This window comes from Cheilinus undulatus, linkage group 15 (assembly GCF_018320785.1).
Source record: "Cheilinus undulatus linkage group 15, ASM1832078v1, whole genome shotgun sequence".
In the NCBI taxonomy this organism is placed as follows: Eukaryota; Metazoa; Chordata; class Actinopteri; order Labriformes; family Labridae; genus Cheilinus; species Cheilinus undulatus.
In genome coordinates, this window is record NC_054879.1 from 46,521,697 (window position 1) to 46,627,559 (window position 105,863).

General features: G+C 39.1%; 1 protein-coding gene across 2 annotated transcripts; it reads left to right on the forward strand.

Annotated features, from left to right (window-relative positions):
• Positions 1–367: 367 nt before the first annotated feature.
• On the forward strand, positions 368–98,604 carry igf2bp2a (insulin-like growth factor 2 mRNA binding protein 2a). Of its 2 annotated transcripts, none has more exons than XM_041807210.1 (16): positions 368–591; positions 1,729–1,789; positions 57,883–57,931; positions 62,421–62,472; positions 65,795–65,858; positions 69,093–69,380; positions 70,533–70,667; positions 76,275–76,397; positions 81,489–81,624; positions 84,993–85,130; positions 85,597–85,665; positions 87,652–87,768; positions 88,156–88,230; positions 92,477–92,608; positions 92,719–92,832; positions 97,339–98,604. In XM_041807210.1, the coding sequence occupies exons 1-16, from the start codon at positions 417–419 to the stop codon at positions 97,435–97,437; spliced, it is 1,827 nt and encodes a 608-aa protein (XP_041663144.1). In that variant the 5' UTR covers positions 368–416; the 3' UTR covers positions 97,438–98,604. The 2 variants fall into 2 exon arrangements, with proteins under 2 accessions (XP_041663144.1, XP_041663145.1); XM_041807211.1 differs by lacking the exon at positions 368–591 and adding an exon at positions 955–993.
• The last annotated feature ends 7,259 nt before the right edge of the window (positions 98,605–105,863 follow it).

Sequence of the window (105,863 nt, forward strand, 5' to 3'; positions counted from 1 at the left end):
TTTGCTGAAAGCACCCAGTGATCATCATGCCACTTCCAGAGCCTAATGCACTTTCTACGCCGGAGAACCGGGAGTGAGCCCACATGCACCTCCAAAACAGTTTTTCTTGTGATTTTTGAGGGAGATTTTATTTAGAGGCGGCGCTTGTTGGCTCCAGAGGAGCGTCGTAACGACACTTTTCCCCCCAGTCCCTGCTAAAAGAGTTAGACCAGGGCCAGAGTTGGTGCTGGGGGGGTCGCGTATAGCTTAGTTTCCTGGGGGGTAATCGCTGCGTTTATTATTATTTTTTCAATCCCAGCACGTTTTTTTTTTATTTTTTCTTTTCTTTCTTTTTTTTTTTATTTTTCTACTTCTGTGAATAACGCCACTCTCCCTCTCCGATCTGAAGTCCCCTTCGAGATTTTTCCTTTCAGATCATGAACAAACTATATATTGGGAATTTAAGTCCTTCGGTCACTGTCGAGGACTTGCAGCGGCTCTTTAGGGAGAAGAAGCTGCCAGCGCCCGAGCAGATCCTGCTCAAATCCGGCTATGCTTTTGTGGACTTCCCCGACCAGAACTCGGCCATAAAGGCTATAGAGATTCTTTCTGGTAAGTGTTGGATTTGATAAGTGATGCTGCTGGTGACAGGGGGGGAAATAATTCTCAGCGGGTCAGGTTAAAAACACAATAACGTAGAAGTGTCCAGAATGTGAATTATTAATTATTAGCTTGTGCAATTTTTGTTTTAAATGGTCGGGACAGTGTTTGAGATCACATCCGTGAGCCATCGGAGTTTAGATGAACGCTCAGCAATGCACGCTCCAACAGAAATTGGATAAATTATCGATCACAGGACACACTCAGGGCTTTAGTGCCCGTTTGCCTAAAGAAAACACGAGCCGTCGTAACGCTCTTTACGCACACGATAACCTATATTTTGGAGATTCCGATAGTGTGGGGCGCTACTTTGCAATCACCCGCTGGAATGTATGGGATGGTCTGATGGTTCGGGTAGGCATAATTATTTTTCACTTATTTTTTATCTTGATTTTATTGAAGAGAGCAGAGCGACGCGAGCGCGGAAAACTTGTCAGATCCATGTTCCTCTGATGTCTGGGTATGTTTTTACGAGGTGTCTTGGAGGTGGGTCATGGGGGTCCGGAGGAAAGAGCTAATAAACAGGTAGCTGAGGGGGGACGAGGTGAGCCGCTAATTCCGTGCTGCGCCAGGCAGGCCACTCATAATAGTAACGAAAACCCCCGTGTTCAAGCTTCGCCGAAGAAAGCGCTTCAAAACCGAGCCACACCGGCTGGAGCAACACGGACAATTAAGAAACACCTAGCTAAGACAGAAAGAGGACAAGCCTTTGTGCTTTCTAAGCAGCTCTTCTTTGATGTTGCAGAAAAAAAATACCCCTCATTGCACTGTGAGGGTTGTGGGAGTGGAAAGCATGGCTGCCCATTTCCCCCATACTATATAAGCTTATCATGCTTCATTTTTGGCGCCGATTTCCCCCCTTAAAATGCTCCAACTTTAGCTTGTTTTAATGTAAACACGGGCAGTTTAGCCGCCGCCGTGCGCACAGCGTGCCCGCGTACAGCACTTTTTTCGTGGGTTGTGTGTTTGAATGGGGACGCACCTACTTGGAGAAGTGATTCAAAGTGTTGCTGTGAAGGCCTACCAGCTTGCATTGTTAACTTTCATGGCACACAGCTAACGTTACACTATCAACTTTCGTCCCTACAGGTAAAGTTGAATTACACGGAAAGGTGATACAGGTAGACTACTCTGTACCCAAAAAACTAAGGTAGGCCTACAATCTGACACACACACTCATTTCCACGCACACACAGCACACGTCTTGTGGTCCTACGCCTATACTGTGCCCCATGGCAGCCAGTGTGACCTGTAGGCTTCCGCTGTGTTATATAGCACGCAGATTTCCTCTTCTTTCTTCCTTCTGTGTTTGATTTCTACGCTGGCTCTTGTTGTTTTATATTCTGGCGATGAAAGTGTGATGGCATGGCGGTTGAACAGAAGAAAAAAAGCGACAGAGACACAGTTTAAGTCCATAGAACACACGATGGCTGCTGCCATATCGCGTGATCTGCAGAGAGGCCTATCCCACCATGCAACATGGAGACTGTACACACGCTATAATTGTGCCCCTAATTGAATCTCACATGAACACTTTAATTGAACTTTAAATTGTGCTGCTTTACGTGTCTGTGTTCCCGCCATGGTTGTTTTATCCTACATGTGGGAGATAAAGTTAGGATTGACTGTAACACTGCAATGCACGGTGCGTTGCATACCAATCAGATGAGCCTCCCCTCTCTGCTTTCTATAGGCATATGTGTGTGTATGTATGGGAAACACGTTTGTGTGGATGCGCGCGAGGACGGGAGTGGAAAGTGTGTGTGAGCTAATGTATAGGTTGACCCTAAACTCCGCCACCACGTCAACACTGCTATTTTTCTCTTTTAGAGCCATTTTGTCTACGCAGTTTTAAAAAAACGAGCTTTGGGATAAACATTTTTTTCCCGCCTGTGCGTAATGCGTAACACACACCCACATTTGTGTCAGATTAGGCAGCCTATAGACTCCCTACACGTATGGATCCACCCTGCTTCACTACAATGCGTTTGGCTTTAGGGAAAGACTACATTGCGTGACAAAAAGGTAAATATTCAAGCCCCTTGTGGAGGAGCACGTGACATGTACTTCATGCTCCAGCATAGCCCCCCCCTTCCTTCACTGCTGCTTCACTTTACTGCTTTTAAGGCTCCTGTTTTCTTGCTGCGCTGAACTGAAGAGTAAATATGTTCGTTAGGGTTGTGATTGGATCGCTGTGGTGTTATTTCCACGCTTTGTGGGTCGATTTGAAGGCGCAACACGGTGTTTGAGCCTGCGCCACTCCCCACAGTTAGTGTGCACGTAGGCCATGGTGTTGGAGAGGCTTCATAATGGCTGCCATGATGGCCCTGCACACTGCTCCCGCTATAGGCGGAATCACAAGGAGCAGGCGTGCATACATGTGCCTGCCCTGCATGTGTGTGGAGCTGCTGGGCCTCTGTGTTTGTCCTGGACGGGGCCTGGAAAGCCAAAATGTTCGCCATGTCAGCGAGGGCGGCGTGTTAAAAATGTACAGGTGTTCATTTTGAAGCGCGTAGACGAGCAGTGAGGAGTGGGCGAGCTCACGTGCACGTGGAAGTCCATTTTAATTGTTCAACTCCTTTTAAAACGGCCACTAATTTCCACGACGATAAAATAGACTTATCTGAGAATTTCCTGAAGAGTTTCTGTTCATTGTTACGGAAACATTTACGTTAATTAATCAGATTTAGAGCTTTAATTGCGTAGTTTTGTCCTGCAGTAAATTTAAGCTGTACGCATTTGACGTAATGAAAACAGACGATATAGCGAATTAAATACGTGAATTAAATATATTTGACCTTTTAAGCTTCGTCAGAAATATCTTTAATTTATTAATACACGTGAAAACACTGCTATATGTTGTTACCACGCCGTATTTTAATACGTATCTATTAATAGGCATTGTTTTGGATTTAATTTAAATACTAATAAGCTAACTACAAAATAATTTTGAAGGCCCTTTATTACTGAACACTTTATGAATTATTCCAGCCATTTAAATCTCCTCAGGCCTGGTGGTTTCTTACTTCCTGGTTTTGTTTTAGCCTCTGCTGTGTATATTTTATATTTTAATTGTGTATTTTTAGTCCGTGCAGACATAATGCCACCAGGGGAAGATAAATAAACAAATAAACTGTTTCTATTTCAAATGACTGAAATTATTATAATCTTTAACTGCTTTTTCAATTGTTAACTTAAAAAGATGAATCTTTAAAAGACAAGGCCTTTCAAAGGCAAATTTAAATAACAGAGAAAAGTCAAAGTGTGGAATTATTGAAGTTTAAATGTAATGTTTATCATTTTAATATCATATTTATGCTAATATTGTTTTTTAAGATTTAAAATCGACCCATAATTATTTGCTTTCATGGACAAATGTAATTTTATCAAAAGGAAAAGTAGTTTTTGACAAACAAAATTATCTGTATTATTTTTACAACCTACCAGTCATATTCTAGATAAAGTTATCAACATGGATGAATTATTCAAATCAATCTTAAGTTAAATTTAGTTTATAAAGTTTCAGCTATTTAGTATTGTTGCACCTGGCTTTATGTTCAGAGATATGCTGATCATTTTATTAATAATAAAGGCTTTTTTAATTGTTGTATAATTTCTGTTTTAGTGCAGCTTGCTGTCTTAAAATAATGCACTGATAATTAATGCATTAATTAAGCTACCTTAAATCAATAAGGATATAATTATTAATATTAACAGCTCCTATATGTTTTCTAAATATGAGAAATTATCTCCAAAGAGGATTTCCTTTTGTTTCCTCTAATTTAAAATATATTTCTGCTTTGATCATTTTCATATTTGCCTCATTTCGACCCAAATCTTCAGAAAACAACATTTCATAAAAGTAAAGTTTCCCTGTGAGGCATAAAGCTCCCGGCTGAGTCTCTGCACACGTGCACAGCGAGTGTGACTGGGTGTTAATTCATATTTCTTACACATGAATAATATGCAGTGTGGTCTGCCTTTTTAAACAGGCACTGAACGTGTGAACAGAGTGACTAACATGATCTCTTGCTGTGAACCCAATCAATGAGTGATACTGAGTCTGTGAAGGGAGCGTTGTTATCCCGGGGTAAACACAGTTTTCATGTGTCTTTCTGGGTTGTTTAGCTTTTTGTTTAGCTGCTGATGAATGAGAAAATAGTTGTTTTCTTCTGTAAATTATCCCTCCTCCTTACGACTTCAGTGAGGATGTGCTGAAATAAACAGGTGATTAATTTCTTGTTAGACACTAACTTTCATTTGTGTGCTCTTAATTTGAAATTTGCTGCCTCATTTTGTAGAAAGAGCTTAATTCATAAAAAGCCCTTGTCTGATTTAAGGAGCAAAACATGGGTGTAAACATCTGCATTGCAGCATGGAGGTGTGCGTACAGATGTGTGTGTTGGGTTGTTAGTGCACATTGGATCAAAACAGCGAAATAGGATAGCCATCAGTTGATCCACGCTGAATCCATTAATACTCCCCAGTTGATCCTGGGTGTAGGGGAAGCTCTCCAAATCAGGCTCTGGTTATGTCCGGAGTGATAGCAGGAGGTGCTGCGCCGCTCCCCCCCCCGCTGACTCCTTGCGCCTCCCTTCACCTGTCTGGGAGGATGGATCGCACCTAAGGATCTGTGTGGTGGACAGAGGGGAGCAGAGGAGTGAGGCTCATTTTCTGCCCTGAAGGGAATCTTTTAGAAATCACACTTGGCTTTGTAATTTTAAAAAGATGAAGAACAGAGTCAGCGTGTTTTATAGATCTCACATGATGTGGGAAATGCTCATGAGTCTAAATGAAAGCATCCTCTTTTATTTTGAAGTGGTGAAAGGTGCCACAGCCTTGAAAACACACCTTATAATCCAGGTGCATGGATGGGGAGTCCATCAGAAACTGAAGGCAAACTCCTACACAGTGAAAACTGCACTAATAGATCAGCAATGTGTTGAATCAGAATGTTGCCAATGTTTTTGTCCAATTGTGTACAAGTTTGCCTGCATTTTTGATGGTTAAAAAAATTCTGCATGACCCAAATTGTGATTGTTTGATCCCGGTATTGTTGGAGCAGTTCTTAACTTTATCATGAGTGTAGATTTCTCCTTAAAGGGTAGCAGACCTGCTCAGCGTATAGCTTAAAGATTGGTGAGATAAGAAGCAGGAGTATTCTAAATTCACCCTGCGTCTGTCAGCCCTGTGGGATCGCTCTTTAAACTCCCCGAGTGTCTAACTCTCCTGATTTTTTAACAACACTCCTGCATGTGCATCACAGCAGCGTTTTCCTTCCCGTTAAGCTCACATTCCTCTCCAACCTGTTGAATGACTAATGAGTTACTGCAGCATTACGAGCATTAAGCAGGAGGACAGTGAGATCATAGACGACTCTCAGGAGCAGCAGGGAGGAGTTTTGGAAGGTGTGGTCCGGATGAGGAGGATTTCTGTGAATGAGCGTACAAAGTTTCGCATTTCTATGTGAATCACTAAAGTTTGCTAGAAATATGAAGGGAGAGATGTTTTTACGCAAGGATTAAGGCAGCGATGGCTTCTGTTTGGTCAATGATGGATCAGAGAAATATCATTCATCTCAGCAGGGATGAATGGGCTCTTCTTCCTCTTCTGGGTTTTTATTTGTGACCTCACTATTACACATTTCCTGTCATTAGTTCCCCTTATTGAATGATGACAGTACTAGAGAGACGGCCCATGATAAAAGTAAAATAAAACCTAAAAAGCCTCTTTGGCTTAAACTGAGCCATTCAGGCATTTTTCTTTAGAGCAGAACTCAATCACAGAAGGGACCGGACTCTGAATTAAGGTCTGACCTGAGGGTCAATTTTTAACTGTCAACCTCATTTTTTTTCACCAGTAATAAATTATGGGGGGAAAAAAACTAGCACTGATGATAAATGATTTTGAGATTTAAAAAGTCAAAATGATGCTAAAAGGCTCAAAATCTGAGACAAAAAGTCAAAATTATTAATTGAAAAGGTCAAAACACAAAGTTAGATGTTAAAATAATGCTTTAAAAAGGTAAATATATATAAAGAAAGTCGCAGTCATGTTTTTAAGGCAAAAATATGACTCAAAATTTAAAACTATGAACCTAAAAGGTAAAAATAGGAGATAAATGTCCAAATAATAAATTGAAAAGGCCAAAATCTGAGATAAAAAGTCAAACGCATTAGTTGAAAAGGTTAAAACACAAAATTAGATGTTAGATAATGCTTTTAACAGGTCAATATATAAAAAAGAAAGCCACAATCATGTTTTTAAGGCAAAAATATGACTAACAATTCAAAATGGTACACATAAAAGGTCAAAATATGAGATTAAAAGTGAAAATAATCAATTGACACTTGAAAATATGAGATAAAAAGTCAAAATCATAAATTGAAAAGGTCATAATATTAGATAAAGTCAAAATTATAAGTAAAAAGGCTCAAATCTGAAATAAAAAGTCAAACTAATTAGTTGAAAAGGTCAAAACACAAAAGTTAGACGTTAAAATAATGATTTTAAATGTATATATATGAAAAAGAAAGTCACAATCATGTTTTTAAGGCAAAAATATGACTCTTAATTTAAATCTGTAAACCTGAAAGGTAAAAATGTGAGATAAAAGTCTAAATAATAAATTGAAAAGGTCAAAATCTAAGATAAAAAGTCACAATCATGTTTTTAAGGCAAAAATATGACTTATGATGTAAAATGGTGCACCTAAAAGGTCAAAATATGAGATTAAAAGTGAAAACAATCAATTGACAGTTTAAAAATGTGAGATAAAAAGTAAAAATCAAAAAGTTAAAGGTCAAATATTAGATAAAGTCAAATTTATAAGTTGAAAAGGTCAAAATAATTCAATAATAATAAAAGTCCAAGCAATAGACTGAAGTCATAATTGTAAAATGCAAAATTGAAAATATGAAATGAAAACACAAATTAATTTGTTTTCCCATATTTCTTTTGATCTCATTATTTTTACTCTTTATATTTCTTCACATTTTTATGACTTAAGGATATTTGATATGAAGGTTAAGTTTACATTTTTAAACTGGAGGAAATCTGCTGACCTTATATTTTAGGGCCAGTTATGATCAGAATATGATGTGATCTTGCGGCCGGGTGTAACTGTACCACGGGCCAGGTTTGGCCCCCGGGCCTTGAGTTTGACACCCCTGGTTTAGAGCGTATGTCTCTGATTTTGCTTTCTCGTGATTGCCTTGTCGGCGTTTGAGTCAGATTTAAGGGGGAAAATATTAGAACTCATGCTTACAGTTATTATTTTGTTAAGGCTGTTAACATTAATGCATTAAAAAAACAATAACGCAGATGACTAAGTTTGACCACAGCTGGCTCCCGTAGTCCTCCAGCGCGGATGTTTAGGTGCCCGGGGGTGAAGAGGTGAGAGGGTCAGACACAGTGAGGAGACAGACCCAGGTCTGCCTAACGGTGATTTTCTTTTTTAAAAGCTGGAGAGTGTCAGTGAAGATGAAACCAGAGCTGAGGGTACATGCTGCAGAGATGAACGGTCTTTACACCGAACAACAACCAGCACATCTATGCTAATGTTAGCACAGATGCTAACAACAACACGGGATCAAGCCACGGTCATACCGCTCTGTCCAGCTGCTTCAGGACAGTTTTCTTCTTCAGCTGCTCAGATAAATGCAGAAAAGCGCTCCAAAACTCTGAGACAGTCCTGTTTGTTAACAATATCAATCCAGAAGAGAAATCCGCGCTGGAATCGCAAAATTGAAGCTAATTAGCGAATAGAGCTGAAGAGGGAAATATGATGCGTTTAGGAAACCTCAGTAAATTAGACGACTGTATTCTATATGTTATGATGCGTTCACATGCCACGTTAAAATTGGAAAATGACGTTTTTGACGAGAAACTTCAATAAACAGAGTGTAAATGTGTATTTGTATTTGAGGGATGACAGACTGAGTCAGGGCTTTTTAACTCCAGCTCTACTCAGCTAAGACCACTTGGAGTTTAAATATTTGACCTTAATAATAATATTAATAATAACTTTATTTGGATAGCACCTTTAAAAACAGAGGTGTGTAAAGTGCTTTGACAATAAGCAGAATCACAATTAAAACGAAGCATCATAACACAAACAAAGAACAAAACAAGACAAACAGGGGAGCCCATGAAAGATAAAGCCAGCCATGTAACTCCAACGTCATGATCATCCTCGTAGAGCCATTATAGAGGCTGAAAACATGTCAAGTGAGAAATACATCAAGAAACCTAGATTTATAAAATTCCAGAATAAAAAAAAAACTAAAAACCCAGAATAACAGACCGATCCCAGCAACACAGGAACCCAACTACATAAAAAAGAGACCAGAAATGTGAGAGGAAAAATAATAGGAAGAGACAGGAAGGAATATGAATCCAAACAGTAAGAAGTAGAATAAAAACAATTAAAACATGCAGAGAGAAATGAGTCATGATACAAAACTTAGAAAGCTAGTAGTGGTAAAATATTAATCATAATCAAAATCATAATAATAATAATAATAATCAGGTGGACACAGCAGCATATTTAGTCTTTCCACCAAACTGTAGAAAGCATGGATAAGGACTCCCATCAGCACTTTTATGTTCTGGACATAGAATTTAAAAAAATATAACACTTGACAATAACAAGCTTTAAAAATCTAAAAACATAAAAATACACTGAAACTATTAAAAAAGCTGGGATTAATCATGATTAATCACAGAATAATGATGTGATTAACTTTTTTAATTGAGTAGCAGCTCTCATTTTTATTAAAGCTCCTATCTGGAGTTTTTGACTTGTTGCTAAACTGACTGAAATTAATGGACAACCCTTAAAAACTACAAAAACAAGCAACACTATCAACAGCAACATTTGTAATTTCTTTACAGTTATCTTTAAAGCTGCAGACTTCTGACAGGGGGGTAGGTGTCAGGTCAGACACAATTCATAATAGGCAAACTTCAAAATAAGCCTTTTAACAATTTTCTGCTGCTACGAGAAACAATTCACTGTAAGAAGAAAGCAGGAAATTTACATAAAATTCTCAAGGGGCAAGTTTGGCCACAGGAGGCCAGAATCTTAAACTTCAGCGTTGTGTTAGTTTAGGACAGGGGTTTTCAAAGTGTGTGAGAGTGTGTGAGAGTGTAAGAGAAAATTATTCAGTCAGAGGACCCCCACCCACATGAAAAAAAAACTTAACCATATTTTCAAACATTTATGTCTAATTTTAAAGACTTTAAACATTTTTATATCTTTGATATTTTGCTCTGCAAATGTTCTTAAACATCCGTCTTTACCAGGTTATCAGTTATTTGGTTTCAGTAATGAATTTATTGCAGATACTACCTGATTATTCTGCTCTGATAATCCTTAAAGCAGCGTTACTCAACCAAAGAGCCAAACTGTTGGAAAATACCTCTGCAAGAGCCACAATATAAGTGGTGAAAGTGGCAAAAACAGCTTAAAGTAGCAATAAAAATAAGTTAACCCTTTACCTGCTGAAGCTAAAAATGGCGATTTGGACATATTTTGTTATTATGGCTGTAAAATAGTCAGGAAATGCCCTAAGTCTGAGAGCTTTGCTCCCTTTTCCCAGGAGTACTTGAACTTGACTTTTCAACATCTGGTTAATGATTATTGCACATTATATGGAATTATCAGCAGTTTAAAAGAAGAAAGACACAAAAACAGATTTGTATTTCATGGCTTTTATGAGAAGAAATGTTGTTATTGCTCATGAAGTTTTGATTTGACATTTGAAATGTGAACCTATACATGTTTAGAACAATCAGCAGTCATTTTTGGAGTCTAGGACTCTGGGTGTGCAAAACACAGAGCAAAAGATAACTATATACATAGGTGACAATTAGTGCAAATAAAGGTGGAAAAATGCATTCTCAACATTCTCAGTAACATGTTGTTATTGCACATGACAGACACGCACAAATGCCACTATCTAACGCTATTTTTGAAAACTAAACTCCACTCTCGCTCGCTCTCCTTTTACTCTCTTCCTTCACTCTCCTTTCTCACTCGTCTTCTGCCAAAGCTGCCGTTTTCGCGATGCTGTTCAACATTACCGTAAAATATATACCACACATCATACATTGCCAGAAAGCACAGATTCTCAGCTCTCTGTCAGCGTTGGAATTTTTTGATTGATCAAACTTTCGAGGAGATACAGTGTTGAGAATCTGTGTAGCGGTCTCACGATACTTCTGGTGTTTTGATATGAATGCCCACATCTTATGGTTGCGAGTACTGTAATGAACCATATATGTGCACATGCCCACAATTCTCAGCTTTCCAACGCCGTCGGAATTTTTCTGATCGGACAAACTTTGACAGAGTTACAGTAATAATACTCCGGACATATAAAACACAGCACCGGCGCCTGCTCAGTAGGTAAAGGGTTAAAAATGGCAAAAATGGTCAAAAAGCGGCAAAAAGGGGTGAAAATGGGCAAAAATGGGGATAAAAAGTGAAAAAAGATGGGTGAGAAGTGACAAAAAATGAGTAACAGGTGGCAAGGACAAGGCAAAAAATTGAGGAAAAAAATGGGTAAAAAGCAGTCAAGAGTGGCAAAAATGAGCAAAAAGTAGGAAAAAAAGGTATTTAATGACAAAAGGATGCTTTAATGAGCTAAATGTGGCAAAGAAATGGTGAAAAAGGGCAAACATTGGAAAAAGTGGTATTTAATGACCAAATGAAGCTTAAATGGATGAAAAGTATCAAAAAATGATATAAAGGGGCAAAAAAGTTTCCCTTTTTTAAGGTTTATGGGGGAATAATATTTAAAATGAAGACATCCAAGACCCACTAATAATCACACGTTGAGTATCACTGCCTTAAAGTTACTGTGAGTTTATTCATTTAGCTCCATGCTCAGCAGAAGTTAGCAAAGCAAATCACTTTTTATCTGGTTTATGGTTCTGCGCCTCCCCTGACGCTCTGTGACGCCCCCCAGCGGAGGCCCGCCTCGCACTTTGAAAACCGCTGGTTTAGGAGATTTCAAAACTGGAGTTAGGGAACATTCGACCAGTGTGGGTCACATGTTTTTCTGCTGAAAGCTGCTGATTTGTTGACTGATGTAACCTCTGTTCTATGTCCTGTTTAATGTCGTATTTGAAACTTATCGTGCTGCTATCTTGGCCAGGACTCCCTTATAAAAGAGATTTTTGTATCTCAGTGGGAATAAATCCTGGTTAAATAAAGGTTGAATAAATAAAATTACCACAAAAAGTTCCTATCAGGAGCTTTAATGCAGTCTTCTTTATTTTTCCGCCCCTCTTAAAGATTATTTTTGGGCGGGTTGGCTTTATTGTGAAAGGACGGGAAATATGGGGAAAGAGCATAGGGCCACCAAATATGCAACGAGACTGGGAATCTGTCCCACAGCCAGTGATTTAGACCAGGGGTTCTCAACCTTGGGGTCGGGACCCCATTGGGGGTTGCGAGACACTGAGAGGGGGTCTCCAGATGCCTTAAAAAACTAGGAATATTTTTTAAATTACACTGTTGCCACTTTACATCAATTTTACCAAATTTGAACCCTTTTTCATCACTTTTTAACACTAATTTTGCCAATTTTAGCACATTTTTGCCACTTAAAATCCATTTGTGTCAGTTTTATACCCTTTCCACCACTTTTTTCTGCCTGTTTCTGTCATTTCTAAACCAATTCTTGCCACTTTCTGCCTGTTGTTGCCTCATTATTGCCACTGTTAACCACTTTTTGCATCAGTTTTTGCCCATTTTAACCACATATATCACATTTTTGCTAGTGTATATCAATTTTTTATCCCAGTCCACTTAATTTCCCTCAATTTTTTGCACTTAAAAGCCAATTCAGCCAGTTTTAATCCCCTTTTACTGCTTTTTGTGTCTGAATTTTTTTGGTTATTTTCTGCCACTTTTATCTAATTTTTGCCACTTCTATTCCATTTTTGTTCTTTAAAAATCCAATTTCAACACCCTTTCCACTATTTTGTGCCATTATTCACTAATTTAAGCAATTTTTCACCCATTTTAAACATGTTTTGAACAAAAGTCATTTTCTTTTGAAAAGGTTGTTCACTACACAAATGAATAGAAAGAGATACTTGCTGCTTTGATAAGAGTGGTTATTATTCAGGTCAAATATCAAATATGGTTTTCACTGCTTTACTTCACTATGGACCATGGTTTTGCTGACCTCCATGGGCCCTCAGCTTGGCCGGGTACAGGTACAGTGGGGGTCCCCGGTCTCTGGCACCTTTATTTTGGGGGTTGTGGGCTGAAACGGTTGAAACCCCTGTTTTAGATCATTTAATGGTACCCAAACCATTTACTGGGTCTCCCAGTGGCCCGCTCATTCCTGCAGGTGAGTCTGCTCAGTTGTGACAGATATTTGCATCTGTGTGGCTTTTCTATCAGCCTGAGCCGTCTTCTCTGACCTGACATCAACAAGACGTTTTGGCCCAGAGAACTGCCGGGATGTTTTCTTTTTGTCTTACCACTCTCTGTAAACCTTACAGACGATTGTCTGTAAGAAGACCCAGTAGATCACCTGCTCACTGGGTAAAACAGGCACCCATAACTACAGGCTGTAGTCCTCAGTGCACTGGTTCAGTCCTGGTCCCGGTGCATGTTTGGACCAACAACCCTAACACGTCTAAAGTCACTAAAACCAGCTCTGAAGCTCTGTTTAAGCTCCAGCACTTCATCATTGACCGTGTCCTCACACCTGATTGCACAGCTTCCTAACATCTGATTGGCTGATTAGATATTTGCATTATTGAGCATTTGTACCTGATAGAGAGGCAGGTGTGTGCATGTAGCTCCAGTAACTTTTTCAGACTCTAGATCGAAGCAGAAGCTCCTCACGGTTTGTTAGCTCTGACTGCTCTGTGTCTCCACAGCTCCACTCACCTGCCACCGTTTTTAGAACATTTTAGAGATTTCAGCTCAGTCTGGAGGATCTTAGACCTTTGAATTTAATAAATCTAAAGGAATAAATCTAAGCGAAGGACAGCTTTTAGATTGCTGGGTATCTGGTTTGACATGTATCTGGAGTCATTTATGCAGCTTGTTTTTTTATTATGTCTCTGGAGAGTCTTCTCCATAGCTCTCTGTCGTCATTTGTTCCCCTATTTTTGTTGTTTTTGAATCTTTTTCATAGTTTTGCATCTCCTGGAAGCTAATTTTACCTTTTTTGAAGTGAGTCGTTTTTAGCTGCGTTTTTGTTCTGTGTGGTTATTTTGTATGTTTGAGGTCATTTTGTGAGTCTGGGGTGATTCAGAGACTCTCTGTGGTCTTTTTTAGGTGATTGCCATAAACATCATCTTTCTCTTTTTTGATTTTATAGTCTTTTTTTAGAGTATGATTGTAGTCATGCTGTCTCTTTGCTGATGGTTTTTTATCAAAATTAAAGTCTTTTGTATGTTTTTGTCTCCCGCTGTAGTTTCCCCTGTCTTTCTGTGTCGAACCACAGCAGTTTTGTTTCTTTTTGTAGTCGTTTTTCAATCTTTTGTTAGTAATTTGCTTTTCTTTGCTGTTGTTTTGAGCCTATTTTCAGGCGTTTGCATCACTTTGTATTTTTCCTGTCCCTCTTTTTAGTCATTTTTCCACTCTTGGTAGTCATTTTCTAAAAATGGGTACAATTAGAATGAAAAGGAAAACCTTGCAGACATTCCTGTCGAGAAAATAAAAATAATGCCACAGGGTAAGGAGAATAGATTTGATAAAGCTTTAAAAATTTAAAAGATTAAGAGGACAATTAGACTAGATCAGGGGTGTCAAACTCAATCAGATTCTGAATTAAGGTCTGACCTGAGGGCCTAACAGGGTCCACATTTAACTGTTAACCTCGTTTTCACCAGTAATAAATTATGGGGAAAAAAGTTAGCAATGATTAGAAATGATTTTGAGATTTAAAAAGTCAAAATGATGAGTTATAAGGCTCAAAATATGACATGAAATGTCAAATTTATTTTTCCAAAAGGTCAAAACATGAAATTAGATGTTAAAATAATGCTTTTAAAAGGAAATATTAAAAAAAGAAAGTCACAATCATGTTTTTAAGGCAAAAATATGACTGATGTAAAATGGTGCACCTAAAACGTCAAAATATGAGATCAAAAGTGAAAATAATAGACTGAAGTCATAATTGTAAATCGCAAAATTGAAAATATGAAATGAAAACACAAATTAATTTGTTTTCTCATATTTTTTTGATCTCCTTTATTTTACTCTTTATTTTTTCACATTTTTTTGACTTAAGGATATTTCATATCATCAAGGTTAACTGTTCATTTTCATACTGGAGGAAATCTGCAGACCTCATAGCGGCAGGCCAGTTCTAATAAAGATATGATACGATCTTAGGCCGGGTAAAACTGCACCATGGGCCAGATTTGGCCCCGGGCCTTGAGTTTGACACCCGTGACCTAGATGAATCTTCTGCCAAACAAAAAGCTCAGTCCCCATCGGTAAATCCTAATCTATCAATCTTTACTGAACAGCACAAATTCATAACAAATGATTCTTAAAAACACTTCACTAAAAACGGAAAGATCAGGTCTGAACTGTACTCTTGTTTTTTTATAAAGACCCAAAAATAATCCACCATGAATAACATTTATCATCGCCCTGGCCGTGAGTGCATCCTAATCTGGGTGCTTCTATAAGCCCGTAATAATGGTAGAAGTACATGCAGCATCATCACTGACACTCATGTATGATGATAGACGGTTCTGTTTTCTAAGGTTTATTTTTGAGGCTCTTATGACTTTTTTTTTTAGACAGGATGGAGCAGTGATTTTCACACAAGACACACCTGAGATGGAGCCAAAACTCAAAGCCCACCATCCTCACATCTGTGTAAAATCGCCTCTTTAAATTTTCTTCTTTAGCTAACATATAGTTGCAGGCATGCATACGCTACACCATTTAGGAACAAGTGAATTGCACAAATACATGCTCAAAATTATATTTCTGCAGCAGACTTTTAAATCATATCACTTTACTGTAGCAAATCCAAAACTTTTGGTGCCTGTTGTAAGTCATTTATATACCTAATTAGAAAAAAGTGCTAAAAAAACAAAGAAACAGTAAGAAAAAAGCAAAAACACTGCAGAAAATGTTGATTTTAAAGAGGTTTTTCTAATTTCTTATACTGTTATAGTGATAGCCCAGAACCACCGGGATACAGGATGAAGATAAAAACTGGGGAGAAGAAGAGCGGAGAGTGGCAGCTATAGGCTGGAAATGAACAAGGAGATCTGGCTGCAGACCTTGACCACGGGGCAGGAAGTGATATACAGTACTTAACAAATATATTAGACCACCTGTCATATTTGTCTCACGGACCATCCAGCATCATGAAGTGCTTTAATGCGGACTCTTTCATTTTCAGTCAGCTCTCCAAGTTTTACCATTTTGAACAGGAATGAGGAATTTCAAACTGAATTCACCCAAATTTGAGCCGGCTCACTGGGCTTCTCTGAGAAGTCAGAAATGAATCAAGCATAACATTCAACCACTAAAACTCATTTTTCTCTTCAGGAATGCAAGTAAATAACTATAATTTGACAGATTAATCAAGAAATACTAATGTGCTTTACTGTTTTTTCAGTTTTTTTTGTAAATCAGTAAACTTTGAAATTCATGGATAACAATAATAATTCTATTTTAGCATTAAAAATATCATTTGGGTTAAAGAGCTTCTACATATTGGTGTATTAACCATTGCAGAAACATCAAAATAATTTTGGTAATTACCAATGCTGTTAATTTAGGGCAGCTGTGGCATAAACCTTACTTTGGTTAGGGTTAGGGTGGTCTAATACATTTGTTAAGCACTGTACATGTGTGTTGTTTAAAACACTATATTAGATTTAACTGAGTGTGAAATCTCGGTTTAGAAGTAGGGGTGTAACGGTACAGAAAAATTTAGGTTTGGCAATTTAGAGTCATCAATTATCCTAACGAGCATGTTTTTGGTGGTGGGAGGAAGTACCTGGAGAGAACCCATGCATGCATGAGGAGAACATGCAAACTCCACACAGAAAGGCCCTGACCTTGAAGAAAACCAGGAGCCTTCTTCCTGTGAGGCAGCAGCGTTAACCCCTACACTGCCGTGCAGCCCAAGCCCAAGAGTGACGTATATTTTCCACTCTCTCTGTCAGAGGTTAGGTAGCTGTTTTTCCACAACCACAGAATTTTATGAATAAAAATCCAAAATTTACTAAGAGGGATTAACTTAATTTTAACACACCATCAAGAGGGTTAGGCCCCCAAACCCTAAAGGTTAGGGCAGGGGTGTCCAAACTGTGGCAGCAAATTCTAGAAATTAAATGAAATATGGCCCACATTTGAACATGGTAAAAATGTTGGCAACCAAAATAATAATGTCTTGTTTTCTTACTCCTAACAGCACCCTCCAAAATCTCACTGGCATCCCCAAACACCTGGAGTTGATTGTCTGTTTGCCTAATTAGCAATTTAACCGAGCTTTTAGCATTAGTTCAGGCAGGCTTCAGAGTCAAGCTGAGGCCAATCGCTCTCATGCTGCCTTATATAAACTGCTCTTGCCTGTCCATGCTCTGCCACTCTCTCTGCAGGCCGCTCCTACAACCGTCCTCCACCCCAGCTCCTCCTCGTTTCTGCATCGGACTTAATTAATTTCATTCACCTCACCTTGTGGATATTAAAGTGGCCCCAACATCCTTTTATATTTCTGTTGGCGGCCCTCAGTGGAAAAAGTTTTGACACCCCTAGGTTAGGGGTTAAAATTTAAAACAACTCACCATAAACTGAGGGAAATCCAGGGATGGTTAGTACTGCGTTTCCTGCCCAACAGTCGAGGGCGCCCCATTATAGAGGTCTGCAACAGATGATCTCAAAAATGTCCCACCATGGAGGTCTGCAGCCAGATGCCTCCTGAAACGAACCTGCATGGAGGACTACACCCTCTGCAGGCAAAATCAGACCACCTGCATTCCAGTAAAAACTATAATGATCTTTAAGAGGAGAGGGAATCACTGCAGTTGAAGCTGAACATGATAATCATGACATGTAAGCCTGAACAGGAACCTCTTGACTCGCCTGAACTTAGGTTTTATAACTCTGCCACTCTGATTGGCCCCGTATGCATTTCACCTGTTGGAGATCCATCAGGGCTAGCAAAGTTATACGGTGTTGATATGGGACAAGGACGGGTCTGCCTGCGTGAGAAATGCCACCTGCTGTGCCGTTCAGCTGCCCAACCTTTAATGGTGACCACACCCTTGGGTGCCCACTGGGAAACCCTGGCACACAGAGGGGTGAGAAACCCTAAACTTTACATCCGGCATGCAGCTTTCAGCCCAGGCTTTTCTGGTTCTGCAGCTTTGCCCTGACACAGCGTGTGAACATATCAGTACGTGCGTTAAATACTATACCATTCATGCAGCACCCACGGTAGAGACAGACTGAGCAACAGAGGGACGCAGGAAAAGGAGAGGCAGAGCAGCTGTTACATCTTCAATTACTTCCCTCTGAAAAGAACTCGGGTACAAACGGCGCTACTCATAATAAAGATTTATAAATCATTAAATATTCATATGCCGCACATTTAATTCATCAAACCCTGCTTAGCATCCTCAAGCATCTGTTCAAAACAGCGTCAACCTATCCTGTGCTGGAATGAGATTATGGTTGCTGCTATTTCATACAAAAGGCTTTCTAATTGCTGATATTTACACCTGCGGAAGGTGGAGCTCAGTTGGAGCAGGCGCCCCAACCTGGGGTCCAGGACCCCAAATAGATTTCCCCATATTAAAAAAAAAAAAACATGCTATTACACTTGATCAGCAGCTAAACAAAAAATGTGTTTAGGACTACTTTGTTTGGATTTACCCAAAAAATAATTTAAATTTCTGTTAATTTTGGCCACAAAGTATCACTATTTGTTTTTCCTGTGGCTCCTGGGGGGCTCAAGTTTTCTTAGATACAAGTATCTAAGAATATCTTTGATATTTTGCTCTGTAAATGTTCTTAAACATCCGTCTTTACCAGGTAATCAGTTATTTGGTCTTAGTAATGAATTTATTGCCAATACTACCTGATTATTCTGCTCTGATAATCCTTAAAGCAGCGTTACTCAACCAAAGAGCCTAACTGTTGGAAAATACCTTTGCAAGAGCCACAATCTAAGTGGTGAAAAGTGGCAAAAACAGCTTGAAGTAGCAATAAAAATAAGTTAAAGATGGCAAAATTGGTCAAAAAGCAGCAAAAATGGGTGAAAATGGGCAAAAATGGGGATAAAATGTGAAAAAAAGATGGGTGAGAAGTGACCAAAAAAGAGTAACAGGTGGCAAAATAAATGGTCCAAAGGTAGAAAAACAAGGCAAAAAAATTGAGTAAAAAAATGGGTAAAAAGCAGTCAAGAGTGGCAAAAATGGGCAAAAATTAGTGAAATAAATGGTATTTAATGACAAAAGGATGCTTTATTGGGCTAAAAGTGGCAAAAAAAAAAGGTGATAAAGGACAAACATTGGAAAAAAGTGGTATCTAATGACCAAAGGTAGCTTGAATGGATGAAAAGTAACAAAAAATGGTATAAAGGGGCAAAAAAGTAACTATAAGGTTTGTGGTTCTGCACCTCCCCTGAAGTTCTTTGGCGCCCCCCAGGGGAGGCCCGCCTCACACTTTGAAAAGCGCTGGTCTAAAATAAAGGCCTGTACCATTCGTTGGGGGTAGCAGGGGGGCTGGAGCCTATCCCAGCTGTCACCGGGCGATAAGCAGGGAACACCCTGGACTGGTCGCCAGTCAATCTCAGGGCTGACATATAGAGACGAACAGCTACGCACGCTTACACCTATGGCAAAATAAGTCGCCAATTAACCTAACGAGCATGTTTTTGGTGGAGGGAGGAAGCCGGTAACCTGACACGCCAGATGGATGTGTGAAACACATCCATCTGGGAAAGCTTCAATAGGAAACATTTGAGAAAAAACTCAGAGTGTGATTGGATGAACGTTCTGTCATATCTCTGCGAGCCAATCAGAGCAACAAAATACGTGACGTAGCAGCTATCGAGCTGCACGTGTGCAGCTACTGATGAATAACTCGAAACATGACGACTACAGACATACCAGTACTCGACTTTTCTGAAAAGAAAACAACTCACTGCTGTTCTTTGTTCTTCTTTTAGCAAAGAAATGTCGTCAAGTTCTGATAAAACTGGGGTTTAGCAGCATTCATGCTAAGGGCTTCCGCCATAATTGCATCGGCCTCTTGCTGCTGTTGTTTATGTCACGACTCTGCTGTGCCTGAAAGTACCGCCCCTCATTGTTGATTGGTCCTGTCACTTTCTAACCGGGCCCAAACGGTTTAGATGGGAGCTTTGCAAGATGGATTCATCAGTGAAAAACAAGGAAACAGGCGTATCCATCTGCTTTGCAAGGTTAGGAAGCCGGGGTACCCGGAGAGAACCCACGCATGCACGGGGAGAACATGCAATCTCTGCACAGGAAGTCCCTGAAAGTGAACCAGGAACCTTCTTGCTGTGAGGCAACAGCGCAAACCCCTGCGCCGCCGTGCAGCCTCTAGAAAAATATGGCTTACACAAATACAGATGCATAAAACAGTTATGTCAAATTAAAGGAAAACACTGATAACATAAAAAAAAGTACTTCAAGTCAACTTTAGATTTTAAGTTGTGCCAACTCAAGCTAAAACATGGGTGCTTTATGAGTACATTTGATTGATTGATTTCAGCTAGTTTTTATAACTTTTACACACAGTTTAGCACAAATATCACTGTAGCTGCGTTTTGATTTTAATCTGAACTCATTTTAACAAAAGTTTTTAAAATAGTAGATATAATTTATGATTTTAAATCATGTAATTTCTCTTTGTTTTCTGGAAAGCATCCCACGCCCCCCCGAGGGTCCCGACCCCCAGTTTTTTGAACCACTGGGCTGTACCACCATCAAATGTATGCAAAGGCAGAGTGCTTGGTCTTGTTGAGCCTCATGTAGGTTCGATCATCTCCTGATATCTGATTTTTTTAATGCCAGCTAGCTGCAGACAGATACGGTCTTGTGACATTTACAGCGTCTTGATGTGTAGCTAAACCATCCCCACTGTGCTCGTGGATGTGTGCATCTGTGTGTGTTTACAGGTCGGACTGTGTTCACTTCCAACTGTTCCAGGTTAGGTTCTTCAAGTTGCCATGGGAACCAGTTTTGAGTATTTTTTGCTTGGTTATAGGAGGAGAAGGCTTTTCAAAAAAATGAACCCAATGTCCTCCAACGTGCAGAACACCACACGCCATGCAAACTAAAAAAAAAAAAAAAAAAAAAAAAAAGAAAATCATAAGAGGGGTTTTGTGTATGTGACAGCTGGAGATTCACCCACCATGTGATGGTTATGATATCTTTTGATATCAGAATCCTTAGATTACAGCTTAAAATTGTTATACAGTCAGTTTGGGGACCCTGTAATTTCCACCCATTTCCCAGGAGAGTGGAGACACCCTTACAGCTGCAGGCCTCGCTCTGTGGCTTGCGCTATGGGTGGTGCTTATTTTATATCACAATGAATGCACAGGCTGGTAAGAGAAAGATCCGGCTCGACTTCTTTTTGTCTTTCCTCAAAGAGGTCTGCTGAGTGTGCCGTCCATGCATGTCACATCCGCAGCCCTTTAGTGACCTTTCTTATTCACAGACCCACTCAGCCAACATTTCCATCCTTTTCCATATGTATGCAACAGAAGCAGGGAAACCCCCGTCCCCTTTAACAGAACAAGTCCTCTACAGTAAAGTCCACGAACCTGCAGCACAGTCTGACCATTGTGTTTCCTCTGTTTCATGACGGAAGAGGAAGCCATGGAGGACTTAAAGAGGCAGAGATACGTGCATGCGTAAGCTGCTTTCCTCTCTCTCTCTCTCTCTCTGTGTCCATGTGTGTGGGCAGAAATAAGCACAGCTGATAGAGGGCAGCATTTCCTCTCCCTTTTTGAATAAGGATGGCCGTGAGTGAGGCTGCTGTTGGCTGTACCCACATCCCTGAGACTGACGGGACTGCTCCAGTTTCATTCGTTTAAAAGCTTCTATTGGCAAGAAGATGCTTTAGATCAATAACGCCAAAGCCTAATATCACTAATTTGTACTGAAATTAAAAATAAAGGCAACAATATTAGATTAAAACGACAAGATATCAAACAAAAGTTTGAATATTCTCAGGATTTCTGGATGTTGTAGGGGTAAACAGTGAAACAGAGTCTGCATATCTCCTCTGTCTTTCCTTCAGATTCCTTTTTTTAGTTATTTCTTAATTTGAAAAACAACAACTGTTAGTTTTGGTGTAACATCGTTTTCTTTCACGCGATTGAGGACCTCCTATATCTTTGCTTTTTAAAGAGGACATATTATGCAAAAATCACTTTTTCAGGCTTTTCTTACAAATATATGTCAACAATCCTCCCAAGAATATATTTAAAAAATCCCTCCACCCTCTCTTTCTCCACCTTTCAGAAAATGTGTGCTTAAACAAGACGCTCTCAGATTTTCCCCTCATGATGTCATGTGGGGAGTTAGACCCGCCCCCAGGTTTGGTTGGCACTCCCTGCTTGGAGGAAAGTTCTTCCTCTCCTGATCCTCCTCAGGATCAGGAGGGTCACATCCATTTCCTGAGAGGGGCGGAGTCAGACAGCTCATTAACATTTAAAGCCACAGACACAGAAACAGCTCATTCTGAGCAGGGCTGAAACAGAGGGGGTTTTAGACATGCAGAAATCCAATACTGGAATGTTTTTTTAGCAACAGACTTCTCAGGAGTGTTCTGGGGACCTCTAAGACCAATATAAACTTGTCTTAAAGGGGTAAAATATTAACCTTGCAAAATAGATGGATACGCCCGTTTCCTTGTTTTTCACTGATGTATCCATCTTGCAAAGCTCCCATCTGAACCGTTTGGGCCCGGTTAGAAACTGACAGGACCAATCAGCGACGAGGGGCGGTACTTTCAGGTGCAGCAGAGTCGTGACGTTAACAAGCAGCAGCAAGAGCTGGTGCAGTTATGGAGGAAGAGATTAGCGTGGATGCTGCTAAAGCGCCAGTTTTATCAGAACTTGACGACATTTCTTTATTAAAAGAAGAACAAAGAACAGCAGTGAGTTGTTTTCTTTTCAGAAAAGTCGAGTACTGACATGTCTGTAGTTGCCATGTTTCAAGTTATTCATCAGTAGCTGCACACGTGCAGCTTGATAGCGACTACGTCACGTGTTTTGTTGCTCTGATTGGCCCATAGAGATGTGACAGACAGAGCACCCTCCGAGTTTTTTCAAATCCTCTGCCTTTTCTCAAACGTTTCCTATTGAAGCTTTCCCAGATGGATGTGTGAAAGGAATCCATCTGGTGTGTCAGGTTATTAAAATATGTGACCTTTAAATAATATGTCTGCCCAAAGTAACTTTTACTATGAAATGTCTTGACCTCAGTGTAATTCCGGGGACTTTAGTGAAATCTGTGGTTATATTGTACATAAAAAGTCTCTTTTATTTGTTTTTATTTTAATAGATGTGAAATTTGGTGTTTTTGAAGTCCTGGCCTCATCAAAGACAGCGTTCACTTTAGTTTGGGGATTCCTGGTCAGGCGTTTTTGACTCATTTACCCAGAATTATAATTAATCATTAACACTAGAAGCGCCGCGGATCTCTACATACCTGAAATGGCAAACAGGTCAAATTTACCTGTCATTAAAGTGCAATGATTTTCATAAACAGCACTGATCAAGGACTGTTAGTTAACCACTGATAGCAAACTAGATCCCTGTTGGAAGACGATCCATCACGTAGAAAATTGTCTTTGGACTGTTTGCTAATCCCGAAACTTCCTCATCACCGTATTCTTCTTCATTAACAGCACTGAGATTACCTTTTGACATTTAACAGTGGTAAATGTCTTTTTTCCCCTGTTGTATCCATGTTGAAGGTTAATCTATGATTATTGATTAGGCGTTGCTGCAGTAGAGAGAAGATATTTCCATTGCACCATCTATTTATTGCCCATGTGAAATGAAATGGTGGGAAAATCAAGCTTTCTTATGGGGTACAGGGTTTCCTCCAGGATTTTTTTGAAACTGTGGGTGAAGGCTTTGCCCCCCTGAACCCTGGAAATTTTAACATAACATACAGTAATATTACCAAAACTTTTACAAATAAAAACATTGGGGTCCCTTAATTAAAAATTGAACATTTATATTCTAAAGCTGTTGAAATAATGTTAGAGTTAAATGTCTGTATTCTTAAAACTAACTTGAACATGCTACAGCATAAACACACAAAATATTCTAAAAAAGAATATTTTTTACGCTTTTACTTTGCCTCCCTCCTTACAAACATACATAAACAATTTAAGATCATGACAACAGCCTGGGGATATGACTTGAATGAAAGACTCCTATAGTGGGATTCTGCTTTTATTACGTCCTCTTGCAATTATTTCATCCCAGAGGAGCCTCAGGTCAGCCTCAGCCTCTTACAGTTATTGATATTATGATAACTTATAAACATTTATCACTCATGTATTCAACATTAACGTTAGTTCGCTCATGCTTGTTGTCAGACCGACCTGCACTCACGGACGGACACACAAACTCTCTCTCCTCTGTCACACACACACAGACACACACCCACTGCTCCTCTCTCCTGTTTTAGCAGACATTTAGAGCATTTTTAGATCACTAGTGTCTCCGTCATGAGACACGGCTGATGATGAATATATCTACTCAAGTTTACTGCTTATCATCAGATTATAATCAGGGAAGTACTAAGCAGCGAAAGTAAAGTATAAGCCGTCCGTGTGTGATGACAGACAGGAAGTTGACACTCCAGTGTTCATTTTCCAAAATTAAGTAACTTGCAAAGCAGTGTAACATTTCATGATTACAATTTCAACCTCTTATTATGGTTCGTAAATGTGCGCAAATATAGACTATATGTTTATATGGATCCATTCATACAGTATAATTTACATTTTTAACATCTGAAAAAAAAAAGATCATAATTCTAAAGGCATGGCGGCTTTTTATTTTGGCGTGGCGGTGCGCCATGATCAATAACATGTAAAGGATACCCTGGGGTAAATTTGACCTGCATGGCAGTTCTAGATATAAATGTCCATGACAAAAATTGGGTTTAGGCAAAGATTTATTTTATGACACCAGGTGCTATGTAACAAGCTTTTGGGGAAAATTCAAATACTGACAGTCTTTAAAACTGTAAACACATCAAGTAACATACAATTAAAGAACAGCCTTGGGTAGATTTGACCCATTGGCAGTTTTGGTGTTAATGGAGTAAATGGATTAACTGCTAGCAAAGTTAACAGCCTAATATTTACTCTTTTTTTGATAACTGAGGCCACTTTGGACACAGCATCATGAGCTTTTATTAAGATCTTGTCAAGGTCAGATTAGGGCTGGGCAATCAATCGAAAATTTGATTAAATCACAATATGCCCTGCTGCAATTTTCAAATCGCAGAAGGGGCAGTATTTTCTTAACCTGAGCAGAGACATCATGCATTACATACCATGCAATTATTTAAGTACCATTTTTTAGAATAGTCTACAAAAAAGCATACTTTATTTATGTAATTTTTTCTTATGAATGACATAAAAAATCACTCCCTTTAAGACAAAAATTCATATCCAATTTGCAATAAAAGTCATAATCATCACAATTCTATCTTTTTTTTTTCAAAATAGGTCAGCCCTTGTTTAATCTGATATTGTGTTGGTTATATATAATTATTTTTTGCTTTTGTATAATAAAAAACACATAAAATGAGGAACTTGAGACATAATTGCATATCAAATCGCAAATGCAATATTGGGGGAAAAAATCGTGATTAGATTATTTTCCCAAATCGTTCAGCCCTAGATCAGATAACTCCAAAAGATTTAGGGATGCACGATATTGGATTTTTGCCAATATCCGATATGCAGATATTTACAGATCCATTTTAGCCAATACCGGAATTTAAATATGCTTTTCAGACAAATAATTTCAGACCTTTTGGACACTTTAATGTTTAAGGATGACCAAGGAAACAAACTTTAGTCCTTAAAAAAACACTTTAAAGTTTAAAGAATGAGGATAAATAAAGAAAAAGACTAAGACTCTACTAATTTTTTAGGATATATGGACAAAATTTGCAGTCGATATGTGCTGAAATACACAGGCAAAATATCGGATGTAAATATCGGCAGAAATTTTGATATCTGCCGATACCGATATCAGACCGATAATATCGTGCATCCCTAAAAGATTGGAATCCTCTAAACAGAGATTTCACACTCTGTTAATTCTAATACAGTGTTTTAAACATCACACATGAGTTGTATATAAACTGAAAGAATCATCAAATCAAAAACGTATTCCTGGAATTAAAAATCATTCAAAATAAAGAGGAGATTTTGATGCTTTACATCATGGATTGCTGCTCTCACCTTCTTTTTCAGATGTTATGTTTTATGCACCTTTGTTTGAAGATGTTATTACATTTAAATGTAAGTCTGGGAGAAATAAAATATTTATTTGCTTGCAGAATGTGACTATAAATCAGACAACACGCTGGAGGCAGTTTAAAAATGTCTTTTGGGTCTGATGTGTCTGCTGAGCCGCTTGTTTGTTTGTCCATTAAATACGAGGCTTACGTGTTATTACAGTCTGATCTAACTCTTGGCAATAAGAGAGAGTAACTGTCGAAGTATTCTTGTAGGGATTTACTCCCTCTCATCACCAGGAAATGTATTTATGGAGTTTTCTAGTTCTATTTGATTAAATGGTCATCTAGTGATCCAGCGTTCACTGCTGGCAGCCTGAGTCTGCTGCAGCTTGCATGCTGTTAGTACTAGAATGCTATGAAACCTGTTGTTTCTGTGTTCCTGAGGATGATTTGCCGAGATGGGTGCTGTGATGGGGATCCAGGCAGATGCTGGAGAGTGGTACGGCTCCATCTGCTTCCCTGCCAAGTGACCCAGCACATGCCAACACCCTGCCTGCACGGTGTGGGGGGGGAAATCAGAGCATGCATGTGAGAGAGAGGGCGATAATGAGAGAGCAATCGAAGGACAGAACGGGAGAGAGTATTGCACAGTAAAGGGGAGAGCCCTATGGGAGCCCTTTTGATTTTATCGCACCAAACGTCAGAGCAGCGGAGCACTTCCACTCTGCAGAGAGCTGCGCACAAGAAGCTGTGAGCAGAATGAAAAAAAAAAAAAACAGTTTGTAAATAGTTGTTGTCTTCCTGACCCTTGTCTAAAATTTCCCTGGAGGAGCAGAATATTTTATGGGAAGTGTTCGACCTGCGAGTGTAGCGCTAACCAGCCGGGGTTTCCCATGAGTGCAGTAGCTCCTGCGGCAGCAGTGCTCTACTGTACATCGGGAGCACTATTGACTCCTGAGGTTTTAAAGCTTTATGGTTAGAATCCGCCTTTTTATGAGCAGAACACTGTGAATGAAACAGGCTAATGTACATGCAAGTTGCCAGGATACCAGCTCACTGATTGAACATGGAGTTCTTATTATCCCAATCTGTCTTTGCGGTTGCCAACATGCAGGTCACCTCTGTCTCATGCATGCAAACACCATCATGACACAGATTGATGAGTCCTCTGTCCCCTGTCAGGTTAAATGAAGCACACCCTGACACACGTCCAATTAAAATTGAAGCATGCCCCTAGCAGAGCCTGATCCTGTCAAATAAAAAAAAGCTAACGGTAAAACACAGGCATCTTCTGCTCTCGAGGATGATAAATATTTGATGCCGGAGCGGCCATGCATGAGCTCTTCTTAGAGGACTGCAAAAGTTGAAGTGGATTTTTACATGTTGGACATGTTCTGATCAAAACTGCCTCATAGAAATCAGTGCACTCATTCTGTGCATGTTCAGGGAATTTCTATTGTCATTAATGGGGAATTCCTCGACATGCAGCTGCTCCTGTGAGGGTCACACTCACCCTCCACTGCAGCATTTGTCTCCCCCTCCTCTTTTTTTCCTCCTGCTCCTGCCATGTGCATGTTTTTGTGTCAGTGTACCATGTCATGTGTACCACCTTAGATTGCGTCTCTCTCCAGCAGTGTGTCACTGCTCTCCTGGCACAGTGAGGCAGGCTACGTGTTAGCATGAGCGGGTGTAAATAGCTGTACAACTCTACGTAATGTACAGTAAGCTGAATGTGAGCCGCCCTATCAGATAGTGTAACAGAGACAGGAGGTTTATTCTTAGTAGTGGTTAGTAGAATTCTTCGACAACAGTGGATGTCTGTGTGTCATTGAAACGTGTGTGTGTTTGTACAGTGCCTCTGTGTTTCTGCCGTTCCCTGAGCGGGAGTCAGCAGTTCATTTCAGAGATGGTTTTGTTTTAAGTGGTGTGAGGAGTGACTCCAGGCAGCACGGTTTCCGGTCGCTCGACGTTGTGGGAGAATAAATTACAGAGATATAGAATGACTCTCTTCAAAGGCCGGTTTGATGTCGTAGAGACAGCGGTGGAGATGTGGAGCCACCGAGGATGATACGTGAAATAATGCGACACTCCATGAAGACTCTCGTTCAGCTGGACTTCTGTTTGTTCCCTCTTTTGTTAAGTGAATAGCTGTTGCTTTCTTTAACAAATGCACAGCCACCTCAGGGGGTTTTCAGATCATTTAAAGGACCACTGCTTCCTCCCCATCATCATTATAGCTGGAGGATTGGTGTGCTGATTCCCACAAAGGCAAACATACACACAGATGGGATCTGATTTGATCAAACGTCACTGCAAATAAGAGTTACCACTGAACAAAACACAGCCCTGTTTGCTTTTCATGCTATTGTGTTTAGCCTTATTCTGCAGACTGTTAGTGTCCTCCCCCCACTGCGGATATGAGACTTTCTTACCATAGACCATTTTCAACATGGTGGTCATTGTGGGTCTACTGGTAAGGGTGGGATGCTGGGATGGTTGATAAATATGATCAATCTAATCATTATCATGTCTTTCTGGCATACAGGCTGAAAATATACAAACATTGATTGTTTATCAATTTAACCCTTCTAAGTTTTTGGCCTTTTTATTAAATCAAACAAAATTATCAAAAGGGTATGTGAGTGTCCAGCTAATTTACTGCTTACGTTGGTGTTGGCTCTGTGTTTTCTATCAGAACTTACACCCTTATGGAACGGTAACGACAGCAAACAACTCTTTGCATACACAACAGTCAGCTAGGAATAGAAATGAAGTTGCTCAACATAATTAATCGGTAATCACATAGGTTAAAGAAGCCAGCCACTTCCATGCTAACATACAAAGATAAGAATTAGTCATTTCTTAGCAAGTGATCATAAAAATGCTAAATTGAAGGTAGCGATTGGGTTAACAAACTCCTAAGCAATTCTTTATGCTAAAATTGTAAATATCAAGTTTTAAATTAATGATGAGTTATTGAAAGAATTAAATCCCAAAAGTTCCACCCACATTCGCTACAGTAGACCCCCAGGAATAATGTGGCATCCTCCTTATTTACTTTCTTACAGCTTACAATACAAACAATGTAAACATGCGATTACAAAAATACATCAGTATTTACAAATTCACGGTGAATTCCTATCAAACAACTGTCGTTCGTAGTTAGCATCTATCGTTAGCTGCTGTATTAAAATACATGTATTCATGTACTTTAGCCTTAGTGCCGGAAGTTTCCCCCATATTCAGATTTACAGTAGTGGCCCCAGGAATAAGGTGGATAGAAAATGGTCATAAAAATGCCAAACTGAAGGTAGCGATTGGGTTATCAAACTCCTAAGCAGTTCTTTATGCTAAGATTAGCCTGCTGACATACAAAACTAACAATGGCAGTTAGCATTCTTCATGCTAACATGTGGCTACTGTAATTACTACAGTGTCAAACAACTTAGGGAAATGGTAAGCTAACTGTAATGCTAGCATCATTCTTTGCTAAGCCTTTTTTGTCACATCTTGTGACCGAGATCAATGTAAGAATTAAGTCATTTCTTAGCAAACTGTCATAAAAATGCTAAATTGAAGGTAGCTAATAGGTGATCAAACTCCCAAGCATAAAGCTGTGTTCTCTGCTAAAATAACAATTAGCTCTACTGTTTTCTATTTATTTAAAAAACGTACACTTAGCCTAATGTAGCCTCTGTAAAATTATCCTGCTGTTAGCTCTACTTATTTGCTCTACAAAGCTAACATTAGTAGTCATTATTCTTCATGCTAACATCGCTGTAACTTTTACAGTGTCAAACAAAATGATAGAAAATGTTTAGCTAGCTGTCACGTTAGCCACAGTTAGGTAAACATTTTCTGTCATTTAAAACAGTCAAACAAGGGTTTAGCATTTAGCCACTTTGAAGCTAAATGTAGCCTGCTGTAAACTATGAATGTATGCATTTTAATATCATAAAATAGTCATGTTAACATTCAGATATTTTGCTAACATTACAGAAGTTTGTAAAACACTGAACCTTAAAGTTTCTCTACACAATAATTGGTAATCACATCGGCTAAAGCTGGATAATGAAAGCGGTTATTCTCTTCATAGAAAATGATAATATAAATGGAAATTTAAACAGGGTTTTAGCATTTAGCTAAATGTAGCCTAATGTTAGCTAGAAACTGGTTGATTTATTAGCGGTTCAGGATTAGGATTAGCCACTTCCTTGCAACAATATCTGACATTTTCTATCATACAAAACTGTTCTATCAAATGTATTGTAAGCATTTAGCTGCTTCATAGCAGTTGGTAATGCAAGCTAGTAATGTTAGCTGTTTTGTAATTGTGGCTAATGTATTCTCAAACCTTCTCTAAGGCCTGAAATATGGGGTCATTTCCTGATTTAGAAAGTAGATAAATACAGTAATTGTCAAACTCCTTAAATGTATACAACCTACTATCTACAAATGCAGCACTACCACCGTATCACTGCCTGAGCATGCTGTCAAAAGAAAATGGCTGCTGCGTGCGTAACATCTGATTATGATGAAGGATCTGATAACCATTTTCTGACATGCCCAGATCTGCGAGGCCCTTTCACACACTTCTTTTCAGAGGCATCATTGTTGTGGTTGTCTTAAAGAATGAGTGGCCAGGTTTACAGGTCAGCCCTCGCTCCTAATAGCCCCTTTAACTTAGTCAGAGTGTTTGCTAAAGAGGGGAACCAGCCTCGGCTGTTTTCCGCCAGGAACCATGAAAGCAGCCGGCCTGTAAATGCTTGCAGATTTGTTTTGGTGTTTCTGTGCGGAGGAAGGACTTAATCCCATGTAGGACTGGAAACAGTTGTTAAATTAGCCGACTGAACCCTTGAGAGAAGAGAAAATGTTGCTCATTGTTATTAATCATTTGATATTGAGCCCCAGGTGGCAAAAGCATCGTGTTAGCTCATTCTGTTTGTCCTTCATGAATTACAGAATAGCACTGGCACAAGTGTGCCGCCTTGATTTGAGATTTTGACTTTTGCATGCTTTTCTTTTAAGTCAATTACTGTCTTTGTGGCTACGCACTGTGAGATTTTGTCAGGAAATCAAGACAAACAATAAACAGACAAACCAAATCACAGGATGCACTTTTTTTGCAGTTTGATGAATTGTCCCTGTTTGGCAGACGTTTGGGCTTTACTGAGCGCCTTATAGTCACATACATAACAACAGCAGAGTCCTAAGCTTTCTCTCAATCAACAATAGCGCTCCCTCACATTCTCTTTCTCACTTTAAATGCTGCCCACACAACAGGCTCCCCTCTGCTGCAGCGCTGCCGCTTCCTAACTGGAGATATTGACGTCAAAGCGGGATATTTACTCAAGTATTTATCACTTATTGATCAGGGCTGACACACGAATGAGTGTCTCCAATAGTTGAATCAGTTTACATATTACAACATGCAGGAATCCTCCTAGCCTAAGCTGCAACTATCATTTATCCAGGTCACTGAAACACACACATAACTCTGAACCCAGACCATCTTCAGCCCACTTCCTCCCAAGCCCCTCGCCTCATTTTGCAGAGTAGGTCAGGATTTGGAGCCATTTTAGCCGCGGGATTAAAGTCTGAAAGGGATAATGCCACTTCAGCCACTTGTACGTCACGTGACATGAGATGATCTGAGGTTTTGGGAGGAGCACTATGTAATTAATGTAGTAGAGGCCTGTTATGCGTGTGGCTCCACACGAGGAGCTAGAGACCCCAAACAGTAGGATTTTCTTTTTTTCAGTGGGGGAATCCCTCACTTTTGCTTCTGTCCTCTCTCACACTGCAGAGAGTAAAAATAATCTGGTCCCTCATGAAGTGCCTTTTGATGCCATATTAACTTAAACCAGTCTGAGCATCCATTCCTGCAGCTGCATCTGCTAGGTAATCCTGTCTGCTTGTTTATCTCTTGACAGTTTATGGATGTTGCCATTTTGGGTCTATTTTACTACATTTTGCTCCCTTGTGTAACTTTGTTTTCCTGCAGCTCATTTGATCTCTTTCATTGCTGATTCTTATTCATGTAACTTCATATTTTCTGCATTTATTTTTCTCTATTAGCCAACAAAGGCTTTCAAAATAGTATAATATATTTAGAATAGTGGGAATAGTGTGTGAATGACTGATATATATATTAACATAAATTATTCTGCACCATCAACTCAATCTAACCAATGTTATGTTTATTTTCTTTTATAATTTGACACTGATTTTTTCTCATTGTCTAACATTTAATACTCTTAATCACAATTAATCTAACAATTTCTATAATGACTGCAATATATTCTCCATTTTTGGTGCATTTAGCAGTTTCACTTTCATTTTAAACTGTTTTGCATTTCCTGGATTCTAAAATAGGGTGATTTTTTTTTTTAAATTTAGACCTGCTTTTATTTTGAAAGATGTCAAAAAACTTCAGGTAGATTGAAGATTATGGCATGGACTTTACCACAGAAAAGCACTGATGGCCAAGTGCTTAGATCGCCAGAGTTCAAGTCCAGCCTGTTGCTCCTTTCACAGTCTCCCTCGTCCCTGTTTCTGACTCTATCCACTGGCCTTAAAAATAAAAGCCCCAAAGTATACTGTATTGTAAATTTACCTTTATTTTCAATAAAATGAGAGGTGTAACAATATTAACATATCACATTATGTGATGTATTTAACATGAGACAAAAAGAGGAAAACAAAAAATATGCAAGAAAAGAAAAACAGAACAGAAATAAACAGCCTAATATCTCCTGATGTAAAAGAATAAAAATACGTGCATTTAAGAGGAATGTATGATGTTTTCCTTTATGAGCTGTGCTGTACCACACGTGGTAAAAAGACGGTGCAGTGGTTACTGGTGTAAAATGCTGACTCTTGTGTGTGAGTGTAAGGGAGGCTGTTTCTCATAATAAAAAATGGCGCAATATCAGAGGGAAACCGGGTCCTCAAGCACTTAATACACTTTGAAACGTCCTGTTTCTACTGTAAATATGTTATCATCTTTATTGTGTGGCATCAAAGTAAAGTTGGACGTGTAAAAGTAGCGCCATAGAATGTGATTATATTATATAATTATATTATATAATATTATGATAGATATTATGATAACATGATGATATGATAGAATACTGGACAGCGCTGGGTAAAATTATTAAAGTTGTAAGCACCCCTGTTATTTTGATATGGCGCTGCCGCGTTTAGATGCGACCCTTCCTATGACGTAATCACGCACACTCGCTATCCTGGCCTGTTTCAGTCGGTTCGAGTCACCGCGGAGGACTTTAAGCGCTTAAATGGACGCTCGTAGCCGCTGTTCTCTTCTTCAACAGGTTTATTGGCATCGGTAAAATCTTCGACTCCCTCTGCTTTCACTTCTTTTAAAAACAGCGCGGAGGTTAGGGGATGGAGAAGGAGCTTACGCGTCTCGCTTCTCTTGTAACCGGAAGTGTCTGTTCTTCTTCGTTGGTTGTATAATCGCGGCTGGCAAACGCGTAGGAACAACACCCTCAACTTTATGAAATAAAAGCCTATCTTACTTGGACTTAGTTTATTAGATATGGTCGTAAAAAACACAATAAATAAATAAAAACTGCCATAAAAAATGAAAATACAATTGAGTTGTCATTTCAAGAGTTAGAAATTGAGAAAATGTTGTAAACACACACAAAAGTGGTAAAATTACATACATAAATCTAAAAATGAATATTTTGCACAGAATATGTATGTTTTTAAAGGTGTTTTCTTCTCCACTAAACAATTCCCAGGTTGAAAATAATTTATGTACATAAGTGTAAAGAGAATAATATTGCATTCTTTCCATTTACTATGTAAATTAAACATACAAACATGATAAGAGGGCCAAAATCAAGCTATATGTAGAGGTTTTTTCTTCACTCTAACTTTCCCACTCTGTACAAAATGTATGAACAAAATTAAAAGGAGAATTAAATGACATAGGCTGCATTTGTACAGAATGAATGATTGGCAGATAGAAAAAATCTAAGGATTTTTTTTTATTCATTTGGAAAAATGAGATAAAATGCTAAAGTTAAGAAGAAATTACCAGGGCCAGTGCTGTACAGTATGGAACAGCGTACCCTGTGAGTAAAATTTATTCTTAAGTCATATTAAAATGAGCATATCTGCTGTTCTCACTTAACTTTATACATTGAATAAAAAGTGAAAGAGATTTTTAGAAAACACTTTCCACAGGAAGTGACTGCAGTGATAGATGTGGCTTTGTTTTCATGTGGTCACATGACAAGGATGATGTCACACCAGTGTGATCGTGGACTTCTAAGGTTTTAAAAATTATGATTAATTCATTAATGCTCATTATTTCTTTTTAAACTACTCAGAAATCACATTCTCTCTTTCTTTGTATGTCAAACAACAGTTTTTTAGGGACAGATTTTTAGAGGCATCTGGCTGCAGACCTCTATAATGTGGCAGGAAGTGATTTTAATAACCCTTGTCCCTTAATTTGTGACATGTTATTTTTAATTTCCTCCCCCTTACCCTAAACATTAGGGTCCAGGTTCCTAATCCTAACCCTCTTTTGGCTTTCCCTCAGTTTTTGGTGTGTTAAATTAAAGATTATCCCCTCAGTAAATTTTCAGTTTTCATTTAGAAAATTCTACTGTTGTCAAAAATAGCCACTTACCATGATCTTTGACAGTGACTGGAAAATATATGTCATTCATTACATCACTCTGGATCCAGCTTGGGTAATATATGCCACCTCCCTCCCCACGGTCAAGGTCACCATGCCGTAAAGGTCTGCAGCCTGATACTCTTGAATTTTTACATTCAGTTGCATCCAGAATTCTTTGCTTGCACGATTATTCAAGCCACATCTAATCAGATGCTCAATATTGATGTCAGTTAATGTTGTGCTAATAAATAAACTGAATTATTAACAATTACTGGGCCCAACATTCTTAAAATAAACAAATACTTGGGATTTCCACTAGAGCTTGGCAATTAATCAAAAATTAGATTAAATTGCAGTATGGCCTGCTGCAATTTTGAAAATGCAGAGGGTTTAATATTTACTATTTTTCCTGAAATTTTTGTCAAAATACCGCTTTACAACTTCTATTTGCAGCACAGATGTGATGCATTGCATTTCATGCAACCATCCAAGGCATTTTTTTTAGAATAGTCTACAAATATCCTACTTTTTTGTACCTTTTTCTTATTAAATGTGAAGACATAAGAAACTATAACGCCCTTTAATACTTCAGCTCCTATCCAATTTGCAAAATGAGTCAAAATCATCACAATTTCATCTGTTTCAAAATTGCTTGGCTTTAGTTTTATCTAATACTGCGTTGGTTATAATATAGAATGATTTATTGCTTGTGTTTGTTAGTAAAAAAAAAAATGATTGCATATCAAATCACAATTGCAATACTGGGGGAAAAAATGGTAAGTACATTAGTCAGCCCTAACTTCCACAAAGTGATACATGAAATCCTTACTCTTCCTTATAATTGTAATGAAATGTGGGCATTTTTGCGGTCTTATTTAAGCATCACAAGATGAAAAAAGCTTAAAACTTTATAAAAAAATACACAGATAAACAAGCAATTGCTCTAAAAATGTATGCAAGGGTGTAAACAGCCTGATAGAGCTCTAATAAAGTTGGAACCATTATTTTTAACATTACTAATTTATAGATATTCTAAATGAGTTTTAATCAGACATGCCAGGACCCCAAAGTCTGCATCCACACTGTTTGATTCAGTGTTTTCTGAAGCATTGTGAGGCCGGGACTCCTCAGTGACAGCAGCTGTGACTGCTGTGGCTCTGTGTTAAAATATGCTGCTTATTGACCGGCCTGATCAGTGTGCGTTTTTCTGTTTCTCAAAGGATGAATCTTCACTCCCTTCCTGCCAGTTTTCACTCTCTGTCAGGAGCTTCCCTGCAGACGGGGGGAGGAGAGGAGAGGAGGCGGTGCGCTCATGTGTGCGTGAACAAGTTAAGCTGGCTCTCTCTGGAGGGAGCTACGGTGAGACGGGCAGAGAAAGAGAGACAGAGAGTGTGGACGATGAGAGACAGGCTGTAGACAAGGAGAAAAGCAGGCGTGTGAACAGTATGAAGGCTTGCGTAATGTTGAGTTGTGTGCGTGTTGTATTGATCCAGGTTAACCCGGCTGGGACCTGTACACCTATGGCAGGCGAGCTCAGCCTTCCCCGCAGCACTGTAATACCTTATGGCCCGCAGATTAAAGGATGAGACGTAAGGAACAAGCTGCACAAGTCAACATAAAGCGATAGCAGCAGCAGCAGCCATGAGGAGCAGCTAGGAGACAGCGGAGCCACGCCGCAGTATGAGCTGGTACCCACCTGTCACAGAGTCTTAGCGCTGAGGTGTGTGAGGGCGAGAGAAACACAGGAAATACATCAGCGTGTGCATGTAAAGGAGAGGAGGCACACCAGAGAGTGGGCTATACATTAGTGTGGGTTAGTGTTAGTGAGTGTGTGTGTGATTGGTGGTGTCCCTGTAGGGTGGCTGTGTCAGTGACAGCGCTGCTGACTGCGTGTTTTGTGACGGGGTCTCTGAAGGGACCTCGGCTAGCGGAGGAGCACATGACTCGGCACGGACGTGTGAATCATCTTTATTTATTTATTTATTTAGTTTGTGGCTCAGTAGCAAAGGAAGTGGTTTGAGAAGCCATGAATCAAAATGTAAATGTTGAAGCTGATTGTTTGCGGAGGAGTGGAGAATATTTGCAGCAGGATAACTTCTCTTCTCCATCATGATAATTGCTCTAAGCATTGCTATTTATCCAGTTTATGGTGTTGACCAAACACAAATTCATTTTAGGGAGTGCTTGGAGCTATGAGTGGTGTATTTGTGCATAGCCCTGGTCTAGTTAAATTGTTTTTGCTGACTGTAATTTTGGTTGGATTTGCAGCCTCACTATTTTTTATCATAGAAGCCCTGAGAGAGCATGCATCCTTACATTTTATTTGGCATTACCCAGAGATAACAGGTCAATTCTAGTTGTTTTCCTCAGATCTCGACTTATTTATCTTATGTTAGGAGTAGGGCTGGGCAACTAGTCAAAAATTAGATTAAATCGCAGGATGGCCTGTTGCAATTTTCAAATTGCAGATGGTGCAATATTTCTTTAACCTGAAAATTGTGTCAAAATACCAGTTTACAACTTTTCCTGCAGCAGAGTTGTTATGAATTACTTATCATGCAATCATTCTCGAGCCATATTTACAGAATAGTGTACGATAAAATCCAATTTCCTTCATTATTGTATGTTTTTATTAAATATGAGAATTATATAAAAATTACCATCCTTTTTCACACAACAGTTCACATCAAATTTGAAAAATGTGTAAAAAAAATCATCACAATTAGATATTTGTTAGAATTTGTTCTGCCCTACTTTAATCTGATATTTTATTGGTTGTGGTATAGCATGAATTATTGCTTGTTTTTTATGTAAAATGCATGAGATGAGGAACTTTAGAAACAATCGTGTATTAAATCGCAATCACAATGTTGGGTAGAAAAATCGCAATTAGATTAATTTCTCAAATTGTTCAGCCCTAGTTGGAAGACTAATGCTCCGTTTACACGGCAACAGCATTTTGGTGCCTGAAAATGGAACTTTTCGGAAACTGGCTCCAGAGCAGAAGTTTTTCAAAACACCCTTGTCTCCGTCTCCGTGTAAACAAAGAAACCAGCACTTTCTGAAAACGGACATGCGCAGTGCAGCCACAGTAAATATCCATGCGCGTAGGGATGCACGATAATTATCGGCTGATATGGCATATGTTTTACATATTTTTATTATACTGATAATAAAATATTAACTGATAAAATCCACAGATAGAAAGGCATTCGTTTTCTTTCTCACAAAACTACACGTTCTGAAACAGTAGGTGGTGCTGCAGTACGAGATCCGCTGTTAACCAGCACAGAAGAAGAGGAAGCAGCATTAGCGCTAAGAGGCTAAAAACATGGTGGAGTTATTCAGTATTTATGGGGAGGATAACACAACAGTGTTTGTAAAACTTGCCCCACAAAGATCCCAAAGAGAGGAAAAAAGTCCTGACACAAGAATTTAACACAACGGATCTTTTAAGTCGCTTAAAAGTCTTCATCCTAAAAAGAAGCAGCATTACGGCCAAGCCACAGCTAGGCAGAGTTTTGATTCAGCAGGCATTGGAAACCGCCGAAAGTTTGCTAGAGCCAAAAGGTGCAACGCTAATAAATGACAAAATCAGTCTGACAGTCTCGTGATCCACTGCTGCTTGCATAGACGTTTCCCTGCCTGCTCTGTGTGATGTGGTTTCATTCAGTCTGATCGACATTAGGAACAGAAGTTTTGCCACAGACCACAGTGGACTTTACATTTTAACCTATCTGTGATGTGACTTCTGTCAGTGCATATTTTTAATCTTTATGTAAAACATCAGCTCTCTTTATTTCTGACTTATGCAGCAAAAAGAAAAAACCCAGACCCCAACATCTCCATGTGTTAAACATGACAGCCTGTTATCATTTGGTTTTATGTGTGATTTGACATGAGTCAGCTGAATTCTTGTTTAGTTGATTGAAATGTCAGATTTGACCACTTGACAAGATACTTAAATTTATTTCAAGGGAAAACGTCTGTCACAAATGTTTAACTAAAAAAATGACCGTTGTAAAGTCAGAATAGTTCTTTGTTTTTTGATGTAAACAGGAGTGATGTCAGTTAGAATTTGTTATAAATATCTTTGCTCACTACATATTAACCCCCTTTTACCCCCACACGTGCATAAATACATCAAACAAACTTATTTTTTTAAATCAACAATTGAGGAAAAAACGATCGGTTATTATCGGTTGTCGGCCATCAGGTGTAGGAAATTATCGGTTAGTGGTATCGGTTCAAAAAAATACTTATCGTGCATCACTACATGCGCGAGTAGGCTTATAACGCATGCGCGGATGGGAAGCCCAGAATGAAGATGGCTGACACCAGTGAACTGTTCGTGCTCCTCACTCTTTTGAATTTAACTGTACTTCTCCAACAAAGTGTTGATTTACCTCACCATCACTTGGATCAGCAGAGACGTGTTTCGTGCCTGCACCCGATTCTGACTCGACCCATACGCCGTCGAAGGGCGTATGGATCTGTACTGTTTATCAGTACAGCCCAGGTGGTGCATCACACCTTTTCCTTTAAAATGCCCTTTCATGCAGCGTTACAGGCTTTCTTTCTGCTGATGTAGTCACCTCAAAGATCCTGAAGAACACATGATAAAGATCAGGGTCCTGAATAACATTCACTTCTAATGTAGATGTGCAGATGTGGTTTAGTGTGCATGTTCAGAGCCTCAGAGAATTAGAGAGTGTAAGAGCAAACATTTTTATTTAAACAGAAAAGCTTTACAGCAGAGAGGTAACAGCAGAACATTTTCAAACTCTCATTTCATTGGCTTAATAGGCATGACAGGAGAAAATGTGTTCTGTGTGAGCTGGGCGCCCCGTGGCGTTTTAGCACTGAGTGAAAATTAATTTGTGGTGAATACACCTGAGAGCTGGAAATCATTTCATATCTGCGACAGTATGCAAATAGCTCCAGGCCCTCCATTATCCCTCCTATATTAAAGTAGAGTTATAGAGGATTGTTCTAATCCGTGCATCTTTGAGCGTGCTCGCCCTGTGTGAATGCGTCCATAGATACGTCTGATAATGAGTGAGGATTAGATTTAACATTACGCTGCTCTGTGCTGTCTCACGCTACGTCCATGTCAGACATGAATGAGCTTTTGTAATTCTTCTTTTCATGGGACGCTGAATCATTCCCTGATAGAAGACATGAGCCCGCCTACAGCAGATGGACGTGTCTGTGAACTTTGTTCCACATGTAACGGCTGAAAGGACAACAATGATTCTGTATTTACATCTTTTTCCTAACGTGCAGAGGAGCAGACGAGTGTAAACAGGAAGGCTGCGGCTTCCATTGGAGAGTGTGCGCCTACCTGCATCCAGGGTGGAAACGAATGCGTGAAGAGAAACAGGCAGGCAGGTGAGCCTCCTGAATTCTGATGAGTCCTCTCCTGCCGAGAGCTGGGAGGGAAGCCGGCACCTGAGCTGTGCACGCTGAGATGAGATGGTTAGCAGCGCTGTGCAGCTGCAGCTTTGTTGGCTCAGCAGCGTCAGGAGGAGAAATCTGTGGTTAGGGAGAGAAGAAGAGTCAGGTACGGTGTTTGATTTGGTACGGGGGAGGGATTTTTGATGGATGCAAATGAAGGCCTGGAGAAATAAAAGGATTTAATCAAACTGAATTTAAAGGAGACTGTCACTAGTATCATTCATTTTTACTTTGGGGAATTTTAGCTCAATTAATGCTATAAAATGTTTCAATGAACCGAGGACTGCCTGTCTCAGAGGTGTCTCCACAAATCAACCTGAGTGAAGTTTTTCTCCCTCCGCCCTCATGAACAACAAACCCGCTGTTACACACAGGTAGATATTTTATTCAAGGTACAAAATGTAGAATTTTGCACTGAAATGTCTCGATTAGTTAAAAAAATACTGTTCCTATGTTATATTTGACCTGAGGACTGAGATTACCTCACATTTTTCCAACAGTTCAAAACCAGAGATTTTCTTTTTTTTTTTTTTTTTTAATTTTGATTATTTTTGTTTTTTTCCCGTTATTTGGATCGGGCAGCTGAAGAGAAACCAGAAATATAGGGAGAATGGGGGACAGATAAGACTAAACAGCAGCAAGACTGGGAATCAGTCCTGAGACCAGTACATAGAGGACTATAGCCAAGGCAGCTCATAAGGGGGGAGCTTTCTGGGGCCCAACAAACCTGAGGGCCCCTAGAGGTCAAAGATGGTCTATGGCAGTGTTACTCAACTCTGCTCAAATAAGGAGCCAAAGTGTTGAAAAACACCTTGACAGGAGCCACAATCTGAGTAGTGGAAAGTGGCAAAAATGCGTTAAAGTAGCAATAAGAATAGGTTAAAGGTGGCAAAAATAGTCAAATGTGGCAGAAATGGGCGACGGGGCAAAGTAGGCATAAAAAAGTGGAAAAAACCTGGCAAAAAATGTGTGTAAAGTTACTGAAATGGGCAAAAAGCAACAAGAAGGTGGAAACAAATGGGAGAAAGTGGCCTTTAATGGCAAAAAGTAGTTAAAAGTGGCAAAAATGGGCAAAAAGCGGTGGTAAAAGTGGACTCAAAGCAGAAAAAAATGATTTAAAGTGGCAAAAATGGGTCAAAGGGGGCAAAAATGTTGGAAAAAGTGGGGAAAAGGGCAGAAAGTGGCAGAAATTAGTGAGAAGTGACAAAAACAAGTTAAAGGTGGCAAAATAGTCCAAAGTGGCAGAAATGGGTGACAGGGGCAAAGTATGCATAGAAAGTGGAAAAAGCATGGCAAAAAATGTGTGAAAAGTGACTAAAATGGGCAAAAAGCAACAAGAAGGTGAAAGAAATAGGGGAAAGTAGCTTTTAATGGCAAAAAGCAGGATAAAATAGGCAAAACTGGTGAAAATGACAAAAAGTAGGTAAAAGTGGCAAAAATGGGCAAAAAATGACAAAGAAATGGTAAAAGTTGGCTCAAAGTAGAAAAAAGTTCCAAAATGGGTGAAAGAAGGCAAAAATGTCGAAAAAAAAGTAGGAAAAGGGCAGAAAGTGGCAGAAATTAGTGAGAAGGGACAAAAAATGAGTTACAGGTGGCTAAAATGGTCAAAAAGCAGCTAAAATATTGTAGAAAATGAGTGAAAGGGACTAGAACAGGCAAAAAGCAGCAAAAAGGTGAAAAAAATGGACAAAAAGCAGCAAAAGGTGGGACAAATTTGGGAAAAAGTGGCCTTTAATGGCAGGATATTATAAATCATCATGGTCAAGTTTACATTTTTATACTGGAGGAAATCTGCAGACTTCGTAGTGGTGGGCCAGTTCTAATAAAAATGTGATCTGGTGGGCCGGGTATAACTGCACCACGGGCCGGATTTGGCCCCCGGGCCTTAAGTTTGACACCCCTGTCTTAAATGGTCCTTAAAGGTCTGTGACCTTTAAGCATATGCATCAAGTCAAAGACGTCATTATCAGTGTGTGGAATATTATTTCTCTTTTGTTTATTTTTTCTCCTGCAACGATTCCTGATGATCGACAACTTTCACTCTAACAAAGTCCAGTGAGACTTTTGTTTTAGAAAACATTACACACGTGCGATAAAACATCAGGAGAGAGGTGAGATGTCAAACATTCTGCAGCGGACAAATGTGTGACAAACCTTGAGAGAATCAAACACACCTGTGGATATGTCATGTAAAGCATTATGGGTAATGGCTGCTGATTTACCACACAGGGATGCCAGTACGTTTCTGGAAATATCTTGCTCACACATGGTGTTGATGCCTTTTCTTCTGCATACAGATGTGTGGTGACAGTGAAGTATTCATTTAAATGCTTCTCTAATAGGACATTATAGGCTCCTGTATACTCCTTATATGTTAGACGTCTTCACAAACAGCTCCAAGGTTTGTTTGCCCTTCAGGCAGACTAATAGCAACACTTCCTTTTGCCGTTGAAGGACAACAACAATGCGTAGCCTCTTCTCTCATATAAATCCTGTTATCTCTGCTCCACAACAATGGGACGGGCCTTAGAGAAGTGCTTAGGAGCACTACACAGAAATGGCCCAAGCCTTCATCTTAATCCAGTGACAGAGAGCGGGGGACACAGCGGGAACGCCGGCGAACTTAGCAAAGAGGAGCGGAGGGAAATCTAACGCGCAGTAGGGTCTCTAAATATTGTTGACTTGTTGCTTCCTTTCTGAGATTTTCAGGCCATCCAGGCGCTTAAGAGCTTAAAGGTCGGAGCTAGAAATTGGGTTAATTCAGATTAGAAGAGTGTGTGGTCGGCGTGTAAGGACCACCGGACTGTGCAGCCCACCCAGACTGACCCATATAATAAAGTTAGAGCCCACATCTAGACGGGGCTTGGATTATCAGATGTAAAGAAGTAAGAACAGCAATGACGTCCTCACGTATGTGCACATGTGACTGCAAATGGTCAGATGATCATATTATTGAGCACTCAGCGCTGAGACGTCCCGACTACTACACATTAAAGAAGCGGAGACGTTAGCGCCGCTCAGACAGCAAATATCACTGTACTTGTAATCCGACCGTCTAATAGGTGCATAATCACACGCCTCAGTCTGATTTATGACCACAGAGGTTTTCATTTCCTATTTTATCTGCATGCTATGGCTGTGGATCATCTTTCATTTTAAAAACCATCAATTATCCTACAGGAAATATGACGTCTAACCGGACCGCTGTGGACTTCCTGTGTGCCATTGAGTAAGGATTTGAGTGGGAACAATAAGGCAATAAGGAGAGAGAAAGCTAAATAAATCAACGTTCTATGATTGTGTCATAATAGAAAAGCCTTTATCCCATTAAATGAGTAATTTGTTTAAGCATTAAGCAGCAAATATGCAGCCATACCGGTGTGAAAGAATGGCGAAGGCAGAGTGCTGACAGCTTAATGGACACAGGAGAAAGGGAAATGACTGGAAAACAAAACTGTACAAGTCAGGTGATTTTCCATGTAAAAACAATTAGGTGGGAGGTTATTTGTAGAGGTGAGTGTATGCACAGAGATTTTTTTTTTAACGTCTCAGACTGGCTCCGTGGACTGAAAGCCTATTCAGGATGTCTTTTATTCCCCCAAATAGAGCCTCCCCACTGGGCACAGAGTGGCATCCCTGACAGGGCGGGCATCAGCGCAGGGCAGGGAGGAGAAGGTAAACAAGGCTTTTAGACGCTTCATTAGACAGAATCAATCAGCAGAGAGGGAATGTTTCAGCACTCACTCCTTATAAAAAAGGTTAAAGATAAAGAAATGTATTTTATCTGTCTTTATTCACCCCCTTGGATCTTTTACCCTTCTTATAAATCAGGGGTTTTTAAAGTGTGTGAGAGTGAGCCTCCCCTAAGAAGAAATTTTTCATTGGGTGGACCCCCACCCACAAAAATGATTCAAATTGAAAAAAAAATTACAACATTTCGAACATTTATGTCTAATCTTTAAACATTTTTAACATTAATATTTTGGATGTTTTGGTTTGCAAATGTCCTTAAACATCTGCCTTTCCTTCTTATTCAGTTATAATGCCATTAAATACCCCTTTTTCATATTTTTTTTGGCTATTTTACATCTTCTTTTTGCCTGTTTTTCCCCATTTTTTCCACTTTTATCCCATTTTTGCCCTTTTTCACCTTTTCGCCTGTTTAAGCTACCTGTCATCTTTAAATATCCCTTTTTTCCCATTTTTTCCCCTCATTTTTGCTGTCTTTTTTCCACTTTTTCCCCATTTTTTGCCCTTTTTTTCAGTTTTTTGCCACTTTTTGTCCACTTAAGCTGGCCATTGTCATTTAATACCACTTGTTTACTTTTTTCCCCAATTTTTGCCCTTTTTCCCAATTTTTTTGCCACTTTTATCCAAATTTTTGTCACTTTTATCCAAATTCTTCCCCTTTTTACCCATTTTTTTGCCACTTATGTCCATTTAAACTATCCTTTGCCATTACATACCACTTGTTTCCTCTATTTTTATTTATTTATTTATTTTTTTAAGATTTGCTTTTGGGCATTTTTGTGCCTTCATTAGATAGAGGAGGACAGTGGACAGAATCGGAAACAGGGTCAAGAGTGGGGGAGAGACATGCAGTAAAGGGCCCCAGGCCAGATTCGAACCCGCGTACACGGGGAGCGCCCCCAACCACTAGGCCAACTTCTCCCCTTGTTTCCTCTTTTTTTTTTTTTGACCATTTTTGCCACTCTTGACTGCTTTCAAATCAAATTCCACCCACTCATTCAAATCACTTTCCACCCACTTTTTTGTCATTACTCACCCATTTCTGCTACTTTCTAACCATTTTTTCACTTTTTCTCCCCATTTTCACCCATTTTTTGCTGCTTTTTGACCATTTTGCCACCTTTAACGTATTTTTATTGCTACTTCAAACTGGTTTTGCCACTTTTCACCTCTTAGATTGTGGCTCTTGCAAAGGTATTTTTCAAAAATTTGGCTCTTTGGTTGAGTAACACTGCTCTATAGCATAGTCCCTATAGTAACTATAAGTTTATCCATTTTGCTCCATACACAGCAGAGGTTCACAAAGCAAATCACTTTTTTTTTCAGGTTTATGGTTCTGCGCCTCCCCTGAAGCTCTGTGGCGCTCCCCAGGGGAGGCCCGCCTCACACTTTGAAATCCACTGTTATAAATCAATCATGGTTGATATTATTTGGCAACAACATATATATATATATTTTGCCCCATTTCCCCCTCTACCTTTACAAGCCTTCCAGGGCCGGCTGCTGAGAAGCTTCCCCACAACATGATGATGCCACCACCGTGCTCCGCAGTGGGGTTGGTGTGTCTGTGGTGATGTCAGTGTTTGGTGTCTTGTCTGATGGTCTAAAAGCTCCATCCTGGTCTCATTAGACCAAAGAACTTTCTTCTCTTGACCATGGAGTCTCCCACAGTCCTTCTGGTGAACTCTAGTCCAGATTGAATCTGAGTTTTCTTCAACAGTGTCTTTCTCTTTGCCACTCTCCCATAAAGCTCTGACTGGTGAAGAACCCGGCCAACAGTTGTTGTCTGCAGAGTCTCTCCATCTCAGCTGCTGAAGCTTGGAACTCCTTCAGAGTAGTCATAGGTGTCTTGGTGTCCTCTCTCACTAGTCTCCTTCTTGCACGCCCACTCAGGACGGTCTGATCTAGGCAGATTTACACGTGTGACATATTCCTTCATTTCTTCATGATGGATTTAACTGAACTCTGGGGGATGTTCAGAGACTTGTATTTTTGTCTCCATCCACTGACTTACAGTTTTCAAAAAGCTTTTCTCTGAGTTACTTGGAGTGTTCTTTTGTCTTCATGGTGTAATGGTAGCCAGGAAGAGAGAAACTAGCACGATTTAGCTCTATTGAAATAAGTCAGTCACTTTAAAGGGGGTGAATATTCATGCAGTCACTTATTTTACATTAATTGACATTTCTTTGTAGAAAAGTTTCACTTTGACCTATTGACCCTGATTGATTCATAAAATCAGTAAAAGGGGGCCTTCCTTTCCAGGGTTGTGAGGTAGTCTGGCTGAGAGGCTGTTCATTTTCTTAAATGTTTTATCAATGAAACGGTAATAAAAGGCCATCAGAGCAATTTAGAGTCCACAGAAATGTCACTAAATGTCTTGTTTTGTCCAGACAACAATTAAAACTCAAAGGCATTGATTTTCTCACAATGTGAGGCAGAGATAAGAAAGACGCCCTATTCAGGAACCTTTCTGTTTGCAGGCTCTGGTTGAGGTGACTTTATTAGTACCCATGTGGACGACACAGGTAATAAAACTCATATAAATGAAGCAATACATGAGACAACAGGGAAACTACTGAAACAAAAATTTAATTCTCAACATGATAACGTGATAAAGATGATTAAAAAGTGAGTAGAAACAACATTTTAAAAAAGATCAGTTTCTCAAAAATTCTTAAAATTTGTAAGTTTAAATTGTCATTAACTTCTGTGAAAAAAATGATTTTTTTTTTACTTTAAACGTTGTAAAATGTACGTGAACCAGAAAGTAGAAGTTTTGAGACTTTAAGTTGAAAATCCAACCACAGTCTCAAGGACCTGTCTGGTAGATTTTTGACTTTACTCTGTTGTACATTTACAATTTTAATAATTTGACATTTTTGAGTGTCAGTTTTTAAAATGTAAAAGTTTTTAAACTTGGAAATTTCCTTTTTTTTCTTGTAAATTTACTACTTTTTAAACTCTGCAATACTGAGTTTGATTTATTTTATATAGACAACTGTATTATCTAAAAAATGTAGCCTTTCTTCCAAAAATGTTGTTCTTTATGCACGAAAATGAAGAGAACCTATTAATTTTTTTCTCTCTTAGCTTGACCCTAATACAGTATGTTTCTAATCATGGTTATATATATATATATATATAGCCAAAAGTATTCACTCACCTGCCTTGACTCGCATATGAACTTGAGTCCCATTCTTAATCCATAGGGTTTAATATGACGTGGGTCCACCCTTTGCAGCTATAACAGCTTCAACTCTTCTGGGAAGGCTTTCCACAAGGTTTAGGAGTGTGTTTATGGGTTTTTTAGACCATTCTTCCAGAAGCGCATTTGTGAGGTCACACACTGATGTTGGACCAGAAGGCCTGGCTCTCAGTCTCCGCTCTAACTCATCCCAAAGGTGTTCTGTGGAGTTGAGGTCAGGACTCTGTGTAGGCCAGTCAAGTTGATCCACACCAAACTCTCTCATCCATGTTTTTATGGACCTTGCTTTGTGCACTGGTGCACAGTCATGTTGGAACAGGAAGGGGTCATCCCCAAACTGTTCCCACAAAGTTGGGAGCATGGAATTGTCCAAAATCTCTTGGTATGCTGAAGCATTCAGGGTTCCTTTCACTGGAACTAAGGGGCCAAGCCCAGCTCCTGAAAAACAAGCCCACACCATAATCCCCCCTCCACCAAACTTTACACTTGGCACAATGCAGTCAGACAAGTACCGTTCTCCTGGCAACCGCCAAACCCAGACTGGTCCATCAGATTGCCAGATGGAGAAGCGTGATTGGTCACTCCAGAGAAGGTGTCTCCACTGCTCTAGAGTCCAGTGGCGGTGTGCTTTACACTGCTGCATCCGACACTTTGCATCGCACTTGGTGATGAGCTGCTTGGCTATGGAAACCCATTCCATGAAGCTCTCTACCACTGTTCTTCAGCTAATCTGAAGGCCAAATGGAGTTTGGAGGTCTGTAGAGATTGACTTTGCAGAAGTTGGCCACCTCTATGTGTGTGTATATATATATATATATATATATATATATATATATATATATATATATATATATATATCTTTTTTTTATTTTAATTCATTTTTTACACATTAATTTATTTGGTTTTTTTTTTTAACCTTTATTTAACCAGGATTTATTCCCATTGAGAGACAAAAATCTCTTTTTACAAGGGAGTCCTGGCCAAGACAGCAGCAATGATAAGTTTCACACATATGACATTAAACAGGACATAGAACAAAGGTTACATCAATTGACAAATCAGCAGCTTTCAGCAGAAAAACGTGCACACACTGGTCAAATGTTCCCTAATTTTAGTTTTGAACTCTCCTAAACTAACACAACGCTCAAGTTTAAGATGACCCTGTAACTCTGACCAAGACGATGGAGCAAAAACATTAAAAGCTCTTCGACCAAAGACAGAGCGAGGAATCTCATACATGATGAATCCATGAGAACGAAGATTACAATTACTGACAGCTTTTGGAGTCAGTAAAGTATAAAGATAAGAAGGTAATTCATGTAAAATAGCCTTAAAAAAAGATATTCCAATGTTCCATCCTTCTGTTGTATAAGGACGACCAACCAAGTTTCTCATATAAAACACAATGATGGGTCCGAAAACCCAGATCAGTGATAAATCGAAAGGCAGCATGGTCAACTGAGTCCATCATTTTCAGAGGATGAGGTAGCATGCATGTAAAGAACACACATAGGGCTGTTAACTTTAAAACATTAACGCCTGTGATTAATCTTGAAACCTTAACGAGTCAAAAAAAATAACTATATGTGACTAAGTTTGACCACAGCTTGCTCCCGTAGTCCTCCAGCGTGGATGTTTAGGTGCCTGGGGGTGAAGAGGTGAGAGAGTCAGACACGGCCAGCAGTGATGAGTGAGGAGACAGACCCAGGTCTGCTTAATGGGGATTTTCTTTTTAAACAGCTGGAGAATGTTAGTGAAGATAAAACCAAAGCTGTGGGTACATGCTGCAGAGATGAACTGTCTTTACACCGAACAACAACGAGTCTGAAGTACTGCTACGCTAACGGTGCTACAACACTGTTTATATGCATTCAAACTTTTTAACAGTGTTGCAAATATCCATTCATGGCAAAGTTTTACCGGTATTGATACTGGTTTACTGCCCACCATTACTGGTCACTACCTTTTTCTATTTGTTTATAAGAGACGTAAATGAAGTTTTATTTGCCAACTTGTGAATTTGGAGCGACCACAGCTGCTTTTTCTTTGCTCTTGGGTCAAAAAATGACTTTAGATCTGCAGTTTTTCCCCAGCCCTGGTACTTTGGATGCTCTCAGTCAGAATAGATATGAGATTCTATCATGTTAAACGGGTAAACAGGAAGGAAGCAGCCATACTGCATTCTCTTTTTGCTTCAAGATACAATTTATGAAGGAACATGGAGAGAAAAAAATGCAAAGGACCCTGATGACTAGTTTCCCCTGATCTGTTTGAATCTGATGATTAGATTTCCATCATTTGAAACCCCCCTGACTTCCTCTGCTCAGGGTCCACATGTGTGCGAGTGTGCACATTTGTGCAGCTCCTTACCTCATGCAGGTGGGTGCTGTAAATATTAGCTTTTCAAATGAACATGGCCACCCTCACATATTAAAAGGCCAAAATTCAGAGGCTTTATATTTTTATTCGTCCTGGCTGGCTGCTCCAAACCAACAGCAGACGGCTTGGTTATTTTCAACAAACATTAAGTAACCATTGAGTTCAGTCTGTGTCTTCACTGCAGTTCATTTTGGACTCTGGGGGAGGAGGAGGAGGCGAGGAAGGGCGCCGGGTTCACCTTGAATACAGATACCAGCAGAGGCCTGCTGCTCGGTGTAACACCACTGGGTTATTCCCTGATTATACAGCTCCACATATGACCTGAGGATGTTTATATCAAGTCTCCAGTTAGATTTAAACACTGCAGACAGTCAACAGTACATGTTGCAGGGTGGCATGTGTCGCGGGCCTCTCCCTGCGCTACAGACAGCAGACAGACAGAGAGCAGTGATCTTCTGGTTAGCCAGCGGCCACAGGCATGCAGAAAATGAGACCTTGAAGAACCGTCGGGAGGCACTGTCACTTTTTCCGAGAGATGTCCATTCCGGGAGCTTCCTCTGCATATTTCAGAGTGACAGACAAGCAAGTGGCCTTTAACAACACGTGCAAGTCAAAGAGAGTGTAGAAAACGCAGCTTTCTGGAGCAAGAAAAGTGGCAACAGACTGATTAAGAAATCGTTTAAATTTGCAGCAAATTCTGCTTTTGTTTTTTCTGCTTTTTTAACTTTAAAAGCACAGAGGAAGGTCTCACTGCGCTGTAGCTCAGCATCAAGTGTGCTAACATTAAATCAAGGTTACCACTGAAAAATTCATGAATGAAAACACAATAACCGTCAGTGTTTTGGGGCTGTTTCAGCAGCAGATGATGATGAATGAAAGAAGCTTTCAGTTTCGATTTTCAGCAGCTCAGGGATGCAACATTCAGGCGGTTTGGAGGTTTGCAGTTGGCTTTAAAGGGGTTTTTTTTCTTGTTGGCTTCTTAGCAACAGGAGATTGTTTACTATCCTGAAAGGGGGGTGTGATATAGAGGTGCACACTGATTTTTATCAGTTTGGCTGTTTTGTTACCAGTTGCTATGGGAGATCTTTCATCTGCTCTTTAAACCACTGCCAGTGACAGGAAGTTTGCAGGCAACCTGGGGAGTGAGCTGTGCTGTTCTGGCTTTTACCGCACACTTTTTAAAGGACGTATACAACACATGTTATGCTTTTATTTACCAGTGATGTAACAGTATAATCCACTCACAATCATATCACAGTAGCGGGCTCACACTATGATTTTATTCTGACAGAGGAGGTTGATGTATAACATTCTTTTTTTTTTTCCATTCTCTGACCATGAAAAATTACCTTCCTCATTTGTCTTTATAAATACATCTTTATTTTGAGGTTGTATGATAACTGTATAAACCATTGGTTCCCAACCTGGGGCCCGGGATCCCCCAGGGGGGCGTCAAAGATCTTGGAGGGTGTGCAAGTCTTTGTCTGCTCTGAGGCTGCAAAATTAGATTTTCAAATATCAACCAAAACCACGATAAAGTAGTTATTAAATAGTTTATACAAGGGTGTTTTGATAAGAAGAGCATGCAGAGGCCTTTTTAGGGTTTTATCAGTGAAACAATTAAAATCTAGTTGATTCTTTGGCAGCAGTGTGTCACTTTTTCTTCCCTCTCGGGTCCTGGAGGTGGGGGCTCCACTTTCTTAGGTGTTTCCCAACCAGGGTTGTTGGTTGATAAAATCTGGAAAAGTAAGGAGTAAAAACATTTAGATAAGAAGTCAGGAATGTGGGAAAAGAAATTAATTTGTGTCATAATCTCATATTTTCAATTTTGCATCTCACAATTAGGACTCAAACTTAGGATTTTGACTTTTTATTTCGTACTTTGAGCATTTCGACTCATTATTTTAACTTCTAATATCATATTTTGAGCTTTAAGATTCATTATTGTAAATTATAAGTGATATTTTGACCTTTTTAACCAATTATTTTGTATTTTATCTCATTTTTAATGTCAAACTTTGACTTCATAATCCCATTGTTTGACCTTTTAGACTCACAATTTAAAATTTTGAATTACATTTTGACTTTAATGTCATGATAACAAATTTCGTTTCATTTTTTGACCTTTCAAACTCATGATTTTGACTTTCTTTCTAATATATTTGCCATTAAAAAACATCATTTTCAATTTCAATTTCAGTTTCATGTTTTGACCTTTTTGAACTAATAAATTTAATTTTCTCAGATTGTGAGCCTTTAAACTTATCTTTTTCACTTTTGAGATGTCAAAATCGTTTATCATCAGTGCTACGTTTTTTTTTTTTTTTTTTTCATATTTAATTACTGGTGAAATGAGGTTCACTGGTAATGGTTAAAAAGGTGACCCTGTTAGGCCCTCAGGTTAGACCTAAATCCAGAATCTGGCTCCTGCTGCGATTGAGTTTGACACCCCTGCACTAAGGATTCATTGTGGGGCCTGATGTGCCACAAAACGGGGCTACACTGACACACATGTGCCGCTCAGTTCACCAAGGTCAAGCTTGACGGTTATGTCTAGGTCTTTTCATCCCAGGCGCTCCTGGCTACCCTACCACCCACCCGGACATTACCTCAGGCCATTCTTACTCACAGCATCCATGCTCTACCCCACTCTAAAAGTTTGGACTTTGTTCCCAAATTATTTTTCCTTGCAAGGACATCCAGAGTCAGATCAGGGTTCTGTCAATCCCTCCTCCTATACTCGCTACGTCTACGCTTCAGTTTCTGGCCGAATGTCACACGTCGCCAGATCAGTCAGTGGACATGTTTTCAATCAGTTGCAGTAGCTGGTTCCCACCTGTAGAGGGCAGTTGCTATTCACATTTTTAACAAAAAATGTAGAATTTAAAAGTGCTAAAATGTTGAGATTTGAACCCTGATCAGTGGAACTACTAAATCCACTTTTACAGAGGTTTTCATCTGAAAAAATGCTCTGAGGGTTTAGTCCCTCTGTAGAGCTCCTGTGAAAGTCTTTAGATTGTTGTTGAGTAAAGCGCCCCCCTGTGGACAGTAGCCTTCTTTGCTAAACTTGTCAAGCATGTGCGTAAAGAGTGCCATTATTAATGTTAGTCTGTTTCATAGGCACAGTGAAAGAAGCTCTGCTGAAGCCTTCACAGTCTTGGCGTATAAAGCAGGATAATGATTTACTCATGAGTGCTAACTGCACCCCCCACCCCACCCAAACAAACCCCCAGTAGTTGGGTTGAATGGAGGAGGAGTGGAGCTCAGTGGGCTTTCCCAAATTTGTGTGACGTTTCCACTCTGTCTTCTCTTTTTTTTTTTTTTTTTTTTTTGAGCAGCAGAATCAGAGAAAGTCCTTCATTCATGTCCTGCTCCAGGCTTGGTCCTCTCGTCTCAAGAAATTCTGAACTGCAGATTTCCACTGAGAGAGAAAAAAAAAAGCTAAACTTAGACGCAGAAATGTTTTGTTGATTCGTAAGCATGTGGGGAATCCTCCCTAAATTTGTCCCATTTCTCCTGACTCATCATGTTCACAGTTTTTGCTCCTTGCCTACATTCTCCGTGTTACTTCTGTGGAATCACTCTGACAGCCGTACGGTTTCTCCTCCCTCAGCTTCTCTGCGTTGTAAATCAGCAGCTCTCACTGCAGAGCTGGACTCTCTCACGTTAATGTAGTTGTTAACAGCTTGCGGTCACCGGGCGGTCGGTGTGGCTTTGCTGTTTGAGCTGACATGCTCTCTGGAGGCAGAGAGAGGCGCTGCCAAAGCTCTGGATCCTGAAACTAGCGGGTTAGAGAAGGGTGCACTGTCCAGTCTGTGGTCAGATGTCTTTCTGACATGGATTTTAAAGGAACTAAAAATACAGCTGGATTTTCATTCTGATGACTTGATCTTTTTTTTTTGCTGTTAAGCATAAATCAAACTCTCAGGTGCAACATGATTGGCCGATGTGCAACACTGAAATGAAAACAAAGTGATGCATTTTCAGTAAAAATAATAAACAGTGTTTGTTAAATAGGACTTTTTTCTCTCTTTTACTTACATTTCAAGTCTCATTTAAAAAAACACCTTATAATGGTTTCTACATGCACCAGTTGATAAAATCAGGGCTGATACTGATTCAGGTATTAAAAATAATTCCACTTTTGGCTGACAATGTTTTTTATTTGCAACAGGCTACTCCAGTGGTGTCCAAACAATGGCCTGGGGGCCAAATATGGCCCGCGACCCATTGTTATTGGCCCTGCAGCAAAATAAATAAAATGAATACAGCCCACATTTAAACATGAAGCTTGTGCTTAACTGCATCGTACTTTTTAGTTTCAGCACAAGGCAGCGCCACCATCTTAATTCTGTAAACAAACATTTTGACACGAGGATATCTTGATTAATAACATCCTGATGGATTATCGCAGCAAGCAGCAGCACTTGTAACATTTCATGGGCGGAGCCAGAGGTAGCCATGGCCAAAGCAGCCCTCTGAAATCTGATTGGCTCCCCTAAATCCCAAAAAATGACTGTCTTTTTGCCCAGTTAGCCATTTAGACACTTAGTCACTAAACATGTATTAACTAGGGATGGGACCGATCCAACATCGGTTTCGGGTTCGATATGGACGTAATTAATAGATCGGATATCTGACTGACGGCGCCGATCCAAGTGACCAATCCAAATCCATCTTACAGTTTGCGGTAGACCACAAACGCACCGCAGTCTAACAGGAGACAGTCTCTAGGGATGTTCTTAGCGGTATAATTACCTAGTCCAGGGGTTGCATTTAAATGTTTTTCTGAACCATAATTTCAAAATGTATGAGCAATATTTTTATATGGTTAAATCAAATTTACTTGCATTATTTCACAGCACGGGACTGTACCATTTAGATATTTTTAAGGGAGGAGCAGGAGCCCCCCAGTATTTGATTTCAGTGTATTTGATACAAAAATATCAGTCTGTTGACCAATTTGCTTAGTTGCTTTTGATTCAGTAATGACACTAATTCCTAGGAATAACTAAATAGAAACTCACTTTTCATTGCAGGCTCCCTACTGTGGGCCTGGGTAATAGGTACCCCATGCTACGCCCATTGTTGCATCACGCTGTGATTGGCTGTACGTTCAGGAGTTTTAGGAAGTAGTCTGCAACAACTGTGCAGAGAATATGTATTTTAGCTGAAATGATCTGTGCATACAGTGTTTGTGGTTGTACCGTTTATGTTGTAGATCACACTCACTTTAGGATAGCTGGCTGTGGCACACACACTATATTTAAGTATTTTTTAAATCAAAATCAGATTTATTGGCCAGCGATTCTTAGATAAACAAGGGTGTGACTTTGGTAAACTGTGCTTGCTGCATACACATTTGCATTAAACATTAAACAAACCTTGACCTTAGATTTACAAGTTAAGATAAGACAATAATGCAGTGATTCTCCAACACAGCTGCTAAAACTGCAGTAAAAACCACTTCTGTAACTTCTCTGGCTTACCCCAGTCACAGTGTCACATCATCATACCTCAGTACAGCCAGTCATACCGTTAACAGTGCTGGGCCATTAACCAGGTTTCAATTTTAATTGTAATTCTAGCATCACATGACCACAAAACAAGATAATCCTGATTAATGATGAGCAGTTCTGTAAACTACTGAGATAAGACAGTGGATAGAGTCTGAAACTCAGGAGAGTGAGTGAGGAACAGAGCACAGATTTATTCACATGAACCTCCTGAGACCTGGAGCTTTTAGTGTTTGAGTTTCTCCCTCTTCTTTGGTACGAGTAGAAGCTGCTAGATATAAAAGTATGAAAGGATAAATGTCTGCACATGAGGACAGTTGGCTTTTCTTACTGTAAAAAACAAAATTACTTTTTCTTTACTTGTTGGAAGTCATTTTTCACAAACATATTTTTTTAATCCCTAAAATTCCAACATTACCCAAAATTTGTGTGAAAATTCTTAAACATTTACAAATATTTTGTTTTACAAAAACAAGAAATTTCCTTAGATAATCCCCAAACAGTTAAGTGAATCTTTCTGAAAAAGCCCAAAGATTCAAATAAAAGTTTCCCTTAAAAAAAAAAAAAAAATCTTTAAAATTTCTGAAAATTTTTAAAGTAAAAATTCCCAAAATCAGCAATTTCCACCCAAAATGTCCAATCAAATTCCCCCAAGTTTACAAATAAGATCCCCCAAAAGTCAGTGGGAAAATTTATGGAACATTTTCAAACATATTCCCTGAAAACATCCAAAAAATTACAAAAAAAAAACTCCAGTCTAATTCCCAAATATTCTTAAAATAAATTTCCCAAATTCGCATGAGTTTAGCCCCACCCCAAAAACAAAAGTATTAAATCATCCCAGAATAAACAAGCGTATCCCAGATACTTCCCAAATATTTAACTAAAACTTTCTGAAAAAGCCTAAAGATTAAAATAAAGCTCCCCTGAAAACTGAATTAGAATTTCAAAAATATTTCAAGCATTTTTCCAAACATATCAAAGCAAAGTCCACCCAAAACCCTGAATTATAATTCAATTTTCCCAAAATAATAAAACAAAAACATCCAAGTAATATCTTCAAAATTTACATCAAATTCCCAGATATTTAACAAATAAATTCCCCCAAATTACCCTGGCAAATTATAGAATGCCTGAAACATATTCCCCAAAACACTGCAAATAAATACCCCCAAATTCATATTCCCCCAAACATTCAACAAATTCCTGAAAATTTCAAACAAAATTCGAAAAATATACTATTAAGTTCCCCCAGTATTCCATGGAAAAATTATGGAAAAATGTTCAACATATTCCCCAAAACATCCAAATAAACTCCTCAAAATTTTCCAAAAAAATTCCAAAATAAAATTGTAATAAATTCCCTTGATATTCCATGGAAAAAATTTGAAAATTTCCAAACATATTCCCCAAAAAATCCAATTAAATTTCCCAAAATTTCCAAGAAATTCCAAAATATTCAAAGAAATTCCTCCAATATTCCATGGAAAAATTATGGAAAAATTTCCAAACATTCCCCAAAATGTCAAAACAAATGCCTCAAAATGTCCAACAAAATGTCCAAAAATATAAATTTAAATTGCCCCAATATTCCATGGAAAAAATAATGCACAAATTTCCAAACATACTTCCCAAAACATCCAAACAAATTCCTCCAAATTTCCAATCAAATTCCAAACAATATACAAATAAATTTCCCCAATATTCCATAGAAACCTTTTTTGAAAATGTTAGATTATCAAAATAAATAATTTCCAGTTGAATTCCTAAATCCCTACTAATAATTTCCCCAAATTCTCGTTCGACAAATATCAAATAAAAAAAATACGGCAAGAAATTCATGAAAATTCATGAAAATTTTAAAGCAAATTTACCAAAATTCCGAGCCAGTTTCTTAAACATCTATTGGAATTCCAGACAATGACGTAAAAATTGGCAGCATTTATTTATATGTTTGTAATGTCCTAATATGGGCATGCAGGGTCTCAGGAAGTAAAGAGAACAGCCTCTATACATGGGGTGCTAGGACTGCTCAATTACAGCAGAATTCCTAATTGCATTTATTTTTCTGGATATTGTGATCACAATCATTAAACATGTTTACCCACTGATTTTTGAACACGTTTCCACAGGATTTTCCCTTTAAAATAATAATTTTGTCGTTTTTTGGGGGGCCTTGCCACCATATAGTAAAGCTGAAAGTCATTTTGCATTGCTCTCTGTCTGATTCCTTTAATTCATGGTGGTTAGCATGAAACACAATAAAGATTTAATCCTATCTTGTTTGCTAAAATCATAGAAATGTAAACTCGATGAACTGCCCAGCTCTAGTTGTTGGCGCCACGGCTCAGAGCAGTTTTAATTTGAATCATCGTATTCACATCTTTTTTTGTATCTCTTGTAGTCTTCTAGTGAGAGAGTAGTAAGAATAGCACTCGTAGGAGGGTGTTACTGAGACTCACTATCTGCTGTCCAATAAACGTCCTCACCTACACACCTACATTTCCTTCAGCTCTTAGACAGCTCCTTCATTCCTCTTGCCTTGTAATGAGCCGTGGGCGGTGTGGAGAGTTAAGATGACACTGAATGTGAAATTAGATTCAGCAGATCTGACTCTGCATTTGCGCCCTCTCCATTCAAACATCTCTGAAGGCCAGAATGTCCCGGATATATTAGACGTATGAGTGAGGTTTGGCTCTGCTGTAAACACACTGTAACTCTCTAGCATGTGTATGTGAGTGTGTGGTTCAGGTCCGTTAAATCCACCCCGTCTGTGTCTCTCATCTCTGCAGGAGTCGGAAGATCCAGATCCGGAACATTCCCCCTCATCTACAGTGGGAGGTCAGTTGTTTGTCTTTGTGTGTCTGTGTGACTGTGTGAGAGTGTCGACACTTGATGCCCAGCTGAAGCACCAGGTAGCACATAAACCAGCGTCCCGAAAATGAGTCACCAGCTTTTACTCTGTTTCTCTGCAGACACGGGGCTTTGTGTGGAACTGTGTGTGTGTGTTTGGATGACACTGTGTCTGTGTGTCGACATCTGTAACCTCGCTGGGGTCCGAGTTGTTTTTCTCGGTTTGAGCTTTTTTCGGCCACAGGCTTAAATCTGCATTATTATTACATTCTTTTTACACTTTGAAGAACACCCAGCAATGTTTGCACTGAAATTTTTTACTGTTTAGAGCTGATTCAGACTCTTGAGCTAAGCAGAATCATGTTTAAAAACAAAATAAAAATAGCATATAGTAATAAAATCTGTGATTTTCTATTCAAACAGAAAGGAAGTGTGGGTTTAAAAACAAATCAGTGAGGGAAAACTGTTTAAATGACTTTTACCAAGAACACAAACATTTCTGCCTTTGTGGGAACAAGGAGCACGGCTGGACTGGGAATCGTCCACTAAAGCAGTGGTTCTCAACTGGTGGATAGGGGCCCCAAAGTGGGTTGTGAAAAAGCATCTGTCCCATTTCTGATTCCTGATTATTTTTTATTTTTTAATTTTTTGCATAATTATCAAACTTAAATGTTTCAGATCATCAAACCAATTTTTTTTCCCAACTCTTTTTATTAGATTTTGAACATTGTAACAGACATCATCCAGTGGCATAAAATTATAAGGCATCAAACCAATTTTAATATCTCACAAAGACAACCCAAGTAAATAGAAAATGCAGTTTCTACATGATGATTTTATTATTAAGGGTGAAAAAATCCAACAGTTAAATGTTTGAATTAGCCAGTGTGAGATCTACGAGTCGATCAGACTAATTACCTATAATTGTTCTGAAATCCGTCTTCAATGCTCTTTTAAAGGTCACATATTATGCAAAAATCTCTTTTTCAGGCTTTTCTAACAAAATATGTGCCCCTGGCCTGTCCACAATACCCTCCAGTACCAGAAAAAGCCATACGCTCCCCCCTCTCTTTCTTCACCTTTCAGAAAATGTGTGCTGAAACAAGCCGTTCTCTATGGCAAGCAGTTGTAACATTTAAAAGCTACGTTTGGCTATCCGGAACATTGTAGATATCTATAATTCAATTTTGCCTAGTCAAAAAGAACATTTCAGATATCTGCAAATACATTCTGCCTATCCACAATTGTTATTCCAGATATCTACAACTTCATTTCAAAAATCCACAATGTGAATTACAGATATCTGCAAAGTAATAATAGATATCTGTAATTCAAATTCAAGATATCTCTAATTACATTTTGACTAGGCAGAAGTAGAATTACAGATTCACCTCGATTCAAGACATCTACGTGCCCCTTTCTGGATATCTTAAATTAAGTTTTGACTAGGGGTGTAAATCACCAGTTTCATCCCGACATGATACGATTTCAATATTTTGGACAACGATACGATTTTTCCGATATCACAGTATCTGCCACCATATGATTTCGATTTGATCTGATATGGAGCCCAGGATCGATATCAGGCGATTTTGTGCAAAAATTTCACACAGTTACAGAAAAAAACAGTTTCTGCAATTAAATTATTGACAGGTCTCTGTATTTAATAAAATATGTCTTTAACAAAAACAACAAAGACCTGATCACCCCTGATCACCTTTAAATTAGGAACACAACTGTGTTAAAACATACTGATTTAAAACTGCAAACATTTTCAGTACTAAACATGTTATTTCCTCACATCCCCAGATCCCTCTAAAGCACCAATAGCTATGGATTTTTTTCTGCAACCCTTTTATAATAATGATCAAAATGTTTGGCCTGTGTTCCCATTTTAGATTTTGTTCTTAAACTTATTTACACATGTGGACTTCAACAGATATTTCTGCTCTACATCAGCCCTTCATACTTTACACAGAGGCCTGTTAATGTGGCAGATTGTTCATTTAGTTTATTCACCTTATGAGATTTAAATGAGGTCAAATAAGGGACATATGATGTTATATAATTATTCTTCATCATTTTTATTTTTTGCAACCTTGATTTTAATAAATGGAAAGGTTTGACTGAATACCAGAGCAAAGTTTTATTATAAAAGACGTTCCTGTGATGTGCAGCTTTATAACAAGAGCGAGGGAGTGGGGGTATACAGAGAACAGCTGTCCTGCTTGAACCACGTTAACTGAGGACAGCTTATATTTTCATAAATCTAACGTGAGACAGCGATGTAAATATGTGTATCGAAGGAGATATGCAGCAGCAAACTTTTCCTCTCCTTGTATCTGCAGAAAGCGCTCGCTCCCTCAACCGTAACAGGTGGAGTGTTTTTATCCGCCAACGATCAAACATGGCGGTTATATACGGATAAAGACGTAGCTGTAGTCGGCAAACTAAGGGGAGAGATCCGTGCTGCAGTAGCGTCTGTCTGAAATATATCCACACAGCAGAGAGAGGAGAGGAAATCCTCTTTACCTCAGCAGCGAAACTTTAAGCCACGGCTGCTACTTAGTTAGCTTGTGGCTAACTTGTTGTGTACGCTGCATGGGGCGGAAGCTGTCAACGGGCACGCGGGAGGAATTTCAAAATAAAAGCGTAGCTTGAAGTATACATTTAGATCGATGTTTTGACTTTCCATCGATCTATCGATCTGATTGGATCGTCAATCAACCAATCGATATATCGATATACATCGATCATTTTTTACGCCCCTAGTTTTGCTAGTCAAAATGGAATTGTAGATGTCTCAAACTGGAATTACAGATATCTACAATTCATTTGCAGATATCCGTGATTCACATTGTGGATATCCAAAATGACGTAGATATCTGTAATGACAATTGTGGATAGGCAGAATGTAAATGTAAATGTTCTTTTTGACTAGGCAAAATTGAATTACAGATATCTTGAATTAAAATTCTGACTATTCAAAATGTAATTATGACTAGTCAGAAAGACGTTGTTGATATCTACAATGTTTATGTGAAAAATAAACCTGAAAAAAAAAGTGATTTGCTTTGCAAACTTCTGCTGAGCATGGAGCTAAATGAACAGACTTATAGTAACTTTAAGGCAGTGATACTCAGCGTGTGATTATTAGTGGCTCTTTGATGTCTTCATTTTAATTATTATTCCCCCACAAAACCTTAAAAAAGGGAAACTTTTTTGCCCCTTTATACCATTTTTGGATACTTTTCATCCATTTAAGCTACGTTTGGTCATTAAATACCACTTTTTCCCCCCACTTTTTTCCAATTTTTGCCCTTTTTCACAATTTCTTTGCCACATTTATCTCATTAAAGCATCCTTTGGTCATTAAATACCACTTTTTTCCTACTTTTTTCCACTTTTTCCAATTTTTGCCCCTTTTCACCTTTTTTATGCAATTTTTCACCCATGTAAGCATCTGTCAATAAATACCACTTTTTCCCTACTTTCTGCCCATTTTTGCCACTCTTGACTGCTTTTATTAACTCGTTTTTTTGCCTTGTTTTTGCCACCTTTGGACCATTTTCTTTGCCACCTGTTACTCATTTTAGACTTTTGTCTTCTCACCCATCTTTTTTCACATTTTATCCCCATTTTTGCCCATTTTCACCCATTTTCTGCTGCTTTTTGACCATTTTTGCCATCTTTGACTTAATTTTATTGCTACTTTAAGCTGTTTTTTCCACTTTTCACCACTTAGATTGTGGCTCTTGCAGAGGTATTTTTCGACAGTTTGGCTCTTTGGTTGAGTAACACTGCTTTAAGGATTATCAGAGCAGAATAATCAGGTGGTATTGGGGATAAATTCATTACTGAAACCAAATAACTGGTTACCTGGTAAAGACGGATGTTTAAGAACATTTGCAAAATATCAAAGATATAAAAATGTTTAAAGTCTTTAAAATTAGACATAAATGTTTGAAAATATGGTTAAGTTTTTTAAAAATCTGAATCTTTTTGTGGGTGGGGGTCCACTGAATGAATAATTTTCTCTTGGGGGAGGCTCACTCTCACACACTTTGAAAACCACTGAGTTAGACTATTTAAATGAGCGATTAGCCGGATGGGGAAATAGACACAAAGGGACATCCTCAGTCTGAATGCTTACTTAAATGTGATATTTCAGTTCTTTATTTTTTTTTATACATGTCCAAAATTTCTACAATTCTGTTTTCACTTTGTCATAATGGGGTACTGAGTTTAGATTCAGGGGAATTTTTTTCTTTGACTGTAGCATTACAAAGACGATAGGGGGGTCTGAATACTTTCTGAATGCACTGTTTATTTTAATCCCACACTTTCACACTTAGGCACGCTGAACTTTTACCCACATTAGCACAACCAGACCCATGTTTGTGTGTTTTCTCTGTGTTTCTTTTTGCATCAGCAGCTGTAGTCGTGTCTCTGACTCCTTCTCTCTTCTCTCCCTCAGGTTTTGGACAGCCTTCTAGCTCAGTATGGTACTGTAGAAAATGTGGAACAAGGTACAGAACTCATCTCCTCCTCTTCACATTACATCTCATCATCATTGTGCCCCCCCCCCCGTTCATTGCACGTGTCTATTTAGCAACACACACAGGGACCTCCCTGTGAGTCAAGTCACTCTGTGTGACTCGACTTCCTCTTTGCCATCATCATCCCACATTATCCAAACATAACCCATCTCTGCATACAAATCACACTTTATCATCCCCTGTGTGAGTGTGCATACAAGTTTGACCCGTGCATTTAACTAAAAACAGCTCTGTGCGCTACCACGTGCCCCCCCTCGGCCTCAGCGTATGGATTGAAGTGGGCAAACATGGCAGGAATCCAGTAGTAGTGTGCATGTGTGCACCCTTTAAATGGGAGAGGACACTGCCGCCTGTGGTGAGGCTTTCACATCGTCTGATGTGTGCAGGAAAGACTATGTCGAGGAACTTTGAGCTGGATACACACATTAAAAAAGGAGAAACAAACACTCACTCACATGCACACTTTGTCCCTATGAGTGCGTCAAACCAGCCAAGACAAACTACCACCCACTGAAGTCATGACAGGTGCTAAAAGAGAACCCAGCAGAGAAATTACTCCACTTAGAGTTTCCCAGACGCTGCCTGCCTAAGAAGGAGCCGTTTAATCCACACCGTACCAAAAAGCGGCGCAGAATTTCCTCCTCTGTCTCTGCTATCCTCCTCTGGAGAATTCAAGTGGCACAGTGTTAGCGCCTTCACTTCCAAAGAGATACCTTCACACCAGTTTCCTGTCACTTTTCGCCCCCTGCGTCCATGCGCTCTGGTTACAGGGTGAGGTTTTTGGAGGACTCCCGTGCTCATGTGTGGCATGCCGGAGGCTGCCGGCGGCGGGGCGGGGCGGGGCAGAGCTGGCTGTGAGCACCAGGCACCGCGCCAGGCTCTGCCCATTCACCCCCTCTGAGCCAGCAGGGCACTCTCACTGCGTTTAACCCTTCCAGACCTGCAGACCTTTACTTTCCTCTGCCTTTTTGATTTCTTATCAAAAGTTCATTAGGAAAATTAACTTTTTTTTTTTTTTTTAAAGATTTATTTTTGTGCCTTTATTAGATAGAGGAGGACAGTGGATAGAGTCAGAAACAGGGTCAAGAGTGGGGATGAGACATGCGGTAAAGGGCCTCAGGTCGGATTCGAACCCAGGCCGCCTGCATACATGGGGAGCGCCATTAACCACTAGGCCACCTGCTCCCCGGAAAACTAACTTTTGACTTTTTCTGTATCACCTTGCATGTCATGGAAAATTAATGGAGTTAATCGCATTAATCAGCTTGTTTCCCAGACTTATACAGAAGGCTTCGTCAAACTTAATTTTTTCCATTTTTGCCACTTTTATCCCATTTTTGCCCCTTTTCACCATTTTGTGCCACTTTTCACCTACATAAGCTACATTTTGCCATTAACAATCACTTTTTCCCTACCTTTTTCATAATTTTTGCCACTTCTTTTTGCCCCTTTTTGCCTATTTACACTACCTTTTGCCATTGAGAACCCTTTTTCCCATTTTTGCCCCCATTTTTGCCACTTTCCCCATTTTTTCACCACTTTTCACCCATATGAGCTACATTTTTCCATTAAATACCACTTGTTTCCTCTTTTTTGCCCATTTTTTGCTACTTCTTCTAGCCACATTTATCCCATATTTATCCTTTTTTACCATTTTGTGCCACTTTTCACCCAATTAAGCTACCTCTGCCATTAAAAAACACTTTTTTGACCGTTTTTGCCATTTCTTTTTCCCACTTTTTACATTTTTTGCCCATTTAAGCTACATATTGCCATTAAGTTCCCCTTTTTTCCCATTTTTGCCACTTCTTTTTGCCCATTTTTACCATTTTTACCATTTTTCATAATTTTTTTGCCACTTTTCGCCCATTTTAGCTACCTTTTGCCATTAAGTACCCCTTTTTTCCCATTTTTACAACTTCCTTTTGACATTTTCTGCCACTTTTTTCCCATTTTTGCCCTTTTCACCATTTTTCCACCACTTTTTGTGCATATAAGCTACCTTTTGCCATTAAATACCACTTGTTTCCTCTCTTTTGCACAGTTTTGCAACTTCTTTAGCCACTTTATCCACTTTTAGCCCATTTTCACAATTTTTTCCCATTTAAGCTATCTTTTGCCATTAAATACAACTTGTTTCCTATTTATTTGCCCTACTTTGCCACTCTTGACTGCTTTTCACCCATTTTAGTCACCTTTCTCTCATTTTTTCTGCCATGTTTCTGCCTGAGAGGTTTTTATATTTGGCAGCATCAGTGTAGAGCAGGGTTGTTCAGGCCTGGGGGCCAAATTCGGCACGTGAAACAGTTAAATCCGACCCACAAGATGACCTCATATTTCTGTTCTAACTGGCCCATCAGTCTGAGGTCCGCAGATTTCCTCAAGTATAAAAATGTGAACTTATCCTTGATCATTTAAGATATCCTTGTTAGCTTACAAAATCTGAAAAGTAAACTGTAAAAATATTTAGATAAGCAGTCGGGAATGTGGGAAAAGAAATTGACTAGTGTTTTAATTTCACATTTTCAATTTTACATCTCACAATTAGGACAAAAACGTAGGATTTTGACTTTTTATTTTGTACTTTGAGCATTACAACTCATAATTTTGACTTCTCATGTAATATTTTGAGCTTTAAGATTAATTATTGTAATTTTTTATTCATATTTTGACCTTTTTAACCAATTATTTATACTGTATCTCATATTTTTAACGTCAATCTTTGACTTCATAATCCCATAGTTTGACGTTTTAGACTCGAAATTCAAAATTTTGAATCATATTTTGACTTTTAATGTCATGATAACAAATTTCATTTCATTTTTTGACCTTTTAAACTCATGATTTTGACTTTCTTTCTAATATATTTGCCATTAAAAAACATTATTTTTCAGTTTCATGTCAGTTTGACGTCTTGAACTAATAAATTCATTTTTCTCAGATTGTGAGCCTTTAAACTTATCTTTTAAACTTTTAAAAGTAAAAATCATTTATAATCAGTGCTAAGTTTTTTCTTTCATGGTGAAACAAGGTTGACAGTTTCTGGTTAAAAAGGTGACCCTGTTAGGCCCTCAGATTAGTCCTGAATCCAGAATCCGGCCCCTGCTGTGACTGAGTTTGACACCCCTGGTGTAGAGACAGCAGCCTGTGGTGATGGCTGTTTTATATTCAGACTCATATCTGGAGCCTAGACTCACGTCTGCCTCCCTACATCATCTCCACGTCTATGTGCATGTGTAAATGTGTTTTTACTCTCTCATGTGTTTTCTCTGCTCTCTCTGTCTCGTTGCAGTGAACACTGACACAGAAACGGCGGTGGTGAATGTTACGTACTCAAACAAGGAGGACACTAAAGTGTAAGCATCAGCGACAATAATGAAGCTACCTGTGTTCACAAGCAGCAGCGCCGCTAGCTACTGTACTTCCTGTTTACCTGGAGGATTAGAGAGTAGATCCTCAGGGGTCAGGTGGTGGTCAAAACCAGAATATCCTGTTGAAACTTAAGATATTGCTCCTTATTTAAAAACAAGGAGACGCCCACAGATGAAGTTCTAGAGAAGAAGGGGCGTTAGCTAGCTAACAACAATACCAGAACGGCCTCTGATAATGCTAAGATGGGCCATCAGGCATCAGAACATACTCCCTTTTAATTTGTTGGTAATTTATGGGCTGATAAAAGAACTCCTTTCCACTTCCCTTTACTAGAGAAGGGCATAAAGCTGCTGGCTCACATGGTAACTTAAATCAAAGCTAGCCAAATGCCCCCAATAAGGTATTATTGACCTATAAATCAAAGATGAAGATCAGAATAAAAAGCTGTGTTAGGCACACTTAAGTGAGGGCTGGAAACCAGGCTGCTGTAATGTCAGCTGTAGAAGTTTTTGATTTTGCCTGTTAGTAATGAAACTTAAAGAGGGGGTATGGGTTAAAGAGACAGCAGTGAAAACGAAGCGTTTCAGACGGAGGTTAAAATAAGGCTTTTTCAGGACACCAGTGTGAGAAACATGAGGAGTTTTTTGAGCTGTAAACCTTGTGAAGCTACTACGTGGCTATCAGAGAGATGGTGTAAAGCCTTGAGAAAAGGCATAATACCTTTACTTTAAGTTGAAACTAGCCAAATATCTAGAATTAGTTTTATTTATCCATGTTTTAAGAATCAATTTTTGTGATTTAATGTAATGAAAATTTAAACAATAAAGCACAAAATGGAGCACTGACTTGTTAAAATCATTTGAAGAGAAAGTTATGGACGCTAGCCAAACTGCAGCTAATGTTAACTAGTGTGTAAAGTTAAAGTTAAAGTCCAGGTATTTTGCCTAAGCAATGCCACTTGTCTCCTTTCTGGGTGGAAAAATAGATGGCGGTAAATGTTGAAGACTTTTAAAGATTTAAAGGGGACATATTTTACCCCTTGAGGTCAAGTTTATATTAGTCTCAGAGGTCCCCAAAACATGCCTGTTAGGTTTGTTGCTGTAAAAACACTCCAGTATTGGATTTCTGCATGTCTACAAACCACCTCTGTTTCAGCCCTGCTCAGAACGAGCTGTTTCTGTGTCTGTAGCTTTAAAAGTTACTGAGCTGTCTGACTCCGCCCCTCTCAGGAAATGGATGTGGCTCTCCTGATCCTCCTCTAGGATCAAGAGAGGAGGACGAAACTTTCTTTCAATCAGGAGAGGGCCAACTGAATCTGGGGGCGGGGCTAACTCCCCACATGACATCATGAGGGGAAATTCTGAGAACGGCTTGTTTTAGCACACATTTTCTGAAAGTTGGAGAAAGAGAGGGGGAGGGAATGGATTTTTCTGATTCGTGGGGGGGATTGTGGACCAGGACACAAATTTTTGTTACGAAAGACTGAAAAGGTGTATTTTGCATAATATGTCCTCTTTAAAACTATGAAAACTTTACATTTTAAATGTTATTTGGAGTCCAAATCCAATAACCAGTCAGTTAGCCATCTTGGATGTTTTACACTTTCATTGATTTTATAAAATCAATCATGATCAGTAGAACTTGCCTTTTTTACCAAAACAAAAAGAAGAAATGGTTTAATGTTCAAGTGAAAACAGATTTCTACCAAGTAAATAGTTAAGGTAAAATAAGTGACTGCATGAATATTCACTCCCTTTGAAGTGACTGACCTAATTCAACAGAGGTCTGGCTTATTGGTGCTAGAAGTCTCACAGTTAGTGAAATGAGGATCACCTGAGGTCAGTGAATGTGTCTCAGTGATTGTAGTGTAAAGACACCTGTGTCTGGAAGGTCCAGTCACTGGTTAATCAGCATTCCTGGCTACCATTACACCATGAAGACAAAAGAACACTCCAAAGAGAAAAGGGTTATCGAAAATTTTAAGTCAAGGGATGGATACAGAAAATATCCAAGTCTCTGAACATCCCCCAGAGTTCAGTTAAGTCTGTCATGAAGAAATGAAGGACTATGTCACATGTGTAAATCTGCCTAGATCAGACCGGCCTCACAAACTGAGTGGGCGTGCAAGAAGGAGACTAGTGAGAGAGGACACCAAGACACCTATGCCTGCTCTGAAGGAGTTCCAAGCTTCAGCAGCTGAAATGGGAGAGACTCTGCAGACAACAACTGTTGGCCGGGTTCTTCACCAGTCAGAGCTTAATGGGAGAGTGGCAAAGAGAAAGACACTGTTGAAGAAAACTCAGATTCAATCTGGACTAGAGTTCACCAGAAGGACTGTGGGAGACTCCATGGTCAAGAGGAAGAAAGGTCTTTGGTCTGATGAGACCAGGATGGAGCTTTTAGACCATCAGACGAGACACCAAACACTGACATCACCACAAACACACCATCCCCACTGTGGAGCACGGTTGGTGGCAGCATCATGCTGTGGGGGTGCTTCTCGGCAGCTGGCCCTGGTTTGCTTGTAAAGGTGGAGGGGAAAATGAATGTGGCACAATATAGGAAGATCTTATTAAGGCTGCAAGTGAACTACAGCTTGGGAGAAGGTTTTATTTTCTGGAGAGGCCGAGTCAAAGCCCAGACCTCAATCCATTAGAGAATTTGTGGTTGGACTTGACAAGAGCTGTTAACTCCTGTTCCCCGTGCAACCTGACAGAGCTTGAGCAGTTTATAAACAAATAGAGTAAAAACTCAGAGTCCAGATGTTTGAGCCTGACTGAGACCTGTTCACACAGACTCAGAGCTGTGACTGCAGCCAAAGGTGACTCTACTAAATACTGACTTAAAAGGTTGAATATTTATGCAGTCACCTATTTTACATTACAGATTTTTGTTTAATTGACATTACTTTGTTTTCACTCTGGCATTCAAAAGGTTCTTTTCTTCAAAAAGTCAAATTATATTGCCAATTATTCATTTTAATAAAATCAATAAAAGGGTAAAAAAAATCCAAGTAGGGGAGTACCTTTTAAAGGCACAGTACCTATTATTAATCATATTTAAAACTTGCCTTCTATGTGTGTTTTTTCCATTGGAATGCTCACGCTGCCTGCTGCCACCTTTGAAGCAGTGTGTAGTATGAGCTGTGTTGAAGCTTTCTTTATTTTGCAGCATTTTTAAAATAATTTACAGTCTTTCCTTCTCGCCCCTCCCTGCAGAGCCATTGAGAAGTTAACAGGACACCAGTTCGATAACTACTCCTTCAAGGTGTCGTATATCGCAGACATGGACGCTGCTCCACCTGACCAACCTCCTCGCTCACGGCGTGTGGGTCGGTCATCCCGGGACCACGGCCCCCCTCAGCCCGGGCCCTCTGGAGAGTTTTGCCCACGTAGCAAACAACTTGAACTCCCCCTGCGCATGCTCGTGCCTAACCAGTACGTGGGAGCCATCATCGGCAAGGACGGCTCCACCATCAAGAATGTCACCAAAATGACGCAGTCCAAGTAAGCTGTGAGGACAGAGAAGACGACTTTAGATATCTCACATTAATGCAAGGGTGTCAAACTCACTCACAGCAGGGGCTAGATTCTGTATTTAGGTCTAACCTGAGAGCCTACTAGGGCCAACACTAACCATAAACTGTCAACCTGATTTTCACCAGTAATAAAATATATATATATACAAAAAACAATACAGATGATAAATGATTTAGAAATTCAAAAAAAGTGAAAATGGTAAATTTAAAAGCTCAAAATCTGAGATAAAAATTCCAACTTATTACTTCAAAAGGTCAGAACATGATATTAAAAATTGAAAATAATGTTTTAAAGTGCAGATTTATGAGTAGAAAGTTGAAATCATAAGTTTGGAAGGTCAAAACATGAGATAAAATATGAAATCATAAAGTTAAAAGTCAAATATGACTTAAAATTTTAAATTGTGAGTCTGATAGGTCAAAATATGGGATTCAAAAGCCAAATTTAGGGGTTGAAAATGTCAAAATATGAGCTAAATTCAAAAATAATGACGTAGAAAGTTAAAAATATGACATAGATTTAAAATTATGAATCTTAAAGGTCAAGATATGATATGAAAAGTCAAAATTCTAGATTTAAAATGTCAGAATATGAGAAAAAATTGAAATCATGAGTTTAAAAGGACAAAATACGGGATTAAAAAGCCAAGATAATGAGTTGAAAGGTAAAAATATGACTTAAAATGTAAAATTGTGAATCTAAAAGATGAAAATGTGACATATAAAGTCCAAATTATAAGTTGAAAAGGAAAAAGTTTAAAATAAAAACCTTCTTACTCTTTACTTTTTCAGATTTTTATTGCTTAAGGATATTTTAAATAATCAAGGTTAAGTTTACATTTTCATACTGGAGCAAATCTGCAGACATCATACTGGTGGGCCAGTTATAATCGAAATATGATATAATCTTGCAGGCTGGGTATAACCATTCCACGGGCCGTATCTGGCCCCCTGGCCTTGAGTTTGACACCCCTGCATTAATGTGTTTAGTTTTGTCCCTTCTCTCTATGTGCTTGTATGACAAACTTAATGATGTATTTGTGAGTAGAAGGTAGATATTGTTGACTTTGCTTTGTCAGTGTCACATTAACCTCTCAGTCTGTCTGTCTCTGTCCTTCAGGGTGAACATTCATCGGAAGGAAAATGCAGGTGCAGCAGAAAAGCCCATCACCATCCACTCAACCCCTGAGGGCTGCTCCTCAGCCTGTCGCATGATCATGGACATCATGCAGAAGGAAGCCAACGAGACCAAGGCGTGAGTCTGCAAATCTAGTAGCCAGACATTCACAGGAACACACTTGGACGTGCATGCTGCCCCGCAGAGAGATTAGCCTTAATGTCTGCAGGACGGTAATCTTATCCTTTAACCTGCCTGCACACCTTTTAATCTCACTGTGTATTCTCTGGCGTGGACCACTAACACAGTAAACACAAGGCACTCACGTAGACTAACATGTGATCGCAGCTTAGCATTTAGGAAACAAGGCCAACACATCTAACTGGACTTGACAGTTTTTAAAAGAGATTACACCTTTAAAACTATTTGAGCTCCTGCTAAATCTCATCACCAGCACCCATCTTTTACACATAATGCCATTGTATTTGTGAAGGTTTTTTTAATAACACTGATACGAACATACATAGCTAATGTTAATTCATGCACAAGTGCTAGATCCTGCATTGCTGCATTCAGAAAAAGTTATTTGGTTCAACAGACTTGAAGAGTACATCAGAGAAAACATAAATTGTCATTTGCAATAGTCCTTCCCTCATTAAAGACCCTGTAAAGCAGTGTTAGTCAACCCTACTAAACCAAAAAGCCAAATTGTTGAAAAATACCTTTGCAAGAGCAACAATCTAAGTGTGTTGAGACACACCTTTTGGATTTCACATTACGGAGTCTTTAAGCGTGGTTATAGTTTAGAGAATTAAGGGTCAAAACTAACCAAGATAAAATGAAAAAAGGGACAAAATATCCCTAGTTTTTGTCTTTGACAGCAGCATCCTGGCTAACATGTACTCTAAAGCCTGGGACAAACAAGTAAAATTGCAATTATGAGATCAGTACAAAAAAAAGAAGGCCAATAAGAGGACGCAGCCTTCCCTTCTATTATTTTCTTCTCTCAAGGTTAGGTTGACCATTTTTCAACCCTCCAAATAGGGACACTTTAGTTTCACTGAAGCCCACATGTTTGAGCTCATGGTATAATGTGATTTTTCATCAGGGAAATGTTAAAAACATGGAAAATTATGTCTTCTAAGATCAGCCTAAAATTTGACATATAAAATCAACACTTGGATAGTCCGTGTTCTGAGTGACATTATTAGAAGCCATGTGAAATCTGTAGTAACCAGGCTGAATCTCTAAATGTCAACAATATTGAATTCAAAAGTAAAAATATATTTATTTAGAACCGTATGAGTAACTCCTGAAAACAGAATGATAGACCTGCAGGTTCTAGGTCATGTAGCTCCTGTAAAGGTCCAATGCCACTGAGTCAAAATAATCCATCAGATGAGTGTAATGTCATTTATCAGTAAACACCCTGATTCTGTTAAATCAGTGGTCTCTTCCTTAAATGTCACAACAATGTTCAAACTTCTGCTTGGTGTAGACTCAACGGCACCGCCCTCCCCTCCCCTGCTAAAGTAACTTACGCGAAACTTTTGCAGAAGCCACCCTGTCACCTCCATCACCAAACACCCTCTCATTCACCGTGTGAGGAGGAAACCTCAACCACTTTAAACCCTTTAAACCCACAACACCATCATCTCCACGCTCTCTGTCCTCAACTTAACACCGACTAATTTCACCTCACAGCAGCAGCCGACACTGAAGCACGCCCTTACTCACTTCTACACGTAGACACATCCAGAAACACACAAAAACCACAACCAATCTGTGACCCACCCTTAGAGAAACCCAGTATAAGCATGGTGACCTTTCACCCCACCCTGCTCTATCTTTGATTCACACACTAACACACATTTATCCCAATATCTCATCACTATCTAGGAAAAAAAAAAAATATATATATATATATATATAAGTGCTGTTGCTCAATTAAAAAAATTAATCACATCACTATGCTGTGATTAATCATGATTCATCACAGCTTTTTTTTTTTTAGATAGTTTGAGTATATTTTTATGTCTTTAGATTTTTAAAGGTTGTTATTAAGTGTTGTATTTTTATTCTTTTAATTCTCTGTACAGAACATTAAAGTGCTGATCTGAGTCCTTATCGATACCACTATCAATTCTTTCTATAGTATAGAAGGTCAAATATTTAAACTCCAAGTGGCCTTAGCTGAGTAGAGCTTGAGTTAAAAAGCTAGGATTCAGTCTGTCACATCTATTGTATACTCCTCAAATATAAACACAAATTCACTCTGTATTTATTGAAGTTCTTTATCAAAAACTACATTTTCCCATTTTTATGTGATATTTGAACATATAACATAGAGAATACAGTCGTCTAATTTACCGAGGTTACCTGAACACATCATATTTTCCATCTACAGCTAGTAAAGTTTGCTAATTAACAAAAATAACATTCTCCAGCTTTTTAAAAAGAAAATCACCATTAACCCTCAGGCATCACTTTAATTTACTACCCTTTAAAGCCATTAAGGACAAAAATGTCCACTTCCAAAAAAACTGCTATAAAAATTAACAGATTAATTTTTTTCTGCTTTTTTGCATAAATCTTTTAAACAACTTCAGCTGTGCTCAGAACTACCAAATATTCAACCATTTTGAGGATTTTAACCCTTTAAATGTCAGGTTGATTACTTAAAGATCAAAAACTGTGGTTTGAATGGGAGTCAATGGTAGTCCACAAGTGACTCAACAGGGTAGTAAATTTTAAATTGGGTGCTACACAAAAACTAATAATGCATTAAAGTTATTGTTTTGGCTAATGTTTGACATATCCAGGACTGATTTAACACCCCCCCCCCAACATTAGATGTCTGGAAAATAATTACTGTTTTGTGTGCTTCTTTTTTAGAAAAAATATGACCATCCTGTAATCAAACTGGCATTTAAAGGGTTAAAATCCTGAAAACTATTCAATAATCAATTATTTTGATCAGAATTGAAATTGATCAAAAGATTTGACCAAAAAAAGCAGAAAAATATTAATTTATACTATTTTTATTGCTGTTTTTAGAAGTGGATGTTTTTGTCCTTGATTACTCGAAAGGGTCATAAATTTTAAATCAGATGCTACACAAAAACTAAAATATGCATCAAAGTCAATATTCTGGCTAATCATGGACATGTCCAAGCTGGATTTAGAAATAATGCCCCAGCCATCCAACATTTGGTTTAAGGAAGATATCACATTTTTTCACGTTTTTTTCATAAAAAACAATATTGAACTTCAGTAATCAAACTGGCATTCAAAGGGTTAAAATCCTCAAATGATTGAATGTTTGGTAGTTTTGAGCACAGCTGAAGTTGTTTAAGAGATTGATGCCAAAAAAAAAAAGCAGAAAAAAAAAAAAAAGAATTTGTTCAGTTTTTATAGCAGTTTTTTTGAAGTGGACATTTTTGCCTTTAAAAGGGTAGTAAATTTGTTTCACAGTGTTCTCCTGACCTATAGACCAATTGAAAGTTGAATTCAACAATTTGCCTAGAAAGAAACTTTGTTGCAAAAAATTAGACCGTATGCACTAACACAGCCTGAATGGTGAGCAGAGGAAGAGGAAAAATTTGCCTAAATGGACAAAAATGTCCCTAGTGATGCCTGAGGGTTAAGCAGACCTGGGTCTGTCTCCTCACTCATCACTGCTGGCTGTGTCTGACCCTCTCACCTCTTCACTCCCAGTCACCCAAACATCCACGCTGGAGGACTACGGGAGCAAACTGTGGTCAAACTTAGTCATATGATTAAATTCTGTTATTATATTTTTAACATGTTAAGGTTTCAAGATTAATCTCAAGCACCAACACATTAATATTAACAGCCCTAATGTATATGTATATATAAATATATATTTATATATAGAGAGAGATATATTGCTAAACAAACACACATTTATGGGTTATGCCCACTTTTGATCTTCACTTGGCTTTCACATCAAATTTGAACAGTGGCCTTAAATTTTGCCCATTTATGCAGCAGATGATTTTAGAGTTTGGTGTTTTTATGCCATTTTCCATTTCATGGAAAATTGACTCTCTAAAATCATCCGCCGTCATTTAAATGGTACAAAAGAAAAGTGGTCTCTTTTGTCTTCATCTGAAATATTCAGCTTGTATAATTTGTTTTCCTCCTGAAAATTTCCCATAAATAACCACAGAAAGCATTCAACAAAAGAGTACTGACTCTTCTCTCTGCCATAAACCAGCTTTTCTCTATTATCTTATCTTAAATATGATATAGCATTTGATTTAAGGTCAGTTTCTTTAAGTTTCTGTTAAAAACTTTTTAACTCTCGGCTTCTGGCGTTTTGGGAGAGCAGTATTCCTCCTTTGGTCCTTCCCTTCTTAATACACAGCACATAAGAACTGAACCAATGAGACAACATAACAGCCACAGAAATATTCAGCTAGAATATTTCTGTCACCTCCTTGGCTGCTATAGAGAGTCTGATCTCACTGTCAGAGCCTTAAAATTGTGTACATTTGAAAGAAAATAAGAATAAACAAACAAAGCGTTTATGAAAAAGCTGGCCCCAGTACAAATGTAGGCGATGATCCCTGTGCTACACACTAGGAGGTCTGCAGGACTATTTATGATATTTATCGCTTCCATGATAGGTACATCAGTGAAACTAGGGTAGAAATCAATTTTTTTTGTAAAGAATAGGGGTTGTATTCAATGCATGTAGAAGTTTTCTGATGATAATTCCAGCATAGAGGTCTATTTGATGTGCAAAGTATTAACTTTCCCTTGTTCTCATTCATTATTGAAGGGGACATATTATGCAAAAATCACTTTTTCAGGCTTTTCTAACAAAAATATGTGCCCCTGGTCTGTTGACAATCTCCTCAAATTCCAGGACAATCCATTCCCTCTACCCGTCTCTTTCTCCACTTTTCAGAAAATGTGTGCTGAAACAAGCCGTTGTCAGATTTTCCCCTCATGATGTCATGTGCGGCGTTAGCACCGCCCTGGGGTTCGATTGGCCCTCCCCACTTGGAAGAAAGTTCCGCCCTCCTCTCCTGATCCTCCTCTCAGCTGAGAGGAGGATCAGGAGAGCCACATCCATTTCCTGAGAGGGGCAGAGTCAGACAGCTCATTAACATTTAAAGCCACAGAAACAGCTCGTTCCAAGCAGGGCTGAAACAGAGGGGTTTTTAGACAAGCAGAAATCCAAAACTGGAGTTTTTTTACAGCAACAAACTTCACCGGCATGTTTTGGGGACCTCTGAGACCAATATAAAGTTGTGTTATATTTTTTTGCTGATGGTTGATGTTTGTCAACAGGGCCGATGTCAGCTGATGCCATGTTAGTTACCAATGCATCCATACATCCCTAGCTCTGAGGCTAGATCAGCTGAAAACTCTTTGTGACCTACTGGAACAGTCGAGATCCTCAGTCGTAGAACTGTTTATTTTTACTACATTATTGATGTTAATGGCTGCTACAGTTGGTAGGTATCTGAAGAGGTGATAAAGCAGCTGAGTCTCTATCGAGGGGCTGAAAGTTCCTGACAGGAGGTTTAGAAGTTCAGGGAAAATATCTTTGACTATTTTTTTTGCATTCCTTTTAACAAAAAGCCTTTGTGTAACAGCAAAATGACTTTATAAATAGCACTGGACAGTTAATGGATTCAGACTGAACTTTTGGGTAGCGTCGCTGTCTTCTATCATCTGTCTTCACCTAAGCGTTTGTGTCTGTTTGTGCAGGACGGATGAAATCTGTTTAAAGATCCTCGCTAACAACTGCTTGGTGGGCCGGCTGATCGGGAAGGAGGGCAAAAACCTCAAGAAGATCGAGGAGGAGACAGGGACCAAGATTACCATCTCCTCGTAAGTCTCCTTTCTCACACAACCGAGCATTTGTGCACCAGTTTAATCTGAAATTTAAAATGACAGGTGATGATTTCAGCTTCTTTGTCCTGCACCTCTCTCTCATTAGCCTTCCAGCGTGTGGTTTCACTTAACTGAGTTGTAAGAGAGCAAATGTGGAGAGTCGATTACAGCTCCTTCACTCCAGAACATGATATTAGAGAGGTGGCGGTTACACCCCATTTAGCGGAGCGTGCTCACCAACCTTCGTTCATTTAGGTTAATGAATTGCTCTGTCTGCAGGAGCCCTGAAGACGATGTAATGAGCCCTGAGATAGAGACGGAGAGAAGGATGTGACTGCAGGAGCAGGGTGGGAGCATTTTTGAGGAGTCAAACAGTCCAATGGATGTTTCTGTTCTCGTGAAATCCTTTCAGAGTCCTTCACGTCTGCAGACGCAGAGGAGAGGATGGATTGTGATGCTTTAAATCGGTGCTTCTCAGCTGGTCCAGCCTCAGGACCCACCAGTCTCTCTCATAATTTAGTTGAAATATTGACCAAACATTTAAATGTCCCTAATTTCACAGTACACCGTGTTCAAAATTATAACATAAATGACAGTCAGTATCAATTTCAAGTCATCAACCATTAGAGCATAATTCAAATTCTATTGAACCTCCCAATGATAACTTTTTTTTTTTCAAAAATAAAAACCCAAAATGCATTGTTTTTACCAATAAGTTTGACTTTCTATCTCAGTTTTTAATCCTTTAAATTTATAATTGTGACTTTTTTTAATCTCAAAATCATGTATCGTCGATACTTTTTCCCATATTTCATTACTGGTGAAAATCAGACAGTTTATGGCTGAATGTTGACCCTGTTACGCTCTCAGGTTAGACCAAAATTCAGAGTCCGGCCCTGCTGTGGTTCAGTTTGACACCCTTGCTCTATATACTTTGCCGAGGTCATTTTTACACCTTCAGGGACCCTAAAGGGGCCTACCAGCTCTCTCCTCATGAATCCAGCCCAGAACATGACTCCGCCCCCCCCTTGCTGACATCACAGCCTTGTTGGGACATGTTGGCCATCCACCAACCATCCACTACTCCTCCATCTGGACCATCCAGGGTTGCACGGCACTCATCAGTCAACAAGACTGTTCGAAAATGAGTCTTCATGTATTTCTGGGCCCACTGCAACTGTTTCTGCTTGTGAGCATTGGTTAGGGGCGGCTGAATAGTAGGTTTATACACGACTGCAAGCCTCTGGAGGATCCTACACCTTGAGGTTGGTGGGACTCCAGAGGCACCAGCAGCTTCAAATACCTGTTTGCTGCTTTGTTATGGCATTTTAGCATCTGCTGTCTTAATCTGATGAATTTGTCTGGCAGAAATCCTCATTATGTCTTTATCTGCATGAACCCATCTGTGCTCTGAATCAGCCACAAATTTCTTCACAGTATGATGACCATGCTTAAGTTTTCCTGAAATATCTCATGTTTTCATACCTTGTCCAAGGCATTACACTATTTGAGGCTTTTCAGCAGCAGAGATCCTTTTTCTTTCCCGTATTGCTGAAACCTGTGGCCTGCTTAATAATGTGGAACGTCCTTCTTAAGTAGTTTTCCTTTAATTGGGCTCACCTGGCAAACCAATGATCACAGGTGTCTGAGATTGCTGTCAGTGATCCAAAGATCCCTGAGACACAAAACCATCCAAGAGGTTAACTGAAAAACAAAAAAATTAATGTTTATGACACTAAAATCCAATTTGCATAAATAATTTGAAATGAGGTGTAAATCGGAGTAAAATAAAAGGTGTCGATACATGTCGACTAAGGACTTTAGGACTTTTTGCCACCATTTGTTTTGCAGACACCTATCTGTGACCCACTGAAAACTACTCTGTGACCCTATTTTGGGTCCCAGACCCCAGTTTGGGAACCACTGCTTTAAAGTATTGTAGTTGTTTGTAGAGCTCCTGATTTTTCTATACATGTTATAAAAGATAAACCTGTTTAGAAAAGATCTCAGTATCCTGCAGAGATTTTGTTCTGATCCAAAATCAGCGCTCTGTGACAAACAGGATTAACATTAAGAGCAAAAGATTGAAAGTTTTCCCCTTTATATGACCTCCCTGAGATTAACTGTGGCTCTAATCTGCACAGATTGAGTCATGATAAGGCTGTTGCACTGAATTATGAAATCAAGCTACACATCTAGTTCTGTCTTTTTACACTAGTATTTTCCACGGCTGTTGCTCTCTTAATGAGAGAGGATGGATTCATTTCATCTGTGCACACGTGTCTCTGATGATGAAATTCACATCCTGACCTTGAGAGATTTAAAAGAGCTGTTCAAACAACATGCACCTGATTTTACACACATAGATCAGTTTTGTTATGCAGTGTTCTAGCAGTTTCTCTGTGTTTGGATTAGCTTTATTTGTAATAGGAGTCTATAAATCCTAATGCAGTGATACTCAGCGTGAGGCTCTAGAGCCACATGTGGCTCTTTTATGTCTAAATTTGAAAAATTATTCCCCCAAGAAAACCATAAAAAAGGGAAACTTTGACCTCAGAAATGATAATTACAATTTGTTTCCCACACTTTCATTGTCAAACTGCATAATCAACCTTTATTTTTTGTCCGTATATTTCCATTGCCCTTATTTGCAATATTTTGCACTTTTTTACCCTATCTTTTTATTTTATTTTCACTAATTTTCCCCCACCTTTTTGCTGCTTCTTGCCAATTTGAGTCACTTTTCACTAATTTCCCTCCACCTTTTTGCTGCTTCTTGCCAATTTGAGTCACTTTTCACTAATTTCCCTTCACCTTTTTGCTGCTTCTTGCCAATTTGAGTCACTTTTCACTAATTTCCCTCCACCTTTTTGCTGCTTCTTGCCAATTTGAGTCACTTTTCACTATTTTTTTTTCTGCTTTTTACTATTATTGCCACTTTTTTGTCACATCTCGCCCATTTCTGCCTCTTTTTATCCACATTTTTTTCACCTTTCACCCATTTTTCCATCTTCTTCCTTTTTTTTTTTTTTTACCTCTGTTTGCCCATTTTTGGCCACTTTTTGCAGCTTTTTCCCCATTTTGCCAGCTTTAACTTATTTATATTGACACTTTCACCCACTTTTCACCTCTTAGATTGTGGCTCTTGCAAAGGTATTTTTCAACACTTTGGCCCTCTGGTTGAGCAAGGTTGAGTAACACTGTACCAATGACACAAGGCATGTGATGCTAACTGGTGGAGGTAGAGTTGAATGATGTTGGTATTTCCCCGGCAGGAAGAGTTTTAATACTGCGTTCATTTCCTTCAGATCAGTTCTGTTGCCGTTATACTTCATAAAAGCTTTCTTTGTGAATATCAAAGTCATTCATTACTACTTGGGAAGGTTTTCCTGAATGCTGCGCCCTGATTGAACAGAAGTGTGATAACAAAGCAAAGACGTCTCACACCAGCCAGTGATGTTCAATGTCATGACACCCCCCGTTGTTGATACAGTGGTTTTTAAGCATGTACGTTTTTACCTGCATGTTATCTTTAAATGGCTGGGAGAGACGGTCCAGATCAGACTTTTACAAACTTCAGTATGCTGCAGTGGGGCTGGACGGCAGTGCAGGGGTTAGCGCTGTGGCCTCACAGCAAAAAGGTCCCTGGTTCACTTCTGTGCGGAGTTTGCAGGTTCTACCCGTGCATGCGTGGATTCTCTCCAGGTACTCCGGCTTCCTCCCACCACCAAAGACATGCTCTTAGGATAATTGATCGCTCTAAATTGCCCGTAGGTGTGAATGCGAGCGTGCCTGGTTGTCTGTCTCTATATGTCAGCCCTGTGATTGGCTGGTGACCAGTCCAGGGTGTGCCCCACCTCTCGCCCAATGACAGCTGGGATAGGCTCCAGCCCCCCACGACCCACCATGGGATAAGCGGTATAGAAAATGCAGGGAGTATGCTGAAGCTAAATTTGAGACCTGAAAATCTTCTGGGGTGCCCCGAAAACCTAACCCTGTCCCGTACAACCATTAAACCAGACTCAAAAATTTAACTTTAATTTATGCATTTTATTTCAATGCAAATGCTTGGCTTTCAGATCCAGTAACATTATCTGAACAGTGTTTGTGAGATAATGATCCACTGTCATTTTATTTTGATCATGCATTTGCAAACTCTCTCACATTTTCAGTAGCACTTTGTCAGTGGGCCCTGGTTACTTAGTTTTATAGTTATAAGTGTTCTTAAGAATAAAGTGGTAATCACTCTGTAATAAATTGGCATTTTACCGAGTTATAACTCAGAAATATGATAATATTAAGGAAGTATTTACCTAGCAATAATATTTAAATTATCAAACACTTCCTTGTTTTATTGTGGCAGTTCTTTGGTAACCACGTGTCATTTTCCTCTAACCCTTAAAATCATACATGAACTGTCCTTGGGTCACTTCTTCAGAGAACCAAGGTGACTGGATTGTTTTGATAATAATATAAAGATCCTGTTGTCTCTCCCGTTCAGTGGGACAGTAATCCCAATTTTTAAAATAAATTTTAGCAAGAATTTGGGAGCAGTTTTGAGTAATATACTCCAAATCACAGAGAGCCACAGAGAGCTGACAGTTTGGTTAAATGTGGACCTGTTAGGCCCTCAGGTCAGACCTTATATCAGAATTCGGCCCCTTCTGTGGCTGAGTCTAACACCTGCTCCTTTAATAAAACAGCATCATCTATATCAGTAGTTCTCAAACTGTGGTCCAAAGGCATATAGCTTTTATTTAGCTTGAAGAGTTTAAAATACAGCATCTAGGAGTGCAAATGAACATAGGTTTAATCAGCGTGAGGGTTATGTGAGGGTCCTTGGAAAATGTTCTGCCCTGTAAGGGGTCCTTAGCCTCCAAAAGTTTGAGAAGCTTTGCTTTAGCTTAATGAGAAATGTAAAGTGAGTTATTGATGACATAACTCTCAGTAACACCCCACACAAAGACTGGAAATGTTATTCAAAGCAGGTCTCACATTTCTACCTTCTGAGATGAGGTGTGAGCAGAATATGAGTGTGCAGATATTACATATGCATATACTGACAGTGAATGCATCTCTGTGTTACAGGTTACAAGACTTAACCATTTACAACCCTGAGAGGACCATCACCATTAAGGGCAGCTTGGAGGCGTGTTGTAAAGCCGAGGCGGAGATCATGAAGAAACTGAGGGAAGCCTACGAGAACGACTGTGCTGCTATAAATGTAAGCCGAGCTCAGAGGTTCACATGTGCAGCGCGTGTGTGTGTGTGTGGTCACGGTCTGAGGTTGACTCACACGGGCTGACAGGTGAACAGCAGAGCAGAGCGTTGATGTAGAGCAGGATAGCGTTGCCTCCTCATTCAGAGCGTGTTACCAGCAGCATTACTAATACTGTCTGCTTGGTAAATGGATAACAGTAATAGTGTCTCTCTCTGACTCACACCCCCCCTCCCCGCTGAGTGTTCCTGCTGTAGCACACTGCGTTTCCCAGCATCCATCTGATATCTGTAGGCTGCTCTTTCACCCAGCTCCTCTTTCACGCTGTGCCAGAGACATCACTGGCGTTGCAGCCCGAGAGGTCAGCCTCCAAAGAGGAGAGAAGGTGATGTTATCACACAGTGCACCGCAGTCGTATGGAGATGGATGCAGATGAAGTGATTTCTTACTGGCTGGGGTGATGTAATGTGTGGAGAGGATCACAATCCCAGTGTCTAATTTTTTTGTTTTTGTTTTTTTTTTACTATTATTCATGAGCTGCCAAGCTTTTTCCTCAATTTGATCGTCCAAATATTGGCAGAGAAATAATCATCAGGAAGCATCACGCAGCATGCGGTTAAATTGTACCGGCTGGTGTGAGAAGATCTGGCACCTGTCGGGGCTGAGTGGCAGCTCTACAGTAAGCGGTGAGGGCCATCTAGCGTGACACTGAGGATATTACACAAAGCTTCCTGTGCAACAAGGAAGTGGAAGGAGGCCGCGTGCAGCCAGAACAGATGCCTCAGTGACACAGACACAAAAAATCCAGCCTGGTTTATCTTTGTGACTGAGATTTTTCAGCTGTTTTTACCACGAAAAGTGATCAAAGCAACAGCTGATGCTTCATTTATCCTAAAAAATAAAAAGAATCCAATATGGAGGTACTCATCTTTCACTGGAGACCGACAGAAGTTGTATTTTTTTGTAATGGAGTTAAAAAAGGAACAGAAAAAACTTCAATTGCTTTCAGCTGAAGTTACTTTCACTATCATATTATCAGATCCTGTCTAATTATAGAATGTCATCATGTTTTTAACCCCGAAGAAACCCCAAGGTCCCACCTGCAGACTGGCAGATTTTTTAAAACTATTTAGTCATTAAGAACAGGGGTTCTCAACCTTTTCAGCCCGTGACTCACAAAATAAAGGTGCCAGAGACCGGGGACCCCCGCTGTACCTGAAGGTGGCTGAACACAGCCATGCACATTCAAGAATAGTCATGTGGAGACAACGCCTCCCATTAGGGGGGAACATGGGAGAGCTTTCTGGGGCCCAGTCAAACTGGGGGCCAGCAAAATCATGGTCCATTGTAAAGTCAAGCTGTGGTATTTTATATTTAACCTGAATAATAACCACTCTTATCAGAGAAGCTAATTTTAATTCATTTGTGTAGTAAGTAGCCCTCTTAAAACATGTAAATCCTTTTGTTTAAACAGAATCAAAATATCCAATCCAATCCAATCCAACTTTATTTGTTAAGCACTTTAAAAACAACCACAGCTGACCAAAGTGCTGTACAGGAGAATAAATAAAAATACATAAAAATAGATGGCAGCTCACATGAGATAAAAGAACAGTTCATATAAAATACAGAATCAATTTAAAAGACATAAAACATAAGTAAAATGAAAAGGCACGCACAAAAGAAGTCAAATAAATAAAAAAAAGCCAACGACTACTGTGTGTCAAAGGCCAGAGAAAAGAGATGGATCTTGGGAAGAGATTTAAAAACAGGCAGAGAAGAGGCCTGTTTAACGTGCTGAGGTAAATCGTTCCATAGTTTTGGAGCCACAACAGCAAGCGCATGGAATTAAAATACATTAAAAATGGGTAAATAATGGCAAAAAATGGTGGGGAAGGTGCTGTAGTTGGATTTAGAAGTAGCAAAAACAGGTTAGAAATGCAAAAAATTAGATAAAAGTGGCAGAAAAATTAAAAAAAAAATGGGAATATCTGGTGGTTAAAGGGGACTCAAAAGAGGCTGAAATGGCATTAAAGTGGCAAAAATAGGTGGAAATTTGGTGAAATGGGGTATAAATTTATATAAACTGCCTATTGTTGGGCAGAGCCAACAATAGGCAGAGTGGCAAGATTTGGTTTAGAAGTGGCAAGCACATGCAGAAAAAAAGTGGTGGAAAGGGTTTAAAATGGACAAGAAAATGGGTTTCAAGTTGCAAAAATGTGTTAAAATTTGACAGAATTGGTGTCAAATGGCAACAGTGTAATTCAAAAATATTCTTAGTTTTTTTAAGGCATCTGGAGACCCTCTCTCAGTGTCTCGTGACGCCCAATGGGGTCCTGACCACAACATTGGGAACCCCTAATTTGGAAAATGACTGTTCATAAGTCTATCACATGGTATACAACACTTGAAAGTTCTGATTCTCAGGTTTCTGACCGTATTAACCATTATACAACTATCAAAGCACCAAAATTTATTGCATTTGTGAGCCTACAAACAAGCAATAATGAAAGTGATAATAATAATAATAATAATAATAATAATAATAATAATTAAAGTCCTGCTGCATCAAAAACAGTCCCCACAATCTAAATACAGTCTAATTTTTAAGTCCAAAAACAGGATTACACCCCAAAAAAATATGTGGCCCTGGCCTGTCCACAATCCACCCACCTTTCAGAAATGTGTGCTGAAACAAGCCGTTCTCAGATATTCCCCCTCATGATGTCATTTGGGGAGTTAGCCCTGCCCCCGGGTTTGGTTGGCCATCTCTGCTTGGAAGAAAGTTCCGCCCTCTTCTCTTGGTCCTGAGGAGGAACAAGAGAGCAACATCCATTAGGTCACATCCATTTCCTGAGAGGGGCGGAGTCAGGGGCGGAGTCAGACAGCTCATTAACATTTAAAGCCAAAGACACAGAAACAGCTCGTGCTGAGCAGGGCTGAAACAGAGGGGATTTTAGACATGCAGAAATCCAACACTGGAGTGTGTTTACAGCAACAAACTTCACAGGCATGTTTTGGGGACCTCTGAGACTGATATAAACTTGTCTTAAAGGAGTGAAATATGTGACCTTTAAGTGCTTACTGTTTATCTCTAAAGTTTACAGACAGTCACAAATGCTTTTTGAGTAACAGAAATTTTCCTTATTTAAAAGAAAAAATTAGATTGTTTTTGTTTGTCCTTTAAAAAGAACTTTCAGGACTTGATGCCTTTTTTCTCTTCAGTTGTTAAAAATGAGTTTTCTAAGTAATGACTTTCTATTTATGAGGATTAAAAAATGCATTTAAATGTCAAATGAAAGCCCTGAACCTTTATGTTTTCGGTTGTTTTTGCTTTCTATGTGAATAAAATCCGCCTCTCTTATTTGAAACAGCAACAGGCCAACCTGATCCCGGGCCTGAACCTGAACGCTCTGGGCATCTTCTCCTCTGGTCTGCCGGTGCTGCCCCCAGCTGCTGGACCACGGGGTGCAGTGCCCCCTATGGCACCAGCAGGTTACAACCCTTTCTTTGTGAGTACTCTCCTTCTTTAGCAGCTTGTATGCACACCGTTCACTGACTCTGGCATTGTTAGTTTTACCCAGCCACCGTATCAATGCGCTGCTCCTGCAGGGATCAGCTTTGACTTGATAAAGCACACGGTAAACGAAGCTCCCCTTGAAGTATTGTAAGAAAAAAAAAAAAAAAAATGCTAGTATGTTGACTCAGGTCTTCCTGCATGATGCAGTTTGAAAGTAGCAGAATTCCCCCGTCTTCTCCAGAGATGAGTCAGTCTGTGTCTCTAAAACAAAGTCTGCCAAAGTGGTGTGAGAAAGCATGTGAGAATGTCTTTGCGTGCTTCACAGAAAACAAAGTTAGTGTGTGAATCACTCAGAGTTTTTGCCCAGAATTCCCCTCAGTAAGAGCTTGAATAGTGCACATGCCTGTCTATATGAATAAATGTGTATGTGCATTCTGATTGGTCTGTTTCGCTTTCAGAGTCACTCTCCACATCTCAGCGGCCTGTACGGGGTTCCTCCAGCAAGTGCCATCGCCCACCAGCACTCAGTATGTTCCCTCAAATCTGCACTACAGTCAGCGTTGCTATGGTGATAAAAGAATTAACCACCTTTTTTCTTGTTATTTCCTGATGCCATATAATCATTGCAATAGTTTGGGGCTTTTAAAGCTGTGTTTTCTACACGCAAAGACCTCAGGAAAGCCAGAGCTGTTAGACCTGATGAAAGCCTTTCTAAGAGAGTAACCTTTGGTCATGTGGGCGGGTCTATTAGTGTAAAAGACAAAGAGAATTAAAGCGAGGGGTTCATGAATAACAGACCATGACTACCATGCAGTCTGTGTGGAACAGTGAGTCTGGCATTCCTGCGTACCATCATCCAGTCACTAGAAGACCACAAATATTTCTGGAAGGGGGACTTCTCAGCCCAGAGTTGCCCTGTGGATTGTAAAAATTCACTTTATAAACCTCGAGTACACAAGTGTTACCAGGCTCAAGAAAACAAAAACAATGGGCAGCCATCGGCCCGAATAGGAAAGATTCGCTTACCGAAGACAGTGATACTCAACATGTGGCTCTTTAGTGATGATTTGTGGCTCTTTTATGTCTAAATTTGAATTAATATTCCCCCAGAAATCATTAAAAAGGGAAACTTTGACCTCAGAGAATATCTTTTGCAAGTCACATTAATCAGTTTGTTTCACACACTTCCACAGTAGGCTTTAACTGCCAACCTTAATTTCTTTGTCTGCATGTTTCTATTGCTCTTATTTGCAATTTTTGCCATTTTTTCCCCACTTTTAATCAATTTTCACTGCTTTATGTCTGCTTTTGCCACTTCTTTTTGCCACTTTTTGTCAATATTTGCCACTTTTATCCTGTATTTACCACTTTTTCACCAGTTTTTGCCTATTTTATCATGCTTTTTGCAATTTTTTTTGTTGTTGTTGTTTTTTTTTTGCCACTTTTCACCCATATAAGCTGTATTGCAATTAAATGCCAATCTTTTCCCCATTTTTTCCACTCTTTTCTCCTTTTTTCCCCATTTTTCCTATCTCTTTGCCCATTTAAGTCACTCATTTTTTGCCCTGTTTTGTTGTTGTTCTTGTTTTTTTTTTTTACCATTTTTTCCACCTTTAATTCAATTTTTGGTAACTTCTCATCCATTTTTGCCTCTTTTCCCTCCCTATTTTTCCCTTTTTATCTGTGTTATTTCCATTTTATGTCTACTTTGCCCCATTTTCACCCATTTTTGCTGATTTTTGACCATTGTTGCAAGTTTTATCTCATATATGCCACTTTTTCACCCGTTTTTGCCTATTTTGCAATTTTTCTGTTCTTTATTGCCACTTTTCGCCCATAATGCCAATCTTTACAAATTTTTTTCCACGCTTTTTACCTTTTTTTCCCATTTTTCCTACCTCTTTGTCCATTTTAGTCACTTAAACACTCATTTTTTGCCCTGTTTTGTTGTTGTTGTTTTTTGTTTTGTTTTGTTTTGTTACCATTTTTTCCACCTTTAATTCAATATTTGGTTACTTCTCACCCATTTCTGCCACTTTTCCCTCCCCATTTTTTCCCTTTTTACCAATTTTTTCCCACATTATGTCTACTTTGCCCCATTTTTGGTAACTTCTCACCCATTTCTGCCACTTTTCCCTCCCCATTTTTCCCTTTTTACCAATTTTTTCCCACATTATGTCTACTTTGCCCCATTTTTGCCCCTTTTTGCTGATTTTTGACCATTTTTGTCACCATTATTGTACTTTTAAAGCCACTTTAACTCTTTTTTGCCACTTTTCACCACTTACATTGTGGGTCTTGCAAAAGCATTTTTTAACAATTTGGGTTGAGTAACACTGCGGGAAGAGAAAACCCTCCAAGAGCGCTCCATTTAGCTTCCCTTGCATGTGGTGTCGTCAGTTTTTGTGTGAGTTTAAATCAGGAGCTATCTGTGAGCCATTTTGAATATTTTTCAGCCCTTGTCTGCAGTTGGTTTCAGTAAAAGTGTGGTGAAATAAATGTTTGTATTTCAGGCTCAAGAACAGGAGGTTGTCTACCTCTTTATTCCAACTCAGGCAGTCGGGGCCCTGATCGGCAAGAAGGGCCAGCACATCAAACAACTCGCCCACTTCGCCGGAGCCTCCATCAAGGTGGGATTCTTCACCCTCAGCACAGAGCTGCCTTCAGTTAGAAGGGGGAAATATGTGGTTAAACAGCATCTCATGAACATGCTGTAACTTTTAGAGCTTCACTCGATTGTTGAGGTGAGGTAATCGAGTCCCTGCTTGCTGAGTCAGCAGTCCTGCACGAACCACAGCTGAGGATGTTAGTTATTCATGGTCGATAACAAACAACAAATAGGACATGACTAGTGAGGAGAGAATTTCTGAAAGCCCCTTAAGCCCCCGTCTGGAGAGATGGGACAGCTGCTCGATGAATCCACATAATCAAAGGGGATTCGATGACTTTTAGAAATCTGCAACTTTTTTAGCATGCACCAACATTTTGTCTTTATAACCTGCTTGTTTGTGTGTCAGATTGCTCCAGCTGAGAGCCCAGATGTGACCATGAGGATGGTTATTGTTACTGGAACCCCAGAGGCTCAGTTTAAGGTAAAAACACCAGAAAAGTCTGTATGAAAATATCATTAAAGAGTGATTATTTAATGTTGAAATTAGGTACAAATGTTAGGATAAAATTACTTCTCTATAAGTGAATTTGTAAAAGTAGGGAAGAGGATTTTGGGGCCAGAGGTGAGGGAAGAAATAACGCTGTGTACAAGATTAAAGGAAAAATGTTGAGACTAAAGTTGAAATTTTGCTCAGAAACTCTTTTTGAGCTAAAAAAGAAAGAATCTCATTGTTACATCAAAAGTATGGTGTCACATGTTCAGCATTCTGAAGAGTGAAGATTAGAGCCTTCAGCAGTATTCACATGGATTAGTATTACCTGTTGACCTCTGATATTTCATGAATGACCCCGTGACATCAGTGTTTGGCGAGGTGCATTCACACGGGATAAATAAATACAATGCAAACAAATTTACTGACATTTCTGCATAGAAATGTAAATAAAATAACAGAAAAGCTTAATATTTAGCATGAAATATTTCACTTCTCTCATACATTAACTAAGGGAGCTCGTCTTTCTTTTCCTCTTCCTTCCCATCTGATCAGCTGCAGAGACGCACAGGTGACAGACTTGACCTCAATGCATGCTGGGAGAGCGGAGGGAGATTGTTTATTGATCATGGACAGCCCACTGCAAATAAAATGTTTAACAAAGGAGGAAAAGAACACTTTTGTACAAAGGAGTATTAAGGCCACACGAAGAGAAAAAAAAATAAAAGAATTTAAAAGAAATCAATATTACAAGAAAAAGTTATAATATTACGAGAATAAAGTCGTAATTTACAAGAAAAAAGTTGTAATATTATGAGAACAAAGTCATAATATTATGAGAAAAAAGTCTTAACATTGCGAGAATAAAATATTACAAGAAAGACACTCCTTCGTAGCCGTGGCGCTGCGGCTCTACAATGGAGTATTGTCCTGATTCCGATAATAATTTAAATGCTGATGAGCCAAAAGATGAAGTATTTCCTTACTTGTGAAACCGACACTAAAGTATAGCTTCACAAGATGCTCAACATTGCTCATTTTAACGGAGGCAGTGTCCCAGCAGACTTTCTTTCTTGTAATATTTTACTCTCGTAATATTACAACTTTTTTCTCATAATATTCTGACTTTTTTCTCATAATATTACGACTTTATTCTTGTAATATTACCATTTTTTTCTCTTAATACTATGACTTCATTCTCGTAATATTATGACTTTATTCTCATAATGTCGAAAAAAAAATATATAATTTTTTTTTTTCTCTTCGTGTGACCCTAATACTCTGTCGTACTTTTGCACTAGGGCTGGGCAATTAATTGTGAATGAGATTATATCGCAAAATGGCATGCTGCAGTTTCCAAATTGCAGACTTTGCAGTATTGCTTTAACTTGAAATGTGTCAAAATACCAGTTTAATACATTAATTTTTTGCAGCTGCAGAGAATGACACGCAAGTGTCATTTTTTAAAATGGTTTACAAAATTGTCCTTGTTGTGTTTGATGTATGCTTTTCTTCATTAAAATGATTGACATTGAAACATTGGAGACATTGAATCTCCTTTCAATAAAGCGTTTCATATTTCATTTGAAATATGAGCAACAATAATTGCAATTAGATATATTTTTTAATTGTTATGCCGTAGTTCATTCCATCTAATATTGATTAAGCTTAGTGTTAGTTCACAGAAGTCATACTCCTAGCTGTGATTGGCTGATTGCCAGCTGACACCAGTTATTGCCTCCCAGCTCCCACACCCAATCACAGCTCTTAATCTCAACACAGCAGTCCATTTAAAGATTGCATACTGCTTACTAAAGCTTCACCTCTTCCACCCCAGCCTCCTTCTTTATAGCTTAAAGCTTGTTGCACCCTCATGTTCAGATTCATGCTACTATGGATTAATTGCTTCTGAATAATATCATTGTTTTCAATGCACATTGTCATAAATGTGGGGGTTTATAGCTATGCACTCCCTGGAAAGTCAATGCATGCTGCTGGACTAACCCAGGGAGCATCTCTAAAGCAGAGCCTTCTCTGCCTAGTAAAACTGCAGTAGATCCATTTTGCAATAAAACTGTTATATGTATGATGAGTGTCCCTGACTAAATGTAAGTTGTAATATAGAATGATTTATTGCTTGAATTTGTTGAAAAATGCATAAGATGAGGAACCTAATCATAATGGCACATCAAATTGCAATACTGTGGAAAAAAAAAATCACAATTAGATTATCTTTGCAAACCGTTCTGCCCTAGTTTGCACATGCTGTGATTGGAAACTCTAGTTAACAGTGTGTGTAAGATACATAAAGATGATGTCCCCTGAAAAACACGATGGGAACTAGTTGTATTTTTGTATGAAATTTAGAAATGTAAAAAACCGTTGGTGTGTTTTCATTGCTGCACCTTTATGCTTTACCTCAGAAATGTCAGTAAATGTGTTCACACTGACTTTGTTTATCCTGTGCGACGAAACACTGACGTCACAGGTCATTCATGAATTTTTAAAGGTCAACAGGTAATACTAATCCCATACTTATAGCCAAGACTGCACATAAGGGGGAAAACAGATTAAACTTTTTCTGGTAATGATTATAATGTAAATGGACACATTAGCTAAAGCATTTGGAAAGTAATGTCAGAATTCTTAGATCAGCCATAATGTGGACAAACATTAGGATACCAGAGAATAAAGTAGAAGTCACTGAAATAACCTTGAGAGACTAAAAAGAGCTAACTGGCAACAATGGGTCTAAAAGTGTCAGAAACTGGCATAAAGATGTGGTCAGACTGGATACAGAGTTGAAAAATAGGATAAAAGTGGCAAAATACAATAAAAAAGGGACATAAATGGGTGAAAAGATTGTGAAAAGCGGATAACAAGTGGCAAAAAATTGGTCAAAAGGTGTCTAAATGGGGCATAAAGTGGAAAAAATAAGTGAAAAGTGGCAGAAAAAATGTTTACAGAGTGGCAAAAAAAGGATACAGGTGGCAGAATGGATCATGAGAGATATACATATCTATATTTTATCAGATAGATAAAATGTATCAAAAAGGAACAAAAAGTGGCAGAAATTGGCAAAAGAAATTGGTTACAGAGTGGCAAAAATGGAAAAAGTGGAAATAATCAGTTCAAGAGGTAAAAAAAATGCTCAGAAGTGAGTGGAAAAGTGGATATAAAGTGGCAAAAGTAGCTGAAAAGTTGCAACAATGGATTTTAAAGTATCAAAATTGGCAAAGATGTGGTCCAGAGTGGTTACAGAATGGCAAAAATAGGATAAAAGGGGGAAAATGGATTAAGAAAGGCATAAAGGGTAAAAAAAAAATGGGTGAAAAGATTGTGAAAAGATTGTGAAAAGCGGATAACAAGTGGCAAAAAGTAGGTAAAAGGGTGTCTAAATGGGGCATAAAGTGGCAGAAAAATGTTTACTGAGTGGCAAAAATGGGAAAAGTGGAAAAAATGGGTTCAAAGAAGCCAAAAAGGAAGTGCCAGAATTTATTATTAGAGGCAAAAGAAGGGTCAAAAAATGAATAGAAAAATGGATAAAAAGAGGCAAAAATAGAAATCAAAAAGGGGCAAAAAATGGGTGAAAAGTTGCATCAATGGATTGCAGAGCCAAAACTGACAAAAATAGCAAAATAATCGCAAAAATGTGATAAAAAAATTTTGACAAGGTGTTAAAAAAGTAGTGAAAAGTGGCAAAAAAAATTGCTTAAAGATGCAAAAACAAAAAATGTGGTAGAAAATGGGAGGAGAAAGTGTTGAAAAAGGCTTAAGGTGGTATGGATTAATAATTTTAACATCAGAACAAAATAATGACAGACTTTCAGCTCCAAAGTGAGGTAATGGTTAGCCAGGACATTAGCACTAATGCTACACATTCACTGACAATAAAACACAGCTGGAGGAGGAGGTGGGCATTCATCCTACTGAAGACTATAAGAAACAGCTAATTATGACTGTCTCTACAAAATTGAAAATTTTATTCAACTTTATTCCCCACGTTTGGATTTTGTATTTCCACTTCATTCTCAATATTCCTGTTTTTTTCTTATCATTTCAACTTGAATCTCCAAGTGCACAGCGTTACTTTTTCCTCCACCTCTGGCTCTAACCCCCTTCTGTAAAACAGCATGAATAACAATGATGTCCTGTGTTATAGTAAACAGCAGTGGATCACTGTGTCCCCCCTTTTCCCCCAGTCTCTCCTTGCCTCATTCCCTCCTCTGTATTCCAGGCCCAGGGTCGGATATTTGGGAAGCTGAAAGAAGAGAACTTCTTCTCAGGGAAGGAGGAGGTCAAACTGGAGACACACATCAAGGTTCCCTCGTGCGCAGCTGGCAGGGTCATCGGTAAAGGAGGCAAGACGGTAAGTCGATGGTTCATTCAGGCTGTTAACTCCAACATAAGTCTCTGCCTGCTTTCTCTGACTGAGGTGGAGATGAATCTCTAAACTGAAGTCTTTTTTTTTATTCCCAGGTAAATGAGCTACAGAACCTTACAAGTGCGGAGGTCATCGTACCGCGGGACCAAACTCCGGACGAGAACGACGAGGTCTTTGTGAAAATCAGTGGGCATTTCTTTGCCAGCCAGGTAAGACAAAAATCCTACAGTCCAACAGTTCACTAAATAAAGTTTGTTATTATTAATTATTATTTTAACTGAACTGATGTCACAGTAAAGGGTTTCTTCTGACTCTGTGGTAACCTACAACCCAATACCATACAACAATAATAAAGTTGAACAGAAATAGAAAAGGGAAACTGGGCAGCAAAGTAAGCTAGTCCAATTTGTCCTAAAAAAGGAGCCATATTTTTAGAGTTAGTGTAATATTTACTCCATTGTTTTCCAGCACTGAATCAAATTTTACTCTTCTACTTCTTTTGTCTTTAACAACAGATAGCTACAAGTATTAGCCACCCTGCTCCCTAAAAATTTTCATCCCTAATAAGAACCATGCAGCATAAGCTTTATACTCCAACTTCTTTAATTAACAAGCATGCACCTGCGACGAGCTTCAATTATAAGAGACAGAGAGAAAAAAACCCAAAAACAAATATACTAAATGCAAGAAATAGACAAAGATGCAGGACTTTTTTTTACATAAGACTTAACAGACTGTGAAAACATCAAATTCAATCATTAATTGATTAATTAATTAATTAATAATATATAATGGAATTCAAGTATTTGCATATCTTTTCACTTACCAGGTAGGTCTTTATGTGAAGTTCTCTATAAATGATAATTTTGTTTAATAAAATTTAATCTAATTGTTTGAAAATTCATATTTTATAGAAAAGGTTTGAAATCAATCTCATCTTGTAAAATAAGTTATGAAAATAGGTTGAAAAAAGCAGCAAAAATTGCAGATGCAAAAAATTTAAAAATATGTGGTAAAATTTGGGTGAAGACATTAAATCAGTTATCAAACTTAAAGGTCAGGTATTAAACTAAAATTACTTTTTCAGGCTTTTTTTAACAAAAATGTGTGCCCCTGGCCTAAGAATCAGAACAATCCATTCTGCCCTCTCTTTCTCCACCTTTCAGAAAATGTGTGCTGAAACAATGCGTTCTCAGATTTTCCCCTCATGATGTCATGTGTTGAGTTAGCCCCGCCCCCAGGTTCAGTTGGCTGAACTTAGGAGCTTAGGAGAAAGTTCCGCCCTCCTATACTGGTTCTCCTCTCAGCTACCAGATGAGGGGTGGATCAGGAGAGCCATGTGCATGAAGCCACATCCTGAGAGGGGCGTGGTCAGGGGTGGAGTCAGACAGCTTATAAACATTTAAAGCTACAGACGCAGAGACTGCTCATTCCGAGCAGGGCTGAAACAGAGGAGTTTTTAGACATGAAAAAATCCAGTACTAGAGTGGTTTTTCAGCAACAGACCTCACAGGCATGTTTTGGGGACCTCTGAGACCAGTACAAACTTGTCTTAGGGCGCATTCACACAGAGCTGTTTGGTCCGCTTTAAACAAACTGGTTATCCCGGATTGTCCGGTTCGTTTGGAGTGGTGTGAAGGCTCACAGGAATGCTGGTGTGGACCAAACAAGCGGACTCTGGTCCGCTTGAAAACAGGGGGTCTCGGTCCGCTTCCAAACGAATCCTGGTGCGGTTCGTTTGAGGCTTGAAAGCAAAGCAGACCAACTTGTGAACCAAAGACAGGAAGTGGCATAAAGCTCACTGTCTCGCTGGCTGCTCCTTATGCCCCAATGCAAGAGCAGGAACCCCAAGACTGTGTAATTTCTGGGGGGTTTTTTGTTTTGTTTTGTTTTGTTTTTTTTCAAAGTTTATGTGGAAAAAATGACCAGTGGAAGGAGCCAGAGTTCCCTGTTTCATCTTCTTCTATGCCGGCTTTTCTTCTTGGTTGCCGTTTGTTTGTGACGACAGTGCCCCTAGTGGGCAGATGTAATAATAATAATAATAATAATAATAATAATAATAATAATAATAAATTTTATTTAAGGGTACCTTTCATGACACTCAAGGTTACCTTACAAAAAGTACAAAAAAGTGCATTAAAACAGGCATAAAAACAGGAAAAAAACAAACAGTAATACAATAGACAATGCAAAAGATCAGAGGGTGTAGGAGAGTTTGAACAGATGGGTTTTGAGTCTGGTTTTAAAGAGGGGTAGGGAGTGAGTGTTGCGGAGGTCAGGGGGGAGTGAGTTCCAAAACTGGGGAGCTGAGCGGCTGAATGCTCGGCCCCCCATGGTGACAAGGTGAGCAGAGATGGACAGAGGAAGAGGATCGGAGGGTACGGGTAGGTATAGAAATGTTAATGAGGTCAGAGAGGTATGGAGGGGCGAGGTTGTGGATGGCTTTGTATGTGTGGAGCAGGATTTTGTATTGAATGCAGTATGTGATGGGGAGCCAGTGGAGCTGCTGCAGGATGGGTGTGATGTGATGTTGTAGGTGTTCAGATGGTTTGGTCCGTTTGACAAAGAGCAGTATGAATGCAAACCAAAGTAAAGTGCAACATTGTTGCAATTTCTGTTCCAAAACAGACCGAGTCCCCCGGACTATCAGGTGTGAAAACGACCTAAAAGGGGTAATATATGTGACCTTTAAATCTTAAAAAGCACAGTCTTCCCCATTTCCTGCCATCTATTTTAGTGGAATGTTTCCGCCCAGGAAGGAGAGGGGCGGCATTGCTTAGGAAAAACACCTGGATGGATTTCTCTCATCAGTGGAAACTTTGACTGACACTAGCTAACATTAGCTGCAGTCTGGCTAGCATTTATAGCTTTCTCTCCAACTGATTTTAACAAGTCACTGCTCTTTTTTGTGTTTTTTGTTGTCTTTTTTTTAACATTTATTAAAACATGTTCCTTGACACAAAGTCTCACATATAGCACACCATAAACAAGTTTTACAGAAAATGTAGTCATGTATAACAAACAGAAATAATAATTAAAAAAAATAAACAATTTGACAAAAAAACTGGCAAACCAACTAGCAGAGTCAGAGCACCTGAGTGGGAGAGAGGAGAGGGAGTTATTATTGTACAGTGAATGTTCGCATTCACCCCACCTCATTGCACGACATCTTTACAAGACATTTATTGTGTTAAATAGTCTATGACAGATCTGCGTTTATCCCGGTATGAGTCCATCCTCAGCTGCAGCTTTGCAGTTAAGTTTTCCGTACAGCTCACATCTCGAAGCCGTTGTTTCCATTGTTCCATGGTCGGAGGGAGGGGGTTGAGCCAGTTCACTGTGATCATTCTATGAGCTATTAAGAGAAGAGCCCTGAGTATGTATCTTTTGTATGTTGTATTTTACTGTTTAATTTTTCTTTACTTTAAATTACAAAAAGTGATGAATAGATCCCTCCTCATAGATATACAGAGCAAACTCTGTTCATGTGAAATTTCTGAAAAGGTTAGCATTCTTTTGTCTTTTCTTATTTCAGTTCATATAATGCACATCAAGGCTGCATTAACCAAATCAACATGACATGAGAAATTATGGAGAAATTGTGAAAAAGAGGATGAATACGTTTAGTTTGTCTGCCCCATCCTGACTGATTTGCTAAATAATTTAATGCAGTGGTTTTCAAAGTGTGAGGTGGGCCTCCCCTGGGGGGCGCCACAGAGCTTCAGGGGAGGCGCAGAACCATAAACCAGAAAAAAGGTGATTTGCTTTGTGAACCTCTGCTGTGCATGGAGCAAAATGGATAGACTTAGAGTTACTATAGGAACTATGCTATAGAACAGTGTTACTCAACCAAAGAGCCAAATTGTTGAAAAATACCTTTGCAAGAGCCACAATCTAAGAGGTGAAAAGTGGCAAAAACAGCTTGAAGTAGCAGTAGAAATAGGTTAAAGGTGGCAAAATGGTCCAAAAGCTGCAAAAAAATGGGTGAAAAGGGGCAAAAATGGGGAGGAAAAGTGGAAACATGGTCAGAAAGTCGCAGAAATGGGTGAGAAGTGACAAAAAAAAATGAGTGGAAAGTGACTTAAATGGGCAAAAAGCAGTCAAGAGTGGCAAAAATGGGCAAAAATGAGGAAACAAGTGGTATGTAATGGCAAAAGGTAGCTTAAATGGACAAAAAGTGGAAAAAAATGTGAAAAAGGGCAAAAAGAAGAGGCATGGGAAAAAAGGAAACAATTGGTTTTTAATGAATATGGGTGGCTTGAATGGATGAAAACTGGCAAAAATGGTTAAAAAGAAGGGCAAAAAATGGGATAAAAGTGGCAAAAATGGGATAAAAGTGGCAAAAATTGGGAAAAAGTGGCAAAAAGAAGTTGTAAAATGGCCCAAAAATATGAAAAAGGGGTATTTAATGGCATTATAACTGAATAAGAGGGAAACTCAGATGTTTAAGGACACTTGCAAACCAAAATATCCAAAATATATTCACGTTAAAAATGTTTAAAGATTAGACAAAAATGTGAAATGTTGTTGTGTATTTATTTTTTTCAATTTGAATCCTTTTTGTGGGTGGGGGTCCACCGAATGAATAATTTATTCTTAGGGGAGGCTCCCTCTTCCATACTTTGAAAACCCCTGATTTAATGTTTGTTTATTCTCTACATTTTTTTCTTACATGGCCTCATTGTCCTGTATTAACCATCACCTCCCTCTAACAGACTGCACAGAGGAAGATCCGGGAGATCATTCAGCAGGTCAAACAGCAGGAACAGAAGCACCAGCAGGGCGCCGCCGTGTCACCGCACCACTCCAAGTGACCAGTGGGGCGGCTCCAGCGGGCACCAGCCAATGAATGTAGCCCTCCCAAATGGACAGAGACCTACCCAGACAAAAAGGCCAAGGCCAAGAGGGGACATGCAGGGCAGACCAGCAGCACCGGGATCAAAACCAAAGAACTTCACACGGGGGGGAAACAAGTGAGAGCCAAAGGCTGAGGGCATTGTGTGCACTGCCAGCCCTGTGAGAGCAGATGAAACGGGGGAAACCGTACAGATAGGATATAAGAAAAAGACCAAAAAAATGTTAAAGAAAGGTGGAAAATGGCAGAACATTTGGGAACTGTTGTCTTCACAGTTAAAGAAGGTTAAATGGAAGTAGTATGTTGCCCTGCATAACGTTATCTCTTTAGTTGGACTAACATAGGCCTAACAAACAGATAAAGAGACTGTATTAACACGAGCGTATACGAGGCATTGGGATTGAGATTTTGGCTTAGAATGAGAGCGAGTGACAATGGACACCTTCTCTCACCGCAGTGTGAGATATTAAGATTGCAAGATTAAATATCATTAGCAGTATTAATACAGAGTAGAGAGAGTATATTAATACACACTGAGAGTATGCACTGTTATTTTTCTATCTAAATGACAGTCCCACTTGGTGTACCTTTTGAATATTTTGCTTGTTCCAGAGATTGATCGGCTGCTGCAGCCGTTAAAGCGGTTTCCTTTTGTTTGTTCACATTATAGGCCACTGAAATCAACAAGAAAAAAGCCCTATCAGTAAATATGGTGAATGAGTCTTTGTAAGAAGCCTGTGTGTGTGCCAACGCAAAAGATAACGTCCCTTTGAAACATCTCTCACCCTTCATACCTGTTGCTGCTCGTATTTCTTTCTTTTCTGCTTCACTTTCTCATCACTCTCTCTCATCTGGCTTCATGCTTGTTTTAATAGGATGAAAATATTGTTTTGTTTTTTTTTTCTGTAGCCTTTTGACAACATGGAACTGACTGCCACTTTCGCTCAGCAGAGGTTAAACGCAGCAGAGGGATGAGTTTTTATCAGTAATCTGATACGACTGTCCCGCTGTACAGTAAAGTCTATCTACATTCATACTTGTCCTGATGTTAAAAAACAACGACGATCAGAGCCAAAATTTGAAAATTGGTGCACCTTTGCTCGTGAGCCGTCGTCTTGAATGTGCACCGCCGCACGCTCTGCCTTACGAGGGCCAATCAGAGAGTCTGGAGGGCCCGGCGGGTGGGTCTGGGTGGGGCGGGAGGGTGCAGACTTGAGGATGCAATTTTTGGGGGTTCTACTGGGAAAGGCACTGTATGACCTGTGGTGCACACACAAGCGCAAACATGAAGCGCAGCCGCGTTTGGCTTTAACCCTCTGTTTTTGTCAGGGAGTTTTCTAAAACGGCATGACAGCTGTGAATGTACGATACGCAGCCTTTTTAGAAACACGTCACCCCTGCTGTGTCCAGTGAGGCCAGAGGCACAGACACACAGATTGTCATTCTCACTCTTGCTCCCCCTTTTTTGTTTTGTTTTGTTTTGTTTGTTTTTTGAGAGCTGGCCGACCGCTGTGCGAGCACGCTGGACACGCAGGTCCTGGTGTCCCCTCTGTGCTTTACTTTGGAGACCATGGAAGCTTGTTGCCTTATTTTGTCACCTGTCCGAAAAAATCCCCCATCTATCAGCTTCATCTTCCAGACGCAAGGTTATTGCCAATACGCACAGCTTCCTCCGTGTGTGAGTGCGTGAGTGTGTGCATGTGTGTGTATATATATAAATATATATAAAAAGAGAGAGTAATATTTATGAATCTATTTTTTTCCTATTTTGTGATGAGAGCTATTGATAAGAAACTAAAAGACAACAAAGTCCTTTTCTTTTTTCCTCAGTGGGACACTGCCATATTATTTTGAAGGGAAGTGTTTATTTTCTTGAAAACTAGACTATGAATAAAAAGATAAAGAAAAACCTGAAAAAATAGGAGAACAGTAAAGTCAACCGACGCGTTAACTTTGGTCAGGATGTGAACAGTGCGCATGTCAGTATTGTGATCTACCTCAGGCTTCAGGGTACCTCAGTCCAATCTTTCATTTCCCCTTTTTCCACATTTTGTATGCCTTGTTAACTGATCATTTTGAGCATTTTTAATTTTCTTTTTTAATGACAAAAAAAGAACAAGATCTAAAGTAAGCTCTAAACTCTTCAGGTCCAGCCGACTAGTGAAACTTTGTAAAAAACCGTAGTGAACTCTGGTGGATCGTTTCTGCCATACAGCCTCTCAAAGGATTTCAAAGTCAATTTTTATTGCTAGAAAGGAATGAAGAGCAGGATCTAAGGCAGGGGTGTCAAACTCATTCACAGCAGGGGCCGGATTCTGGATTTATGTCTAACATGAGGGCCTAACAGGGTCAACATTTAACAGTTGAGTGTCAACCTAAATGATTTTGAGATTAAAAGATCAACATGATAATGTAAAAACTCAAAATCTGAGATAAAAAGTCAGTCTTACAAGTTTTAAAGATAAAACTTGACATTTAAAGTCAAAATAATGTTTTTAACAGTCAAAAAATGAGATTAAATTCAAAATCATGACTTTTAAAAGTCAAAATGTGAAATAAAATTAAAAATTATATGTTTTAAAAGTCAAAATATGATATAAAATATAAAATTATGTTTTAAAAGTAGAAATATGATATAAAATATAAAACCATGAGTTTTAAAAGTCAAAATATGAAATAAAATATAAAATCATGAGATTTAAAGGTCAAAATATGAAATTAAAAACCATGACTTTTAAAAGTCAAAATATGAAATAAATATAAAATCATGACTTTTAAAAGTCAAAATATAAAATAAAATATAAAATGATATTTAATAATCAAAATATGAGATAAAAGTGAAAGTGAGAAGTTGAAAGGGTCAGCGAAACTGAGATCAAATTCAAAGTCATGATATTTAACAATCAAAATATGAGATAAACATCGAAATCCTGAGTTAAAATGTCAAAATATAAAATAAACATTCAAATTCATGAGTTTTAAAAGTCAAAACATGAAATACAATAAAAAATCAGTTGAAGTTAAGTAGTTTTAAAGGTAAGAAATGAAATAAAAGTCAAAGTTAGGAGTTGTAAAAGGTGAAACATGAGATGAAAGTAAAAATCCTGACTTTAAAAGGTCAAAGTAGGATTTAAAATTTAAAATCATGAATCTAAAAGCGAAAAATATGAGATAAAAAATCAAAGTCATAAGATGTAAAGGTTAAAATATGAAATAACAGTAAAAACCATAACTTTTAGTCACAACTGTGAGATGCAAAACTGAAAATATAGAGAGAACACAAATCTCTCCTACGTTCCTGACTTTATATCAATATATATTTTTTTTTTACTGTTTCCTTTTTCTAATTTTTTTATGACTCAACAAGAATATTATAAATCATCAAGGTTAAGTTTACATCTTTATACTGGAGGAAATCTGCAGACCTTATACTGGTGGGCCAGTTCTAATAAAAATATCATATGATCTGGTGGGCTGGGTAAAACTGTATCATGGGCCGGATTTGGCCCCCGGGCCTTGAGTTTGACACCCCTGATCTAAGGGGTGCATACCTGCCCGAAGTGGTTCTGAATGTGGATGTTGTGTACTGATTTCACCATCAAAGAAACACAGAAAACTAACCAACTGTACCTCCTGTTTTTCCCAACTGTACCTCCAGGTTTTTTTAGACTTTGAAACAAAATGAAGTTTATTCACTTATGTACTAAAAAAGAATTTTATAACAACCCAACCTGATCTTTACCAGCTCTGTTTGTTAATACTCTGGGTGGATTTGAAGAAAAATAACACAAAGCTGCAAAAATACACTGACGGGACTCTTGAACGTGGTGTAAAGCCCTCATCTTCTGTGTAAAAACGTAGAACAACTCTAGTCTAGTCGTTGAGGTTTCACTGTGTACGACGAGATAACTGTATATCTGTAAACATGTACAATAGAATCACACATCATAGATCTGTCTCTTTGCAACACTTACCAGTCTGCACCTGCATTTTTGAGAAACGGTGAGAGAAGTTTAGAGGGTCACAGCTTTCCTCAAAATGACCTTTTAATGGTTTTCGCACCCGTTTTTGTTTTTTGTTTTTGTTGTGCTGTAAATTTCAGAATTACCTCTCAGAATTCAAGGCTGACTCTAGTTACTAAAACTGATGTAGGGCAAAAAAGGCGTAAATAAATGAATGATTTAGTGAATGTTAGTGTTTGTCTTTGGAGTTCTTTTAACTGTTGAGAGCTGGTTTGGACTTATTTTTGGAGGGCAGACTTTTGTCATCAGATGAGGTGAACCTTTTTTTTTTCGTCCCAGTGAACACAAACAAGCAGTGCTATAAATAAAAGGTCTATCAAACTCACACAATGCCTGAGGCTGTTTCAGAAAGCCTCTCCACAGCCGGTACAATACCTCATGCTGATGACGATAGCTCGCCACACCTGATTCAGATACCCTGACCTTACCTGTAAGAATGCAGCGCGGTTCCTTGAAATGGTCTGCGTCGCCGCTCTAGGGCGCATCTTTGGAGGAAAAATGGCTTTTCATGGCAGCACTGGGATTTGTAGTTTCTCACTCGTGGTTGTTTGCCTGTCTGGAGTAGCTTATGTGGAGCAGTTTTCAAGTTGAGCTCTTATCTTGCGTTTCAGAGGATTCTTCAGACCTCTCTGTTTCTCTCTCTTTCGTGTTTTTGGCTTTGACTGTGTGCGCCCCGCTGAAAGCAAACACTTCACTCTAGGGGTTATTTCCACCAACCGGTTCCACCTAGAATCCTGACTTTTACATTTTCAGAGGGCTTACTTGGAAAGCTTAAGTTTGACGGGCTTCTGCAGGATATTTAAACATGACACGCTTTGTGTTTGTCCATGATTTCCACTGTCAAACAGGAAGTGACAAACCCTCCACCAGTCAGTCAGCGGCAGTGTGTCTGGCTCCGCCCTTTGGGGTAGGACAGGTTTGCTTGTACATTAAAGAAGGACTGTGTGGATCCGTTGATTTGGTACCTTTGCCAAATGGAAACACAAATAAGTGCAGAAAATACTGAACCAGACTGTTCAGTGGAAACACATTGTTGGAGATGCGCCACTTCAGCTGGTGACTTGTCTTGAATTTTGTCATCTTATCAAACAAAAAACTCTCCATAAGGTACATTTACTTAGCAGGATATCATCATTTTCTTCATATGGATGGTTTTAGCATAATTAGGTAGAAAAGCCTTAAAAAGTGGTGCCGTTAGCTTGTTTGCACCATGCAACCCAGCATTTGCAATATGCAATAAATGGGGATGTACCAGCTGTGCTTCGCTCCATTCAGCAGGTGTGCATGTTGACAAAACAACCATTTGATTTGCTGGTGACTTGTCTTGAAGTTTGCAGTCGTTAAATAAACCTCTCCATAAGGTTAGTTTACTGAGCAGAATATCATCAATTTCATTCTATAGATGGTTTTAGCGTAATTTGGTAGAAAAGCTGTTAAAAAGTGGTGTCGTCAGCTAGCATCATCAGACCACCCAGCATTTGTTGCGATATGAAATGCAGGGAGCGAATGCATGCTGTTCAGCAGGCATGCACTGTGAAAAAGCAACCACTTAATTCACTAGTGACTTGTCTTGAATTTTGCAGTCTGTAAAAAAACCTCTCCATAAGGTTAGTTTATTGAGCAGAATATCATCATTTTCACTCTATGGATGGTTTTAGTAAAATTTAGTAGAAAAGCTGTTAAAAAGTGGTGCTGCCAGCTTGTTTGCACCATGCAACCCAGCATTTGCAATATGCAATAAATGGGGAATAGCCAGCTGTGCTTCGTCTTGTTCAGCAAACTTGCATGTTGACAAAACAACCGATTGCTTTGCAGGTTACTCGTCCTGAATGTTGTCTTTTTAAACAAAAAAAAAAAACCTCCATAAGGTACATTTACTTAACTGATATCATAATTTTCTTTATATGGATGGTTTAGCATAATTGGGTAGAAAAGCCGTTAAGTGGTGCTGTCAGCTTGCATCATCAGACCACCCAGCATTTGTTACAATATGCAATGAAGGGAGCAAATTGTCAGACGGGTTGCGTCCCATTCAGCTGGCATGCATAGTGACAAACAGTGTTGCCAACTTAGTGATTTTGTCGCTATATTTAGCGAGTTTTCAGACCCCTCTAGCGACTCTTTTTCAAAAAAGCAACTAGCGACAAATCTAGCGACTTTTTCTGGCATTACTGGAGACTTTTGGAGACTCTGATGTGAAAGCACATATTGTTGTAGCGCCTTCTCAGTGAACAGCGGGTGCTGCCGTGGGTCCCTCCCCATCCCAAAGCACTGACAGGCAGCCCACTCCCCGCGCAGCGGTCCCTCTCAGCTGCGGTCAGAGCAGGAGAGGTTCACGCCTCCATGTCCAGGCTGCAGATTAACCACGCTGTGAAGGCGCCTTGATAGTTTTTCTGTTGCCTCTTTCTGGTCCATTTAGATTGTTAATGAAGACTGTATAGAAAAAAAAAATTGATTTGTTGTAGGCTCTTAAGTGGACCATAAGGTTTAAAACTAAACCAAACGTAAGAAAACTAAACTTCTAAGAAAAATAGAATAATAAATAAATAATAAACCAAAAATTAAAATTCAAAGTAACTCTGCCAGAGTATCTCTTTTGAGTCATTTTTTGGCTGTCCCAAGCCCAGATAAAGGAGGAGGGCTGGAATTGTGACGTTATAAAAACAAAAATCAACAGAAGCAAGTTCATTTGTAGTTCTAGACATATTAAGGGTCTTTATACTCACTTTTTGTCTCTCTCGCGACGTCTTTCCTTCTCCTACAGTGTCCATTACAATTAATTTCATATGGACAAATATGCAAATTATGTGATGACGTCATTTAGTGACTTCTGGCGACTTTTAGGACAGCCAATAGCTACTTTCCTTACTGAGGAGTTGGCAACACTGGTGACAAAGTGACAACTTAATTTGCTAGTGACTTGTCTTGAATTTTGTCATCTTTTTAAACAAAAAATAAAATAATATATATACATATATAAGGTTAGTTTACTCAGCAGGATATCATAATTTTTGTAATATGTATAGTTTTAGCATAATTTGGTAGAAAAGCGGATAAAAAGTGGTGCCGTCAGCTTGTTTGCACCATGCAACCCAGGATTTGCAATATGCAATAAATGGGCTGAATTGCCAGCTGTTGTTCGTCCCGTTAACCAGCAAGCAAAGTGACAAAGCAACAACTTGCCTTGAATTTTTTCTTTTCAAACAAACAAAAACCTCTCCATAATGTTAGTTTACTTAGCAGAATATCATTGTTTTTGTTATATGGATGGTTTTAGCATAATTTGGTAGAAAAGCTGTTGAAAACTGGTTCTTTCAACTTGCTTGCACCATGCAACCCAGCATTTGCAATATGCAATAAATGGAGAATTGCCAGCTGTCTTCGTTCCGTTCAGCAGGCGTGCAGTTACCACTTTATTTGCTAGTGACTTGTTTTGAATTTTGCAGTCTTTAAAAAACCCCTCTCCATAAGGTTAGTTTACTGAGCAGAATATCATTTTTGTTATATGGATGGTCTTAGCATAATTTGGTAGGAAATGCGGTCAAAATGTGGTGCTGTCCTCTTGGTCTGCACCAGGTAACCCAGCGTTTGTTGCAATGAGTGGGGATGACCATTCAGCCATGCTCAGCAGGCACGCCGACCAATTCATTTACGGTCACTTGTCCTGAATTTCATCTTGAACTCAACAGCAATTCATCTGTATGGATGATTTTGACACAGTAAGGAAGAAAAGCTGTTAAAGGTGGCAGTGCTAGCGGTCCTAGCATGTTTTGAATGTCAAATTACTACAGCTGTCGGAGTCAGAGCAAATTTTCGCCCGCTTCTGTTTGCTTTCAGTGGGTATACAGGGTTCATGATCACTGTGGAGTCGTCAGCACAGCACGGCCAACAATCGGAGGCTGTTAGGATGAGTGAGATTTTTAATTTCAGAGGATTGGTGTTTCTAGGTTTTTTGGGGTGTTGCTAGATATTATTATTCAGTAACCACAATTACACACATCACTTCGGGTGTACTGTGTTGTAAGTCATATCACACGGTGGTTGGATAGCTTAGCCTTTGTATTCCTGTTTTGTTTTCTGTTGATGTGGCTTTCTCGTCATTTACACTGATTTAACAATGTAGTCTGGGGCAGTAGCTGGGATTCTTTTGCTTTAATATTCATTCCTGTTAGATCACTATCAATAATACTAGCTGTTAAATTGTGGTTGAATATCCTAGCTAGGATTTTGAGCAGATTTGGATATCATACAGAGAAATAAATCTGACAAGCATAAATGGGGATCGGCAGAGTATCCAGGTTTGATTTTAAGATAAAAAGCTGATAAACGTGTTCTGCTTTTAGGACTAAATAGAGAAAAGGGC

What these genes read in the sequence shown, in the direction of transcription:
- igf2bp2a (XM_041807210.1), top strand. Translation starts at nt 417, where the DNA reads ATGAACAAACTATATATTGGGAATTTAAGTCCTTCGGTCACTGTCGAG. An exon ending in ACCAAGATTACCATCTCCTC is followed by an intron (nt 76,398 to 81,488) that starts GTAAGTCTCCTT and finishes TCTGTGTTACAG; the next exon opens with GTTACAAGACTTAACCATTT. An exon ending in TCGCCGGAGCCTCCATCAAG is followed by an intron (nt 87,769 to 88,155) that starts GTGGGATTCTTC and finishes TTTGTGTGTCAG; the next exon opens with ATTGCTCCAGCTGAGAGCCC.